The 114,639-nt window shown below is 43.3% G+C and overlaps 1 protein-coding gene across 1 annotated transcript; it reads right to left on the bottom strand.

Annotated features, from left to right (window-relative positions):
- Positions 1-22,155: 22,155 nt before the first annotated feature.
- Positions 22,156-102,793, bottom strand: TMEM240 (transmembrane protein 240). Its single transcript, XM_066572695.1, has 3 exons — positions 102,702-102,793; positions 45,643-45,851; positions 22,156-23,005 (listed from the first exon to the last, which is right to left on the bottom strand). Exons 1-3 carry the CDS (start codon positions 102,791-102,793, stop codon positions 22,857-22,859), a joined length of 450 nt encoding a protein of 149 aa, XP_066428792.1. The 3' UTR covers positions 22,156-22,856.
- Between the last annotated feature and the right edge of the window lie 11,846 nt (positions 102,794-114,639).

Here is a 114,639-nt window from a genome sequence, read left to right as displayed (position 1 = left end):
AATACTAAAAAGTACTGATGAGCGAACTTTTGAAAAGTTTTGTTTGGTCCAAATTAGTTTGAACTTAAGAAGAAGTTCACCAAACCCCCCCCAAACTGATGCATAAAACGGTCTGAGGGCTCAGTCACATGGGCGCATCGGCGCCCATGTCACTGCAGGAAGAGGACGGCTGTACTTTAAGACGGACGTCTCTCTGCAGCGCCGGGAGAAGGAACATGTGATCAGCTTCAGTGACTGTCATGTGTTCTTTCTTCAGCGCTGCGGGGAATCGTCCGTCTTGAAGTATGGCCGTCTTCTTCCTGCAGTAAGGGTTCAGTCACCTGGGCGCATCGGCACCGGCGTACAGGTGCCGATGCGCCCGTGTGACTAAGCCCTCAGGCTGGATTCACACAGATATATTTGTGAACGAAAAATTTGTACGCGCAATACGCAGAAAATAGAACCCTTTGATTTCAATGGATTCATTTACATGCATGTATTTGGTGTGCGCAATTCAGTCGTGCAAAAAAATACGCAGCGTACTTTATTTTCCTGCAAAGGGAATTGTGCAAAGGTGAAGATAGAATAATACCTCTGTAGCGCCACCTATTGGAAGGCAGCATTCTTGCAAGACAATGTTAGACTTCTTATGCCAGTCTTGTAACAATGACTGGGAATTGTGAGCCAAAGTCAGAATCCATACACAGGCAGCTGTTGCGGGTTGTTTGCCCCTCATCACTGTGCAGCAGGTTTCTGGCTTGGCTAGTAAGAGGCCTACAGATGTGGGTCAGTAAGGGTATCATTTCTCCTTAAAGAGAGCACCTAGAAGGTGAGTAAGGAGACTTATAAGGCCATGCATGCTCCTCTGGGTAATATGCAGAGGTATTGTTCCATCTTATATTTGCATATTTCCCAGAGGAGCATGCATGGCCTTATAAGTCTCCTCAAGGAGTAATGATACCTTTGTGCAGGGAAAGAACACTTGTTGAATTCATCAAAGTAATTGTCTATTTCAATGGCTGACAGCATTGGTTCGTGTTTTTTTGCGCGCAAAAAAGTACGGTAAAAAATGAATGGAGCAGTGCTGCGCATGCGCGACCACAAGTCTATTCAAGCTTCGTGCACGCAAATATGCAATTCTCTATGCACAAAAATGCGGTGCAAATATATGCCCCTTTTTCATGCCCAGGCGTATATATGCTACCCATGTGAAGCATTGGTTCTCAATGCATTCATTCACATGGGCGACTATACGGCATGTAAATACGTCAGCACCGTGAAAGATGGAACATAAGTGGACGAAAGATAGTTCTGGAACTATGTTTTGGCCAATATACGCCGGCGGGTCCCATAGACTCCTATGGGAGCAGGGAAAAAGAAGGGAAGGGGAGGCATTTTTGCAGTGTCCAACACTGCAAAGAGCTTACAGGTGCCTCTATATAGACACTGGAAGGCATCCCGAGGATTTGGGCAAAGTGATGGTTTTCTGGGTTGCAGCGTATTTTTTTTGCTAAAAAACGACGCTCGTGGTCATGTGAATGGTCGAGAAAACGTTGACTCTGATCGCGGAAAAACGCCCATTCAGGCACCTAAACTGAGCAGGAGTAAAAACGTCATCGCCGTATATATCTGCTAATGTGAAAGAGCCATAAAAGCCCTGTATAACAGTCTGAGTCCTTCAGCCCCACTCAAATGAATGGAGCAGTGCTGCGCATGCGCGACCGCTACTTCATTCTATCTCCATGTCACTGTAGATAGATGCAGTGAACTCACAATGACAAGAACAAGGGGACACGGAACTCCATTCAAAGGATCAGAGGGCGTTTCAGCAGTGAGACCCCCACCAATCAGACTTTTAGCACTTCTCCTATGTGATAAGAGTCAACTGTGGTACTACCCCTTTAAGTAGGAGAAAGACTATGGATATAAAACAGCCTATACCTTACAAATAGATCAAATAGACACCAAGGGGTAATATGAAATTCCCACGGCTGCTCTATTTCAGATCAGTCCATCAGCGAAGTGGAGCACTTCTATGAATAACTTCAAATTAGGAATTTGCTATTTAAAGAAAAACTTCAGATTTGAGCGACATAAAACTTTACAGAGGCAGAAGAAAATATGTAGTAACTTGGTAATCACTTTGCTTTCCTTATCTTGTACTAATATTGAGCTAGAATGTCTTCTCCATTCATGCCTAAAGGTCCTTTTGGACTATTCACATCGGCGCCAGGGATTGCTGCTCCGTTATGGTGTTGGATTCGTTCATCCAAGGGCTTCTGTTTTTCCCGTCTCAAGCTGTGCCGAGCGGATCCCGTTGACTATAATGGTTCATGGTGTAGATGCATGACTTTTTCGTTTGCCATTTCATGCCAGATCTGCCGCGGCGCCTCTGACGCAGATGTGAATAGAGCCTTATGTGGGCAGAAGCATTGCCCATAACAAGCGACTATTGTCGGCATAGCAAGTTGATCGCCGCTTGTTTAAAGACCTGAGCATTTGTCGCGAATGAACGGCCACATGAAATATCGTTCGTGACGACTAATTGTTCGTGCAGCTGCTCATTTCCGTTATTGTCAGCAGCCCGTCCCCTGTTTACGCGGCGAGATGTGCGGTCAATGAATTATCCTGCTTATGTCCACATAAGGATCTGGAAATGGCGTGAAATGTCCGCAGTGGAAAATCAGCAGCGAATACGCAGCTAAATGCCCCTGAGGCTCCGTTCACACCGACCTTCATTCCTGGGTCCCTCATCCCCATCCTCATCTTCGCAGGGTTACTGCACCCACCGCTGTGAGGAGGAGACTAAATGAAGCGCTGATTGTGCAAGCGCACCCTTCATTCAGTTTCTGTGGGACTGGCGAGTACCCGATTGCTGCACCCGCTCGGGTATTTCCATCACACCCACTCAAATGAATAGCGCGTGGACATCGCTTTGGTTCATTGAGCGCTACATTGATTGGTTCTCGAGCACTTGTCAGCTAATCAGAGCCATTGCTTCCTGGAGGCGGGATTTATGAATCCCGCAACCAGGAAGTGATCTTCTGTGGGCGGTTGAGAGCTGCAGGAAGCGTGCCAGAGTTCCGGAGAGCAGCGGGAGGAATGCGGACCAAGCCTGCTAGGTAATGTATTGCTTTTTTATGTAACACAGCTAGGGCTTATTCTCAGGGTAGGGCATATATATCAAGCCTACCTGAAAATCCCCCCCCCCAAAAAAAAAATCAAGGTAGGGCTTATTTTTGGGGTAAGTCTTATTTTCGGGAAACAGTACACACACAGTTAAATCAGCAAATTTTCACTGACTGGAATTGCTTATTATGCCCATGTAAATGAGCCCGTACAGCTAAGCTGTTAGGTCACATGTCAGACGAGTGGTGGGTGGAGATAAACAGTTGTCTTTTCTCCAATGCCAACATCTATTTATTTTACTGAGCTTTTATTGTAGATAGAGTTGCACTTTAAGTAATTGCTGAACATTTTAAAGGAGTCTAAGGTTGTCTCTGGTATTAAAGCTCAACTCTAGTGAAGTAAATGGAGCAAAGCTGCAATACCGCACACAACCTGTAGACAAGTGTGGTGCTGTTTTGGATAAAAGTTTTTTTTTAAATTTCGGACAAACCCTTTAAGTAAATTATTTCCAAACATGGGGTTACTCTGTAGAGAAAACCATAATTCCTCCTACGGACAGAAATATCTTCCTTCATAATTAATTTATCAGGAAATGAGTGAAGCTATGTGAAACGAATGTAGGCCAATTCTCCTGTTTTCCTTGGGGAGCTCTACTGACTTTAATGTCCTATTGAATGTTTTATGCTTTTTTTTAAAAGGGGTCACCCCATGAAGACAACCCCTATTTTATAGGCAGTGATCCCGGCAATCAGTGGATTCACATGTGTCTGGATCCGGATTGGCTGCCTGATATGGCCAGGAGGAAATTGTCACTGACAATACCGTGACCATTGCCACCTGCAGTGCAAACGTGGTATTACACAGCACCCAATGAAATGAACCTCTGACAATCTAATACATGCGTAGGTCAAGTCCGCCAGAGTGGAAGCCATATTTACTTAGAAGGTCCATACTCTGGCCCATGGAGAGGGGTATTGAAAATGGGACCCTGACACTATGACATTGTATGTCCTGATGGATGACCATTTTAAAAGGATTTTCCAGTACTTTACCATTGATGTCCAACCTCAGGATAGGTCGTCAGTAGTTGATTGGCAGGGTTAGCTGCTCGGGATCCCCTACCAATTAGCTGATCGCCCAATCCGCATCAGTGGTCACAGTCAAAAGTGTAATAGAAAGGCTTCACTCCCATTGAAATCGATAGGAGTAAAGCCTCCTATTACACTTTTAGCTCCAACCCCAATGCAGCCGTCCAGCCCTGCTTTACTGACAGCGGGGCGGAGGATCAGCTGATCGCGGAGATCCTGGGTGGTGGGCCCCCGCTAATCAATTAATAATGACTTATCCTGAGGATAGGTCATCAATGGTAAATACCTGGAAACCCCGTTGAAGATGCAATTCCTTTTCTATTTGGCATATATTTGTAAAAAAAAAGAACTAAGGTAATTTTGGGGTGTCATGCAGGTTCTGGTGTATAGAATAAGCCTTCACCTTATGGTCTCATGTTGAAGTTTTTGGTTTTGTTTAGAGCTGATCTGTGTCAGTCAGCCCAGAATGACATTATATCTAATCCATTATATAATAATTAGCCCTGAATTCTACTAATTAGCGAGTAATTACCTGACTGTAAGCCAGCTGCACTAACCTTTTGGCAATTTTGCTGTGAGCTAAGTAGGAATATAGCAAGTGGAGTAGAATTAAGATGTGTTGCTGCCCTATACCGGTACAAGGTAAAGATGAGGAGATGTCAGAGATGCATTAATTATCTGAGACCGATCATGGAAAATATTTAGTGGAAGTTACCAATAATTCACCATGCTTGGGACTACTGAGAAGCCAGAATATGGGAACTGCTGCATTCAGTTCCTAAAAATTGCAGAATTCAAGACAAACTTCCACAACAAGTAAAATCCACATTGTAAGATGAGCATGATGTGGATTCTCAAATCCACAGCATGCTCTGTTTCTTGTGGGAATGCTGTGGATTTGCAAAGTGGAATTCATTCTTTGCAATGCAGTGAGTGATGCCGCTGTCAAAATCTGGACCAAATTCCGCATGTGGCTTTTGGCCCAGATTTTGGCGTAGATTTTCTCTGCGATATGTGATTTGTACCCTGAAACTTCTCATGGGTTTTCAGGCAGGTTTATGGGTCCATTTCCCAGTCTGAGTTATCCAGATCAATCGTACCAGACTGAACAAACTTTTTACAAAAATTTGAGTAATCAGCAGTAACGAAATGTTACGTAATAATACGGACAGTTCACCTACTTTTAGCCCTATAATCTTAGTTTATGGACTGAAAGTAGGTGACCCGCTGAGTGCAGGGATGTAAGTGTTATACTTACCTTCCCCGTCGTTCCCTAGTTGTGAGCGTTGGAAGCCACCACTGCAGGGCATTGAACAGCGTTGCTAAGTAGTCCACCCATTATAAAATTACAACGGACGGACTATTTAGTGCTATGCTCAATGCACTAATTGGCGGCTTTCAACGCTGACACCAGGGGAACCACGGAGAAGGTAAGTATAAAAGTTGCATCCCTGGACTCAGCAGGTCACCTACTTTCAGTCCATAAGCTAAGATTATAGGGCTAAAAGTAGGTGACAGAGTCCCTTTAAAGGAGTTGTCCAGGATGAGAGAACATAATGCCACACCTGTCCCCAGGTTGTATGCGGTATTACAATAATACAACACCTGGTTATGTGCCCTATATGAATGTAGGTCTAGGGCAGTGAAAGGGTTAAAGGGGCTATTACAGGATAGTGGATAACTCAGCGCTTAGACTCCCATCGATTCTGAGAACAGGGGTCCTAAATCTCCTGCAGTCCCATTGAAAGTGAATGGAGTGGCACTGTGCATGCGCGACTGCCGCAGCATTCATTCTCCTCCTCACAGCAGGGGGTGCAGTAAGTTGACAGTGAGGAAAAGGGGCGACACAGTACCCCTGTTTTCAGCATTGGTTAGTGAGACCCCCACTGATCATAAAGTTATCCCCTTTCCTGTAGATAGGGGATAACTTTAGATTTTGGGATAACCCCTTTAATGGTGAACTCCCTACTGGCGTAAGACAATGGAAGGATGAATTTTATACTCCCTGGTTCTAGGGCAATGGAGGGATCAGGGGTAAATTCATATTGTTCCTGAGGCTCTGGACGCACAAAAAATGGGGGTCACTGGACAACGGTCTAGTTTACCACCCCTTAAAACCAGTCTTTGGGCAGAAGTGCATCCAATAAAGTATCTCAACAGTAAGAGCCTCATTTCTTAGGAGCCAGGAGGACAGATCTTGTGTCTCCTGTGCCCATACTTGGCCCGATCTTGAATATTTTTGGGCATAATTGTGCCCTCTGGTTCAGCTATCATTTGGTATCATTTAGATATCCCCAAATAAAGAGATTTTTTCCTAGTAGGGCCCTTTAAATTGACAGTCTGCCATAAAATTGTATCTACATTCTTAAAGATGTGTTGATACAGCTAATAGTGAGGGGCAAATCATTTCAGAGGCGTCCATAGTACATTTCGGACTGGAAGATAAGGCTAGATTTATAAGGCCATTCCCCACCTTCTCGGGAGAAGGTCCTGCCGGTACAATCTGTCATGATAAGAAACGTTGTCACAGTGATATCCGAGAATCCAGCTTAAAAAAACGGAAGCCTTGGGATTCTCACAGTGCCAAGAATACTAATGTGCGCATTTCCTATATATGAAATTTATTTATCGCCACCCAAAATATCTACAATGAATCATTCATCGCATGATCTCTCGTGTGAGTCGCCGGGCAAACAAGATTTATTGTTATTCATTGGAACAAAGCAAATAGAATTCATTTAAAGGGAAATTCCTGCGCAAGATGTAGACTCCCTAATCAGTAATTCTATACCGGCCCGGCACTGCCATGTGCAAATGGGAAAAACGGGCAATGCCCCAAGTTGACTTACAGTGATCCTCCGGCCCTAGAGAAAAAAGATGGTCGCACCACTTCCCTAACTACCTGATGCACATTGTGACACTACAAGCTGATCTGACTGATCGGCACTGCTTATGTGGACAGTACTGGTTAAGGAAAGCCGGTGTAGTGCCTTAGACTAATGATGCGTATGCATCAGGTAGTCAGAGAGGCCTTCTTTGTTTCTTCAAGGCCAAAGGGTCACTTTAAGATGCTCTAGAATATAAATATTATTATCGAACTCACCAGTTATGGGTGTGCCATAACACGAAATATCCGTGATCGCTCAAACAATATGCAAATGTCACACAAACCTCCGTCCAACAATGGACAACCACTAGGGAGACTGTCAGCTCTTAGTGAATGATGCAAATAGGAGAAGAACAAAGCAACATGCTCAGGGGGCAGTAATACACTATTGTATCAAATGGAAGTGGACACCTGAGCAAGAATCAAAAGTAGTATTTATTTCCATATGTTATACTTAGTGGGGCCTCCTTTAGCCCTAATGACATTGGATACTCTCCATGGCATATTCTTTACTAACATCTGATACACTTCAGCTGGTATTTCCCTTCATTCATCCTGCGAACATCTGGTGAGCTCTCTCAAAGAAGAAGGCTGCTGTTCACATTTCCGGACCCGACATTCCAGTTTGGCCCAAAGATGTTCAGTAGGGTTCAGGTCAGGACTCTGTGCACCCATTTCAATTGTGGAACATCATATCCTCAAACCAATGTAATGTAGCGTTGGATTTGTGATGAGGCCGTTGTCTTGTTGGAAGTATGGCCGACCATTCCCAGAGTATTGCCACATCAGCAGCACATTATTGTCTAGGATGTCTAGGTACACCGCCGTGTTCATGGTTCTTGTCACTACAACCAAGACCAAGATCATGCCACGGAAAACATCCCCAGACCATGACGCAACCTCCACCGTACTTAAAGGGGTTGTCTGAGTATTTTTGTTTTATAAAACCCCTTTCCACATGCAGTAAAATAACTGACCAGTATTTACTCACCTGTCGCCGCCCCCCCTGTGTCCCACGCCGGCCTGGGTTTCTCCTTTGATGTCATATTTACAGGCTGTAGTCCTGCCTGTTGTTACGGGACATCACAGGCTGCTGCAACAATGACTGATCACTGAGCTCCATCGTTGGCTGCAGCGCCCATAACGTTCCATAAACAGGCAGAACTGCAGCCTGTAAACTAACACTACAGTAGGGGACCGAGCAGCAGCATGGGATATGACAGCAAGTAGAAGTGAGAGGTGAGTATATGCTGGTTAGTTATTTTACTACAAAAAGGACAGGGTTTTACAAAGAAAAAAAACCCCTACTCTGACAATCCCTTTAACTGTTGACACAATGCACTCAGGCTCCACTGCTCAACTGTCTAATGACGACTTTCCTTGCACTGTTGTATACAGGTCGTTCCTTCTTTTTGTGAGAAATTGCCAGACGTTCGCAGGATGAATGAAGGGAAATACCAGCTGAATTTTATCAGACCTTAGTAGGAAGTATCAGTCCAAATCGATGTAGAGAAATGTCAGCAACACAGCAAAAAGTACTCACAGAGGGAGACAACTTGAACAGTCCGGCACGTTCACTTCGGGGATAGAGACTCCTGAATCTCCAAGTCATCTGTAGACATACCAAACAGACAAGCAGCAGGGTGCTTTGTTTTAATTCAGTAATTGTTGTATGGGGATTGGTAAAGGTGGATATACCGTGTTTCCTCGAAAATAAGACACTGTCTTATATTCATTTTTGCCTCAAAAGAGACACAGTGTCTTATTTTTGGGAGTGTCTTATACTTACCCAGCCACCAGCATCTGTGTTCCTTGTGCTGGTCCCTGCACTGCTGCAGGCTGCAGTCCTCAGCACTGACAGGATTCTCTTCATCTGGTAATGGGCTTTGAATACCCCGCCTCCGGTAAGCGCTGTGATTGGTTCATCGAGCACCGGCTCTGATTGGCTGAAGCTCGATCCAATCACAGCGCTTACCGGAGATGGAGTATTCAAAGCCCCGTTACCAGGAGAAGAGAATCCTGTAAGCGCTGAGAACTGCAGCCTGCAGCAGTGCTGGGACCAGCGCGAGGGACACAGATACCAGCGCTAGGTAAGTATAAGCAATAAGGTAAAAAAAACAATACTCACCTAGCTGCCAGCGTCTGTGTCCCTTGTGCTGGTCTCCGGCGCTGTGGCAGGCTGCAGTCCTCAGCGCTAACAGGATTCTCTTCTGGTGACGGGGCTTTGAATACCCTGCCTCCAGTAAGAGAGCGCTGATATTGGATCGAGCGCCAGCCAATCAGAGCCAGCGCTCGATGAACCAATCACAGCCATTCAGTGATGTTATCGAGCGCCAACTTTGATTGGCTGTCGCTCGAACCGATAACAGTGCTCTCTTACCAGAGGCAGGGTATTCAAAGCCCCGTCACCAGAAGAGAATCCTGTTAGCGCTGTGGACTGCAGCCTGCCACAGCGCCGGAGACCAGCACAAGGGACACAGACGCTAGCAGCTAGGTGAGTATTGTTTTTTTTTTCTTTTTAACCTAGTGTAGCTAGGGCTTATTTTCGAAGGAGGGCTTATATTTCAAGCCATCCAACCCCGTCCTGAAAATAGGGGTAGGGCTTATTATCGGGGTAGAGGTTATTTTCAGGGAAATACAGTAAATGTGAACTGTTTGTGTAGTTTGGCATTAGCTTGACTAAGACTGCTGGTGCAGTTGAAACGTTGCTGGTTGTATTCTGTGGACCGAATAAAAGATACATTTTATGATGTGAGGACTCCATACTCCTTTTTATGCACCCTATCTGCTGCTCGTCTCTTTGGTTAGTAGGAAGTATGCCACGGAGACTGTCTGATGTCATCAGGACCAAAGGAGGCGCCACTAAAGTGTTACCATATGGAAATAAATATTATGCTGCTCAGAGTCCATATACTTTTGGTACGATAGTGTATAACCAACAATCAAATGAATGATTATGTAGTATGACTTGCTCCGAAGAGGCTACTGACGCCACCAGAACGCCCCCTCCAGTCCAGGAATGCCGTGAATCAATAATTTCTGGAACACTGGTATCCACACTGGTTACACAATAGATAGAAGGACTAGGAAGTTTATTGGCCAACTTCAAGAAACCGAAATGCGTTGCATGGTCAGCCTGATGTCTGGTTCTTGAAGTCAACCAATAAACTCTCTAGTGCATCTATCTATGGTGTCACCCGCGTAGATACCAGTGTTCAAGAAGTTATGGATTTTACGGCAGTCCTGGATTAGGGGCTTTTCTGACAGTGTCAGTACCCTCTTTTAGAGTAAGTCATACTACTTTCATTAGTTTTAGTTTTATATTACTGCCCCCCGAGAGCTGGTTGGTTTTCCTTTTCCTATACACCAACAAAGTGAAATCGCAACTCTATAGGACCATCAAGTGAGATCAACTCTGCGTAGGGTAGAAGGGCTGGTGGCATACATTGCATTGATATGCACTCCCAGTACCTTTGCTCTGGATGGAAAAAATTGCAGCCACTTTCCCATAGTGCATCATGGGTTGTAAGCACCATTCCCTCTAAGGCCAGGGCTTAGTATAATGTATTATTTCAATGTTGATAAATGCACTTCCTTGAATGGGTTGCCTACTTTGGACAATCTCCTTTGTTAGAATGGTCCACGGACATTATAAACTGGTCTCAGAGTGTCCTTTTGCAGGACCCCCCTCCCCGCGATCAGCTGTAATCTGTGGGGAAGCCCAGCAGCAATTGTTCCCTTTCCCTGCAGCGCCACCTCAGGGGAAATTCAGCATTAAATATATCCCATTGGAAACAACGTAAAGCATGGACATGTTGGGTCCTCCAGGGAGAGAGACACTCTTTGTAGCCACTATCTGCACTGGCTAATAAAAGAAGGTCCCGTGAATGATCTAGATATATTAGACACAGATGTATATGGTCAAAGAGCCAGCCTTTGGGATCAAGCGATTATATCAGAGCTCATTCATTTCCATAAGCTGATTCTCAGCTCGTGTAAAGAAAAGGAAAAGAGCGTTGATCGACACGTGTTGCATCAGGCCAAGAATTCAGCCCATATAAAAGTGCCATAAAAGTCTTTTTACACTGGCAGAACATCTGGCGGTACAAACAAGCGTTGACCAACAATGAGCATGTCAATCAGCACTCATTAAAGAGACCCTCTAGTTTCAGGACAAAATTCAGACCAGGGACCGGAGGGTGGTGGGTTATTATACCTGCATTTGATCTTCTCCTCCTGGCCCCTTTCCTCTGCTGGTTTATGACTTCGTTTTCAGGAGACCATGATGGCCCTCTGACATATTTTCACTATTTACTAGACACTGTAAACTGCTCTTTGATTGACCAGCTCTTTGATGATGTGAGCAGTACTGTCCTAACACTACCAATACACTATGGATGCTCTGGTCGCCTAAAGATGGCAATGGTCAGCTTGGCCGTCTGAAAACAGATCCGTAAGTGGCAGAAGGAAGGGCCAAGAAGAGAGGAGATGCCTCTTCATCCTTCGGTCCTGGGACAGAAATTTGTCCCGAAACTGGAGGGTCACATTAAGACAATCGTTTGTCCCGTTTACATGAGATGTGCTGCTTAACAAGTGTTTGCTCACTTTTTGGCTAATTGTTTGTCCTTTTACATGGCCGGACGATAAAGCAGATGAACATTCAGAAGAACACTTTGCCTGATAAATATGGCCTTGTAAAGGACCTGTATAACTGTAAAGAAACTGACAACAGGGCTACACCAGGTCCTTCTCTTCAAACAAGAAGGGTCCTTCTCTGAGATGAAACAACACTTGTCCAGATACTAATGGCACAAAACAGAGGCGTAACTTGAAGCTCCTGGGCCCCAATGCAAAACCTGGAACGGGGCCCCCAACTATAATGCTTTATTCATAGTACTGGGCGTCCTATATGGAGAAGAGAGGCCTTATGGGCCCCCCAAGGCTCCTTGGCCTGGGTGCAACTGCATCCCCTGCATCCTCTATAGTTACGCCCCTGCCACAAAACATCTGTATCAGCAAACTAAAGACTTACCAGCCGAGACAAAAATAGACCACATGTATAAAAACTACTTCAGACATACACGGCAAGATCGTACATGGTGATGAGCAGCCCGTAGCCTGTACGCAATGTCATTGTGTACTGGCTGCGTGCCACATATCTTACAGCCCGTTACGCCCGTGTGAGCCAGGCCTAATACACTTATTATCTCCTAATCACTAGACAGTCTTCTAACAAGAAAAGATTGGTCAAAACAACCACCTTAAAGGGGTTTTCCGGGGAAATACTTTTGATGACCTATCCTGAGTATAGGTCTTCAATAGTTGATTGGCTGGAGTCCGCCACTCTGGACCCCAGCTGATCGGTTGCCCGCTGTCAGTGATGCAACACACAGGGGTACGGAGCAGAAGCTGCTGCTCCGACCTTTGTGTAGTGGCTGGCATTTGTAATAGCAGGCCGGGGTCTCATTAAAATCAATGGAAGCCACACCTGCAGTTACCAGCATCAGCCACTACACAGGGTTCAGAGCAGCAGCCCCCGCTCCATACCCCTGTGTGTTCGCAGTGCTAACATAGAGCAACTAATCAACTGATTGGCCGTGGTCCTGAGCAGTGGACCACAGCCAATCAACTATTGATGACCTATCCTGAGGGTGGGTTATCAATAGTATTTGGCTGAAAACCCCCTTTAAGGGTGCGGTCATACTTCGCTGATTTGCTATGGATTTTATCACAGATTTTGGTGCAGATCAGCAGCAGGTTTCAGCCCGTTCAATTTGAATGGAATTGAGAAGGTAAAATCTGTATATCTGAATGAACAATATCTGCAGCAAATCAGCGATGTGTGAACGCACTCTTAGGGCGATTCCTGCACTTCTTGAATTAAAGAAATCAGTCATATGTTAATATTTATTGACCAATTCTGCATTGACTTCAGTGGGACAGATAACAGATTTTTCGGAGAGATGTTTTGGTTTTTTTTTAAACTGATTTTTCTTAAATTTGGTATAATCCGCTTAGATCACTTTAGACATAATAAGGGCCTCCGATAAAAAACAATGATTACTTTCATAACTTAAGGACTTATTCACATGAGCATGTGCGTGTGTATGGCCGTGTGACATCCGTATACTTTTAGTCTGTCCGTTTTTTACATCTGTGTGTGATCCATGCGTTAGCTGGGGGGTTTTTTTCTTATGTGCAAAAAAAAAACCGGAAGGAGATCCAATATTTTTCCTAGGATCAGCTGATCAGTGGGGATCCTGAGTGGTGGACCCCTGCGAATTAACTATTGATGACTTATCTTGAGAATAGATCATCAATCAGAGGCGTAACTTGAGGCTTCTGGACCCCAAAGCAAACCCTGTAACAGGGCCCCCAACTATAATGTTTTATTCACAGTACTGGGCTCCCTAATATGGAGAAGAGAGGCCTTATGGGCCGCCCAAGGCTTCTGTGCCTGGGTGCAACCGCATCCCCTATAGTTACGCCTCTGTCAATAGTAAAAGTCCAGAATACCCCTTTAAGTCCTAATTGAGACATGGACAGAATCCCCGAAACATTATGGGAGTTTCCTGAGATTTTTCAGAATTGTGGAAAATCCATTTCCTTTTTCGTACTTGTAAAGCCACTTGGGATCAGAGTGTTTGCATGACATTTTGTTTGCTACTAAGCTACTAAGGAAATTCTTGAAAACTTTTTCCAAAAACTTACATTGTTGCATTTAATCTGTTTTTGTAATAGTGTAACCCAGCGGAAGTACGTTTCTGCAGCAAGAGGACCCTGCATCAGAACTTGGCACAGGGGAAACCTTCCTGCAGGCACTGTTGGGCAATACTTACCCTAACCCTTGTACCAAGATCCGATGCTCAACCGAAGAAGACTCACAGAAGAGCCGACTTTCCAAAATAGACAAGCTGTCTAATCTCATGGAACTCGTGGGCATTAGTTTAGAATTAGGCCCCTTTAACTTCACATTTTGTCCTCGATCAATTATTCTGTATAGGCAGATCATAAAGTTCTGCATATTATCATCTAGAGCGGATACAGACAGAGGCTGCAGGATGTCGGATATGAACATACGGAGAAAAAAAACTGTTATCTGCCCTCTGAAAAAGCAATTATCGTTTCATAGGAATGCAGCAGAAATGCCTTCTCATTGAGGAGTGTGACTGGCTATCACAATGCAGTGTGCAGTTCCTTACGTCGCACATGAGATGCGTATCATGATTGGCGGATACTGTTGTCATGGCAACACTGGCCCTGCTTCCTTTGCAGCTTGTGAAACATCCCTGACGTTTTCTCAGAATATACATGTTTAACTATAAGAGCTCCTGTATACCGATCTACAGTGCATCCTATTCCATAGGCTTCTAAAGACCGGCTTCACACGGGCGTATTTACTCACGCAATATGCAGAGAATAGAACCCATTGATTTCAATGGGTTAATTCACATTGCCTTTTTTTTGCGTGCGCATTTTTCGTGCACGCAAAAAAAATCGAACATGCTATTTTGTGCCCATTTGCGCATCAAAGGGCCCCATAGAAGCCTAGGATGCACACGAAATACACTAGGAGATGTGAGAAATATAGCGCAAAAACTCGGGGCAAAGAACGCATCTGGACCTCTATAGGCTAAATGTGCCTTTTAAATAAGTGCAGTGGGTGGGGGTGCTATATGCGCATACGAACAGTCTCTGTGTGCGCAAAAAAGTACAGGACTATGCGCACAGAAGCGCGCAAGATGTTGCTCTGAAGCATGTGCATTGAAGAAGTGTATATATATATATATATATATATATATATATATATATATTTAGATGTAGCAGTGCTGAAGTAGATTCTTAAGGGTACATTCACGCATAGCGGAAATAGTGCAGGTTGTCCGCAGCAGAAAATTCCAACCCAAAATCAGCAACATTACGGCTTCAACATCAGAGTCAAAATCTGCGCCATTGATGCGGATTTTGACTTGAAATCAGCTACTGACTTTGGCCTGCCACTCCTCTCACCTCACGCTGCAGCCGCCAGTCAGGTAATGCGCCCATTCCACATCACCTGACTGGCAGCCATGGTGCTTAGTAGCAGCTGCCAGGTGAGCGCTGCTGCATGCGCTGCAGCGAGATGCTACTTATTGCGAGCTGAGAGGAGCGGCAGGCTGATTTCATTTCCAAACCCGCTCCAACAGTTTGGGTTTTAACAGCTTTTAAATGCTGTGGCTTTTGCCGCAGAAATTTCCCCTGCGGAGAATTTGCCGCACTTTCTCTACGTGTGAACCCTGAAGGGGTATCCTCATCTCATGATGCTGTGGCATATTTGCTAAAGTACGTGAAAACAGTACAACTAGAGGTGGGCCTAACTCTCGGACTACTTGGATGCCGACCACCCAGCATGTTGCAGTTCATAATGGATGGATAGAAGTGCCGCTGTGCTGGGAAATGTTGGAAGGCTGCAGATCAGCCGCGGAAAGCCTGACATCAAACCTGAACCCCGCGCTACGGATTTTGAAGTGTATTTTATTGCGTACTACTGTGCGGAATTCATCCCCTCATGGAGAAGAGGTGGACTCCGCACCCGAAACGGTGATAAAATTGACAGACCGCGAATTCCGCAACGCATGTCAATTTCCGCATGAGTTCCGTACGGATTATTTCCGCAGCTTGTGGATGAGATTTTCAAAATGTCATCACTTGGTTGCTACGATTAATGCCGCGGATCTTCTGTGTAGAAATTCCACATGGAAAAAGCGCAACAAACCCGCCTCGTGAAAACGTACGCTAATGGAGAGGCAGCTCCTAACTAAAGGGATAGGGTAGGCCTATCAGAGACTCAGCTCTGCTACATCCAATTAGGAGAGTATAGCAGTACGTTGTCAGTCCTGGGCCAAAAAAAATCATCTGCAGACCTTCAGGAATCTACAATCAATCCAGATCAATCCTGCATGTAGCGGCCCTACAGTGAGACTATGTTCACACGGGGCGGTTTCAGCAGTACATCCTACGGCCGGCTTCACACGGGCTTATGTATTTTTGCACACGCCTCAACACAACATATTTGCGCTAGATAGAATGCGTTTTTGTGTGCGTTTAGGCGCATTTTATTGTAGAGGATGTTCATTAGTGCAGGACAGACAAACACGTCCCCCATTTAGTCTAATGAGTTCCGGATGTGCTCATTTTTTCACGGAATTGCCCAGTGTTTTACGCATTTCCTTGCATATTATGCGCGCATTTGTGCACACACCCCAATAGACTTTTATGGGGATCTTGGGTGCGCAAACGTGCAGAAAGATAGAGCAGGTTCTATGCTTTTTGCACACCGGCAAAATCGGGAAATGAGAACAAACCCATTGATATCAATGGGTTCTGTTCTTTCTGTACTGTACTTACAATTTTTGCGCGCAAATATGCCCGTGTGAAGCCGGTCTACTACTGTCAACTGACATAAGCAGTTAAGCCGGATGCACACGACCATATTTGCAAAATTTGTGCGTGCAATACGCAATGAATGGAACCCGTTGCTTTTAATGGGTTTGTTCACAAGCACGTATGTTTTGTTTGCAATTCCGTCACACAAAAAAATATGTAGCACGTTCTATTTTCCAAGGAGAGAGAAAATTTTGAAGTCATAAAAATGAATTGCCCAATGGGAGAGAGCATGGTTGGGTTTTTCTTTGGCGTGCGCAAAAGCTATAGTAAATACATAATTGTACGTGCAAATACGCAGCGTCCAATGCGCAAAAATGCAGCACAAATAGGCATACGCTCGTGTGAAGCCGGCCTCAGTCTAAATCCTACAAAAGACATCTCAGTATAGAGATATTCAGAGCAATGCATGAGGGCTCCTGCACACTTGCGTTTTTCCTGCGCATTTTTTCACACGATATTGCTGCGTTTTTTCACGCGATTGTCAATGGGACTTTCTAAAGTTAAAAACGCATCACACAAAAATTGCAAAGCACCAACTTGCGATGCGTTTTCAACATTAGAAAATCCCATTGACAATCGCGTTAAAAAAAAACGCAGCGATATCGCAGCATTAAAAAAACGCAAGTGGGTGTGAGCCCTAAAAGTGAGCATGACTCGTAGCACAGGTACTACCCACAGAGGAAGTAGTGTAAGCCTCACCATTGACTGCAGAAAACATTCAATGTCATACGGATTCATAACTCTTCCTACGGAGAAACGTCGCCAGCGCGATCATGTTGCTAGTCATTATGATGGATGTCAGTATGATATTTAGAGAGCTGTTAACCCCCATTGGCACTATGGGGAAAGGAATGAGTGATGAGGTTGAGACTATAATGACAACTGTGGTTAGACATCAGCACAGTCTATCAGAATGAGATAGGGACTTACAAGTGACTGCCCACCAGCACCATTCTTAAAGGGGGTGTCTAGTTGTAAACTATTGATGTTCTATCCTTAGGGTACATCATCAATAGTAGATCAGCAGAAGTCTGCCATCCAGAATCCCGACTGGTCAGCTGTTTACCACGCCATTGCAGGAAGCAGACAGCTCCATTCCCACGGCAGTGGCCAGGTATTGCATGCCAAGTTCCCATTCACTTAAGCGGAGACTTTGCCTGTAATACCAAGCCTGGCCACTGCAGTGGGAACAGAGCTGTCTGCTTCCTGCAGAAATCAATAGCCCTAAGAATAGCTGATCAGTAGAGGTCCTGGGAGGCAGACTCCTACTGATCTACTATTGATGGCCTATCCTAAGGATAGACCATCAATAGTTTACAACTGGACAGCCCCTTTAAAGGGATTATGTCATCAGAAAATGACCTGTTATATAAATCACATATTTTGTAAGAATTTTGGTTGATTTTTATTTATTTATTTTTCTGGTCCCAATCTATATATTTTTTAAATCATTGAATCCTGCATTTTTTACACTGACCACAGAGCCTAAAGGCCCATTTGCACGCAACATTTATTGCTCAAAATTCGTCCAAACGATGGCTTTTGAGCGATAGCCATTGCATGTAAATGCGCGTCCATCGTGCACTTATCATGCACTGTTCGCTCATCGCTGACTTCAGGTCAGCATGAAATCCATTGTCCCTGATAGCAGAGACCACATCCTAAGTTCCCCTGCGGGCAGCGCTGATAACTTTGTATGCAGCCGGCAGCCCACAGCACAACAATGGGCATGTATTTAGAGAACAGGCCACCCGCTGTTCTCTAAATACATGCAAATGAAGCTTATTAGCTGCTAATGGGCTAATTAGCCCATTAGTAGCTAATGCAAAATGATCGCTCAAAACTGTCAGAAACTGACGAATTGTGAGCAGTCATCTTTGCATGTAAATGGGGCTTTATACTAGTATGTTACTTCCTGATCTGTAGAGAAAGCTTTGCAGCAGTTATCTCACAAACATCACAGGCCGGATTACACCGAGGGGTAACACCTATATGTAGGTAACACAGGACCCCCCATTCACAATAGGTATAGGCTGTGACTATCTACTCCACCCCCCCTGCAAAATGACCTCTGCACAGGTTACAGAGCATGTCTACAACAGTCTTCATACAAGTCAATGGGTCAGCTCCTGTCTATTGTGTGAATGGCCCATGAGACTGCTGTAAGGCATATCTTCTAAATGCTCTTCATGCTGTTAAATGTAGCTCAGGCAAGATGGCCGCCCCCATAGTCATGTATAGACAAGAGAATAAAAAAATTCTACAATCAGAAAATTAAAACAGATTAGAAAAATGTAATATGTTTATCTATCTGGTTTTAATTAATACAAAAAAAAATGGCGATATAGTCCCTTGAAGTGACCATTCAGAAGTGGATCATTGGGCACAGAGGCAAACAATAAGGGTTCAAGATGTTGAGATATGAGACACTGTAAACTAGATCCTTGAGAACGGTTCTACTGTAGCTGTCACTGTGCCTCCCTACTGTGTTAGCCTGGGACAGAAAATATTGGTTCATTCCCAACAATGTTTGATTTCAAGGCACAGGGAAAGCTATGGTAGCCCTACCGTCCTAGGATTCCACCAAACAACACCACATGCCTCATGGGAAAAAAATCATAACATTTCTTATGTCGGGGAAGGATTATGACTTCTCAGTAATTTCTGGGTAGGTAAGACCATGATTGGACTTGAGAAAAAATTGAGAATATTCCTAATGAGTTATAAATAACAGCTAGAACCCCTTTTCCCACCCCAAAAAAATGAAATATCTCATAAGTGGTTACAAAAAACTTCAATGTATGCCGTGATGGGTAAACTAAAGTTGATTGCTTTGTAATAAGAACCATGTAACCGCCTAACAACTACCAACTAAATTTCGGGAAGCCCCGTAAACACAATCAAGGTCTAAGCTTCGGTTTCTGGTCAATCTTGAGGACAATGTGTGATCACCAGAGCTTGTAGGAGGGAAATTCCTGAAGTAAAACATGCTAGAACCTAATTTCAGGAAACTTCTTATAAATAACGGCCAGGGTTAGGATACGGCTGAGGCTTGATAAGCTTGAGGTTCCCTACTAGTTAGAGCTAAAAATTTGGAGCTAAGATCTGTTGGAACCTCATGGGAGTATATTCCTATATATTCAGAGGTCGGCTTCACAGCTTGGTATGAGGCATAGGCTGGCGATACTTGAAGGCATTCAACACCATGCATGGCAGACCAGAGCTTTTTCCAATACAGAGTGCTTTCCTAACTTCATGCTTTGGTACAAATGTGATGACTTGTGATGCATCGTATAGTCGTCTATATACCCAATGTCCTTGGTTTCATCAAAAATCTTGATGCCTCCTTTTGTAAAAGTCCAATATCCATTATTAAGAGTGATTATTCAGGGTCCTCTAGATGAATGTCATATCAGAGGTGTGAAAATAAAGTGCTTTTTAATGAAAAATAGCTTAAACGTATGCCTTGGCTAGGACTAAAATGCAAGTATGTAAAAATCCTAGTTTAGCAAATCTAAATATGGCTTCAGCTTTCACCCACAAAAAATATAATATATATTTTTTCGGACAGTTATAAGCAAACAATAAACCATTTGATGTGCACTAGGTCTATGCAATGGGACTACACAAATAAATATACATGTACGTACATACAACAACAGCACACCCGTTAGATGCAACCACAAGTAAACCTTTCGAAAATCTGAGCGCAATTATATACCCAGCTAAGTGACACCAACGAAACAGGAACTCGTGAGGGGTTACCAAAATCAAAGACAAAAATTCTAAAAGAATGATCAGAATGTCAGAGAACTTTCATGCAAATCCTAGGGAGTTCTGCTACATTCTCATGCAGATCCGTTAAAACCACCAATTCAGCATCATCTTCAGACCAATTTATGTCCTCACAGGAAACAAATGCAAGAAACATACAGAAGGAATTAACACAAAAAGTTGAAATCCATGTTTCCATCCAGATTTAATTGTCACTGCATAGTTATAGATTGCACCCTATGGTTTCTGTGTAAGAGAGGCCCGTAGGGTTCGGGTAACTGATGCAGAAGTCGGGTCAATGACCACAGTTTCAGCCATGATAAACCATAGTGGCAGCCATAGCAGACAAAAAAGTTTTAAAGATGCAGTCCACTCCTTATAGTATGTTCAATAGAATAGTCAAAGTCACAAAAGTGGCAAATGGTAAATGACAACTGTAGTCACTATTGATATTAGCATTGGTTGAGCAGGAAAAAGGGGTCTCATGAAGACTACCCCTGTCTGTAGGCCTTACCAGGTCATATAGACATAAAAGAGTGAGAGCCTACACCCAATGACCTCTCTGTGAGCCACATGAATGGTTGGAAGAACAGTTCCTGCTCTGACAGACCAGGTCCATTCATGCGTTAAATGGACGGCCATTCATTTAAATGGCTGCCGTGTAACTTTGCCCACAGAAGGTGTTGGAGAAGCCGGACCTCTTCATGAGACATCCTCTTAAAATTGAATGGGGTGGTGGTGTTATTGCTTTTCTATGACTAGCTAGAAGGAGTGTGGAAAGGGAAATGTCTACATCTCTGAGCATATTTTTGGCTGTAAAAAAAGTGGTTGTTGGTCTTAGTCTTGGTCTAATAAGCTAACAAGAATGCCAGTAATAAATACTATAATATTTTTCCCCAATGCCAAAAATATAGATCTAAATGGTTAAGTTCATATCTGACTGGAATTATTTTAAGTTGCAACATACAAAGTACAAGTGAAAATTCTAGGCTGAATACAATATCATAAGTAAAAAAATTATTCCAAAAAGTTGACTTACTGAAGTCTACTATAATCTATCATGTGACATGTTATCCTGCACTGCCCATGATATCTGTGTTCTTCAGCTCATTTTCATTCGCCATGCATCGTGAGCAAATGTTTGGGGTCTATCAAGCTTTTCCCATGCTACCATAGATGTGGCCTTTTTTTTTTTTTTTACTAATTCAGGGAATCGAATGGTCAGCAGTGAAACACCAAGCATGTACAAGCATTGGAGTACCTCAGCTAAGTAACCTTTTATGATCACTTTTTTATTTATGATATTATACGTGAAATAGAATTTCCATTGATATGTAAAATTATTCTCTATCCACAGGATTAGTTTCAACATCAAAAAGTTTGGTGATAAAAATCTACTAAAACTTGGTTTGCAGCGATATAAAAATGAGTTGTGAAGCTATTTCTATAGAAACATTCAAATTAAAAATATAGAATGATTTCTTTTTTCTTTTTTTTTTTCTTTTAGAACAAGTGAATGCTCACATTAAAAAAATCCTGCCAACCATTTACCAAAATTTCCAAAAACTTGGAAATCGGGAAATCGACAAAAGATGTTATAGAGTTATGAATTTGGCCAATAGTTTTTCAAATCCGTCCACTTTTGTGATTTCAACTTGAAATGAAATTGGAGAACAGAACAGTTGAATATTTTTAGCTGCTGTTTTTGATTTCCAAAATTTAGGACTTGGAAAATGACCCTCACGATAACAAAGACCACAGATAGTTGGAACTGTCAGACACTTTAACATCATCCACAAAGATTTTTTTTTTCACATAGATATTTTTAAAACATAGAAAACTAGTTGATCCCACAACTAAGAATGTGCTCAGGGACAAAATAATTGTGATCTGTAAAAAATACGACTTTTATACTTTAATATAAGTGGAGCTGCACTTTTAAAAAGCTGCTTTAGGTTCTGCTCACAAGCAAACAGTAGGACAAGGTCTATGGGAACGAGCAGGTCAATGAGGACCATAGTCTTCGTTGGTACTATGGTCCTCATTGGGCGTTCCTTAATTCGGCACAAAAATAGACACATCAATTCACCTACAAACCAGTGACTGTAAGGACGAGTTATGGTTTTTCCTTGTAGTGCCCATACCAGATCTTACAATTAATGACAATTAGCAATAAATGACACTCAACTCCTCCACTCCCCCAACACTACAGACACACACAAAAGATAGAGAAAGTCTTGAGGTTTCCACACCTTGCACTTTTGAAAGTATTAATGACACGTCTTTTTATAATTTCTGTTTTTCTTGTTTTTACATATGTACAGAAGTTCAGTGCTAAAATCAGATGCCCCAAGACATGTACCAAGGTCCAAGTTTTCCCTTGCACTCTACGGTGAGTCCTTCCCCTACCAGATAAGGGTAGGAGTAGAAGGTGTGAAGGAAATAAAACTGGTTTCCTACTGTCTTCCCGTTTCGGAAAATGAATTCACTGTTTTTTGCTTTTCTTTTTCCTCAATAGGAAAGAAGAGTTCTACATCCCCTGTTTGTAGAGGATACTGTCTGTAGATAGCCCCTCAGAGGTGCCGAGGACTTGGATGGCCATTATGATACAGCTTCTGCTTGATGTGAACCATATTTCCACTGGTGTCATCATACTGCCGCGGGTGACGTTTTCGAAAATCCCTTAGGTTACAAAACTTGGGAATCCATGACCAAGAGTTGTCTGTGAAGAAGAAAACAGATTGAAATATCTTAACCAGATCAAACCCAAATTTTTAAAAATATTAGGTTATTTTATTCTGGACACTACGAGAAGAACCAGATAATTTGAAAGGACAATAACATTTGAAAGGAAAGAGGGGACAAAAAGTAACACGTTGAACAGATATAATCACAGAAATCGTAAGTATGGTGAAACCTATTTGTAAAAGGCTAACCAAAAATTTCACTGAAAAGTTGTTTTCTGGAGGAGTTGGGGTGAATGACTAGAGTGCGTAATATACAGTAAGGCAGAACTGGAAATGAGTCATAGGAAATCTGTTTTGGATAAGGGGTGGTCTTCTCAAACAGATGGTCCTTTGGAGAGGCTTTACTGTATATCACTGCCAAACGTACAGGCTCAAACAGAAGAGAGAACATTTTCAAGAAACTATTACCACATGGCTGTACTCATCAAAGCTAAGGGAATTTAAAAAACAGTGTAGATTAATCATCTAATTGTAGTTGAAAATTAGTCTGCAGCTGAACATTAGACTACTGATAGTCATAAAAGGGGTGGCCTTACCATTTCCCAATCTATTGAAAAGTTGAATAACTTGACATATATGTGAACATGTATATTTCATAAATATATTCAGCTTGGAGCCACCGCAGTTACCAGCGAGGTGAAAACTGGTGAAATGGTAATACATGGATGGCTTGATTCCGCTGAAAGAAAAACAGTTCTTACAGATGGCTCTCCATTCTGGCTTATAGAAGAAGTTTCCCCTCTACGATGTCCATGTACTCTAATAGATCATATGTGCAGGGAAACCCTATTAAATACCCTGTTTTCCTAAAAATACGATCTACCCTATAAATAAGCCATAACCTAATTTTTCAGGATTTTTGGGGAGGCTTGAAATGTAAACCCAACCCAAAAATAAGCCTTAGCTGCATTACATAAAAAAAAGGAATACATTACGTAGCAGGCTTGATCCAGGTCCCTCCGCTGCTCTCCAGAGCTCTGACATGTCCTTCTTGACCGCCCACAGAAGATCACTTCCTGGTGACGGGATTCATAAATCCCACCTTCAGGAAGAGATGGCTCTGATTGGTTCATTGAGCCCTGCATTGCTTGGCTGAGCAGCGCTCAAGAACCAATCAGAGCCATCACTTTCTGGAGACGGGATTTATGAATCCCGTAACCAGGAAGTGATCTTCTGTGAGCAGCCGAGGACTGCAAGAAGCGCATCGGAGCTCCAGAAAGCAGCGGGAGGGACCTGGACTGAGCCTGCTAAGTAAGTATAATAAGACATCCCCCCAAAATAAGACCTAGCACCTCTTTTGGGACAAAAATTAATATAGGGTCAGGGTCTTATCTTCGGAGAAACACAATAACACGGTAAAACAAATAATGGCTGTACAGGCATGGTAATGTTCTAGCCACAAAAGAAAAAAAAAGGACAAATTATCTTCATTTGCTTCCATGATAATAGAAAACAAATTGTTTTGCACAAGTAATGCAGGTCTTGGAGCATTCGTTCTGTAGTAGGAAGTCTCCATTCTGACTTTCCCACAAAATCAATTCTGACTCTTATAAGGCTTCCATGATTTGGTGTTTCAAACATATCTGTTTAAAGATCTGAAGCCTTCCGACCAACAATTTACTTCCACAGTAATAAGAATAAATGTCATTCTTCTAAGCTTAAAGTGGTTTTAAAGCAATTATCCTTATCTCAGGGAAAGAATAATGGAGATTCCTCCTTGGAAATTGCAGAGGTTAATGACCTTGACATAAGATCTGTTACTTCGTGGTCTGGATACTTAGGTTTTGTTAAATGAAAAACTGTAGGTGAAGCAAAAGAAGATTAACAATGGAACTTCCACATGGAACATATGTAACAACTTGAAATACGGTATATACATTCTAGGCCTTCTCTGGCCTTTTCTTAAAATACTGTCATCATTTGGTTGGATGACCACATGACACTCTAAGGCATTTATATATGCGGGTCAATAGAGGGGGACTTGACACCTAATTGTTTATACCATAGAGGACACTGTGGCCAGTACTCACCAGTTATGGGTTGGGGGTTCAGGGAGAACAATGCAGTGCCATCCACTCACCAGTGTAGCAGAGAGCAGTTCCTGCTACACTCACAGTCAGTGCTCACATTAAAGAGCTGTACAGAAATGTATAGAGTGATGTGGGCAGTAGCAGGAGGGTGGGAACTAACTCCAATATGCCCTACACTCAGCAGTGTAGCAAAGAGCAGCTTCATTGTTCCATGACAAGAACCCTGTTCTTAAGTGGATACATTTTCTATTACAGTCATTGTCCTGTATGATGTGATTGTTCTCAGCAAGAGAAACCACGTAATCTTGTAGATATAATATCTTTTAATGGCTAACAAAAATACAGATGTTATAGCAAGCTTTCGAACCTACTTAGGTTCAACAATCTGAAAATCTGTGTCTAAGGTTGTGGAACAATTTCGGAAAGATGTTCCTCAACGTAAAATTGCAAAGACTTTGAATATCCCACCATCTACAGTACATAATGTAATGGAAAGATTCAGAGAATCTGGAGGAATTCATGTGCATAACGGACAAGGCTAATGGTCAATATTGGATGCTCAAGATCTATGGGCCCTCAGGTGGCACTGCATTAAAAACAGGCATGATTCTATGTAACGCAAATCACTGCATACGCTCAGCTTATTATCAGCACACAGTTCAAAAGCCTGCACCTCTGATGGTATGGGGTGGCATTAGTGTCTATAAAATGGGCAGCTTACATAAGTTGAAAGGTACTATCAATGCTGAGCAGTAGATAAAGGTTTTAGAACAACATATTGTTAAGGTTGTGCATCTGGGGCCTATGGTTCTACAGGATCTTTGTGCACATTTTCACAGGTAGGGGTTAATTGAGCCTGCTGGGTGTGGTGTGGTTCTCTGTCACCCAATCCCCCTGGTCTGCAGCAGATAAATAACAGCAAACTCTTGTGAGAGGTTGCTGGTCTTTTTAGTTCTTCACTGTTAATCCCACTCAGAGCTGGTGTGGTTCATGCTTGTCTGTAGTGTCCCTCTCTCCTCCCCTGAAGATGGTCTGGGTACCTGCTGTCCCTTTCCTCCCTGCATTTTGGGGTGCATGCATTGTGTAGGTCCCAGATAAAGACAGTGGGGCCGACCTTATCGGGACGATTACCCTGCTTTTAGGCAGGGGTTTCCCCACTTTCCCTGGTTAGTAAGGGACAGGGGTCCTTCCATCTTTGCCTGGAGAGGTGCAATTGGTCCTTGCAAACACTATGTGGGTGTTTTTGGTTTTAAATAGGACACGTTTACGGTCATTCTGAAGAGTGGTGCTTTAGTGCGCTAAGCGGATGTAACACATATGCTTCCATGCACACAAGTCTCTTTCAGGAAAGGTCGTGACTATTTCAGCAAGACAATGCTAAACGACATACTGCATCCATCACAATAGCATGGCTTTGCAGAAGAAGAGTCCGGGTGCTGAACTGGCCGCCGGCAGTCCAGCCCTTTCACCAATAGAAAACATTCAGCCCATCATGAAATAAAAAAATCCGGCAAAGATGACCCAGGACTGTTGAGCAGCTAGAATCCTACACCAGACAAGAATGGGACAACATTCCTCCCCAAATCTCCAGCAATTGTTCTCCTCACTTCCAAATGTTTACAAACTGTTGTAAAAAGAAGAGTTGATGCTACACAATGGTGGACAAGGCCCTGGCCCAACTTTTGTGAGATGCGTTGCTGCCATCATTTTCAATTTTTTTTTAAATGGAAAAATGTCTTCCTTTCAACTTTTGATACATGATCTGTTCTCCTGTGAGTAAAATATGATTAGATGATACTTCAAAATCCTTGTAATCTTTTTGCTTTATCTTTATTTACATTTTAAACAACGACCCACCTTTTTGTAAATTGGAGTAGTGCATGTATTTATAATATATCTTCTGATGGGTTCAGGTAGCCTTAGCTTTTGGACTAAATAATGCCATAAAAGAGAGGGGACCCATAGTAAGGATTACATCTGGCCCCTATTAAGGTGCTGAGCTTTAATACCAAACACAAATGGGCCTGGTCTTTGTTTCCCTCTCCTTGTCCTATACACAATCCTTCAGGCCAGTTCCCTATGCCCTTCTTTCCAAACAATGCAGTTCTTTCATGGGAAGTGGTTCTGCACAGGTACTCACCCCTTAACATCAAAGAGGATAGGATGACCCATGACTGGGCCTCCTCTCACTTAGGGCTTTATAGTAAGAGCATGGCCTGCCTCACATATTCACTGCTGGACTGAACATTGTATTAGGAGCGTAACTATAGGAGATGCAGAGGATGCGGTTGCACCCAGGCCCATGAGCCTTAAGGAACCCATAAGGCCATTTTTCTCCATATAGGGAACCCAGTACTATGAATAAAGCATTATATTGGGGGCCCTGTTAGAGATTTTGCATGGGGGCCTAGGAACTTCAAGTTACTCCTCTATATTGTATGATTACACAATATTATATATAAGAGAATGGAAAGACCTGGCTGTTATATGACATGTAAACACCCACATTAAGGTACATCTAGGCAAGACTGGGATATAATTAAGTGTATATTTCTACTAAATCGAAAATGAATGCTCAGAAATGGAACTTGAAGCACTGAATGGGTAGCAATTGTTGAACCACTAATAAAACAATGGCCTACAGCACAATTGGGTTGAGTATGGAAAAAATAAAATACTAGAAACCAAGCCATAGATAAAACTGTTGGTATTATTGTATCTTGTCACCACCGGAAGTGTGGGTGGTGACAAGATACAGGCTGCTTGACAGTTTTTAATTGGCTGATTGGCTGCCTCCCCCTGCTTGGGCTGTCAGGCCCTGGCTCTCACTACGAGCGGCTTCTCTGGCGGCATAGTGGCCTCTTCTCCAGCCGCGACAGCGACTTCCCTGGCAGCCTCCCTGCACTGGCAGCATGTGGAACCAGAGAGCGGCGGCGGACACTGAGGGAGTGGCGGCATGGCATCAGGGATTGCACAGGACAGCGCTGGGTGAGAGTGAGGGAGGGGGGTTGGGAAGCTATGGGGCAGGCTGGAGGGGAGCACGGACACTGCAGTAAGACTGCACAGGACAGCGCTGGGTGACAGTGAGGAAGGGTGAAGGCTAGAGGGGAGCGGGGAGAGTGCAAGAACACTCTTGGGACAGTGCTGGGTGACAGCGAGGGAAGGCGAGGGTGCAGTGGGGGGAGGTGGGGGGGCTGGAGGTTAGCAGCACCAACTCCCCTCCACGAATGACTTATGGCTGGCATGGAGGGTTAGGGTGAGGGTTCGTTTCAGTGTTAAGGCTATATTATTAGCTGTAAACGCTTCCATGTTAATGCCGGCCGGCTCTGACATGGTAGGATTGAAAACTAAATTTCTAAGCCTAACACAGAAACAACTCCTAACTCTAACCCTTCATTCCAGCATTAAGTAAATCCCCACACTGCTAGGACCTTTTAGCACCTCGCTGCACACAGCCAATCTGCAGCATGTAAGTGTGCAATGGGAGGATACAGCCCATCACAAGCTCTCCACCTATTCTACTGGTGGTGATAAGATACAATAATACTAAAACTGCGTTGACTAGGAATCAAAAGTAGATACAACAAAATTCATTGGCCTCTGCGGTCTTGTGCCATACATGCAAACAGGACTGCCATGGGTAGCAGGGCCCATCATTGCTGCAGCGCAGCAAACAGAGACTAGCTGGGACCAGCAGAACGGAGTGCAAAGTAATTTAACAGGTGAGTAGTGCTTATTTCTTTATTTTATCAAATTTCCTGCTGTTAGGTGAATTTTCTAAAATTAGGCCATTCCTTTTTTTCTGTGTATTGGAAAATAAGTAGATATTTAAAAAAAAGTCCTAAATTAACCAATTATAACCCAATCCGATAGCTGGTAACCATTTTGCTTTAATCGATAATATATTCTTTCGAAGTACCACAATAAAGTTTGGAGGTTTAACTTTTGGCAACTCTAACAGTTGCAGAAACAGCAATGGAATAAATGGAGAAAGTAGTATGAAGTAAAGAAGGATCTGGAAAGAATTTGCAAAATGATTCAACTTTTTATGTGTGCACTTTTAATTTGTCGATAACAGCCGGCTCATGCTCTATGGCTATCATCTCTAACAGTATTGTAATAAGCATCAAGTTACCCTAGTAGAATGAACAACAGAATATGAGGACAGGTTCCTTCTCTTGAGAAAAAGACAACCATCAAGACCAAAGTCCCGGTGACAGATTTTCATTCCCATGATATATTTTACATACTATGCTATTTGAGGGCTCAGTCACACAGGCGTTTTTTTGCGCGATTTGCGGATCGCATAACGGATGCGCATCCGCAAATCGTGTGACTGAGGCCGACGATTCGCTGAAAAATCTGCACCTAGCAGCGTTTTCAGTGAAAGGGCCGAGCGCTGCCCGCTATCCTCTGCCACAGCTGTGGCAGAGGAGAACGATGTTCGCCCATTGAATTCAATGGAGCCGGCAATACAGCCGGCTCCATTGAAAGCAATGGGCTGCTGGCAAGCGATGTATGAATTTTTGGGGAAGGGCTTAAAATATAAGCCCTTCCCTGAAAAGCATCCTGAAAATGTGTAAAAATAAAAAAAAAAGTATACTCACCTTTTTGCTGCAGCCGGAGTTCAGCCATGTCCGTCCGGCAGTTCTCCTGAACTGCTCTCTGTAGTGTTCAGCATTGAATTCAATGGGAGAACAATCTGTAGTATATGTTCCCAATGGGGTCGGCGCTGCTGCCGCCGGCCCCATTGAGCGCATATACAAGCACCGATTTGCGCAGAACGCAGTTACATGCGTTCTGCGAATCGGTGTGTCATATAATCTCAAACAGGTTTTATTGTATAGTAATTGGGAAAATTACAGGCTTTAAGTACTGGAATATACAGAAACGTACAAATCAACCAAAACAACTTATCCAAACCCTGTAAAACTAAATAAAAAAATTCTAATGTTTATAAAAGCCACCAATTGTTGCCTACAGTTGGACTCCAAGAAGTGGAATAGGGCAAATCAGAGAAGAATCTGTCCCCTGACAACCTTGGTTGTGTTTGTGACGTATTCTTCCTATAATACTGTTTACTGATAAAGACACCTACACAATATCGCAGCTCAAATTGTGCCCCTTATTGAGCCATGCGACCTTTCAGTCTATATATTTATTCTTCTACCTGAAATGTTTATCCTTACTCAATTTTTTCACTATATATCAAAGGAGTTCCCTAGTTGTAAACTATTCATGGCCTATCCGCAGGATAGGCCATGAATAGTAGTTCGTCAGGCATCCCAGGCGGCAGACACTGGGCCAGTGGGTGCACTCATCCACTAAGCTGACTTCTGCAGGAAGCAGATAGCTCCATTCCCACTTCAGTGGCCATTCTTGATATTACAAGCAAAGTTCCCATTGAAATGAACGTGAACTTGATCTGCAATACCGAGCCTGGCCACTGCAGTTGGAATGGAGCTTTCTGTTTCCTGTAGAAATCAGCTCAGTGCATCAGCACAATGGCCTGGCCAACTGCTGATTGGCAAGGGTCCTATGTGGTAGACCCTCACTGATCTATTACTGATGGCTTAACCTAAGGATAGGCCATCAATAGTTTACAACTGAAAAACGCCTTTAAGTTGTCAGAGTGGTTCCTGCAAAATACACGCACTACTGACTCCATATACAAATCAAGTTTAGCCTGTTAGTATAGGATGGATATGATGGACTTGATCTTATGAACTAGGACCATACCTTAAGTGGACCATGTGCACAACCTTTTATTGTGCGCATTGGGCCTCAAAAAGAGGGTAATTTGATGCAAAATAATGCAGTTTCAGTTATTTTATAAAATTAAGGCTGATCAATTATTTTGGCAACAGGGTCACTTTTTAGTTTTGAGGAACAATTCTTAAATCTAACTTCGGGAGTTAAAATCGTCTGGTTTAGACAATTATTTTATGTTGGAAGGAGCCTTTGAGGACAAACTCGTTGCGGGGTGTCCTGCTCTAGGACACCAAGCGATCAGCTGTAATCCTTGGTGGAACATCACAGCAAGTGTTCAATTCTCCCACAGCTCCTTCACAAGGGAAATTATTAAGCATTACATGAAATGCATGAATATGTTTGATCCTCCAGAGTAAGAAATGCTCTTTATAGACGCACCCCCTCTGGTTACTCCACAGAGGTCCCCAACTCCTCTCTACAAGGTGCAGATACCTAATAGGATCCTGGACATGGGTGTTCTAAACTAGACAGCCTCTTCTAAAAAAGTCTAAGATCTAAGTCTAAGACTGTGAGCAGCAATTGTGCTCAGAGCAGTTTTTACTCTCTTTCAACATCATTGCATCATGTTTGAGTGATGGTAAGAAATAAAATACATTTTAGAGAATATTTTATATCCTATACCCCGCACATGAATTCAATATTCTTTAACCCTTTAAGACCAAGCCTGTTTATGCCTACGTTATATGGAGCTCAAAGGTCGGGAAACGGGAAGTCCGGTGAGTGCTGTTTTTTCTACTCACCAAGCCCCCCGTTCCTGCACTATGTCGCCCTAAAGTCCACATGTGCCAGTAGTGTGACCTGGATATGGAGTCCACCGTCTAGAGGCCACATTTAGATTTGAGAATTGTTCCTCAAAGCTGAAAAGTTACCTTGCTGCCAAAAACAAGTGATCAGCCTTACTTTTATAAGCATAACTGCAACTGGACTTGAGTTATTTTTGCATTCAATGACCCTCTTTCTGACGCCCAATGCCCACAATAAAAGTAATAAAAGGACATGGTTCACTTAAGGTATGGTCCTAGTTCATAAAACCGAGTCCATTATATCCATCCCATACGAATCCTATATGAAGACAGCTATAATCCCACAAAAAATGTCAGTCCTACATATTTATTAATATCACCCCCTAGACGAAGGTAAGGGCGAAACATGCGTGTCGGGGCGCAGGGATTTTTAGACCCTCGGTCATGTGATAACACTATACTATGTGCAAGACATTGAGCTTGGTTGTGCCAATTGTAGGTTGATAGGAATATGATTTTCTTAAGGCACTTCTTATATGTGTGACCTGAGGTGATGCATTTCTCTATGTATTGATGCTGCGTTTCCTTCATGTTTTGCTTTTTAAATGTTTTTATCATATATGTCATTTTCAATAAACAATATTTTAGGATAATTTCTGCAGTCTTTTCTCAGACATTGATTTTGGGGTTACTAACAGGGTAAGTTTAAAAAGAGGAACAGACAGCGCCTTGGACTAGTGTCAATGAAGTTCCTATGGGGTAACTCGTAGATGAAGTCTTCTTAACCTCTCATGGAATCCACATTGGTGGAGAACAGCACATACATAGCAAAGAGAAAGAAAACCCCAGCAAGTAGGGGTACAAAGAACACTACAATGAAGTATGCGCGCTCAAATGGGATCAAGAAAAAATGTGTATCAGGACTTACTTGGGACGGGGGAGATCCCCTTTTGAAGGAAAATAGGGTGAATCTGCTTCCTATAGTCCCAAAGTTTTTATGGTATATTCATGCTTGGAAAAAGGCCCAAAGAGGGATGAAATGAGTTGCATGTTCATTTTGAATATATGTATGCTGTGACCTTCCATCATTGTCCGTGGATTAACCCTTTCCAATCCACTGTCTGACGTCTAAAGACAATCTTATTGAAGGCTGTACAGCTACTGATGTTGGAAGACATCTGGCAGGGTATTCTTACTGTATATTACTGGCCGCTCTGTTGTCGGAGGCCTCTCCAGCATGTCCAATACTGCAGTACTGGCTCTAGCTAGCAGGTGGCGCCATTGTATAATGACAGAAAGAGAAAGCCCCCTAGGAAACCCTGAATCCAAAATTGGATTGCAAAGGGTTAAAGTTTCTAAAGAAACCATTCACTCCTGGAGGACGTGGATTTCCCCTTCAGCAGCCACTTTGGGACCTTAGGGAGGAGATTCACCCTGTTTTCCTTCAAAAGGGGGATCTCGCCCTTCGCAAGTAAGTTCTGAGATACATTTTTTTCTTGACCCCATTTGAGCGCACATACTTTATTATTTTTTGTATAAATTCTTAATTTATAAATTTTGGGGTGGATACAGAAAGAAAAGAGGGAAGTTTTCTTATCCAGATCGAAACGTGGGAAGCATGTGGGAAAGAAAAACAAGAAACAGTTTCTCTGCAAACATGCAGAGCAGGATTAGACTAACAAATTAATAGTGGACGATTCTGTTTAATTATCCGAACGGCATACGATATTCAAATTGTCATAGAAAGTATATCTATGCTGAATGTAGTCAGGTAGCAAAAGTTTCCTTTTTTGTTGTTTCTCTTCCTCCCTCCCCTTTTCCTTATAAGCGAGAGAGTGGTTTGTCATTAGGAAGCTTATGCGTTGCTATTAGGTAAGAGATTCTGTCTGTTTTTGTGGCATAGCCATTTCCTCCAAGTCCCCAGATATCTATCCAGATTCTCATCTCGGAGGCATCTAGTTTTTTCATAGCTGCTCATGGTATTTAGCTCATTGTACCACTCTTGAATGACAGGGGGATCTGTATCTTTCCAATGTCTGGCAATTAATACTTTGGCGGCATTTATGAAGAATGGAAGCAGGTTTATCTTTCCCATGTTGTCAATAGCTGGATTCGAATTTAATAGTAGTAGTTTTGGGGTGATTAGTAATTCTAAAATAGAATTAATCCTGGTTTGCAAGTCATACCAAAAGGGTTGAAGTAATGGGCAGGAGAACATATATGTATATAGTTGCCTTTTGTTTTGAGACACCGCCAGCAGAGTGAAGAATAGTTTAGATCTATTTTGTTAAGACGTTCGGGGGTTTTGTACCATCTTGACATGATCTTGTAGTTTAGTTTCTGAAAGCGTGTGGATATTAAGCTTGAGTGTGAGTTTTGTAAGGTTTGTTTCACTTCTTCTGAAGAGAATGATATATCTAGATTAGAGTTGAGTGAACATACTCTGCCGAGCTTGATGCTCGTTCGAGTATTAGCGTACTCGATGGAGCTTGTTACTCGAACGAGCATCAGGCCTTGTTCGACCCCGCCCCAGTTTTTGGCTCCTCCCCGCTGTGACGTGCCTGTTTTGGCCCCTCCCCACCGCGAAGCAGTGTGCGTCATTGGCAAATTTTTTGTCTGGGGGAGAGAGAGAGACATGAACCTAGGGAAAAAAAAAAGCTCAGCACCCGGCGTCCCACATACAAAAATGCTTGAGTCTCCCATTGTAGTCAATGGGGTTCGTTACTTGAGTAGAGCTCTCGAATTTTACGAAAAGCTCGACTCAAATAACGCGGACTCGAGCATTTGGGTGCTCGCTCATCTCTAATCTAGATCTCTCTCCCAACTAGCTATATAGGAGGGTGTTTCTTTGTTGTACAGAAGGGGTTTGGTAAATCTTAGATATCTTTCTTTTGGTGCGATAATCCTTCTACATTAATTTATGAAAAAGTAAGTCATGGTTAGTATTTAGTATAGCTGCTTGGTATAGGGAGATTGAGTTTATCCTAGTTTATTTTTAAGCATATTTTGGGAAAGAAATATATTATTTTCATATAACTCCAGGGAGCAAGTGGAGGTGATATTGGGGATACTTGGTAGCATATTTTTAATAAGTTTAAATGTGTTAGGTATTAGGTTTAGGAAGGGTGTATATCCGCTAATATTTGGGATTAATCTTAGTTTTTGTTGAATTTCTGCCATATTTTAAGTGACAGGGTTGTTATTGGATTTCCGGTCTCTTTACGATTGGGCTTATTGTAAGGGTTATCCAGACCAGATGTTGAAATTTAGTCAATAAAGACTGTAATTCTAGATCAACCCATAAATTGTCTTTACATACTTTATTCTATCATGGTAAACTTGATTAGTATATGGAGTCACATCGTGTTTTTCAAGATCATCTATTATGTCATAGGATCGCTGATTTTTTGATCTCTCGCTGTTACCTCGGGATCACTTTTGGTTTGTTTTGCATACTTTTCAAGGTTGGTCCTCGGTGGTCTACTACTGCATTGGCAGTCCTTGTCTTATCTTATCTACTTTTGGATCATGTATTTTAAACTATTCCATTAAAGGTTATGTTTTAATGTTTACCCTACTCTACCCCATATGTGTTTTTTTTATTTTCTATTAAATTGACCGTAGTGTTTGGGGTGTAGAGAAAATTAGACTATGAGGCCCATTGGAGAAAGAAACAAAGGACTTTGCTCTGCAATATGTTGGTGCTCTATAAGCAATGGAAAAAAAGCAATAACATCTCATTGCTGTTCTAACTCATATGCAAAATACTGCACCAGACAAACTCAGTGTGAACACAGACTGATATGCATATTTTCCTGTAAAAGAACATATCAGATGCAGCTCTATCTGTTACTATAGAAAGTCAGGAAATAGTTAAAATTGAGCATAATCCAGCAGATCTCGAGGCCCTGCACCTAAATATGTCCCCTCATTTATCTGTATTGTCAAGAATGTTTTCATCTCAAATCTGAAAGGCCGTCATAACAAGAGACATCATCTGCTTGATGCGAGCAGCGGCGCCCGCAGATGTGCACACACAGCTCCTCCTATCAGCTGCAGCCGTACACTACATCCACACTATAGCAGAGCTAGGAAGAAGCCCTTGTTGGGTTGATGATGGTAGATATAGTTGCATTGGCTCTCATCACAGCCACCTGTCGGCACTGGAATTCTCCAGAGCGCCTCTCACAAAGGCTAATGAGAAACTAATAGACTTTTAATGGAATTTGAAAAAAAAAAATAGGAAGGAAAAGAGGTAACAAGAAGTAACAAGTGTCCTATAATTGTAACTGTTGTCAGCCCGCGTGTTAACGGTCTCATTAAAATCATCAGTGGCGAGATGGTAATTTATACTTCCTTTCATTTCTTCTTAGCATCTTCAGGAACTAAAATTAGAAATTATTATCTGCTCTTCTCCAAGGTGGTGGCGTCTCAAGAGGTGAAGATCTCATCACCCCTCCTTAGGATAAAAATAAGACAATAGATATCATTGTGGAACATTTCCCCTAAAGAAAATTCCCAGTGCTAATCTGTCAAGCTATTAAAAATGTAGGTTTCTGGAAATGCTATACGACAACTAATAGGTGGTCATTGCATCTTTCATAGGGGGGGTTTATAGAGACCTAAACTTCAGGGAGGGGAAACATACACTATCCTACCAAAAATAATTGCACATCTGAGCAACAATCAAAAGTAGCATTTATTTACGTATGTTAACACTTAATGGGGCCCCCTTGGCCCTAATGACATTGTATATTCTCCATGGCATACTTTCTACTAATGTCTGATACACTTCAGCTGGTATTTCCCTCCATTCTTCCTGCAAATGTCTGGTGAGACCTCTTGTGAACATGTATCAGCCTGTCTCCAATGATGCAAGGAGCGTCGTCATTGGACAGTTGAGCAATGGAAGAACATTCTATGAAGTGATAAATCACATTACTCCATCTTCAACTCACATGGACGTACTTGGGGGTGGAGGAACCTGGGAAATGCCTTTTGCCTAAGTGTGTTGTGCCACTAGAGGTTTTTTTAATGGACTGGGGATGTTTTAATGGTCTGGGATGTTTTGCGTGGCATGGTCTCGGTCTGTTGGTTGTAGTGGCAAGAACCATGATCACAGAGGTGGACCCTGATGTTCTAGACAATAATGTGCTGCCAACAATGTGACAATACTCTGGGAATGGTCAGCAATACTTTCAACAAGACAGTATGACTTGTCACAAATCCAACTCTGTTTTACGGTAGTTTCAGGGTGTGGATGTTCTACCTGAACCCTACTGAACATCTTTGGACAAACAGGAACCTCGGGTCAGGAAATATGGGCAGAGTCCATCTTTTTTGAGAGAACTCGCCAGACATTTGCACGATGAATGGAGGGAAATACCAGCGGAAGTGTATGGAACGTCAGTAGAAGGTATGTCACGCAGAGTATCCAATCTCATTAGGGCCAAAGAGGCCCAACTAAGTATTAACATATGGAAGTACAGTAAATACTGCTCTTGTTCAGGTGTCCAGTTACTTTTGACAGGATAGTGTAGTAATGCACAAGTTGGTTACTTGCCAATCAAGACCCCGGGAATGCTGAGTGTCAGCCCATGCACAGGGTTGGCATGGCCCAACAAAGTATTAAAGGATCTTCTCATGAGTCCAGAACAAGGGCGGATTGGGAACTTAAAATGAAAATGTAAGAAAATCTAAAAGTGGCCTCATATTGTGGGTCAGCCAAATTACTAGCTTAGAGATCTCAGCTGTTCATTGCTTGTTTCTCTTGGCCCAGATGAACTGAGTGCAGTGGGCAATGGCACCAGCTCAGTCCTTTATCATGCTAAAAAAAGAGAGGAGGGGTTCAATCAAAAGAGATGTCACAGCCGCCTGTTGATGACACAGGCGCTAGCACCGCCTCCATGCTACACAGCCACACTGCCTTCTGCAATAAATGGTCCCCTACCGCAGCTAGCCTGCAGATGTTTCCTGGGAGAGGAGGGACTGTAGCAAGTCTTGCATCCAACCTAACTGAGCCACAGTGAGCCGACTGCAGCGCAGTGTGTCTGTACACCTACCCAAGTGCTGACGTCAGCCCTGCCTGACCAGACTAGTTCATATCCTGACCAGCCTACCATCCCTGTAAAATCTATGGCCAATCTGCCTCTGGCCCAGACTATGAAACAAGTAAGAGCCCCAAAGGTCCGGCAGAAAACAACCCTATTTCGAGCTAACTTTGGAGCTCCTTAAAACCAAGCAGAAGAGATTTGGTACAGATTGGTCCACGTTGGCTCCTCCATTGGGCCATACCTTTCACACAACAACAGTAACCAACATTAAAGGGGTTTTATGGATGTTATAGAAGGGGAGTCTATTACAGAGGTGTAACTTGTAACTCCTGGGCCCCTGCCATGTGTTATTTAGAAAAGGGGCCCTCAGGCACTAGGGTCCAAGAGAAACTGTTTCCTCTGCATACCCTGCTATAGCAACCCCCTGTCTATGACTCTATAAGCCACAGCAGAGAGCTACTGCAAAGACTCTACAGGGAAATTAAGCAGGACCTGATGATTAACTATGAACCCCCAGAGTTAGAGAAGCTGCATTAATGGTTAGCAGTTGAGTGGACACCTTTGTATAGGGAATAAACTGCAAGCGACACAAACTTGTCCTCTTACAAAATGACGCTGTAAAAGAATGTTATTGATGTTTTTGCACTTGATATGGGTTTTTCTGGGACTTTACTATTGATGATCTGTCCTCAGGATAGATCGTCGATAGTTGATCAATGGGAGTCTGCTGCTGGACAACCCCGTAGATCAACTATTTTTATGCTGTAAGTGCGTACAGAGCAGGAAGCAGCTAGCTCTGGCCATATTGCTGCAGCCCAGGTTGATAATTCATTACCAGGCCAGGCCCTTGCAATGTTGATAGAGCTATTTGCTTCTGGCTCTTTCTGCACTGACAACGGGCCGAATAAATAGCTGATCATGGGGATCATGACCGGGAGACCCTTGCTGATCAACTATTAAAAATCTATCCTGAGGACAGTCATTAACAGTAATAGTCCTGCTTTAATTAATACTGTATACAAGTGGCTCGTGCAGCTAGATATCGGCCATGACCTGACTTTTAGAACTTGGCAAGAAACTGTGAACTTTACTGCAACTGTTCTGTTCTTCATCTGTTTAAGTGTATTTACCCAAATGTAAAAGGAACCACTAAGCTGTGTACCTTCTTAGAGAAGGTAACCATTAAGCATATGTACCACTAAAGTAACAGTAACTTTTCAGAGTGATGTGCCTCAAAGAGAAAAAAGTATGCATCAAGCAGTGACATTCTAGTGGAGCTATCTAGGTGGGACAACCCTTCTAACCAAGCCCATGTGTGTCCTTCAAAGATATCTCCATTTTCCTACAATCCCGTCCCCGAACCTCAAAAGTCCATTAAAATGGCTGTTATTGGTTACACAGGTCACAGACAAGCAGGAATTCTCTGCTATGATGTTGCTACAGTGAAGACACTTTAACTAAACTTTTATTGCTGTCAAACAAAGTCAATGTCACAGTTGATTCCAGTTGCTTTTCAGACATTTGTGGCCTCAAGAAAGAGACATAACCTGACATTTCCAAGAAACACTTGACGACAACTCCTCCTGGGCACAGTCTGATTCATAGAAGCAGTTTTTTTGAGATGATCATATGAACAGGGCAATCTTTATATAATGATATGGGAATGCCGGGAATCAAAGAGATCTTGTTCATCAGAAGATTTTAAACACCTCTGAATCTATATCTCATTATAGAACTAAGTGTCTGCAGATGCAGTACGGAAGCTTCTAGTTTCTAGTTCTAATATTAATACTTGTCAACAGTCCCAGATTTTTTTTAACTGGACTGCATGAGGGGTGGGGTTTATGTATATTGACCATTTATATTGATTGCAGTGTCGCATTGCAACATTACATCCAATGATTGTCAACAGGGGTCGCAACCTTAGTCAAGCACAACCCATCTGTCAAAAAATCCAAATCTTCCTTCTCTGTTCATGACTGTTGTCTCCATGGAACTGAATGGAGAATCTAAAAGGAGGAATTAGCGCTGCTACGTCCTTTGTCATTCATACAGTACCAATGTAAAATTAGTCTAAATTGATTTGTGCCAAAAAAGGTGCAATTTACACTAGACAACCAAAATCTGAAAGAGCAGAAATGAGGCATTGAGGACCTTACCAACCTTACTATGTTCTGTCCATAAATACCGTGTTTCTCCAAAAATAAGACCCTGCCTTATATAAATTTTTGCCCCGAAAGTGTTGCTAAGTCTTATTTTCAGGGGATGTCTTATTATACTTAACTATCAGGCTCGGTCCAGGTCCCTCCCACTGTTCTCCGGAGTCATCACATTGGTTGATTGAGCACTGCATTGATTGGCTGAGCAGTGCTCGAGAACCAATCAGAGCCATCGCTTCCTGGAGGTTGGATTTATGAATCCAGTAACCAGGAAGTGATCTTCTGTGGGCATACAAGGACTGCAGGATGCACCACAGAGCTCTGGACAGCAGGAAGAGGACCTGCTAGGTAAGTATTCCTTTTTTATGTAATACAGCTAGGGCTTATTTTTGGGTTGGGCTTATATTTCAAGCCACCCCGAAAATCCGGTAAAATCGGGGTAGGGCTTATTTTCAGGGAAACAGGGTACATTACCTTCTGCTTTATTCCAAATAAAGGTGGGATAAGCCACTATAGCCTTTCAGCTTTACCATCCTTATTGTGAATTTAATTGGGTTTCATAAAATAATTTATTTGAAAGGGTTGTTCAGTGGTAAACTATTAATGGCTGATCTTCAAGATAGACCATGTATAGTAGATCAGCAGGGACCTGCTGCTTGGAATCCCTGCTGATCAGCTGTTTACCAGGTCAGTGCGCTAATGAACTGAGTTGATTTCTGCAGGAAGTACACAGCTCCATTATCTCTGCAGTGGCTCGGCTTGGTATTACATGCAAAGTTTATATTAACTTCAATGCCAAGCCATGCCACTGCAATGCAAATACGAGCTACTGCAGTGTGGACAGAGCTGTCTGCAGAAATCAGCACTGTGCACAAGTGCAGTGGCTCAGTGAGCAGATGATCGGCGGAGATCCCTGGCAGCACACACTCACAGATCTTTGATAGCCTATCCTAACGATAGTCCATCAATAGTTGATGACTGGAAAAGCCCTTTAAGCCGGAGGAGAAAGCCGGGGCTATGGTATCTTTATACAAATATCTGAACGCCCTATATCAAAACTTTCACAGTGACTTATTCTGTTTGAAAGCTCTATATAGACAAACACTCCTCTTTGTGTTCTGTGTTTGATATTGCATTCAAATAAATGGGATTGAGCTGCAACATCAAGTGCAGCCCATGGAAAATAGTTGCTTTTGAAAACAGATCCTTTTTACCTAAACTCAAGAAAACACTTTTAAGGACAGGTTAAGGAGCCCACACACTAGGTAAATGTCATCTTAACCCCCTAAATTTAGTGGGATTGGCCCACCATGGAATGTGTATTTTGGTCATCAGACTTTTCCCCCAAAACATGCCTGATGTTTAGTCCCTGTGGGAGATGAGCCATTGCTAGAGAAGTTTGGCATCTCTTCCCATTGAAAAAATGGCACACTCAGCCAATCTGTATCTGTATGGGAACTTGTAGACATTTTTCTTGAATCACAAGGGTTACCTATATAACCGATTAGGGACCAAGCACTGTAAATTTATGGCGCTTGGTCCTGGACTTAAAGCCCACAGGGATTAAAGCAATAAAGCAATCTGCAATCAATCAAAAGCAGGACGGATTGTCAGTCATAGCAGATAACCCAGAGGAGGAGGGAGAAGTGAGTTTTAAGCCTTTCTACCTCCTCCTTTATTTAGTACACAGTGCTCAAAGGACGCGATGTACTAACAATTGAAAGTGGAATTCATTCTTCCACTACGGGAGTCGGGAGGGGGGGTCATGTGACCGCTGGGATTCCCTGCTACAGACCCTGATCACCTCTGCCAGTGAGTAATGTCACTACAGGGAATATTTTCCCTGTAACTAAGGTTCCTATGGATGCTCCAGCTACAGTGGAAAAGTGTCAGATAAAAAAAAAATACAAAAAACATGTGAATGTGCCCCAGAGGTCTTATATAACGTCATGATGGACATAGATAATAAAAAACATGATTACATACATCAGTAAAACAAAATTACAGAATGAGGCCTCAGTCAGACGGGCGTTTTTTCGCGCTATTTGCGCATGCGTATGCGTCTGGCGATTTTATAAAACCATTGCTTTGCAATGGTATCGGACACATGAGTGCTTTTTATGCGCTCGTCAGATTAATTATAAAACAGAAATCGCAGATCGCACCTATCTGCGATCTGCGATTCCGGTTCTTCTCTATTATATGCGCTCAATGGGGCCGGCGGCAGCAGCGCCGACCCCATTGAGAACATATACTAGACAAATCATTCTCCTCTGCCACAGCTGTAACAGCTGTGGCAGAGAAGAATGATGTTTGCCCATTGAATTCAATGGAGCCGGCAATACAGCCAGCTCCATTGAAAGCAATGGGCTGCCGGCGAGCGCGGGATGAATTTTCGGGAAGGGCTTAAAAATATAAGCCCTTCTCTGAAAATCATCCAAAACTGTGTAAAAAGTAAAAAAATATATATACTCACCCATTCATGAATTCATGAATGGGTGAGTGAGAGCTGCCTCTGATTGGTGAGGGCTGTGACCAATCAGAGGCAGCTCATTCAGCAGGCGGGGATTTTAAATCCCCGGCTGCTGAATACTACTAACAGCAGTTCAGGAGTACTGCCGGCCGGCCGCGGCTGAACTCCGTCTGCCGGGACAAGGTGAGCATATATTTTTTTTTACTTTTTACACAGTTTTGGATGATTTTCAGGGAAGGGCTTATATTTTTAAGCCCTTCCCGAAAATTCATCCTGAGATCGCCCGCAGCCCATTGCTTTCAATGGAGCCGGCTGTATAAGCCGGCTCCATTGAATTCAATGCGCTGACAGCGCTGCACTGCTCCGGCCCGTTTCTAATGAAACGTGGCTAGGAGCAGATTTTTCGGGCGATTTTTCGGCCCTGGTCACGCAAGTTGTGAATGCGCATCCGTCATGCGATCCGCAAATCGCGGCAAAAAACGCCCGTGTGACCGAGGCCTAAAACAATATATACATAAAAAAGAAAACAACCCAAAGCCGACGCTATCCAAAATCGTCGCCGTATGCGCCCTGTAAACCAAAACCATACATACTATATATCGAAACGTCCAAAACAAAATGAGGAACCCGTTCCTGTACTTTATTTTAGAACAAATATACTAACTTTAAAAAAAAATTTAAAAATCTTTTTTTTAGCCTTTTACCCCCAATAAACTAAAAAAATGAAAAAAAGTCAGTGAAAAAGATATTAAAAAAATAGCCCTACATGTCACGGTAAAAAGAAAATAATAATTTTGGTAGCTGAAGGAAAAAAATAGGACATTAAAACTACCACATGGGTAAAATCCCTAAAACGTGTCTGGTCCTTAAAGGGGTTGTCCTGAGGCAAACATCAAAATTTTAAATTAGCCCATTCCCCCTGTCACCCCCCCCCCCCCCCCCCCGGCATAAAATAGCAATTTAAAGAGGTTTTTAAGCCGCTTGCTACTCACCGATGTGCTGAAATGTGAAGTTATAAAAATCTTCTCCCTAAGATGGCCGCCGTTCCTTTCCCAGGGATGCACTGCGGTTTTCACCCATGGTGCACCGCGGGTCTTCTCCCATGGTGCACCATGGGCTCTGTGCGGTCCATTGCCGATTCCAGCCTCCTGATTGGCTGGAATCGGCACACGTGACGGGGAGGAGCTACGATGACGACGTGGTGACCAGCTCTCCGGCACGAGCGGCCCCATTCACCAGGCAGTAGACCGCACAGCGCAAGCGCCTCTAAAAACGCCAGAAGACATCGGAATTAGACGGATCCATGGCGACGGGGACGCTAGCAACGGAGCAGGTAAGTGAATAACTTCTGTATGACTCATATTTAATGCACGATGTACATTACAAAGTGCATTAATATGGCCATACAGAAGTGTATAAACCCACTTGCTGCCGCGAGACAACCCCTTTAAGGTACAAAACAGCCTGGTCCTTAGGGGGTTAACAATAAAGAATGTTAATCTACCATGTGGTTTTTCTTTGGCCTTCTTCTGGATCCACAGTGATTTGTTAATATGAAAGGTTTTTTTCAGCCCACTATCAATCAACATTGCCTTTTTCTCTCTCTTTCCTTTCTTTTTAATCTCTTAATTCTTTCCTCTGCGTTCTCTGTCTGAGAGATAGTAACTCTAATCATTAATATGCATGACCAGTTTAAATGGGGCACTTATTGTTTGGGGCCTAATAACTATCTGGGGCATTATGGATAGGGAGATTGTGTGGATATGTAGGAAATGTAGAGGGAATGCTTGAAAAGCAAGTAGCCAAAGATGCTGTCTTTCAAATTCTACAGAAACATCTGTGGCAGAGAGAAGTCGCCATGGCAGTCTGGGACAAATGGAGAAGAGAAGGGAAAGCAAACAAAACTAGTTTGAGGGAACGTCACCTGTGATGACTGGATATAATGGTAATGTAATCACATATGGTCTGCAGAGCGACTGTGTAGAGGTAGTATCTACTAGATAAGCGCATTGTATAGGGGTGATATTAGTGTTTGTATATTTTTTTTCAATAGCAGTATAGTGGTACTATGTGGTCACGGCCCAGGGGTATTAATTTTCCTTCATATAGTGTTATTATTAGTAATACTGATCTTTATAGTGATTTTATTCTCAATAACAGTATGGTGGTATTATTGCATCACTATGGGGGGTAATATGTGAACATGGTATTGTGGTACTATTCGGCTCTTATATAATTTCCACTCCCTCTGCCTAACCAAATCACCTACTCGCCATGGTCACTATTGACCATGGGAACTAGGGAGTTAAACAAATAGGATTAGTGGGAGCCCAGCTGTCAATCAGCACAGGGCTTTCATGGTGATTACATGGTTGTAGGACCCTTGACATAAATGTCTGTCATAGAGGCTTAAGAGAAGACAGTCTCAGATGTTCATTTACATCATGTTAAAATTGGTGGCACCCTACTGTATGCCTGCAGTTCTAACACATTCTGTACTTCATTGAAAACTTGCTGCGGCATAGCTCACTACATAATCTTTTCTTCTCTCCTACCACCAATGTGGCTGCCGTTGGTGGTTTGCCCCAGTTGCTGCAGATTTAGGCCCACCTATAACATGACAATTTTTTTCCAGGGCCACTTTGGATTCCCAATCCGCTTCGGACAAGTCAGAACAAGGTCTTAAGAAGAAATCCCCTATCATGAAGACAAATTTACAGCTATCTCACAATTGTGATGAATTACTAATCCTGTATAATAGCCAGATAGTGGTAACTTGGAACAGATAGTCAGAAGAAGCGCCAAACTTATCACATTGGCTCACGCTGGATGATAAATTTGATGCATCTTTAGACGCTTTTGTCTAATTTTATACCACCTATTATTTAGCTTATTTTGCATAAAAATTGGCTTAGTTTACACCATGTTGTTATCTTCACCATCAAACCACACCCTTTCCGGATAAGCCACACCCCATATCAAGATGATTCTTTTTTGGGTGTATTTCCTTCATAACTAGATCTACACCTTGATGCGACATTATGCACCATAAATAAGCCTAATTTGGCAACAAGCTCCTGCGCAACCACATTGGTAAATCTTCCTCATTTATTTATTCTGCTTCTTCTGGATCAACACAGCAGAAAAATGCTACAGCTTGTTCTTGGACCGGAGTCTTTTTGAGTCTATATAACTGTATACAATCAAATCATTATGCCACAAGAAAAAAAGTGAAATGATATACAAGAAAGTCTGAAGGTGCAGGAAGTAGGGCCAGTTTTATGTCATGGGGCTTCCAATTTCACCTACTTTGGTAGTCCGGTCTACAAAATATGCGCCAGAGGTTCATTTCAGAGATAACTTGTATAAACTGTGCACTTACCATATCGTCTACTGGTCCTCCATGCTCTCACAGCATAATGTAGAACCCCATCCATCCAGACTAAGAACCAGCTTATACAAAATCCTAACAAGAGTCCCAGCATCAGGTCAATCTCCTGCTTAGTTACATTGTCGGTGACAAAGTAATTCTCTGATGAGTCCACCACCGACTGGTCTCCGTCGTACGGGATGACATAGTGAACGTGGTACCTGAGAGATTGGTTGAGATGACAAAGAAAAGTCCATAGTTAGTAAATGAACCATAGGATGAAATATGTCTCATTATTGAATGAGAAGAACTTAGGAAGAACGATTGAATGGCTTTTCCCATGAAAGACTGATTGATGGGTTCGACAGTTGGGAGCTCAACCAAAACCAAGATATTGGTTCTACTTTGAGGGACGATCAGATGTAGCCATATCGTCATTAGGAACAGTTATTGACTCATGAAGGTCTGTTGTGAGAAATCCCATTTAACCCTGAAGCTACTTACCCAACGGGAGATAATACTGATATGTAGTAAAGTATCGCGCTAATTCACAACTAGAATAGAAAGAGTAAAACGTACAAAATGCTAAAACTGATGCATATGATCAATAACGTTTTTTTATCGAGAATGACTTGAAAACAATCTTAATCTCCAATGGCACAGGTAGCCTCCTTAGACGACTTTCATACAGTAGCATTTGGGTCAGTATTTCGCATCAAGCCAAAATGGGTCCAAAATATGGTAAAGATGGAAGTCTTTCCATTAGGCCGATTTCACACGCGTGACAAAATCACATGATTTTCTCGCGATGCGACAGTGTTACATATCTCATGTATGTGAAGCCCATGCTTTCCAATGAATTCCTTCCTATTAGCGATGTTTTGTAGGCTATTACATTGCCAGAAAAAAAATTGCGGGATGCTGAATATTGCCACGATTTGCCATGTTTCGTAGCCTATGTTTCCCTATGGAGCCTTCCTTTCTGTTGCATCGCATCACACGAAAACGTGGTTTTCATGCGGTGCGATGCAACTTTTACAGTAGGAAATCCTACTGTAAAAGCCCTAAAATAAGCCCTATCTGCTTTAAAAAACAAACAAATAGCACAATACATTACTTGAAAGGCGCTGTCGGCGGAGCCAAGCATCTCCTCTATACCTCGTCAGACTTGCCTGTAGTTTTCAGTCAGATCTTCCTGGTTTGGAGGTTCAAAATCCATGCCTTCAGCAATGCGATGGCTGTGATTGGTTTATCGAGCGCTACAGTGATTGGCTGAGCTGTGGTACTCAAACCAATCCCAGCCAGCGCTTCCTGGAGGCGGGGATTTTGAACCTCAAAACCAGGAAGAACTGACTGAAAACTACAAGCAAGTCTGCCGTAGGTGCAGAGGAGACGCGTGACTGAGCCAACAGTGCCTGTTAGGTAATGTATTGTGGGTTCTTTTTGGATGCAGCTATGGCTTATTTTTTGGGGTAGGGCTTATATTTTAAGCCCACCCCCTACCCCCACCCCAGATCTGTATTACAGATCTGTTACAATATGCTTGTCTGAAACTGTCCTTATACCTTTCTTTACAAAAGGTTCCATTTCTGATTCCAAGTATTGATGCAAAATGTGGATTCAAATGCTATCGTGTGAAATAGGCCTAAGCCCAAGTATGGACAAACTTATTTGTAGTTCCCTAGAAGTTTCATCCTCACTGCGCGTTTCTGCTTCACAAATTTGCAATTTTTCAATGTTTTTTTTACAACTTCTCGGCAAACCTCTATATATATTTGAGCCAAGGGCGTGTACAGTTGTAAAATATTGATGGTCTATCCGCAAGATAAGTCATCATATGTAAATTAGCAGGATTCTGCCACCCATGACTGCTGTCGATCAGCTGTTTTCTGGGCCACTGTGCTCATGCACTGAGCTGATTTCTGCAGGAAGCAAATAGCTCCATTCCCACTGCAGTGGCCAGGCTTGGTATTACAGACCATGTTCCTAATGGAGTGAGTGAGAACTTTGTCTGTCATACCTGGGTGGGCCACTGCAGTGGGAATGGAGCTGTCTGCTTTCTCCAAAAATCAGCTCAGTGCATGAGCACATAGGCCCGGCGAACAACTCATCAGCAGGGATCCTGAGAGGCGAGTTGCCAGTCTACTTTGATGGCTTATCCTTGGGATAGGCCATAAATAGATTACAACTGGATGGTAATTGATAGGGGAAGGCATTATAAAGTACATGGCAGGCAATACTTCTAGGCATCAACAAGCATTTAAACTGTACTTTAGAAGTTTGACAGAACATACAAGGACTTCATGATGGATTACGGTTACTTCATAGACACTGACTAAGAAACTGTGGCACACATTTATTTAAGACCAGGGGCGTAACTATAGGGGATGCAGGGGGTGCGGTTGCACCCGGGCCCAGGAGCCTTAGGGGGCCCATAAGGCCTCTCTTCTCCATATAGGGAGCCCAGTACTATGAATGAAGCATTATAGTTGGGGGCCCTGTTACTGGTTTTGCATTGGGGCCCAGGAGCTTCAGGTTACACCTCTGCATTAAGGGGTTAAGAGAAGTTGGGGGGCCCCAAGATAAGCTTTGGCACCCGGGCCCATGAGCCTTTAGCTACACCCCTGTCTAAGACTGATGTTTTACACGCTAGTATTGGGTAAGTGATGACAGAGTACGATGCAGAAAATGTAATAAGCGGTTCAAGCCTCTTATTACATTTGGCGCATCTAGAGCAGGTAAAACGTATCTCAGATGGACGTATATTTTTGCACATGCATGAGTGTATTTTACTGTATTTTTTGCATGTGCATGCCTTGCATATTTGCGTATCTATGGGCAATTAAGTTTAATTAGTTTGATATGTGCTATGTTCGTGCGCAATATGCACGAAAATAAAACATGCTGTCTTGCGCAAACGCACAACACTTGTTAGAAAGAATGGTACTAGGATTTTTATTTGCAGAACCCAAGTATAACCAACGATCCAAGATCAATGACAGCAACGCGTTTCACTGCTGGACCAGCAGCTTCATCTGTTGCACCTGCGAAAAGCATTGCAGTCATTGATCTTGGATCGTTCGTTGTACTTGGGCTCTGCAAATAAAAAGTGAGTGCCGACACCAAAAAAAAATCTTCCATGTACCGAAATGAATGTTACTGCCAACATATTCCGCAGCGCTTACAATACAGGGGAGAACAGATACAAGAAACAAGGATACAAAAAACACGGTTACATGTAGTAATTAGAGATGAGCGAGCGTACTCGGAAAAGCACTACTCGCTTGAGTAATGTGCTTTATCCGAGTATCGCTGTGCTCGTCCCTGAAGATTCGGGTGCCGCTGCGGCTGACAGGTGAGTCGCAGCGGGGAGCAGGGGAGAGCGGGCGGGAGAGAAGGAGAGAAAGATCTCCCCTCCGTTCCTCCCCGCTCTCCCCTGCAGCTCCCCGCTCCGTGCCGGCACCCGAATCTTCAGGGACGAGCACAGCGATACTCGAATAAAGCAAATTACTCGAGCGAGTAGTGCTTATCCGAGTACGCTCGCTCATCTCTAGTAGTAATCGATTGATGGAAACAGTAGGGGTGAGGGGCTCCAACGAGCTTACATACTACAAGTAATGCGGTGATACAGCAGGTAAAGGGCTGGAGATGTGCCCGGTATGGCGAGGTGGATAGTGAGGAATGCTATACACATAGACAATGGTGAGACATTTAGCCATGTGGTGGCTGAATCGTTATGACTGCAGGGGGCGTTTGATCGCAGAATGCAGGGATTGCAGTCGGTGAGACAGAGAGCACATTATCAGGCAGAGTACAGAGGGGTTTGGTTTGGGGGATATGGTATGCCTCCCTGAAGAGGTGTGTTTTTAGGGCCCGCCTGAAGTTTAGTGTGTCAGTGATTGCTCAGATAGTTTGGGGTAGCGCGTTCCAGAGGACTGGTGCTGCTCTGGAGAAGTCTTGGAGGCGGGAATGAGAGGTTCGAATTAAAGGGGCACTTAATCTGATTACATTAGCGGGTTGGGTGGTGGATTGAGATGAGGGAAGCAATGTAGGGCGGCACAGTGCTATGGAAAGCTTTGTGGATGAGGGTAGTGAGTTTGAATTGAATTCTGTATATGACGGGCAGACTTGCAGTGACTGGTACAGGGCAGAGGATTTTGGACAGGAAGATGAGCCTGGCTGCCACATTCAGAATGGATTGGTGGAGGCAGAATCTGGCGCGGGAGAAGCCGATCAGCAATGAGTTGCAATAATCGAGCCGAGAGTGGATGAGGGCAACAGTGAGTGTTTTTAGCATTTCCACGGTGAGGAAGGGGCGGATTCTTGCAACGTTCTTGAGGTGCTGGTCCTCATGTCAGTTGGGTTGGCTAAATATCTTTGCATCTGTAGCCCTGCGGCATCCTATTAATGAACCAGGTAGACCAAGATGAATACAGCTGTGTGTCCTGCACATATACGAAAATGTTCAGAACTGCACTGCAGCGCAAGGAATTAGGGGATGATCATCAATAAACAACAATGTACACATGGCTATTGCCTACAGGGCCTCTTGGAACAACTTTTAAAAATTTTAAGGGGTTGTCCAGTTGTTAACTACTAATGGACTATGCTTAGGATAGGCCATCAATAGCAAATTAGTGGGCATCCACTGCCTGGAAGCCCTGCTAATCAGATGTTCACTGAACCAATGTTCTGGTGCATGGAGCTGATCTCTGCAAAAAGCAGACAGCTCCGTTCTCACTGTAATGGCCAAGCTTGTATTTGCAGGCCAATTTCCCATTTGCTTCAATAGAAATTTTGAATGCAATACCAAGCCTGGCCACTGCAGTGAGAATGGAGCTATCTGTTTACTGCAAAAATCAGTTCGGTACACAAGTACATCGGCCTGGCCAACAGCTGATTGGTGGGGGGCTCAGGCGACAGCCCCCTACTAATTTACTATTGATGACCTGTCCTGAGGATAGCCCATTAGTAGTTTACAAGTGGACAACCTGTTTAATTCTTTCACTACCAAGAATTGTAAAAGATGGAGAAGGAGAGTTAATGCAATCCAAACTGCTGTTTTGTTTTCTTCTATTTTGACTGTGGTCCACTGAGATTTCTCCCCTTGTATATGGCCAATAGGTAATAGAAATCCCAAATTCACCACTGGATCTCCTGTACAATAGAGTTTCCCTGTTATAGCTTCTCCTAGTGGTAGACCTCGTGCATAGCTGACCTCCAGTTACATTAAAGTGTAATATAAGAAAAGTTCTAACATTAATGTGGTCAGTAATAACAATTTTAGACATTTTTCACCTAATTTCCCAAAATGCCAATGCTCAAAATAACGAAGGGGGGGATCATAGGCGAATTTTTGACACCACTGTGTTCTGGCAAACATTTGTTTCCTTTTCCAGTCAATAGCAACACATTTATCACAACGTTGATAAATTTGTCAAGGGATGTGCAGTCACCTTGTACAACACAAAGCTACTGGAGTGAGATTGTGGCAGATCTTGCGACTTTTTAAAAAGTTGCGTGTCATAAATGTCTCAAAATCCTGGCCAAGCGGAAAGTCAAGCCCACTTTTACACCAGAATTCTGAACCCAACACCAGTAATAAATGTGCCCCAATGTCTGCGTCCTGTGGCTTGTGTCAACAACGAATATTAAAAGAAATTGTACAGTATTATTTAGCTGTCTCAAGGATCACCTTGAAGAACTGGGATTGGGATTTAAGTCTACAGGGAGAAGGGACCTTTGATATAGAGATCACTCAGACAAAATGTGTTGGGAATTAATGTGAGACCTTCACCCTATTGGGACAATATATGGTATTGTAAGTAGGTACAGTACAGGGTCGTCCTTATCAGGGTGGAAGCCCTGCCTTCTTCATCATAGGGTACACTAGGCTACCAGGGCTTTAAAGGGATAGTAATTGGTCCCTTCTCCCTGTAGACTTAGATGCTGATACCAGTTCTTCAAAGCAGATCCTATGGATACTAATACAAGTTATGAATACGCTCCTGGATCAAGCTACTTCTGCATGGTAAGACTATTCTGATATTAAAATAATGGTACCTAGGGCTGCCTTCACACAGAGAAGAAAATCACGTGGGATTTGTGCGTTGTGAGATGCACAAATCGAGCACAAATAAGGACCCCATTCTTTTGAATGAGGTCATACACATGAGCAATGTTTTACAGCATGGCACTGCGATATGATGAAGGAAACAAGCTGTGGCAGAGGATTGCTTCTTCCCCGAAGTGATGCAAGGCTGTTTTGGCATGCAAACACCTTGCATCAGCGAGAAATTCACATGGTGGGGAGCACAATATGGGGCCGTGATTCATGGCCCCATATCGAGCTTGTCAGTGTGAAGTTAGCCTTAATGAGTATGATCTACAGCAACAACAATAGTTATGATGCCAAAACAATCCAAGGGCGGTCCATATCACCTATAGTCATTAAAATTAGTTATGTATAAAATAAAAGTTATGTTTTAAAATTGCCATAATTCACCAATTCTATATATGTACAACCCAAATGGCAAAAACGTTGGGGTGCTGTGTAAAATGTAAATACATATAAAGAAAAAAAGAATGCAGATTTGGAACATAGAACACGGAAAAAAAGGTAAAAGGGGGACATTTTCCCATTACATTGAGAAAAATGACCTCACTTAAAAATTGATGGCAGCAACACATCTCACAAAAGATGGATCAGGGCCATGTCTACCATTATGTAGCATCCCCTCCTCTTCTTGGAACAGTCTGTAAACATCTGAGAAGTGAGGAGAACAATTACTGGAGATTTGGGGGAGGAATGTTGTCCCGTTCTTGTCTGATGTAGGATTCTAGCTGCTCAACAGTCCTGGGTCTTCCCTGCCAGATTTGTTGTTTCATAATACGCCAAAAGTTTTCAATTGGCGAAAGGTCTGCACTGCTGGCGGCCATCTGAGCACCCGGACTCTTCTTCTGCAAAGCCATGTTGTTGTGTTTGATGCAGTATGTGGTTTAGCATTGTCTTACTGAAATATACAAGGCCTTTCCTAAAAGAGGCTTTGTCTGGATGGAAGCAGATGTTGTTCTAAAACCTCTATATATCACTCAGCATTGATAGTGCCTTTCAAGATGTGTAAGCTGCCCATGCCATAGGAGCTAATGCAGCCCCATACCTTCAGAGATGCAGGCTTTTGAACTGTGTGCTGATAACAAGCTGGATGTTCCCTCTCCTCTTGAGTCCACAGAACATGGCGTCCGTGGTTTTTGGATTGTATTAATATATGGCTTCTTCTTTGCATGATATAGCTTTTACCTGCATTTGTGGATTGCACAGCGAACTGTGTTCACAGACATGATTTCTAGAAGTATTGCTGAGCCCATGCAGTGATCTGCATTACAGAATCATGCCTGTTTTTAATGCAGTAACGCCCCTGAGGGTGGGTAGATCTCGAGCGTCCAGTATTGACCGTCAGCCTTGTCCCTTATGCACATAAATATCTCCAGATTCTCTGAATCTTTTAATTATACTATTTACTATAGATAGTGGAATATTCAAAGTCTTCACAAGTTTATGTTGAGGAACATTTTTCTGAAATTGTTCCACAATTTTTAAATGCAGGTTTTCACTGTTCGGTGAACCTCTGACCATCTTTGCTTCTGAGAGACTCTGCCTCTCTAACATGCTCTTTTTATGTATAAACGATTTTATTGAGGTTTTGTAAATTAAATATCCCATATCAAAGAGGTCCCACCAGACCATATAATGAAGTAGAATGATAAAAACTTGAATTAACTTTGAACCATCACTTGTAGGTTACTACCTTTTTGTTTCTGATATATTAGCATTCAACAGCATGTGTAAACCGTATACTGTGTTCAAAATGATAGTACTAATGCAACATTTATGTAGCAGGCAGGGGCACTCCCAAAGACCTTAGATAGGCAAAAGTGATTAAGTGATAGTCCCTTAACTGTGAACTTCTTTGAGCTGGAACTCTTGAAAGAGATCTCTGGGGATCCCTCTGCCGCTAAGATACTAACATCAATGCAATCTCGATATCCATTGTCTTGTGTTGTGTCATATGACACTGATTGCTATTAAACACTTCAATATTTCAGTCATGGCTTGTCCATGTAGAAGGAGCGGTATAGCGGAGAGAGAAAAGTAACAATAGAAAGAGGTTAAAGGGCGAGGGAGGGTGGGAAGGTAAGGGGAAGAGGGATGGGGTATTAGGGGAACATCTGCGAGAGAGAATATATGTGTTACTCGCCTATTCCAAGAATTTCTGAAACTCTGCCGATTCTATGAAAAGGGACCAGGCCACCCACTTTCCAAGAGAGTCCCCACATTCTGGATGGTCTTCCACCATCAGTTCCTCCATATGTCTCAGGTAGCCCAATTCTTGGACAGATTCTACTATCGTCGGAGGGTGAGTACTCCTCCAATGCTTGGGAATTACGGCCCTTGCTACTGTGAGGAAGTGACGCAATAGGCCCTTTTATATTGACGACAAGCTTCCATGGATGATGGTAACGTGCTCTTTTTATACAGTCATGTGACTTAGTAGAAAACTGACTCTCCAGCTGTTTTTCATTAGTACCACTTACTTTTCTAGCCTTTGGTTACCCCATCCCAACTTTTGTGAGATGTGTCGCTGCCATCAGTTTCTAAATGAGTTGTTTTTTTTTAAATGAAATTAAAAAATGTCTCCCTTTCCCCTTCTGATACGTGTTATGCTCTATCATGAATAAAATAGGATTATATGAGATTTCCAAATCATTGCATTCTTTTTTTTTCTTTACAGTGATTTACATTTTACACAGTGTCCCAACTTTTTTTTGGAATTGGGCTTGTATGCACCTGGCTGCTGTGTTGCTATAGAGAGACTATTTGACTTATTGCTCTCATTTTTTGGTATTTGGCTAATTAGCTAAAGCTCCCTTTTTTTAACAAAAGAACATCCCTTTGAAGGCCAAAGCAAAATAGAGTGTCTGAAAGTGTCTAAAACGCATAGTAAATGTGACGCAAAGCAATGTTTGACAGTTTTTTGGTGCAATTCATGACATGAAAACTTGAATTTTCAGTAATTAATAAATCTCATTGAATTTCAGCATTGATCCTTTTGCCTCCTGAAGAAAGCAGCTTCCAGAGTTGTCTTGCGGTGGCTTTCTCTGCTGCATTAGTATATATAGGGCAAAAAACTAAACCATTGTAACTTTATTGGGCACCTTAAGGCTGCTTTCAGACGAGCGTATTTTACCTCCATATTTGGTCAGTGTTTTGCAGACCATAATAGGTAGCTAATAAAGATGAGAGAGTATACTTGCTAAGGCACATTACTCGAGCGAGTAGTGCCTTAGCCGAGTACCTCCCCGCTCGTCTCTAAAGATTTGGGAAGGGGGGGGGGGGGGGGAACGGCGGGGGAGAGCAGGGAGGAACGGAGGGGAGATCCCTCTCTCCCTCTCCCCCACCGGCCCCCGAATCTTTAGAAACGAGCGGGGAGAAACTCGGCTAAGGCACTACTCGCTCAAGTAATGTGCTTAGGGAGTATACATGCTCATCTCTAGTAGCTAATAAAAATCTATGTATTCACATATTTTTGTGTGTGGTGCACAGTGTAAGGCAGCAGTATTCAGTCCTAAGCTCTCGCTCACGACCTGAAGGTTGCGAGATCAATCCCCACATGGCTCAGGTAGCTGGCTCAAGGTTGACTCAGTCAGTAAAATGAAGACCCAGCTTGTTGGGGGGAGGAGGGGGGGGGGGAATAAATAAATTACCAGAAAACACTGCGGAATAAGTTGGCGCTATACAAATAACAAGATTTTTTTTTTTTTAAACAAAGCATGATCTATTTTGCTCATATTTGCCTCCGTATTGCTAATATTTTCTATTGGGTAAACACAGATTAGAATTTGCCCAGTGGAAAATAAAATATACAAAGGCAAACACAGATCAAATAGTGATGAAATACTGATGACTTACGGTTATAACGTCATCTATAACACCTACATAATACAGATCCATATTATGGATGCGTTATAATCCACTCATCTGAAATTGGCCTTAGCTACATTATTATTTTTCCAGTGTATAGTAGCAACAATGTTGCAACGTAGTGTTATTATTAGGCAACTATATGCAATACTTACAACCAAGCACGGTTTAGAGAGGTTATCTGTACACTGTTTGATGGTACACTATATAATGAAGGGCACCAACATGGTAAGGCTGGCACTGGCTTCAACACTGTCATTTTGATTTTTGCTAGGCTTGCCCTTTAAGAATGCCTTGCGTGACAAATGTTTCATGACCTGAATATAGATGTGTTTTGGTAAATTGTCAGTGTGCTATAGCACTGTCTATAAGGAAAGCCTCTGCTTCCTTTGCAGTCAACCCTGCTTGTGTCTCTCTGCAGTCGCTCAGCAGGGGATTAATGGCACAGAGTGCTGCATCCATGGCTGCAGCCTCACCGACACAATGCAGCAAGAACACTGCACAGGTAGCGCGGGTTATGCGGAGATGCCAGGGCGCCGGCTGTCAATCAGATAGGGATTAGTATTAGGTCTTGGCAGAAATGCTGGAAACATACAAATGTTTTCTGTAAACAAAGAGCTGCACGGCTGAGCACATCCTCAAGCAGACACAATTTAGAAATGACTTAATGTGACACACCTGCACAGGCAGAAGCCGCCGCTTAACTAGAGACTAGAAAAGCAGAGATAGAACACACAGCGGGTCGACAGATTGCAGAGATGGAGCTGCTACACTGGCAAAGACTCCTTGAAGGAGCAGAAGCAGGTGTTCAATATATATCCTGTTGCGAATGCACCCTCTACTAAATATTAGATGTGGTCCAGTAACTTGCAAGTGCAGAAGATAGACTATCTATCTAATAAGTAACAGCTCCGGAGAATCTTCACAATCTGTGGTATGCCATCACCCCGCTGCCCATAAGAACCCATTCACATGGGCATATGCGAGTTGCACTTTAGATTCCCAGGTGCAACTCGCGTAGGACAGCACATATATACGCACCTCATACTTATGCCGTCTGAGCTGTTGACACAGTGGTCATTGCAGTATTGGGGTGCACCAGCTACAATTAGGAAATGGAGCCGGGGTGATATCACAACCTCAGTTCCAGTCCTCATGATCATGCCTTTTAAGCATGTGCCCTGTCATTCAACACTGGGTGCCTGTGAATGCCTCTTTCCTGTCACTGCAGACATTTCCTTAGGTGTCGTCTCCCAGAAATCCCTCAGTGTTTTATCTCTCTCTGAGTGGGAAAGGAAACCAGAAGAGTAGGGAGCAGCGACACTGCAAGAGAGAGGACTACCTGTGCAGTCTCCTCTGTTACACTGCTGGGTTGCAGTATTTTGCCCTATGGGCATGGAGTACTTGGTAAAGAGTGCAAGGTTGTCTTGGAGGCTACCACATTATCATTCCCTCCCCTCTACCCAATTATGACCATTTATTTGGAAAAATGACTTATTTTTCCTAGTGACAGGGTAAGAACTGTATAGAACCTGATACCCAGGTACAGGACTTGAAAAATCATACCGCTAAAGCGGATACTTCCAAGTAGCCAATTTGTATAACGACTTGAGGGACCTGGGAACAGGACTAAAACTTTTGATCCATGCATTTTGTATTTTTGCAGTTTGTCGATGAAAGCAAACTTTTCAGCACTCTAACCCCACTTGAGTTACCCATGGAGTCTCCGTATCACCAACACCATTAAGGCTTATCGTCAGACTAGGCCCTCTTCTGAGTCCTTTTTTAGCACCCATGACTACCTATGAGAACAAGGAAACCAGTGGTAACCATAAAGGAGCTGGGCTAGGTACTCCTGGTCCTGGAACAATCCACTATACCCTGCCGTCTCTAAGTTATTGCTGGGAAATCGGGGAAACCCTGAATCAGATACCAGGGTCATCTCACAACTGCATCATTACGGACGTTGCGTACATTGCCCTGGCTGAAACACAGAATGAACACAATGTAAGCGGAAGCTCTGAAAATGAGCTGGGGAAGATCACATGACCGGGTCTCGTATCTCCATCTGCACTGAAAATCGGGTAAGACAGGAAAGTTGGTGCAAGTTAACTTTTGAATAGGGAAAGGGTTTATTGAAGTGGGACAGCCACTTTATGGTAAGGCCTCAACATATGGTCATATCATGCCTCTGTATAATCACCACGTAATATGGCTCACATAGAAATCTACAGTTTCTCTTTCTGTTGGACTCTTGGCACCCAGACCCCCCCCCCCCCCCCCACTGATGAAAACGTTTGACATGAGTATATAAATCAGCATTTAATGACTATTAGATTGCTAAATATGAGAGATACATTAATTCTTCCATTGCTTGTTGTTCACTGATCATCAGGAATAATGTTACATTCGTTGTACTAGTGAATCTCTACAGCTGGTGGCAAAATGTGGAGGAAGGTCTTTTACAAGAGTATTCTTGGTCATTAACCCCTTAAGGGCACGGCCTATTTTAGCCACGAGGACGCCATGATTTGGGGGGGATTTTCATCCCCACTTTTCAAAAGCCATAACTTTTTTATTTTTCTGTCAAAATCGATATATGGGAGCATTTTTTTTTTTTGCGTGGCAAACTGTAGTTTTTATTGATACCATTTTTGTGGGCATATAATATATATATATTATTAATTATTTTTGGCGCGTGGAGAGAAAACATATTAGTTGTGTTTTTAAAAATTTCTTTAGGTTTCTCCACTTTTGCACAATGAAGACCCTTTTTTTTTTTTTTTTTTACATCGTTGCATTCAAAGTCACAGAACTTTTTTATTTTTCCATGCTTGGAGCTTTTGTTTTTTGTAGTTTTTATTAGTATCATTTTGGTACATGCAGCTTTTTTATCACATTTATTGCGTCTATTTGGAGGCAAAATATTGGTCTTTAGTTTTTTACGCTTTTTGCTGCGCAGGATAAATCTTATGTTCAATTCATTGTACAGGTCATTGTGGATATGGCAACGCATGTTTGTTGTGTTGCGATGCGCTAAAAAGGAAATTGAGGATGTGTTCACAACATGTTTGAGGCTGCATTGGGAGTTTGCATCTGCATCCTGAAAAACAGCATCCAGACAGAACCGCGGGCAGTGAATACTAAAAAGGAGACCAAAACTACAGGCTGTGGTTCAGTTTCAGACAATTATTGTTCAATTCCGGCATTTGTGTAGAACAGAAGATTGTAGTTGAATCTGTCCAGCACAAAAGCCAGTGTAGTGTACAGAAGCTGATGTGCATATGTTCTGGAAGTTTCTGAATGATCTATTTAGTCTTCTGCTTATGTGTATTTCCAATGTGTTCCATGTGGGTGAATATTATGTGTATTGCACCTTTGCAGCACTGAATGGGTTAATGTCTGGGTTATGTCTGGAAAAGTATCTATTTGTATGTCATGTGACCTTGTTTTATATATGTGGATGCAAGGTGCAGGAGGTAGTTAGTTAGTTGTAGTGGTTGTTGGAGTGGTCTCCTGTTGGGCCGACCAGAGAGGAGCTGGCTACACACAGACACCTTCAGTCTGTGTGGGGGTGAACATGCAAGAGGCTGAGAGGATAGCTTGTGAGTGTTATGGACTCCTTCTTCTTCCCTACCTGGAGGATTAAGAGAGAGAGAAGCTGCAAGTAATTGTCCCCACTGTGTATCGCTGAAGTGTATGTTCCTGCTCCGTGAGTGTGTACCACTAGAGAGTTGTCCAGTGTTCGTGAAAGGTGTCCAGAAAGATTCACAGATAACTCGGCCTATGAAAGTTCCTCTGTCATCCCGTGTTTCCTCCCTGTCACACCGTGTGTTCTTCTACATTAAGTGTATTGTCGGTGGATGTCAATTGTTACTGGACTGTTACAAGTTATGTTACCAGTAAACGGCTTTACCGACTGTTCCTGATTCTGCCTTTAAACTTCAACTCTGCGTGTGGACTCTTTATTCCATCATCTAGAATTCAACGTGGAGGAGGAACAGTGGCGTCACTCGTGACAAAAGGACTAAGGTAAACCACCAGTGGGTTTCTCTATTAGAATAGTCTGCCCTCTCCCCTTGGACATGTTCCTGGATACCCTCTGGGTGGGAGACGGTAGAGCCACCGTGACAAGTAAACTACTCTACCCCCACTGTCTCCTAGGCTGGGAGCCTGCTCCTCAGGCGCTGCACCAGAAACGAACAGAAATCTGCAGAAACAGAGACCAAAGCCTACAGCCCCAGTTACCGGGTTTCATAATGATGCCCTATGGTTGTGTCGAGAGTTCTGTCTGCGTTCCAGTTTTGGAAATTTAGCCAAAATATGCACGTGCATATTTTGTGTGCGTGCCTGTGCAAATACTGAGTGTATTTGTACAGGCACCGCTCATTCACGCAGCGTTTTACAGCATTTTTACAGATGTGGAGCCGGCAGTGCCCTGGTGTACTGCCGCATATGGCGCAGATCTGACATGAAATGTCAAACATGTGCAGGAACCGAACAGACCCAAATATAGTCAACGGGTCCATTTGGCACAGTTTGGTTCTGTTATGAAATGGATCCATTAACCCTTTCCAATCCACTGTCTGATGTCTGAAGACATTCTGATTGAAGGCTGTACAGCTTCTACGTTGGAAGACGTCCGGCAGGGTATTCTTACTGTATATTACTGGCCGCTCTGTTGTCGAGAGGGCCTCTCCAGCATGTCCCATACCGCAGTACTTGCTCTAGCCAGCATACGGCGCCATTGTATAGTGGCAGAAAGGGAGAGCTCCCTAGGAAACCCTGAATCCAAAATTGGATTGCAAAGGGTTAATTCGGGGGATTCCGTTTTCCTGCTTCCTTAACAGAGCAAGAAATCAGAATCACTAGCGCTGATGTGAATTTAGCCTTACTGATAACACCCTGCGACCGCGTGTAAGAGTGGGCTGCTTCCTCTATCCTGCTACCCCATCTATCATGCCGACAGACTGTGCCTACCCATAATCCCCATACACTATCTTGGTGTGTGCGTTGGCGTAATTTTTTAGTGTGTGCATTTCCCACGCTGTGTGTGAGAAGCACAGGTAAAATCTATGGGAGACTTGTATGCACTCAAAAACTGGGCGCATAATACGCAGTGACCATACGCTCATGTGAGAGTGGTCTAAATCAAATTAGCAGTGCAGTGCCACCGCCAAACAGCAAGATGAATGGGGATCAGCGGAATGACGTCCCTCGCCCTCCTCCCTTTGGTTGTGGCTCGTTCAGAGAGGTAGCGCTTGCACAGAGCATTTGCAGTGCGGACTGTCTGTAAATTTAGGGACGGTTGGCAACATGGAGACTCAGTCCAGCGGAAGGAAGGGAGAAGGAAGAAAATAAAATCCGCTATAGAGTCAGCAGGACCACCGCTGCAAAGCTATACAGCCAGCCCAGCTGACTCAAGGACATGACAGGTACTTTTTAAGCAAAGAATAGACTACAACAAGAGGTACACTTTAAAGAAATAGTTCAAAACTCCCGTAAAGAAAGTGTGATCATGAGGGTCTGCATGAAGGAAAGTCTACCAATCATGAGAGCAAGGGGTTCCCCTTCTCCTTTTTCCAATACCAAGTTGTCCATATATCAACAGATATTGTTAGTTTATTCTATTTCCCATACAGAAGAAGCCACAGTGTTGGTAAAATACAGCCACCCTTTCCAGACCCTCCTGACCTGGTTAAGTGCAGGTATGACAGCTTAGTCCCATTCAGTTGAGAGATAGCGCCGTGCAGAGAAAAAGGTGCCACAGTATCCTTCTTCTGGGAATGGGAGGAGGTTGTGGCACCCTATGGCATATCCGGTGAATATGCTAAAAATTACTAAGATGGTACAGAGGGTATATCCATCAAAAAATTAAGCACCCATTTGCACAAAGTATAGAACGAACCACGGGTCTGTAATTAGAAGATCAGGTTTGCAGGCACAGTTCTGTTAAATGCCAAGGTATAATCAATATCCAGCCTCCTAGCATAAGAAGCTTTGTGCTCACGATGCTGCAATACCAAATGCATAGCCAAACCAATGTCATTATAAACTGCTCTACATGGACCGGACGTAGTGTGTTGGACGTCTCCGTGACTAACAGGCTATGCAGGTAATCGGGAGAGGCCAGCGAAGGATGAAGATTTGTGGATGATTAGTGTTATGTATAGTACAAAGGCATTCACTTTTGTTTCCGTGCTATGTCCGATCCTTTATCCATCTTACATGCAACTACATTGTGGCTGAAAAGGAAATAGACATAGCTATGTAAGCCCAGTGCCAGTCTTAGATTAGATAGCACCCAGTGTGAATTTTTTTTTGAGCCTCCCCCATTTTCATAAGAAAAACTATATATATTGCAGTGATAGGCAGTATTCTGTTTGTACAGAAAGCAGCAAGTTAACAGCATACTCATACCAAAACAGCTGTACCAGAACCAAGCGCATAACATAAATATTGCACCAGGACCTAGCTAATAACATAAATACAGCATGAACCAAACTCATAACATAAATACAACATTAACCAAACTCATAACATAAATACAGCCCCAGAACCAAGCTCATAACATAAACATTGTACCAGGACCAAGCTAATAACATAAATACAGTCCCAGAACCAAACTTATAACATAAATACAGCCCCAGAACCAAGCTCATAGCACAAATACAGCACCAGGACCAAGCTAATAACATATATACAGCACCAGGACCAAGCTATTAACAGAAATACAGACTCAGAACCTAGCTCATAACATAAATACAGCACCAGCACCAAGCTAATAACATAAATACAGCTTGAACCAAACTCATAAAATAAATACATCCCCAGAACCAAGCTCATAGCATAAATACAGCACCAGGACCAAGCTAATAACATAAATACTGCATTAACCAAACTCATAACATAAATACAGCCCCAGAACAAAGCTCATAACATAAATACAGCCCTAGAATCAAGCTCATAACATATATTCAGCATGAATCAAAATTAAAATAAATACAGTACATGAACCAAGAACATAAATAAAGCCCCTTAACCAAACGTATAACATAAATACACCCATAGAACCAGGTACAAAAATACAGCCCCAGAACAAGCTCATAATATAAATTCAATAGGAACCAAACTCAGTGTCTAGATACAATACCAGAACCAAGTTTATAACATACAGCCCAGAACAAAGCTTATAACATGAATACAGCTCCCAAACCAAACTCATAACAAAAATACAGTAGCAGAACTAAGCAATTGTATTGCTAATGGGCTGACAGCAGGGCCCTGGAACATCAGAGGGAATCAGACAGAGCAAAGAGATGATTAAACCACAAGACACTTCTGCGTGAAGGAGGAAAATAAGGTGGGCAGGTGGACCTAAAGGTAAGTGATCACCCCTTGCCTACATCTACCTGTTGCCTCCCCTACAAGCTGGTGTCTGGCGCCTTGCTGCACAGGTTGCAGATAGCTAAGGCTGGCCATGAATGAACCAGAGTATGTCTGCACATTATTAGACTTGTAAGTCCTGACTTCTGGAAGTAATGACAAAAACATATTCCGCAGACATATTCCTCCATATTGTAGACTAAGGATAATTTCACACCGGCAAATGCGATATCGGGCCATGAAGCTCAGATAGGGTGCTAGTGGGGGACTATATATAGGACCCCACCGGGTACCGGGTAAATCCTTACATACCTGTTCTCGAAACTCAGAAGGCGAATAATAGTTAATTGTGAGGCGCTGTCCAACCTATTTTTTCGATTCGTTACGGTTCTAACCCTATGGGTTCTTTCAGAGAAACGATTTTTCGACGCTCCGAAAAAAAACTTGTACTATCTTCTGATGGCACAACTTTGGCGGCTTCATAGGCTCCTATAGAAGTCTATGCGAGCCGTTCGGCAAAGGGAGAGGGAGGGAGTTTAACATCCTTGCAGGGATGAATGGAGTCCCTACGGGGATTCCCTTCATTCCTGCAGCATTAAGCTCCCTCACCCTCCCTTTGCCGGCCGACAGAACAATGAAGGGAATCCCTGGGGGAATGAAGGGATTCCCCCGCTTTGAACTCCTCTCATCATTGCCGGGGGCTCCCTTCATCTCAGGGCTGCGTCGTCAGTGCACTGCAAACGCCGCATCCAGCCGTGTTAAAATTGTGAAAAATAGCCGTGATTTAACCCTCCGATAGCCGCCTTTTTTTGGCGCGGCTACTGGAGCACTAACACTGCTTACAAACCTGCGTTAGGGCTCAGTTCAGAGTTTCTGTCTCTCTGCTCGGTTTTTGGTATAACCTGGGTATCTCCTGTATATGATTATATATGTACAGCTGGTATAAGTTATACTTCCTCTATATAGTGATATGGACCATGCTGGTATAACCTGGGTATCTCCTGTATATAATTATATATGTACAGCTGGTATAAGTTATAAATCTCCCTGTATATAGTGTTATAGACCTGCTGGTATAACCTGGGAATCTCCTGTATATAATTATATATGTACAGCTATTATAAGTTATACATCTCCTGTATATAGTGATATGGAGCATGCTGGTATAACCTGGGTATCTCCTGTATATAATTATATATGTACAGCTGGTATAAGTTATACATCTCCTGTATATAGTGATATGGAGCATGCTGGTATAACCTGGGTATCTCCTGTATATAATTATATATGAACAGCTAGTATAAGTTATACATCTCCTGTATATCGTGATATGGAGCATGCTGGTATAACCTGGGAATCTCCTGTATATAATTCTATATGTACAGCTATTATAAGTTATACATCTCCTGTATATAGTGATATGGAGCATGCTGGTATAACCTCGGTATCTCCTGTATATAATTATATATGAACAGCTAGTATAAGTTATACATCTCCCTGTATATTGTGATATAGACCTGCTGGTATAACCTGGGTATATCCTGTATATAATTATATATGAACAGCTAGTATAAGTTATACATCTCCTGTATATAGTGATATGGAGCATGCTGGTATAACCTGGGTATCTCCTGTATATAATTATATATGAACAGCTAGTATAAGTTATACATCTCCCTGTATATTGTGATATAGACCTGCTGGTATAACCTGGGTATATCCTGCATATGATTGCACACTTTACACACAATTAAAAAACGCATTCAAAACCTGCATTTGTTTTTTTTTCAGTATGTTTTGTTTCAATCCACATGAGGTTTTGAATACTGTATGCCATGTTTATGTGATTTTTAATTGTGGTTCAAAAATGCTCCAGAAAAAAAGAAACACAGCCTAAGGGGCTCCAAACAAATTTTCACATAGGCCAGGAAATGGGTCCTGTTTGGAAAGCTTACGCCAAGGGGCCAGCCCATGTATGTAGATTGGTTTTGCAGCTGTATGCAGCCCCTGGGTACGCTCGGGAAAACGATTGTAATGTAAATGCTGCAGAATATCTGCTACGATTTGGTAGCAGAAACTGCCTAGCATTCCGCCTCATGCGAAGACGGCCTTAGGCATCTCTTCTACGGGTTAACCAAGCCTGATTTTTCTACCTTGTTAAGCCCCTCATCCCATTTAATAACCTGGTCACCCACTATTAAACCCTCTCTAGCTCTCCTATATCCTTTTTGAATGTGGAGGCCAAAACTGAATTCCACACTCAAGATGTGGTCTTACAAGGGATGTATAGAGGTGTAATATCACATTTGGATCTCGGTTTTTATACACCCTAAAGTCTTATTTGTTTTTGCAGCTGCTACTTGACGTTGAGTATAGCTGCTTGGCTTACGTGTAACCAGGATACCAGGTCTTACTCTTGTTCTGTTCTGTCTACTTCCAGTCTTCTGTCTACTTCATGTAGATAAGTGTCCTCATGTTTACCCCAATTTGGAATGCTGTCTCATATTTTGACTTGATAGATAGATATGAGAGATAGATAGATAGATAGATAGATAGATAGATAGATAGATAGATAGATAGATAGATAGATAGATAGATAGATAGATATGAGACAGATAGATAGATAGATAGATAGATAGATAGATAGATATGAGACAGATAGATAGATAGATAAGATAGATAGATAGATAGATAGGAGATAGATAGATAGATATGGGATGGATAGATAGATATGGGATGGATAGATGATAGATAGATAAAAGATAGATGATAGATATGAGATAGATAGATAGATATGAGATAGATATATAGATAGATAGATAGGACATAGATAGATAGATAGATAGATAGATAGATAGATAGATAGATAGATAGATAGATATGAGATAGATAGATATTAGATAGATAGATATGAGATAGATAGATGATAGATATGAGATAGATATGAGATAGATATGGGATAGATAGATAGATAGATAGATAGATATGAGATGGATATGAGATAGATATGGGATAGATAGATAGATAGATAGTAGAGATGAGCGAACGTGCTCGGCCACGCCCCTTTTTCGCCCGAATACCGCGAATTCCGAGTACTTCCGTACTCGGGCGAAAAAATTCGGGGGCCGCCGTGGCGGCACGGGGGGTAGCAGTGGGGAGTGGGGGGGAGAGGGAGAGAGAGAGGGCTCCCCCCTGTTCCCCGCTGCTACCCCCCGCACCGCCACGCCTCTCCCCGCCCCCCGGCGCCCCCCGAATATTTGTGCGCGAGTACTGAAGTACTCGAAAATGGCGGTACTCGGGTGCGTAAGTACTCGTAACGAGTACGTTCGCTCATCTCTAATAGATAGATAGATATGAGATAGATAGATATGAGATAGATAGATAGATAGATATGAGATCGATATAAGATAGATATGGGATAGATAGATAGATAGATAGATAGATAGATAGATAGATAGATAGATATGGGATAGATAGATGGATGGATGGATAGATAGATAGATAGATAGATAGATAGATAGATAGATAGATAGATAGATATGAGATAGATAGATAGATAGATATGAGATAGATAGATAGATAGATATGAGATAGATAGATATGAGATAGATAGATATGAGATAGATAGATAGATATGAGATAGATAGATAGATGATAGATATGAGATAGATAGATAGATAGATCGATCGATCTACTTTTCTGGACCGAGTACAGTCATGGACATGGTGTTATTTATCCTGAAAATTAGTTATATAGAGATAGGAAATTAAACCAAGCCAGCAAGAACTAATGGCGATGAATTATGGAAATCAATTAGAACTGTCATCTGGCTTTCCCTGGAGCACTGCTGGAGGTTCACACAGCCCTACACATTATCAGCTATTTGCAGTGGTTTTGGCAGTATTGATGGTCTGAGGGTCAATAGTATAAATGCTTTCTTGAGAAGATTTCACATAAAAAATTTTTTACTAATTTTAAGCGTAAAGCTGGCATGTGGCCACTCGTCTGCCTCGCTTATTCATTCCCACTGACCTTGAAGAATACACCAGAACGGCTTTTTATATCTTAGAGGTAGTCGTAATACCCAGCAATGCTAATGAAATAGATCAATGTGAGTAGGAACCTGCAGAGTTTTCAGACATCTATTGATCTGATATTTAAATACTATAAAGCTTCTACTCGCGTTTAATGTATATTTTTCCCTGGAGATTCGGCTCTGTTTGTGGCTGAACCCGCTAACCTCATGAGTGTATGTACTAGACTCACTATTAAGAGGAACAATGACTCGGTGGTTAAGCCCCTCGGAAACATAAAGACATAAAACACCATCTGGAACCAAAAGGTTAATTCCTTGGGGCCAAATAATTCTGGAAGTCTGAAAATAAATTAACGAAACATATGACTGGATTTACAATGCTGCGGCCTTTAGGCACACCACCTATGGTACATTATGAGTGCATTCACACGTAGTGGAACTGGTATGGATTTTCCATAGCAGAAAATCCCCATCTAAATCCACAGCAAGTTCTGCACCAAAACTGGTCAAAATCCACACCATTACGGATTTGCCATGGAATTTGCATCGGATTCACAGAAGACTTCACCCCTTTAATTGTATTACATGGTTTGAATTCTTGGGATGTAATACTACATTTCCCCAGTAGTGGCCACTGCAGGATAAAAGTTTGGCTGAAAATCAGCTGATTTCTGCTCCACCAATCACAACTACAGGAAGAAAAAGACATAAATAATAAAGCTATGAAAAGCTACTAATGTGCGTCTAAATGTACGTAATAGGTGTAACACAGTGGGTGTGTATCCAGTGTGTAACTGACTGATTAGGCTTTGGGCTACTCCTGAGTGCTGCTCTAAGGGGTCCCCTTGTTTTCACCCCATGCAATATGGTAAATCAGGCTAGAGGTCAGAGCAGGCTGCGTGTAGTCAGAAAACAAGCTGAGGTCGGGACAGGCAGAGTTCAGGAAAGCTGGGTGTATAGACAAGGGTCAAAACCAGGTAACAAGCAGAGTACTGGAACACCTTTACTTGAAGCACTTGCAGAGGAAGCCTCCAGTGCCTGAGCCTTTAAGGGTTGGACTGAGCATGCCCACACGCCCCATCGGTGGTGGTGACAGCCTGAAGATGGAAGACCCAGAGGATGCTCACAACCATAGAAGGGGAGGAGGAGGAAGGTGAAAGCAGGCGCCGCTGGCCACAGATGAAGACTATTCAGAGTAAACACAAGTCAGGGCAGACACCGTCCAGGAGGTCTGAACACATGGGTTTGTTACGTCCTGTGATTACCTTTTGGCATGTTAGACCTTGATTTATTTTATATGCACTTTATCACATGGAATGTATTGTGAGTAGAGATGAGCGAGCATACTCGATAAGGCAAACTACTCGAGTGAGTAGTGCCTTATTCGAGTACCTGGCCGCTCGTCTCTAAAGATTCGGGTGCCGGCGGGGGGCGGGGGAGAGCGGGGAGGAACGGAGGGGAGATCTCTCTCTCCCTCTCCCCCCCCTGCTCACCGCCGCAACTCACCTGTCACCCGCGCCGGCACCCAAATCTTTAGAGACGAGCGGGCAGGTACTCGAATAAGGCACTACTCGCTCGAGCATGTTCTCCTGTCTATTATATTACTGTATTACTTATTGTAATGATCAGTGATACCATCTCCTTATCTCCTTTCGCAGTGGACGCTATCTTTTTTCTAATACGGTATTTTAATGTAAAATCAGTAAAGATTCATCTTATTTTTGTATACTTTGGCTTTTTGGCACTTTTTTGTGTAAATTGGTTGGTGGTTTTTGCTTCAATTTTAAAAAAGGAATATCTTCCTAAAGTTTTATTGTAAAACAAAACTTTTATTGTAGCCTCCTTGCAAAGAAGCAAACAGAAAAAGGGTGAATGATTGTTACATGTTTCAAGCCTCACAAACTGGGCTCTTCCTCGTAATGTCTTTCTCAACCTCATGCCTCTGGTTAAAGACAATCGTCTTTTACACATATGGTGAAAAATCAATCAATCACATTAAGGATGCGCATAGCCTCAAATCAACAGTGCGGTCGACAAGAACATGCTAACACAAAACATCAATAAATGTAAAGTCAATCCGAACGTTGATTCAAACCTCTAGGCTGGCGACCGTCCAGAACCATTATTCAAAACGCTTCTCTATTTCTCAATTTTGCCTCCCAGTCACCACCTCTATGAGGCCTGTTAACCCTCTCAAGACTCAAAACCTGATATTATATGATCGCCCTTATGTACAGATAGAAAGTGTTGCGATACTGCAGAAATTTTGCGGTTACCAAGACCCACCCAGTTTGTGAGGCTTGAAACATGTGAAATCATTTCTCTTTTTTTCCGTCTACGTCTATTAAGATCTTTTTAAGCACGCTATAATAAAAGTTTTGTTCTTAACTATATGTGGATGCTGCAAGAAATCTTGTGGTTTGGAATTGGATCCATCCGTGGCACAAGCGGCTTCCTTCCCTGCACCATGCTGCTTAGCTTCCAGGATAGTGTCCAATGTGGGCGAATTGATTTCACTTTTCTATTAATATCTTTATGAGACAAGCCCTTTAATATTGGCAGGGACATAGCTATATGGATGATGAAATGCAGCCATGTCTTGGTGCCTAAAGGGTGTTCCAAAGACCCCTGTATTACAATAAGAAGATGCAATATTATAAATAGCAGGTGGGGCCCAATGCTGAAAGTTATGATTCTGAATACTAGGTAAAGTCCCCTGGTACAAGCATCGAGTCATGGCTGACTCCTCAGGTGACGTCAGACTGTTTTTGCAGGGTGGTTTGCCATTACCTTGTCTTTTACCGCTCAACAAGCTGAGTACTCATTTTTATCAACCCCAGCTAATGGACTATTGATGACCGATCCTGCGGATGGGTCATCAATAGAAATTTCCTAGAAAACCCCTTTAAGCTTTAAGCCAATCATAAGGGATACTTTTGATGAGGGAGATTTAGTAAGCTATATGCTAGACTTTTGACACAATTGACACCCAAAAATGGTGTACATGTTGTGCACATAGGGCATATGGACAAGGGTTGTTGTCTTCACAACATGGTCAATTCACCTTTCTCTTAACCCTTTTAAGGACCAGGATATTTTGGGCCTGAAGGACCAGACACTCTTTAGGCCTCATGTCCACGGGGTCAGATCTGCAGTGGGTAACCCGCACGCGTGATCCGCGCCCCATAGGGATGCATTGGACACCCGCTGGTAGTTAAATACTTGCGGATGTCATTTTCTCTTGAGGCGCGGATTGAGTGTGCTGGAAAACAGCCGCAGCATGCTCCATTTTAGTGCGGGTCTCCCGCGGGGACGGCTCCCGCAGGCTTCTATTGAAGCCTATGGAAGCCGTCCTGATCCGCGGCACACCCGCAGCTGAATTCCTGCTCTCCGGCGCGGGAGTGCTGGAGAGCAGGAGTTCAAAAAATAATTGAGTGCACGGTGCATGCGCGCAGTGTGCTGCCGGTGTGCTGAGCACATCCGCCGGGCCGAAGAAAGAAGATCTGGCCGCGACTGAGGGCAGGTCGGCAGCGTCCGGACAGGTGAGTATATCTGATTTTCTGGCCTCATGTCCGCGGGAAAGGAGGGACCCGCTGCGGGATTCTACATGAAAAATCCGTGGCGGGCCTCATTTTCCCCGTGGACATGAGGCCTTAGGGATTTTCTCCATGTGGTGGTTTTATTTCCCTTTTTTTTCTTCAGCTATGAAAATAATTTTTGCTAAGTTCTTTTTTTCTGTGACATATAGGGCTATTTTTTAAATTTCTTTTTTCACTAACTTTTTTTGCTCCATTTTTTTAGTTTTCTTTGGGGGTAAGAAGCTAAAAAAAAAGAGTTTAAATTTATAGTTGTATTAATTTAAAATTAGTATATTTACACTTAAATAAAGTACAGGAATAGGTTCCTCGTTTTGCTTTGGATGTTTTAATATATAGTTTTGGATTACAGGGTGCTCATGGCAACAGTTTTGGTTGGTGTTAGCGGTGGGTCATTTTATTTTATATATGTGTATGTTTATATATTTATTTTTTACATTTTATTCTGTAATTTTTTTTCAAATTATCTTTGTAACTACTTATTAATACCATCTGTGTCCCCCCGTACCGTCAAACAAGATCTTTGGGGGATATTCACATTGTCTTTTTTTTATTTCACACTTTTCCACAGTAGCTGGAGCATCTATAGGAGCATCATCCACATAACAGGGAAAAACATCAGTCACTATCAGCTTTTCTATGGCAGAGGGAACCCAGTGGTCATGTGATCACTGAGTCACATAGCAGAACTAACACTTCAGCTTTCACTTTTTAGTACATAGTGCTCATTGAGCACTACTTAGCCTGGGAAGGAGAGAGCAGAAACAGTTAAAGGGGTTGTCCCGCGCCGAAACGGGGTTTTTTTTTTTTTCAATAGCCCCCCAGTTCGGCGCGAGACAAACCCGATGCAGGAATAAAAAAAAAAAAACGGCCAGTACTTACCCGAATCCCCGCGCTCCGGCGACTTCTTACTTACCTAAGTAAGATGGCCGCCGGGATCTTCACCCACGGTGCACCGCATGGTGCACCGTGCGGTCCATTGCCGATTCCAGCCTCCTGATTGGCTGGAATCGGCACACGTGACGGGGCGGAGCTACGAGGAGCCGCTCTCCGGCACGAGCGGCCCCATTCAGAAAGGAAGAAGACCGGACTGCGCAAGCGCGTCTAATCGGGCGATTAGACGCTGAAAATTAGACGGCACCATGGAGACGAGGACGCCAGCAACGGAACAGGTAAGTGAATAACTTCTGTATGGCTCATAATTAATGCACAATGTATATTACAAAGTGCATTAATATGGCCATACAGAAGTGTATACCCCCACTTTGTTTCGCGGGACAACCCCTTTAAAACCTCAAGAGAGAGAGGATTTAAAAAGACCTGGACAAACTTGAAAATAGTATCTGACAAGGAAAAATGCAAAGTACTACATCTGGGCAAGAAAAGTGAAAAAAGCACATACAGAATAGAAGGAATTGAGCTAAGCTGTAGTACATGTGAAAAAGACTATACTAATTGGGTATATCACAGACTGAACATGAGTCAACAGTGTGAGGCCTTAGTCAGACGGGCGTTTTTAGCCGCGATTTGCGCATGCGCATGCGTCCGGCAATTTTTTTAAACCACTGCTTTGCAATGGTATCGGACACATGAGCGCTTTTTATGCGCTCGTCCGATAAATTATAGAACAGAAATCGCAGATCGCACCTATCTGCGATCTGCGATTCCTGTTCTCTTCTCTATATGCGCTCAATGGGGCCGGCGGCAGCAGCGCCGACCCCATTGAGAACATATAGAAGACAAATCATTCTTCTCTGCCACAGCTGTAACAGCTGTGACAGAGAAGAACGATGTTTGCCCATTGAATTCAATGGAGCCGGCAATACAGCCGCTCCATTGAAAGCAGTGGGCTGCCGGCGTGCGCGGGGTGAATTGTCGGGAAGGGCTTAAATATATAAGCCCTTCCCTGCAATTCATCCTAAAATGTGTTAAAATAAAATTGTATACTCCCCTTTCCGCTGCAGCCGGAGTCCAGCCGCGGCCGCTGTCAGTTCTCCTGAACTGCTTCTCGGCACTATTCAGCCGGCGGGGCTTTAAAATCCCCGCCTGCTGAATAATCTGCCTCTGATTGGTCACAGCCCTGACCAATCAGAGGCAGGTTTCACTCACACACCCATTCATGAATTCATGAATGGGTGAGTGACTGCTGCCTCTCAGCGCTGAGCCAATCAGGGGCAGGTCTGACTCACATCCATTCATGAATTCACACCCACTGAACTCCGGCTGCCGGGAGAAGGTAAGTATATATATATATTTTATTTTTACACATTTTAGGATGAATTGCAGGGAAGGGCTTATATATTTAAGCCCTTCCCGACAATTCATCCCGGGCTCGCCTGCAGCGCATTGCTTTATTGCTCTATTGCCGTCTCCATTGAATGCAATGCGCTGGACAGCTCCGGCCCGTTTCTAATGAAACGCGGCTAGGAGCAGATTTTCGGGCGATTTGCGGGCGACTTGCGCGCAGCGGTCACGCGATTTGCGGATGCGCATCCGTCATGCGATCCGCAAATCGCGTGAAAAAACGCTCGTGTGACTAAGGCCTGATGCAGTAAAAAAAGGCAAACACAATTCTAGGATGTATCAAGAAAAGCTTAGAATCTACATCACATGAGGTAACTTTTCCCCCCCTCTACTCTTCCTTGGTCAGACCTCATCTGGAATACTGCATCTAGTTCTGCGCACCCCAATTTAAAAAAGACATAGACAAACTGGAACAAGTTCAGAGAAATGCTACAAGGATGGTGAGCGGTCAGCAAATCATGTCCTATGAGGAACGGTTAAAGGATCTTGGAATGTTTAGCTTGCAAAAAAGAAGGCTGAGAGGAGACTTAATAGCATCTACAAATATCTGAAGGTAATTTAACAAAAACCGCAGGGCATCACAAATCTATATATATAAAGACGAAAGCCCTCACTGACTCACTGACTGACTCACTGACTGACTGACTGACTCGCCAAAAGTTCTCCAACTTCCTGATGTCGTAGAAACATGAAATTTGGCACACGCATAGATTATCTCCAAAATAGGAAAAGTAATTGGGTCCCAACTTGATTATTCAATTCTAGCGCAAAAGAATTGGCGTCGAAATTTTACGTACGTAATCTAAATCTGTCACTTTCCAATGTCATAGAAACTTAAAATTTGGCAGGAGCATTGATTATGTCATAAATGGGAAAAGTTAATGGGTCCCAACACGATTATTCAATTCTATGCGCAAAAGAATTAGCATCCAAATTTAACGTACGGAATCTAATTCTCTCACTTCCCGGTGTTATAGAAACTCGAAATTTGGCAGGAGCATTGATTATGTCATAAATGGGAAAAGTTAATGGGTCTCAACACGATTATTCAATTCTATGCGCAAAAGAATTAGCGTCCAAATTTTACGTACGGAATCTAATTATCTCACTTTCTGGTGTCATAGAAACGTGAAATTTGGCACGAGCATTGATTATGTCATAAGTAGGAAAAGCTAATGGGTCCCAACTCGATTATTCAATTCTATGCGCAAAAGAATTACCGTCCAAATTTTACGTGCGGAATGTAATTTTCTCACTTTCCGGTGTCATAGAAACGGGAAATTTGGCACGAGCATTGATTATGTCATAAATAGGAAAAGCTAATGGGTCCCAACTCGATTATTCAATTCTAGCTCAAAAGGATTGGCGTTGAAATTTTACATGCGGAATGTAATTTTCTCACTTTCCGGTGTCATAGAAACGGGAAATTTGGCACGACCATTGATTATGTCATAAATAGTAAAAGGTAATGGGTCCCAACTTGATTATTCAATTCTATGCGCAAAAGAATTAGCGTCCAAATTTTACATACGGAATATAATTTCTTCCCTTTCCGAGGTCATAGAAACAGGAAATTTGGCACGAGCATTGATTATGTCATAAATAGGAAAAGCTAATGGGTCCCAACTTGATTATTCAATTCTATGCGCAAAAGAATTAGCGTCCAAATTTTACGTACGGAATCTAATTTTCTCACTTTCCGGTGTCATAGAAACGTGAAATTTGGCACGAGCATTGATTATGTCATAAATAGGAAAAGTTAATAGGTCCCAACTCGATTATTCAATTCTAGCGCAAAAGAATTGGCGTCGAAATTTTACGTGCGGAATGTAATTTTTTCACTTTCCGGTGTCATAGAAACGGGAAATTTGACACGAGCATTGATTATGTCATAAATAGGAAAAGCTAATGGGTCCCAACTCGATTATTCAATACTAGCGCAAAAGAATTGGCGTCGAAATTTTACGTGCGGAATGTAATTTTTTCATTTTCCGGTGTCATAGAAACGGGAAATTTGGCACGAGCATTGATTATGTTATAAATAGGAAAAGCTAATGGGTCCCAACTCCATTATTCAATTCTATGCGCAAAAGAATTAGCGTCGAAATTTTACGTGCGGAATGTAATTTCTTCACTTTCCGGTGTCATAGAAACGGGAAATTTGGCACGAGCATTGATTATGTCATAAATATTAAAAGCTAATGGGTCCCAACTCGATTATTCAATTCTATGCGTTAAAAGAATTAGCGTCCAAATTTTACGTACATAATCTAAATCTCTCACTTCCCAATGTGATAGAAACATGAAATTTGGCACGGGCATTGATTATGTCATAAATAGGAAATGTTAATGGGTCCCAACTCCCAACTCGATTATTCAATTCTAGCGCAAAAGAATTGGCCTCAAAATTTTACGTGCGGAATGTAATTTTTTCACTTTCCGGTGTCATAGAAACGGGAAATTTGGCACGAGCATTGATTATGTCATAAATAGGAAAAGCTAATGGGTCCCAACTCGATTATTCAATTCTATGCGCAAAAGAATTAGCGTCCAAATTTTACGTACGGAATGTAATTTTCTCACTTTCCGGTGTCATAGAAACGGGAAATTTGGCACAAGCATTGATTATGTCATAAATAGGAAAAGCTAATGGGTCCCAACTCCATTATTCAATTCTATGCGCAAAAGAATTGGCGTCGAAATTTTACGTGCAGAATGTAATTTTCTCACTTTCCGGTGTCATAGAAACGGGAAAATTGGCACGAGCATTGATTATGTCATAAATAGGAAAAGCTAATGGGTCCCAACTCGATTATTCAATTCTAAGCGCAAAAGAATTAGTGTCCAAATTTTATGTACGTAATCAAATTCTCTCACTTCCTGATGTCATTTTATATAAAGGAAACGTCGCATGGTTACCTCCCAGTGGTGTTTCCTGGGTAACGCAGAGAAGTATGCAAAATGGTGAACATATGTTTTTCCTCGGTATCTCTAAAGTAAGCACGACTTCATAAGATTTTCCGTGTGAATACCAGATAAATACCAGTACCAAATTAACTCGGGCGAAGCCGGGTATATCAGCTAGTCACATATAAGGGGTAGATAGTATCTATTTTATACAAGCCATATATATAACAAAAAGTCCCTCCTATAAAATATATTGAACAGAAGAAAAGCAAACTGGAGTGCAGGACCTATTATATATATATATATATATATATATATATATATATATATATATATATATATAAGGGACACAGAAATACATAGATGTATAAAAACACATTAAATCTAAAAAATCCCCACATAATGATATGGGTCCCTGAGAGCATAGCACAAATCCAAATAGATATATCCAGGGCTATAGCCATCAATGCATCTCCAGTATAACCCCCATCCAGGAGGAAAAAGCAAAGTATTCCTCTGAAAAAGGCTAGTCTGAAATGCACGTCAGGGGTCTAGTCCCTACATTATGGTGGAACTCTGGGGAGCCTTATATTACTGATAGGTATTTAAAACTCTCTGCATTATCTGTGACATGCACTTTGCTTTTTGTCCCTATCTTCAAAAAAGGGAAGACGGTGGATCCAGAAACTACAGGCCTGTGAGCCTGACTTCTATACTGGGAAATATCTTTGAACAAATTTTTAAACAGCATGTTTGCAAGTATTTTGATAAAAATGGAGTAATTAACAGAGCCAGCATGGGTTTGTAACAAACAAGTCATGCCAGACAAATGTAATTTCCTTCTATAACAGAATCACTGATTGGGTTGATGAGGGAAATGCGGTGGATATAGTATATGTTGATCAAATCTGCCTACAAAACAAAGCTAGGAGGGATAGCTAACACCAGGAAAGAGAGAGAGTATTCAAAAAGATCTAGAAAAGCTTGAACAGTGGGCGGCGACTAACCGAATGGTATTTAACAATGAAAAATGCAATTTGGGAGGAATTGGGCTAAGCAGCACATGTGAAAAAGACTTGGGTATACTAATAGATCATAGACTGGACATGAGTCAGCAATGTGATGCAGCAGCCAAAAAGGAAAACACGATTCTGGGATGTATTAAGAGAGGCATAGAGTCTAGATCACGTGAGGTCATTATCCCCCTCTACTCTTCCTTAGTCAGACGTCATCTGGAATACTGTGTCCAGTTCTGGGCACCTCACTTTAAAAAAGACATAGACAAACTGGAGCAAGTTCAGAGAAGAGTTACCAAGATGGTGAGCGGTCTGCAAATCATGTCCTATGAGGAACTGTTAAAGGATCTGGGAATGTTTAGCTTGCAGAAGAAAAGGCTGAAAGGAAACTTAATAGCTGTCTACAAATATCTGAAGGGCTGTCACAGTCCAGAGGGATCAGCCCTATTCTCATTTGCGCAAGGAAAGACTAGAAGCAATGGGATCAAAACTGAAAGGGAGGAGACACAGATTAGATATTAGAAAAAACTTTCAGACAGTGGAACAGGTTGCCACAGGAGGTGGTGAGTTCTCCTTCAATGGAAGTGGATGGACAACTATCTGTCTGGGTTGACATATTGCAGTGGTTCTCAAACTGTGCTCTGCGGAGCCCTAAGGGCTCCGCAAACAACAATCAGGGGCTCCGACCGAGGGACTCCATGATGGCAAACCTATGGCATGCATGGCGAGGGCTGCTCACCACTGTGATAGTGATTACCAGTGGATGCTGCAGCTCCCCACCGGTAATCATGCAGCGACACTTATCCTAGTGCACACTGAGGTCAGTGTGTACCTCGGATCCTCCTCCCCTGAGTCCTCTCCTCCTTGGCTCCACAGGACAGGACAAGGGATGAAACGTTCCGGCTCACACATGGATGTCAGTGTGCACCCAAGATCAGCGCCAAGCAGAGGTGGAGCTGCGCTGACTGCCTGTCCTTTTTATAATGACGGAGGTAAAAATAATATGTTGTGATAAGCCCCGCCCCAACCCCCTCCCTTCCTGACCACACCCTCTGTCCCGCTTTGGAGCTCCTCAAGAAACTTTTCATTCAAATAGGGCTCCATGGCTAAAACATTTGTGAACCACTGATTTAGTGAATCCTGCACTGAGCATTGGGTTGGACCAGATGACCCTGGAGGGGTCTAACTCTTTGATTCTATGATTCCATGGGTTTCCAGCTGCTCAGCCCCACAGCTTGGGGTTGATTGAGTTGACTGGGGGTGGATTTCTCTAGCCAGCCAGTCCCCCAGGTCTAAGACCCCTGTATGTTAGGTGTATGTATCTCTGGAGGCCCTTCTTCAAGGGGGAGGTACTGTTAGGCCCAATGTCCACGGGTGGATTTGATTTGCAAAATCCGCGTGGGTGATCCTCAGTTCAAGCCACCCAAGAGAAGCATGGGGCATCCGCACTTTATTTAACACCTGCAGATTTGATTTTAAATGATTTGCGGATGCCACGCACAAATAACAAATGGCAGCATGCTCCCTTTTATCGCGGATCACGAGCGGATGTGGCTTCATTCATCTTCATAGGAACTTAGGATCTGCAGTGCATCCGCAAATATATTTAAATACATTTGTGGATTCACTGCGGATTTGAAGGTTAAAATCAGTTAGTGAGTAGGGGAAAAGGCTGGAAGGTGGGGTTGCGGATTTTTTGCAAATGATCCGTAGAGCATGGGCATACATCCATGCGGGAAAAAAATGCAATCCACGATCTCCCACAAGCAATAAAAAATCCATTTAAGAATGACTCGCAGTGAATCTGCTACAGATATCCACATGAAAAATCCACGAGTGACGTGGACATGAGGCCTTAGGGTTCTCTGCTGAGATCTATTGTACTACATAGGTTTTCAGTAGTTTTGCTTCACGGGTGGTATTGCTTGGTAGGCTTGATGTGGATTGCTCCAGCCAGCCAATCCCCAAGGTCTGTTGCTCATATATACCAGCTTCTGTGATAGAGGCTGCTGGCTTTTTCTCTGATTGTTCAGTGTGAACAGTGTCATGCTCCTGCATTTCTGTGCAGCTCTCGGTACATGTAGTGTGAACTGTGTCTTGCTGTGGGTCCTTTATCATCTAGAAAAAGGTAGGTCCCTAGGTTCCAGTGCAGGATCTGCACCACACAATCCCACACGAAACATGCACATTCTGTTAATTCCTTCCAACTGACACATGTATACTGTTAAATGGCAAACAGGGACATGAACAAATATCTCCTTATCTGTGTACATGTGTATTCTGCAACATCATTCTGGGATATGAACACTCTGCAGAGTCGGAACTGCGGAACTGTGAACTAGACACGAAACTCGCCGGCAGGCGAACTCAGACTGAACCGCAGGACTGTGAACTGGACACGACTGGACATGACTCAGAAACAGACATAAAAGTCACGCCATTCACACTCACGAACTGGCAAAACCAGACCGAACAGCGAAACGGACTTCATACTCGCAGACAAACGCAAACCAACGCCTGATAAATGCTGAAAACATGCAGCAAACATACTTGCATGTATAAACAGATGGAATAGATGCTATGCGAGTTATTAGTTCATATTTTGGCCAAGATACTTAAGCCCGCAAGCCCACTTCAATGATCCTCTTTGTCTTGCGGTTCACTACACTAACGAGACAACTAACCCCTGGACACCTGCCTGCAATGTGGGGTGATCATTCAAACAGGGATGACCCCGTGCTGTAACCTAGGGACCTACCTCGTTCAAGATGATAAAGGACCCACAGCAAGACACAGTTTACACCATATATACCATGAACCACACAGACATGCAAGAGCATGACACGGTTCACACCGAACGTTGCACAGAAACTTCATGTCCAGCCACATGCACTGACACGCAGGAGCACAACACTGTCCACACTGAATAAACATAGAAAAGGCCAGCAGTCTCTAGCAGAGGAGCTGGTATATATGAGCAGCAGACCTGGGGGATTGGCTGGCTGGAGCAATCCACGCCCAGCCAGCTCATTCAACACTACCTGTGCAGCTATGCGGCTGAAAACCCATATAGTACAACAGATCCCAGAAGCAAACCCTAACAGAAGGGCTGTCACAGTGCAGAGGGATCAGCCGTATTCTCATTTGCAAAAGAAAAGACCAGAAGCAATGGGATGAAACTGAAAGATAGAGACACAAGTTAGATATTAGAAAAAATTATCTGACAGTGAGGGTGATCAATGAGTGGGACAGGTTACCACGGGAGGTGGGGAGTTCTCCTTCAGTGGAAGTCTTCAAACAGAGACAAGGATGATTTATTGAACCCTGTACTGAGCAAGGGGATGGACCCAATGACCTTTGAGGTTCCTTCCAACTCTACCATTCTTTGGTTCCTCAGCTGTGTCTGACCCAGCCAAGGACCCAACCTGCTCCTGCTTGATTGGAGGAGCAGAGGCTATTGCCCAGGTTTAAAGCCCAGGACCAAGCGCCATAAATTTATGATGCTTTGTCCTTAAAGGGTTAAAAACTCTTTGCGCCTCACTCAACAAAGGGGAGTATCTTATTTGGTAAAGGGTATGCTTAGTAAGAAAAATGTATGTCTGGAAATGTGGTGCAAACTAAGTCAACCAATAGGTGGTGTAAAGATGCACCAGATGTATCATCCAGCATAAGCCACTGTGATAAATTTGGCATATTCTCCGACTCTGTAGTTTAACTTAAAATGTACCTGAGTTTTCCCAAAAAATTTAAAAGCAGCTCAGGTCCTCATTGGCTGCTGTTTTGCTGCCATTTGCACCCAGTTTGAGTTCTATTAATTTAGTTGTCCATGTAAATTTTCCTGTTTTTCTGCTGCCTTGCTGTTTGCAATCCTCCTAGAAGTGGAGGGTGTTCCCTTAGCAGCTGTTCTGCCAGTAGTGTACTGGCCACCACTTCCTCCCCTATATTTCCTATACTGCCTTACATAGGCCCGCCCCAATTAACTGCAAGGCAGCATTTGAATACTCGCCTCTCATTTGCATATAGTAACTAGCTGTGTTCCCATGTCACTGTTGTTAGAGAAGGTCAAGTAACTAATGGCAGGCTGTGGCATGCAAACATGCTGAAAGGGGAACCTGCAGCATTTACAGTAGCAGCAAAGTGAATAAGATTTTAAAAATGTCATTCTTAGGGCTTATTCACAGGAGCACATATCGGCCGCAGTTTTCACGGCTGCGTGCAAGCGGCGCGAAGGGGGCGGGAGCTTAGCTCCACCCCGTCCCACCCTCCCATTGCTGGCTGCATGTAAAGGGCGGGGAGACGGTAGGAGCTTAGCTCCGCCTCTGCCCTGCCCCCTCCCATTGCAAACAGCCGGAGGGGAGGAGTGAGGCTGAATGCAGGCGAGGTGAAGAGAAGGAGACAGCTCAGATGGTAGCATATATCGGCCGGCCGTGAACATGGCGGTCGATATATGCTCCGCCCCAATTAACTGCAAGGCAGCATTTGAATACTCGCCTCTCATTTGCATATAGTAACTAGCTGTGTTCCCATGTCACTGTTGTTAGAGAAGGTCAAGTAACTAATGGCAGGCTGTGGCATGCAAACATGCTGAAAGGGAGACCCGCAGCATTTACAGTAGCAGCAAAGTGAATAAGATTTTAAAAATGTCATTCTTAGGGCTTATTCACAGGAGCGCATATCGGCTGCAGTTTTCACGGCTGCGTGCAAGGGGCGTGAAGGGGGCGGGAGCTTAGCTCCACCCTGTCCCACCCTCCCATTGCTGGCTGCATGTAAAGGGCGGGGAGAGGGTATGAGCTTAGCTCCGCCTCTGCCCTGCCCCCTCCCATTGCAAACAGCCGGAGGGGAGGAGTGAGGCAGAGAGCAGGCGAGGTGAAGAGAAGGAGACAGCTCAGATGGTAGCGTATATCGGCCGGCCGTGAACATGGCGGTCGATATATGCTCCTGTGATTAAGCCCTTAGGGTGGACGCACACTGGCAATTTTTTCTCCACTGCGCTGCGAGAGTAAAGTTAAAGTCTCGCATCGCAGTGCGAGAAAAAAGCCAGCATCACGCCGGGATATTGGCATGACGCTGGCATATTGCCAGTCTTTTCAATGGGGCCAGCGGCAGCAGCACTAGCCCCATTGAAAAGAGAAGCGGAATGCCGGGGACTTCTGCCACAGCTGTGACAGCTGTGGCTGGAGTTTCCTTCACCCCGGCTAAGATATAGCTATTCATGAATGAATAGCTAAGGGCAGTGTGTCATTGGCTGAGCGCTCAGCCAATAGCTAAGCAGTAGCTGCTATTGGCTGAGCCCTTAGCCAATCTGCACAGCCCTTTCAGGAGGGGGGATTTTTAAATCCCCAACTGCTGAAAGAGCTTAATAGCAGTGCAGGGAGCGACCAGGAGGACACGTCTGAGCGCCGGAGAGGTGAGTAGATTTTTTTTTTTACTGATTATCGGGGAAGGGCTTATATTTCAAGCCCTTCCCCGCTAATCATTCCACGGGGCTTGCCAAACCATTGCTTTCAATAGGATCGGCAGCAGTGCCGATCCCATTGAAAGCAATGGGATAGAATGGCGCGGACTTCTGCCACAGCTGTGACAGCTGGGGCAGAGGATTCCTTCATCCCCGCGGTCCCCGTGGGGATGAAGGAAACTCCTGTCACAGCTGTCACAGCTGTGGCAGAAGTCCGCGGCATTCTCCCTATGTTTTCAATGGGGCTAGCGCTGCTGTCACTGGCCCCATTGAAACCACTAGCGATATGCCGGTTCTATACCGGAGTCTTTCTTGCGCTGCGAGGCGAGAGTTTTCTCGTGCTCTCGCAGCGCAAGAGAGAAAATATAGCTAGTGAGTGTCCACCCTTACTCTGCTGAAAAAATCCATTGCAGAAATGGACATGTGGTGCAGGATTTAAAACCACAACATGTCAATTATGGCAGCGAATTGTCGGCACAGAATCAACCTATTCAAATTCCACATCAAAAACCATGTAAAAGTCGGCACCAATTGGTGCAGATTTTGACACAGATCTTGTACTGAAGATCCGCTGCGGAATGTCTGCTGCAGACTTTTAGCAGGAAATTCCGCCCTTTGTGAACATACCCTAGAGGTGTGATCACACTTTACTGATTAGCTACAGATTTTGTTATGGATTTTGGTGCAGATCTGCAGCTGATTTCACAACCTCAATCTGAATTCAGTTGAAAGGGTGAAATCTACTGCAGTTCTACAAAAAATCTGCAACAAAATCCGCAACAAATCAGCAATGTGAGACCACACCCTAAAGCGGTTTTAAAGATAAGAGCCAGAAAGTGATCACTATGTCAGGCTGTATTTGGAGAAACTCAGAGTAACTCATAAACCTGCAATTTTTTTAATGTGAATGCGATGAGTTTTGCGAGAAAAATACCGCATTGTGCTTCAATCGCATGCTGTTGCAATAGTAAAAAAAAAATTGCATTGCACTCTACATGCAAGTGCAATGCAATTATTTTTGCTTCAATAGAAAATAATGGCCGACATCCGAAAATAGGACATGCTGTGATTTTTTGATCCCGCACTATTTGCACGAGCGAAAAATCACTCATGTAAATTAACCTATTGAAATCAATAAAAACTCAAAATAACAAGACTTGGTGCTGCTCTTACACATACGTTGCCAAATGCCACTTCAAACCATATAGCATTTTTTTTATTTATCACCAACGCGTTTCAACCCTGGATTGGGTTTTTCCTCAGGAATCCAGGGTTGAAACGCGTAGCCTGTCTACTTTTGTATTAAATACAAACAGAGGCGTAACTTGAAGCTCCTGAGCCTCAATGCAAAACCTGTAACAGGGCCCCCAACTATAATGCTTTATTCATAGTACTGGGCTCCCTATATGTAGAAGAGAGGCCTTATGGGCCCCCCAAGGCTCCTGGGTCCGGGTGCAATCGCATCCCCTGCATCCTCTATAGTTACGCCACTCAATACAAACTACTATTTAGTTTGAAGTGGCTTTTGGCAAAGTATGTCTAAGAGCAGCGCCGAGTCTTTCTAGGTTGAGTTTCTATTGTTGACCTGGTCTGGAGCATTGGGGAAGCTTCCCGGTATATAAGGACAAGGACTTGCAACTCTCCATGTGGATAATTATGGACCAGCTCTGATTTATATTTCTGAAGCACTTTTATGTAGTTGCGCTCATACCTGACACAACCTCCGCAGGTGAAAGAGCAATAATTCTTTTTGTTGCAACATTAGGTGATATGTATCAATGCCAACTACCCTTCACTTCTAAGGTTACACAGCTGAACCTCCGGAGCAGCCTGGACACTGGGCTATGTTACCGGCTCCCACTGGCATCTCTTATATTCAATATTAATAAAGCCATCTACATTAAATCTTATTCATTAACTAGTTCCGTTTTTTTTTCATTTAGGCTTTCTCCTAATGTGTTTATCTGTATTGATGTCACTGGATGAAAACACCCATAAAAATGCCAAGGATAGGGCATGCAAAGATTTCAGAAAAGCATAGTACAAAACACTAGAAATCACGAGCAGTGAGAGTATCTAGGGCTCCCTTCACACTGCCGTCTGACCTGATGTTTATAACAGAAGCCATAATTCTGTGTTGAATCCATCATACAATGACTGGCAGACCCAATTGAATTATGATGGAGTATGTTAGGGTTCCGTCAAAGTTTCCATCATTCAGACAGCAAGAATAGAGCTGCATGCAGCAATATTTCTGCCGGCAAGAATGACAGAATTCCCAACAGACCCTATGATGAGGCCTCATCAAACAATGTATGTAAATGAACACAATTAGAGCCTCCGTGACGGCCAATAAACTTCTTACGGTGGTCACTAATGGGCTCTAAACCTGCACGTACGCCTTTTTTACAGCAGTGCAGGTTTAACTCGGCAAGGGTGTCCCCTGCTAAGAAGACATGGAGCTTGGCTGTCAGTCTTGCGCCAATGGCTGAGAGAGGAGAAATCTCTAATCCCGGCCGTTTAACCCGTTACATGCTGCAACAAATGGCAAATGTAAGCGAGTGACCCCCTCTCACCCTTTGGCACTCCGCAATGCAACTGTGACGTGTTGATGGCTGCCCATAGCAGCCAAAAGACTGACATAGTCCTCTGTGTCCTTGAAGATTTGGGGGGGGGGGGTTGCGGGGGGTGACGCGGAGCGGCGGAGGAGAGCGGGGTGGAGATTGAGTGAGATCTCTCTCTCCCTCCCGATCCCCTGCACAACCCCCGGCTGACCCCCCCCCCCCCCTTTCCCGAATCTTCAGGGACGAGCCAGCAGGTACTCGAAAAAGGCGATGCTCTCTTGAGTAAATCGCCTTAACGAGTATGCTCGCTCATCTCTATTGCTAGGTCAACAAAAATATGAAGGAAATCACTTGGCCATTAAGGTGCAAACTAGGCCAGTCAGAAAGAGGTTAAAGAAAATGTTACTATTTCCAAGACGATGTTCTCTGATGAATTTGCATATAAGGAGATTCCCAGCTTTAAATGGTAAAGGTGCTGTCTGGTTCAGAAAAGCCATTTTTAAATAAGCCTGTTAGGGAAATAAGGGACTCGGCGTGTCCATGCATTAATTTCATTAATAGTGTAATGCTTCGTTTCCCCTGTAGTGGTGCTGCAGTAAATTGAACACTTGCTGCCGGATTCCTCCTGATGTCTCAGCAGCATAAAACCCCATGATCAGTTTATTTCATGGGACTCTCCAAAAAAATATATATATATAATCCAAAGTGTAAGAAAAAGTTATGCAAATTTCCTCATAGTTTTCAAGATCCCTGTTTTCCCTCAGTGGAGGGAGGGGGGAGGGTCATTCAAATCTACATCCAGAGGCTGAAAGCCCCATACAGACTTAATACTTTTAACAACTGAAAGTTTTCTACTATTTTATCTTCTGTGATATGAACCAATACATTTTACCCGTGTGAAGGGCTTCCCGAAAGGGTGTACTGGGCTTCACAATGGAGCACTAAGATGGCAGCGGAACTGAGCATGCTCTGTGGGAACTTTCTAGTGAGATGGTGTCAGCACTATAAAAGGACAATCTCCTGCTGCACCACAAAAGATTGCAGGGATTGTGAGAGCGAGTAGAGGTGCTGCTGGAGAGATGCAACAGTCTGCAGAGGAGCTGCTGCTGGAGAGGGAAACTGCAAAGGACACCCCTGGGGGCTTTTGTGAGGGCACAAGAAGCACTGACTAAAGGACCCAGAGACTGTTTGCTCCCAAAAGGGAGAAAGTAGCCACACTACAGCCACAACCAGGGAGAGACAGCTGGACTGTGACTGTGATAGAGGATCACTCTTGACCCTGGGCCGGTTGTAGTGCTGACTCCCACGTGTCGTCCTGTAAGTGAGGCTGGTCTCAACTCCAAAACGAGGTGTGCACACAGTTGTGCAACAGACCTGTTTCATAGCGGTTAGCAGACCAAAGGATTTGGATTGGTTAGGAAAGTTCCACTGCTCTTAGTACAGATCGAGATAGAGAGAGACATAAGAGAGACACTTTTGATTGGAGTTTGAAAGCTGGGTTAATAATAGACTGCCTAGATAGCAGCAGAGTATTATCCCCTTTTGAAGATGAACTATGTATTTAGTGATGTGATTTATATTTTGCTCTACAGGACTTATCTTCATACAGTATTATTGATAACGTTCTGATGGTATTACTCTGCATTGTGCACTGAGTACAGGTAATCTTAGGACTTAGCTGTAGTTAGCGGCAGGTAAATCTATTGTTTACTTGTTACTATAACATTACTCACTTTCATTCTTTTGTTCAAAAATAGTTATTGCACATTTTTGTGACACCTGCTGTATTGTATTCTTAATCTACATCGAAATACCACCTACCCACAACACCTGTAGGGGTACTTGGTGATTATGTGCCCACAAGCGGCCCATTCCTGCCCACTCTACCAGCTGCTATCACTATCCCTGTCTGTTCTTACACGTCTAAAAAATAAGTAGCAGTCTGTTTCTTTAGTCTTGCAAGATAAGACAGCTGCACTCTAACACCACCCCCACTCTCTTAATAAATCTTGAGCTTTTTGTAATGCTGGAGAGCTCGTTTCGAGTAACGAACCCCATTGAAGTCAATGGGAGTCCAAGCATTTTTCAATGGAGCCGCGGCTGCTGCCCGCGGCTCCATTGAAAACAATGGTCTACCAGCACCCCTGAATTGTTTTTCATGGAAGGGCTTTACATATAAGCCCTTCCCTAAAAAAACAATAATTTTACTGTAAAAAAAAATAAAATAAAACAAAAACTACCTCTCCGCCACTGCCGTGTCCCCCTCGGGGATGCAGAACACATCTGCCGCATGCGGCAGATGTTTTCTTCATCCCCGCTAGTAAAAAGAATTCCCTGCTGCTGCACCTGCCACATCTGTGACAGATGCAGCAGAGGAATTCTTCAGTTCCCTACCGCAGCTGTCACAAATGACAGCTGCAGTAGAGGATCCTGCTGCCGGCACCCCGTCATTGGATTTCAGGGAAGCACTCAGCTAATCACAATCAGCTCTTTCAGCAGGCGGGAATTTTAAATCCCCGCCTGCTGATAGATCAGCACTGCAGAGCTGGGGACAGCGCAGAGAAGACACGGGTGAGCCGTGCAGCTGAAGGGAGGCGAGTATGTATTTTTTTACACTACTTTTACTGGTTTTTCAGTGAAGGGCTTATATTTAAAGCCCTTCCCTGAAATCCAATGACAGGTGCCGGCAGCAGGATCCTCTACCGCAGCTGTCATGTGTGACAGCTGCAGTAGGGAACTGAAGAATTCCTCTGCTGCATCTGTCACAGATGTGGCAGGTGCAGCAGAAGGAAATTCTTTTTACTAGCGGGGATGAAGGAAACATCTGCCGCATGCGGCAGATGTGTTCTGCATCCCCGCGGGGGACACGGCAGTGGCGGAGAGGTAAGTTTTTGTTTTATTTTATTTTTTTACAGAAAATAGTGCCCCTATATGTAGCCCTAAATAACAATAGTGCCCTCTGTGTGGCCCTAAAGAATGGTAGTGCCCCCTCTGTAGCCCTAAATAACAATAGTCCCCCTCTGTTTAGTAATAATGCATCCTTCTGTGACCTTACTTATTAACGTTATGCCCCCTCCTCCATCCAAGCAGCAAAGAGTCAAGAAACAGACATTGCTATTAGCCGATGTAACAAATTGGGAAGGTGTCTTGCTGCATAGCTGCCACTTTTTTTTGCCATATCTCTATGCCCCATCCTATTCTGCACCCTGTGATTCTGTGAGCAGAGCCCCGGACAGCGCTTCTAGGTGAAGTATACTTTTTTTTTTTTTTAATTCCTGCAATTAGGACTTATTTTCATGGTAGGGCTTATATCTCAAGCTTTCCCACGAAAATCCTCGCATGTGGTGCTACAAAGTCGCAGTATTCCCGCTAGAAGATGCAGCGATATCGCATAGACCAGCGATGCAATATTACTGCGATTTCCTTGGGGAGATGCTGTGACGCCAGTGTGAAGGAGGCCTTTAAATGCAAATTTCACCCTTTTCATTGCATGTGAAAAAAATGAAGCAACTTTGCAAATAGTTTGGAATAAAAGAAAAACTTCCCATTGTTTCATGTTTACAGCTCCTATGCAGAGTTATGTGTCTCCATGGTTACAAACAAATCCTGACTAGTCTGATGCTGCAGTGATGTTACTCCCCGTACTCCTTGCCAACCTGCAGTAAAACTGGGACAGATGGAAAAATACTGGAACCACTAATAATTATATGCAGCTCGGCATTCATCCTTTTTTCTCTCCTGCTGGAACGCAAAGGATAAAAAAAAATCAAACCAACTAAACCTCTTTGTCTAAGCCCCTTAAAATCAGCCCTAAGCAGAAATGGAGGAGACCAGAAGCTGATGGATCCCTCCTTTCTCTGCCAGAAAACTTACAGAAGACTTACATAAACTTGCATAAATTCTTGAGGATGAATGTATCTAATTAGTGCTCCATTAATGAGATGTACGTCGTTAGAAGAGAGATAATTGTGTTTATTTTTTTCTTAGCTGAGACTATTTATTAAAAAACTTCTGTGAGAGCGGCCATATTGGAGCCGCACACTTCCTCCCTGTTTTGTCACTATGGAAAGTGGAGCTGTGTGTGCTTTATCGCAGCTACAAGTGATGAAAGTTAAAGTGACCCTCCAGTTTTCGAACAAAAGTCTGTCCTAGGAGCAGCAGGGAGGCGGACGGGGTAAATTACTTGCAGCTGTTCTTTTCAGCCGTCCCTACGATCCGTCAGTTCTAGATCCTCTTTTTGACTTTCCAAGATGGCCGACTTCATCTTCAGACTGCATAGAGTTAGACTACTAATGCATTATACCTGCTCTATGGCTGGCCAGAGATGCTCATGTGATCAGCACTGGCCAATCAGAAAGCAGTGCACCATGTGCATTAGGTAGTAAGAAAATTGCTGCAGCCATCTTCGACTGCCAAAAACAGAGCCTGAAACTGACCGATCAGAGGGGCGCTAGAGAACTTTTTCAGCTAATAAACCCTCATGTCCCCGGGACAGGATTTTTTCCCAAAACCGGAAGGTCATTTTAAAGGAGTTGTGCTATGATAGGGGATAATGTTTTGTTCAGTGGGGGTTTAACCTTTGGTACCTCCACTAATCCTGAAAATGAGGGTCCCAAAGGTCCCTGCAGGAATTGAACTCAACTATCTTCAGTGTCCTATTGTTATGCATGGAGAGATGGTGCACATGCTCAATGCCCTTTCATTCATGTGAGGACCTCCAAGACCCATGTTCTCAAGATTGGTGGGGGTGCCATAGACTCCTATGGTACTTTTGGTGTGCAAAACTCAGGAAAATAGAGCGGTTCCTACTTTTTCCTGCGCACAATAAATGCGCGTGCAAAACACGCTTATGAGAATAAATCCATTGAAATCAATGGGTTGTATTCTCTCCGTTAACGCGCAGATTTTTTTTGTGCGCAAATAACTGCGCAAACACGATCTTGTGAAGAAACCCTTTAGTTGCAGATTGTCACCTCGGATATCATTCCTTCAGGACGGTTTCAAAAAAGCCGTATGCGCAACTACGCTCGCCGGTGCAGAACATAGTTGCGCCTGACTCTCGACAGTCGTTCAAACTCTGTGTTATAGCGCAGTAGTTTGAAAAAAATAACGGCAAAATAGGTGCTGCCCGATCTTTCCTGCACATAGTTAATACTACACATTGGAAAAATAGGGCAAGTCCTGTTTTTGTGAGAGATGGTGCACATGCGCCCGTACAATTAATGGCCAAGAATCCCGATAGCGAAAACAAAAGCATTGAAATCCATTGATACCAGTGGTTTGGTTTTGTCCCGTTATGCGGCCATGATTATCACAGCCCTTAATACTTATGCGAGGAGGATAGGACAGGACTAGAGATGAGCGAGTATACTCGCTAAAGGCAATTACTCGAGCGAGCATTGTCCTTAGCGAGTACCTGCCCGCTCGGAAGAAAAGATACGGCTGCCGGCACGGGTGAGAGGTGAGTTGCGGCAGCGAGCAGGGGGGTGCGAGGGGGAGTTTCATCACCAACACAGAAGGGGGTTCTTTACTGTAAGAGCAGTGAGACTGTGGAACTCTCTACCTGAGGACGTGGTGATGGAAAAATCTGTAGAGGAGTTCAAGAGGGGACTAGATGGGTTTCTAGGGCGCTATTATGTTATAGGACATAGACATTAAATAACCAGCGGGGTTGTTGATCCGGGTCTTGGAGTCCAGTAGGAACTTTCAAACGTTGATCCAGGGAATAGTCTGATTGCCATTTTGGAGTCGGGAAGGAATTTTTTCCCCCGAATGGGCTAATTGGCTTCTGCCTCATTGAGGTTTTTATTGCCTTCCACTGGATCAACAAGGGGGGGGGTGGAAACAGGCTGAACTAGATGGACAATGTCTCCTTTCAGTCTAACATGCTATGTTACTATGTAGTGCAGAGTTTGAATAGTCAACCCCCCCCCCCCCCCCTTTCCCGGATCATGCAATAATGCGTCCCGTAGTGTTGGGCGTATAAACGCATGCGCCCGTCTGTTTTTGCCATAGCTCTGCTGACCACTGGCGTAACTACAGGGGATGCGGCTGCACCCGGGCCCAGGAGCCCTAGGGGGCCCATGGGGCCGCTCCTCTTCATGTAGGGAGCCCAGTACAATGAATAAAGCATTTTAGTTGGGGGCCCTGTTACAGGTTTTGTATTGGGGCCCAGGAGCTTCAAGTTACACCTCTGCTGCTGACCATATTCCAATTTAGTCCCTGAAGTAAAAAAAATGGGCCGCAGTGAAGAGGAAATGTCAGCCTATTGTTTGCCCTCCAATGGCTAATGCGAAAACTGGAATATTTCAAAATTGTTTTCATCTGGATAGTCACAGAAAAAATAAAAACTGCATTAAAAATGTTCAAAATTATATTTATAATAACATTCTGATTTGAATAATGTCATTTTCTGCTAGTACATTCCCTGCAAAGCGACGCTCCCGGATAAAGATGGCGGCAGCGCTTATCTGACGATCCGATGCACACTATGCATTGGTAGTTTTAGGGCTCATTCACATGAATGTATTTTCGGTCCGTATTGCACACGTATTTTTTTATGTGTGTAATTTGGACAGATCGAACCCCATTGATTTGCATTGGAGTACTCAGGCGAGCATATTTTTTACGCAACTTTCAGTTGCGTGAAAAAGAAATCGCAGCGTGTCCTATTTTTGTGTGTATTCAAGGACCGAAAGCATCCATTACATTCTACGGGATCCCGTGAATATGCGCACATACACAGTTGCATGCGTATTCACTGCATCTTTATGCATGTTGGCAGGAGGCTGTGGTTAAGGGCTTTAACAAACGAACGTGTTTAACTCTTTCCAAGCCACTGTCTGAAGTCTAAAGACATTCTGATTGAAGGCTGTACAGCTCCGATGTCGGAAGACGTCCGGCAGGGTATTCTTACTGTATATTACTGGCCGCTCTGTTGTCAGGGGCCTCTCCAGCATGTCCCATACCGCAGTACTGGCTCTAGCCAGCAGATGGTGGCATTGTATAATGGCAGAAAGAGAAAGCCCCCTAGGAAATCCTGAATCCCAAATTGGATTGCAAAGGGAACTTAAGTCCCGTTATGCGACCATGAAAATCATGGCCGCATGATGGGATGAAACTATTGATTTCAATGGTTTCGTTTTTACTTGTTTTTTTTTTAGGCGCGAATACCACGCCCAAGAAAAGATAGGACTTGCTACATCTTTCCAGCACTTCGGTCCTGTCCGATCTTTATCGAACGTAATATTAACTTCTTGCATTTTTTTTCAATTTCTTGCACTATGGCGCACAGTTTACATGGTCAGAGATAAAAGAAAAAAACATTTTCTGTTTTTTTCTACATCAATGGTTCCATTTTGGACCATTATACAGCTATAATTTTCACTTGCCCATCTGTTTAAGCCCTAATACATACTGAGGCCTTTGAGAGACGAGCGTGTTATGCAATACACTCACTCCCACGCAAAGTTTTTGCGCAATCAATAAGTGTATTTTGCGCTTGTGCAATTACAGAGCGCATTTCTGCAGGCACCGTTCATCCATATAGGTGGGGGAATGACTCCTCCCTGATTTAAAGGGCTAATTAGCTTAACCCGCTGCTGGTGATCGCGGGTATGAGCTACGTTTAGCACATACCCTTGCATGCAGGTGTGCGTGTTTGCGCACCTTCAATAGACCTCTATAGGGCTCCTTGGTGTGCAAACATGCACAAGATAGAGCAGGTCCTGTTTTTGAAAACTATGGGTGCAATACAAAGAAGTGAGAATGAACCCCTTGAAATCAATGGGCTCTACTCTATGCAATATGTGCTCAAGACTTTCCCGCTCGAAAAATCACAGTGTATTACGTTCATCTGTTTAAACCCTAATACACAGCGTGGACCGGGCAGGCAGAGAAGCGGGCATAGCCATCTCCGTTTGTCCAGGCCCAGTGGGTCACTTTAAGCCCATTAGTGGGTATTGATCTGTGTCCTATAACTTGTGTGCATGCATTCCTCCTCTACAACCGAGGTGTACAACCTGCGGTCTGGGAGCTACATGTAGCCCGCGATGCCAATCTGTGTAGCCCCAGTCATCTGGGCACAGAAATCATCGCATGTGACTGCTCATGTGTAGTGTCCATGCCAGAGAGAAGAGACGTGGCACAATGCTCAGAAGCAGGAACAGGCGTATACTAATAGTGCTCTGTGTGACCATCTCTGAGTCCCCCATATATATTAGGAAAATGGGGTCCATTGACCCGTTTTACTCTCCAGAAAGGAGCATATCAGAAAGAGGTGGTTGTTTCTCTCTCCATTGTAATTTATGGGAGATTCAAAATGCCAGGTGGCTACCACAACACCCAACATCTACTGTGTAGAGACCCCACTTCTCTGGAGTGCTAATTAGAGTAGAAAGGTTCCTCCATTTTTCCAATAAGTGGGCGTTCTACAAGTGCAACGTTCACCCATCAGCCATTTTTGACATATCCTTTAGATATGCCACAAATATCTCAGATGGGAATATCCCTTTAACTCCTACCCAAAGTGCGCCATATATGTATGGCATATGTTGGATATTGTCTGGGCAGTCGAGTCCGCTACATGATATGCCAGATGTCAGCCATCTTTGACATTGGACAGCCGCGCGCAACAGCTACAATCAGCGTTCATGACGATCATGGCTGTAACCCTTTAAATGGCACAATTCATGTTCAAGGGTCTCAAACCTGAGATAATGTTTGGATGTCATGGCAGCCCACGGCTTTCTGAAGTCCCCTGGTCTGTCCTGAATGATTGCCTATTAAGGCATGCCTGTGGTATGTCTTAATAGACTGCTTGTTAGAATATGAGGGATTCAACAATCACAAATTCAAGTCCCTTGTGGGGAGCTATAGAAAAATGTCAAAATGAGTTAAATCCATTTTTTTACTTAAAAAATTAAGACATATTAAAACTTTAATCCCCACCACCACCAACAACAGACACTTTTCCCAGTTGCCTCAAGAAGAAAATTTAAAATAAAAAATTGTTACCACTGCATCTACAAAAGTGCAGGTTATTAAAATATCACATTATTTATCCCACACGGTGAACAACACTATAAAAAATGTACGCAATGCCACAATTGCACTTTTTTGGTCTTCCCATATCAAGAAAAAATTGAAGAGAAAGGGATTAAAGAGTTGTGCGTATGCCAAAATGATAAAAACTACCGGTTACCGTGCACAAAACGTGCATACAACCCGATTGGTGACAAAATAAAAAAAGTTATGGAGGTCAAAAGATGGCGACAAATAGCAAATTTTTTGGGGGGGGCATTTTTTTTGGGAGCCTTGTAAATTAAAAAACTATATAATTTTGATATCGCTATAATTGTACTGACCTGTAGGATATAGATAACATCATATTTACTGTAGCACGAATGTCGTCAAAAATTTTGTGACCCATAAATGGTGCAATTACTTTTTTTTCCCATTTCTCCCCACTCAGAGGTTTTTAAAAACTTTTCGATCACATGATATGGTTAGTTAAATGGTACCATTGAAAAATACAACTCGTCCCATAAAAAAACAAGCCCTCATGTAGATATGAAACCGGAAAAAATAAAGGGGGCGGAGTTTTTGAAAGTGGGGAGGCAAAAAAAAAGAGGGGAAAACAAAAAAGTACTGCAGAAAGAAGGGCTTAAGTGTTTTTGCAGCCCTTGGGAGTGGTACAGTATGACGATGTGGCTCTAGGGCCAGAAGAGGTTGTGCATTCTAGCTATCTATAGCACATCAGTGATCACCCAGCAGGGTTATCCTAACCTCCTTGCTGCAAGTATTGCATTGGCTGTGAGTCCCCAATCTTCCTCATAGTCATCAGCTATTCTTCCAAGTATCCTGCATTATCACTCCATTACTAAAATATTTTTTTTCCCCCCGCAGATATTAGTCTATTTCCTTGATGGGCAGCCAATTGCACTGTATCAACGTCTTACACATCAATACTCATTTATGGCCTCGTAATTGCAGAACTGCATCCCTTGCCCTTATCTATCATAGTGACCCAAAGGATTACAGTTACATTAAAGCTGCGTAATTTCTTATCCAAGACAGTATATCATCACCAGCATTTACTGTTGGGGCTAAGTGTTAACACAAATACAATTAAAGGAGATGTATACAATGTATGTCAATTAAGTATTTCCACAAGTATGGATGCATCACACATGTGAGAGGTCAGCCGAAGAGAACTGAAGACTTTGATCACTGCTGGTATTGCAAGGAGGAGGTCACAGAAGTGGTATAAAAGGCTTATTGAGATATGTAGGCTCTGATTTATCAAGGCACTGGCGTCAGTTTTCTGGCATTCAAAAGTGGCTAATAGTGGTGAACAAACTTTTGAAAAGTTTGGTTCAGCCTGTTTGCTGAATTTCAGCAAAATGTTCAGTTCAGTCCTAGTTAGTTTGAACTGAAGCAAAAGTTCACCAATACCCCTAAAACTGGTGTATAACACTGTCTAAGAGCCATAAAAGCCCTCTATAACAGAAGAAGAAAGAAAGAGGAAGAAAAAGGAGAGGGAGATGGAAGAAGAAGAAGAAGAAGAAGAAGAAGAAGAAAGAAGAAGAAGAAGAGGGAGAGGGAGAAGGAAGAAGGAGAGGGAGAAAGAAGAAGAATAAAGAAGAAGAAGGAGAGGGAGAAGGAAGAAGGAGAGGGAGAAAGAAGAAGAAGAAGGAGAGGGAGAGGGAGAAAGAAGAAGAAGAAGGAGAGGGAGAAGGAAGAAGGAGAGGGAGAAAGAAGAAGAAGGAAAAAGGAGAGGGAGAAAGAAGAAGAAGAGGGAGAAAGAAGAAGAAGAAGAAGAGGGAGAAAGAAGAAGAAGAAGAGGGAGAAAGAAGAGGGAGAAAGAAGAAGAGGGAGAAAGAAGAAGGAGAAAGAAGAAGAAGAAGTTGTTTTAGTGGGTTCAGCTGAGATGAGCCACCCAAGGTTCATTTTTGCACTTAACCAAACTTTTAGCAAAGTTTAATTTGAAACAGGCTTCAACTGTTTTTCGTTCACTCAACACTAGTTGCTAATTTTCGCGTATGCATCTTTTGCACCAAAGAATTGCAACTTTTTAGTTTTTTTCTGCACATTCACCACTTTTCATGGCTCAGCGGGAGGTGGCACGACCTCTCGCAGCCCAACATATTTACCATGATTTAGCTGGAAACTGGTGGAAATGATGCTGCCAATCTTTAGGCTAGCATAGATTTTTTTTTTTGATGCATGGACTCACATAAGATGTGCCAAATTCATTAGGGAGTAGGCATATCTTAAAAATCTGGCACATCTTACTCCAGCGCAGTTCATATCAAGACAAGGTCTCAGGGGATTCAAGATGGCCTCTTTAAAGATGACGTAGGGTAATATAAAACATCTAGCTCTCTGGTTGTCTAGAAACTACAACACCCAGTATACCCTGACGGCACAGTATAACAGAGCATGCGGAAAGCTTTAGTTCCCATGCAGGTACAACATCACTGGTTGGTCAAGACTGCATTAAACCAATAGGTTTACCTAAGGTTTATATTCCCTTACTCTTTTGCTATCTTTAAAGGGATCGGACCAGAATAACAAGTTATTCGCTATCTACAAAATAGGGGATAACTTGCTGATCAGCGTGGGCCTAACCGCTGACACCGCCGACGATCTCGTGAATGGGGGTCCCGGTTTCCCTGTCCTTCTCACTGCAGGATTATTGCACCCTGTGGTAAGGAGGAGACAGAATGAAGTGCCGGTCATTGAAGCGCGCTGACGCTGCATTCACTTTTAGTGGGACTGCGGAGATAGCTGAGTGGCGAGCGCTCGTCAGTTTCCGTCAGCACCGTTGAAGTTAATGCAGCAACTTTGCATTCATTCCAACGTCACTGCGGGGGAAGGAAGCAACCCTCGTAGTGACAGGCAGAGCTGGACACAGGGCCCCCCGCTCTCAAGATCAGTGGGGGTCTCATTGGTGAGACCTTCACTGATCAGCAAGTTATCCCCTATCCTATGGATAGGGGATAATTTATAATCTTGATACAACTCCTTTAAAATCCCCCTGATGCCCCAGAGCTGACATTCTGTTGTTCCCCTCTCTTCTTTGCCTACAAGTCCTTCAGAAATGGCATCACATAAATCCATGTGACCACTGCAGCCAATCACTGGCCTCAGCAGTCACGTGTCATAAATGCAGGCATCACTGCTCGGGCCAAGTGATTGGGTGCAGTGGTCATGTGGATGTACGACATCACTGTAGGAAAAGTAAACAAAGACTATTGACGACCATTGACGCATTAGAGCAGGTGTACAGGGTGACTTTGCCAGGCAGCTAATGCTTATTTTTTAATTTTGCCATATTGCAAAGTTTTAATTTTGCCATGGCAAGTTTTTAAAAATCCCTTCAATTAGAGAATTAGTATCCTTCATATCATCACACTTATGTGTCATAATGGCCAGCTTAAGGTATCATTCTCTAGAGGACCCAGCATGTCGCTGCATTACATGGACAGCCCATTGATTCCAATGGGAACTATGTAATGCTTCACTTTCCCTATAGAGGCGCTGCAGTGAAATTGAACACTTTGTCACACTTTCCTTCCCAGCTGATCGTTGGGGGTCCGAGCTGGGGGACACCATGTGACCAGCTTCTTGCCTGGTGACCCCTCGAGCAGTAAGCGTTTGTTCACACAGCAGAATCACTGCAGAATTTTCTACGGCACATTTCGCCCAAAAAAAGCACGTCAAAATCTGTTCTTTTTCACCGCGGTTTTTGACGCAAATTTATGTTTGGATTTTACTCTTTCAATGGGCAAAATCCTTCTGCGAAATTCCAATGTGGAAAATCACCTCTGCATCAAGAAGTGACACGTCACTTCCTGACACGAAAAAGCGATTTCCTGCATTGGAATTCGACATTTTGCCCATTGACAGCGTAAAATCCACACGTAAATCCGTGTCAAAAACCGCGGCAGAAAGCTGTGGAATTTTACTTGGTTTATGGAGGTAGAATGAATGCAGAAAATTCTCCTCCGAAGTCCCAATCCCATTGTGTGAACATGCCTTAAGGAGAAAACTTAGTATGAAATATATATACATTCTAAGGCCGTTCTCACACAGACCGCTGTACAACACTCCCATTGATTTCAATAGGGCCTCACCGTGATTTTCAAGCGCTGTCTTTTTAATTTACGTGCATTTTAGCTCTTTTTTATGCACCTCATCACAATGATGGGGTACGTTAAAAAAACGCTGTCAAAAGCTGTACAGTGCTTTTAAAAACGCCACTCGAAATTGCGGTAAAATGCAGCAATTTTGAACAAGGCGCTTTGTTAATACACGTGTGAGAGCGGCTTAAGAATATCACCCAGTATAATGTTGGGGGCTCACATAACAATTCCTTGTGTTACGTATCGTGCTGCAACATGCAGATATCATATATATATATATATATATATATATATATATATATATATATATATATATATATATATATATATATATCAGTCAAAAGAGTGATCCAGCACTATGCTCCAAAACATGGGTCTGTGGCCCCTATAAGAGAGAGAGATAGTAAGGGCTTCAACCCACTAGTGTATTTTTAACGCAGCGATATCGCAGTGTTTAAAAAAACGCTGGTGGCTAGAAGCCCTAAAACCCGATTGCAACATTGAAGAGTAGCATGTCAGAAGCAGAAATCTGATTTTCAGATCTCTCTAAGTCACGCCAAATTTAAATCTATGTGCCCGGGCACTATACATATATATACATGAATATGATTTTATGACCTTCTAGTCACAAACAGGTTTACTAGATGTTGTGGTTTTGATGACCTTCCATAGCTTGGGTATTTTTGTGGACTTTGACCCCCATTAACTTTGCAGGGTGGCAAAATATGAAAATGACATGTATTACATATGGTATGATAAGTGAGGTTTCCACTTGCACCAACTAATACTAACAGGATTTCTATGGAAGGCTGTGTATAGATATGTGGGACTAAAGATATCCAAATTCAATACATATATAAATAGATCTAATCTAAAATAAGTGCCCCTGCGGTGACAGTGTGGAGTAAAATACATCATCCAACGAGCACTTGATATATTTACTACACAGCTCCAAATAAATCCTGACGCCCCCCTTCACATTATTAGGTAAACTCAGGATTCTGCTTTTTATTTGTTGCATTACAACTTCTTTACTCTGTGACTGCTCTGCCATGCATCGCCTCTGCCAAGATTATTGATGCATTTATGCCCATAACCTACTATTAGGAGTCTGCCCTCTTACCCCAGTTGAAAAAAATGTCCCCTCCATGAAATGTTCCATACGTTCCTCCGCTGATCGCGCCATTACATTTATCAGTAATCTTAGAATAAAAATATTGTGTGCAATCTGATTAGAAAGCGGAATTTAGACTGCCCCAATTCTTAAAGACATATACAGGGTGCAGTCAAAAAGAGTGATCCAGCACTGTATCTCAATACTGGTATCCTATATTGAAGGAAGGCATAGATGGGATGGCGCTCAGGCCCCAGGGGGCTCTGGAATATGGATTTTAATTTACAGTTGCGACCCCTGTCAGAGATAGAGAGTAAAACCCAATTGCAAAGTTGAGAAGTAGCATGTAAGAAGCAGAAATCTGCTTTCCGCGTCTGTCTAAGTCTCATGGGTCTGCTGCTATGACTGCAGTAAGAAAAGCGTACTCAAAGTGGCCTCCTTCTGCTACAATAGGGGCAGATTATCCAGGAAGTCATCCACCGTTGTCTGCAGGGGATTCAGGTACCAATCCTTGCTGAGAGTCCTTGGAATGAACACGGGTCCAACAACGGCTGCATGTATGTATCATAGCCGAAGGAGGCCAGTTCGAGTACCCTTTCCTTACTTTGGTCATAGCCGCCATCCCACGGGACATAGAGAAATGCAGAAAGCGAATTACTACCTCTCCCATGCTACTCTTCAACTTTGCAATTGGGTTTTACTCTCTATCTCTTACAGGGGCCAAAAAATTAAAATTCATGTTCGGGGGCCCCCGGGGGCCCATGTGTGATACCATTGTGTAATGGATCCAGGTCTTGCTATTCAAGTACACTCTTGCTATTCCAATATGGGACACCAGTATATATAGAATATATAGTGTTGGATCATCTTTTTGATTACACCCTGTATATCTGCTGCTCATATAGCCAAGTACAACTGATTGTAGCAGCAAAACTGCAAATGCTACGAATTACAGCTGTGGAGTCACAGATTGGATGGAGACCACATATTTACAGAATACTCAGGCAAATGTATGGAAACAGACCAAAAACCTATGATCATTGGAAGTAAGCTGGATGTCTATATCTTGATAGGACGGACACTACTCTGAAAAGTTAGGGTCACATGACTTTAAAATGGAAAACTACTAATATTGGGCACAATATGGGTTAGTCCTGTGGAATGACAGTTTAGGTTAATATTAAAATGGAATAGTCCCCTGGTGACATGGCAGCATTGTTTCCCAATAAGGGTCTACTGCTACTACAATCATACAGCTGAACTTGGTGAGATATAGTACAACAGTTGAATAAGTTTGTCCCACATGAGTGCTAGCATAGCCAAAGCCATCATGAGTCCAAGGTAAATTAACAACTGCAGTATGCATCAGCATTCAGGCACAAACATGTTATCATCCAAGCTTGGGATTCCCCTTATTCGCAATCAAGTCAAAGCATTAGTATTGCATTTGGAGTTTAAAATGGATTCCATGCAGAATAACCTTAGCAGTAACATGAATAAAATGATGCATCAGTATTAACCATTAGTGCATTGCTATAGGCCCCTGGAATCAAGGTCGGGGTGTTAAAGTGATGAGGAGTAAATTAAATGAACTGCGTTGTGATCATGCAAATAGGACATAAGAAAGAGGGTGGAGAGAGGTTGCTTCATAAATTATACAGCACAACAGGCAACGTTCAGACCCGGAAACCAACACCTGTTAATGGGGCTAAAACCAACAAAAGTGAGACCACTCCTTGGTATGTGAAAGAACACGCATGGAATATGTCCATGGTGCTGAAATGATAACACGTGTGATCTGTCCATAGTGCTCAAATGTACACAGGTGTGATGAATCCTACACAGGTGTAATGTGTCTATAGAGCTAAACATACGAGTGTCCAATGAGGTGAACTCAACACAACTGTGATATGTCCTTACACAAGTGTGATTTCTCCATACTACTGTGTCCATGGTGCGAAAACACCAGTGTCCTTACACAAGTGCTCTTTATAAAAGTGCTCCTTACACAAGTATCCATGGTGCGAAAACCAGCACAAGTGTGCACTATCCTTAGTGCTGAACCTTACACAATTGTGGTCTGTGATGCTGAATTTAACCCAAATGTGTTGTGTCCATAGAGTTGAAGTGCAAGGTGTCCATGGTTCTGAAATCAACACTAGTGTGATTTGCAAAAGGTGGTAATTCTCACAAGTGTAAGGAATCCATAAAGCTGAACCTAACCCAAGTGTGCAAGGAACTGAAATAAACACAACTGTGACATGTTCATAATGCTAAACCTTACACAAGTGTGATCTGTCCATACTACAGAGCTTTACACAAGTGTAATCTGTCCATACTACTGAGCCTTACACAAGTGTGAGGTGTAGGTAATGTTAAAACCAGTGTAAGTGTGGTCTGCCCATGGTGCTGAAAAGGAAACAGGTGTGAGCTGTCTATGTTGCTGAACGTAATACAAGTGTGATCTGTTCATACTACTGAGCCCTACACAAATGTAATCTGCCCACGGTGCTGAAAACGACACAGGTGTGATCTGCCCATACTGCTAAATTTAACACAAGTGGGATCTGTCCATACTACTGAGTGTAAGGTGTAGATAGTGTTAAAAGCAGTATAAGTGTGATCTGTCCATGCTGCCAAAGCTAACACTAGTGTGATCTGCTCATGGTGCTGAAAACGACATAGGTGTGATCTGTCCATGCTGCTGAACCTAACACTAGTGTGATCTGCCCATACTACCCTGTTTCCTTGAAAATAAGACATAGCATGATTTTCCAGAATTTTTGAGGATGCAAAATGATTTTTCAGGCTTTTTGAGGATGCTTGAAATATAAGCCCTACTCCAAAATTAAGCCCTGCTAACAGTTAATTTAAAAAGTCAATTTAAATAGTGTCCAGGCAGCTATACATGTAAAAAAAAAGTTAAACCTTTTTGAACAAAAATAAATATAAGACACTGTCTTATTTTCGGGGAAACACGGTACTGAGCCTTACACAAATGTGATCTGCCCATGGTGCTGACAACAACACAGGTGTGAGCTGCCCATGCTGCTGAATGTAACACAAGTGTGACCTGTCCATACTACTGAGTGTGAGGTGTAGATAGTGTTAAAAGCAGTGTGAGTGTGATCTGTCCATACTTTTGAGCCTTACACAAGTGGGAGGTGTACCTAGTGTTAAAAGCAGTATAAATGCGATCTGCCCATGGTGCTGACAACGACACAGGTGTGAACTGCCCATGCTGCTGAACTTAACACAAGTGTGATCTGTCCATACAACTGAGTGTGAGGTGTAGATAGTGTTAAAAGCAGTATAAGTGTGATCGGTCCATGCTGCTGAAGCTAACACAAGTGTGATCTGCCCATGGTGCTGAAAACGGCACAGGTGTGAGCTGCCCATGCTGCTGAACTTAGCACAGGTGCGATCTGCCCATAGAGCTGAACCCGGTCCATGGTGCTGGAAGCAGGCGCATTCCCCATTCATTCCTACGTGGATTATCACAGACAGGCAGATGCAAGGAAAAGAGAGAGAGAGACAGAGAAAAAAATGCAAGAGGGACTCACCTTCCACAGTTGCAGTGACAAACCCGGTCTTCCCCTCTTAAATGCGGTAAGATATAATTGTGAAATCGGTCCAAAAGAGCGTTCATGTCCATCAAGCAAGCTATTGCCTGTAAGAGCCCATAACCAAGGCATCTGGTCAACTCTAGATGGAATAAAACATTGACTCTAGTTTGCTGGCTAAAAAAGACTGGAGCAGTCTTGACAATGCTGCCACTAAAGGACACACAAAGCACATACACACACACCGACACACACACACACCGACACACATACTGATGCACATAGAGTCAATATGACATTGCTACAAATACATCAAGTGAGAAGAGTTCCTCTTACCATAACAATGGACGCCCCCAGCACCATAAATATCATGGTGTTTGCGCTCATGTGCATATATATGCTATTGACAAGGTTGTGTCTATTTCCCCTAAAGAAGCCGGTTCTCTTCTTCTATTTCCTCCCTCTTCTCCGCAAAGGTCAGAATTGGTCATCTCCCCTCCCCCCCAAAAAAGCTGCAATCCTTGATGTTGAAGAAGAAGAACCAGAAACGATCCAGTTACATATAGATGTATATAGTCATGTTGGTAAACTACTGTACTGCACCCCCTTAAGGATTAAAGAAGACCCCCTCCTCCCTCCTTTTCTTAAGGAAGTGTGGGGGTCGTCTCAGTCTTGATCGCCCTTCTTTGACTCCCCCCCATTATAAAACAATGTGTCAAGCTTTTCCCCCCGCCTCTGAGTTTTAGGGCTGCCACATTTGCAAGGATGGCAAACACCCCTTCTCTGCATCAATTGATCCAAGGCAAGAAAATAAAGAGTCAATCAATAATTCAAGGCTCCTGGATGTTGTTCTCTATAGAAGAAGCAATGCACAGGCTGGTGGGCATCCGTCTCCCTTGGCTTCCTGAAGGCTCCCTTCCTCCCCCCCTTAAAAAAAAAATAGGCATCTATAGGGTGTATATAGACAGATGGAGACAGCACAGCGGAAGTAGGGGGGCACTGCTGTGTTCCCCCTCTAGAGAGGTAAACGTGATGTGTAGCAGCAGCTTGCACGCCCTGTTCCCTCTTAGTGACATTGCAGCCACAATTGATATTCTGCACCATGCAGTAGCAGCCACTGGGCTTCCACCTACTAAAATATGCTAATAGCATCAGCCATTGTTTTAAGTGAATAGCAGCGCTGAACTCAGGGAAGGTAGCACCCACCCCCTACCCCTTTCAAAACTGGTATATGATATACCTGAATGGAAGCCAGGTTGGTGCAAGGGGGAGGGGGGGGGGGCTATTATAATTGCAACACTAGCAGTGACAGATGGATGCATATTAGCCATTTAATGAGGGCTCATTAAGAGGAAGCAATTTATAGGAGTAGGTGACGTCTGGAGTAGGAAGGGGTTAAATCCGTATAGATAAAATGCAGATAAGATTTTACATACAGTAAAATATGGTTAAAATGTTAATGCTGGCAGTGAAGGGGTTAACAGCGGGATGAGAGGATAGATTCCTTTAGTGTGATGTAGAATATATTAGAGAAGTGCCATATCTACTGAAGATGTGCCATGAAACTCTGTACAGAAGGGGTTGGAATGCCCGTCAGTGCATTAAGGTGACTTCAGCTCACAGATAGGTGTACAGTATATGGTGCATGTTGCTCACTCGCTGCTACCATCTACTGGTCATTTTGGGATTATACATTTGTAGCTGCTGCACTACATCTAATCTGGATTACAAGAGTAGTGGTCAACCCCCTCCCTCCCATTCATTCCTGCTTATCTTTCACCCATTCACAGTAATATAGAATGATCATGAATGCACCAGGGGAGCAGGGACCTGTGTATTTGGGATACCAGCTGTCAGAACTATTGTCGGCCGTTAATAGGGAAAGCAAAAGGGCAAATGAGCCAGTGCCTGCATCAGAATGATTCACAGCCAGGTTTAACTAGCAGTGTCCCTGATGCAAGACCTGTGCGATCTGGGTAGTATTATGCAGGGTCTGGTGGTATTATTAGGGCACTGTATTGCATTCTATTTAGGTACTATACAGCCCTATATATTGGGCATTGTAGGGGCATTCTTTGGGCACTATTATTGCTTTGTGGTAGTTTTGCAATAGACAATACTGATTGTCTGAATACTTGTAAACATGTAGCATGTTGTAGTCCTATGATCACCATCTTTCACCAGCAGCCTGGCTTTTCTGAGAAAGGAGAGGCTTCCACAACTGTGTTCTGATATGAGATATGCGATATTCTTGGCCTTAAGGACTCCTTCGCACTGGTATGTTTGCACGCATATTGATTGCAGTGGGTTCATTCACATGCACATATTTTCCTGCGCATTTCTGTTGCACAAAAAAACGCAGCTTGCTCTATTTTCCTGCGCATCTGTGCAGCAAAAATCCCCATAGAAGTCAATGGGGATGCACAAATGCGCACAAAATATGCCAGGCTGTGCGTGAAACTGCGTAATTGCACAGAAAAAAGAATGCGTCTGGAATTCATTCTACTAATTAGCTATTTCACTCATTGCGTCTTTGTTTGCCACACGCAAATGATAATGCCTGGCAAGCGCAAAAAGTACAGTAAAATACATTGATGCATACACATAAAAACATTGCTCAGTCTACAATACGCTGCTCGGGTGAAGGAGGCCTAAAGGTGTTCTAATTCTACTTGTTTTGCTGCAGGAAGCAGATTGGTCTGCACATTGTGCCAGGGGTTGGTACCGCAGACTGAGAGTCCTACACAAGTAAATGGGACACAGCCTGCAATACCAACCTGGACCACTGCACAATGTACGGAGCTGTCTGCTTCTTGCAGCAAAACAGCTAAAAATGGGAAGTGGAACAGCCCCAAATCAGGTGGTTTAGATTTTCAGGGCGATGAACTTTACATTGGGGATGGGGTTGAGGAGCTGATTCCATATAGAAAACGTATGCTATTATTGTTCTTTGTCTCTGGTCACCCCTCATTATGAGCTGAGGATACAGTTGGCATTATTTGATTTTATACTTATAAACACACCTAAGTAGGAGTCCATTATACAGCGATAATAATAATCTTTATTTGTATAGCGCCGACTTATTCCGCAGCGTTCATTTCTCTCTTGGTAGAACCAACGTGTTATATATCAGTTCTGTAGGTTATTCTGGCTGCATGTTAGGAGTTTTCTGCTGCAGAGAGGCATATATAGTACTGTTACCGGACATGGCAAAAGTCAAGAGATAGCAGTATGTAAAGTGAAGCGGTGTAAATTTAGGGGGCGCTTGGGAGCACCCACACTTGTATAAATTGTACGGCATTATCTTGTAAGTGAGGCTGACCACTGACCAGCATGCTCATGGCATGGCAAGGCGACGTGAATTATCGGAGTTCGTATGGGGCAGGTTAGTGGGTGCCAGACAGGCGGGACATTCAATTTCCGAACTTGTGTGGACATTTCACATTCCTCGATCCCTAATGTCATGTGTGTACCAGGAAAACGTCATAGAGGGCATTAAGATCCACAGTGGACTGCACATTTGTGCCCACAGGTACGGTACTTAATGATTGTGAATGGAAGCATCTGGCTAGAATCATCCATGCAAACACACAAGCGACTCCAGCATAAATGACATGGGTCCACATTCAGTGCAAGAGACCCCACACACATACAGGTCAGTGCAGCGTTCTTTAGCTTCCATGGGATATGGGAGCAGAAGACCCACCAGATGCCTCTGACACAGCACCTCACTGGGCTCGTTCGGTAGCTAACTGGACCCTAAAGGACTGGCAACTTGTGGCATGGTATGATGAGTCATGGTACAAGTTGTTTTAGCATGTGGTGTAGACCCCATAAAGCAATGGACCCCAATCATCAACAAGACACTACGCAGGCTGGTGGTGGTTCCATACTGATGTGGGTGGGTGTTCTCATGACATGGGTTCGGTTCACTGGTCCGCCTAAATACGTCATTGACCGCTGCCCACTACATTACCCTAGTTGCTAACCATTTGCAGCCCTTCATAGACTTTATGTACCCCCACAATGATGGGATATGTCAGCAATATAATGCAGAGTAGAGGTCAGCACGTTATCAGAGAGTTGATCGTGTCACGGCTATTACATGGTACCGAGTTACTGATCACAAGATGTCACGCAGCAGCTGTTCCCCATGCAGTGATCATTCAGTGTATAATTATATACTGGGCATAGATTAAATATTTCCGTTGCTGTGTAAGCAATACATATATCAATGACGTGATCTGATATCAGTATGAGGCCATTTTATAAAGATTCGCGTTCATTTCTCTCTTGGTAGAGCCAATGTGTTATAGATTGGCACTGTGGGGCATTCTGACTGCCAAGTGGGAGTTTTCTGCTGCATTGGGGCACAGAAAACCATACAAAGTACAGTATAGCCTACTGAGGCTTCATAGAGGCAAGAGTGGGGAATTTACTAAGACTGGCATTTTATACGCCAGCCGCAATTTAACGTGCGTTGGAGGAAGATGCACCCACAATCTGGAGAGGAGATCCTAAGAAAGGGTAGTGTCCCCCCCCTCTTCCTTCTCACTGCGGGCATCCTGCACCCCCTTAGTGAGCAGATTAAATGGAGCAATGGTCATGAATGCACACTGCCACTCCATTCATTGCCAATTGGACTGCCAGGCACAGCTGAGGTACAAGCACTCAGCAACTTCTACCAGCTCCAGTGGAGTGGTAGCCATGCATGCTTGGCCATCGCTCCATTCCATGTAATGTCGCCGTGGGTGGGAGAAGCATCCCTACAGCGACGGAAGAGGGAGAAAGTGGATCCCCATTCTAAGGCTTGGAGAGGTGAGGTGGGTGGGGGGTCTCAGCAGTCTATTCCCTATCTGGTAGAACGTCTTACCGTGGAAGTGAAGACGTCCTGTTCATGTTCCATTACTAGCTTGTACAGAGCGCTTTAGGGTTAGGGCGGCAATACACTTACTATAGCTTCTTTCCAGCCCTCCATATACACTCAGCTTGGGCAAACGAGCATGTGTTCTCAATAGAGAGGGGGCAATGGACCTCCCCCCAAGAGCGAAAATTATTAGGAATTTGAACACATCAGAACCTTCTGTTCACCAATATATGAATTGGGGTACTTCCATAACTATCAGGCAGCAGGTTTGCCCAACGTTCATCCAATGTAAATATCAGCCTGTGCCTAAGGGTGGCTAAGTAAGCTGTAGGTGACTGTTAAAGGGAACCGGTCATCACCTTTGATTCCCATAAGCTACATTTTGGGGATCAAAAAGGTGAGCAAATAGGAAGTCCAAGGAGCAGTTTTCATTCTTATCGGGTCCCCACAAAGTTTGACTCTTTTGATGACTTTGTACATATGCTCTCATAGAGATGACTAGGAGAGCATGCAGCCAGAGCCATCTGAAGAGTTACACTGTGCGCACACATGCCTCCAATGTGCAGCGCAGGAATGGGGGACCCGGTGAATATGAAACAGCTCCCCGAATTCCTCATCCCCTCCTCTTTGAGCTCCCAAACCCCGTACTATAGGAATATGTCCAGGCGAAGTGTGTCCTTAAAATCTACATCAGCAAAACCCATCCCGAATGGTGCGATGTTATTGCAGATTTCATTGTGAAAATGCTGTGGATTTCCCATGCTAGACCCATCTTGCGTGAACGTACCCCAAGAAGCATTGAAGGGGTAATTAAATTGACAAAGTATTGGTGGTGACCCTCCTAACCGTGCATATGGAAAAACTTCGGTACATGGAATTCTTCTTAAATGCCAACTTACCACAAGCGTATGGAAAACCGTCAGTATGGCTGTATTCACATGGGCGAGTGCGATGTAGGTCAGCGCAAATCTGACTTAAAATTACTAGTAAACAAGTGCGACTTAACACCATATATGATGCATTTGGGCATTAAAACCACAGTATGTACATCAGCTTTTCGCGGCGTGAAAAAAAATCCAAACCTATGGTTTCAATAGCTACAATAAAACATTACACTCACATGGCACACAAATGTGTCGGGTATTTTATTTGCGGTCATAGAAAATATTGATAAGAAAAAAAAGTTTGGTACCGTGTTGCCAGTAGAGCAAAATGTGATTGTTCCCAGCAAGAGAAACCAAGAAATTTGTAGATATGATACCTTTTAATGGCCAACAAAAATACATGATGTTATAGCGAGCTTTCAAATCTCTCAGGGTCCTTCCTCAGGCTTGATGAAATAGATCAGAAGAGACATATTATATACTAGCTGATATACCCTGCTTCGTCCTAGTTAATTTGGTATGAGTGTTTACATGTTGTTCGCACTGAAAATTTTCTGAAGTTGTGGTTACTTTAGAGGAACCGAGGAATAACATATATACACACATAGGGCAAATGCACACAGGAAGAAAATTCCACAGCAGGATTTCCCACAGATTTTCCGCCCGTGCACGCTGCCATAGGATTGCAAAAGTTTATCCAATCCTAAGCAGACGGGCGTGATTTGACCGCGTGAAAACCCACGCGGTAAACAAATCGCGGTATGTCCTATTGCTCTGCGCATGTGCTGGCTGTGTGGCAGCCGGCACATAGAGTGCAGGAGACGCCGGAGAAGGTGAGGCAGAGGGGTCACTGCAGGCGCACAGCTTGCATCACACTGCAGGAATTCTCACAGCTGGATCCAACCTGGCCATCTGCATGAGCCATAAGGTCAATACTCGGGCACTGGTCGCATCCTGCTGCGAGAATTCAGTGTGCAGGCGGCCATAGAGGAGCATTAGATTCTCCTCACGCTGCATATGACGATGTCCCTCTGCAGAATGTGCCACCCCTTACAGTCTCCTCACTTAGGACCTAAAAAGACCATTATATAGGGGTGCACTTTTGCAATTCGTGTTGAATCATCGAGTTGTGACCCCTTTACGTTTCCTATTTAGGACCTAAAGAATGCTCCTGCCAAATTTCATGCTTGTACGACAGCGGGAAGTTAGAGAATTACATTAGGTACATTACATAGGGGTGCCAATACTTTTGCAATTAGCATTGAGTAATCACGTTGTGACCCCTTTACTTTTCTCATTTAGGACCTAAAGAATGGCCGTCCCAAATTTCATGTTTGTATGACACTGGGAAGTTAGAGAATTAGTGGCGAGTCAGTTAGTGATTTTCGCTATAATGACAAGGCACAGACATGATGTGATTAATTTGCACTTAAAAAATGATTTTTTTTTACCAAAACAGGATAAGTAGAGCAAAAAATACTTAAATAAGCCACTGATAAAAGATATGAAAGTTTTATTGGCTCTGAATTAGTGCTTCCAAAGCTACACAAAGCTGGCAACCCAGGGAGGCCAATTATCTCAGGTGTGGGAACCGGCATTGAAGGAATCTCAGGATGGGTAGAAGGGGCCTTAACCACTGGTGAGAAATACAACCAGCTACTTGGAGGACACCACGGACCTACTAAAACTGTCAAGCGTAGGTCCCATCCCCGAAAGGTACCATCCTGGCCATAATGGATGTGGAGTCCTTATATTGCAACATCCCACAAAAAGATGGACTGACTGCCTGCCAGGCACACGTTGAGGAAAATGGGGTTGCCTCTGAATCAGTGTTACAACTCACAAGATTCATCCTCACACAATTATTTCTCCTGTGGCCAAGATATTCTTGCAACTTACTGGGACCTCCATGGGCAGTAAAATGGCACCACAACATGCCAACCTTTTCATGGCAAAACTGGAGAGTGACTCTCTGGCCTCCTGCTCCATCAAACCACTGGCCTACTTCAGCTATCAAAATCATGTGAACCAACACTGAACAAGAACTAGTAAAATTCCATGAGCGATTCAATGCATTCCACCACACCATAAATCTGACATTAAGCTACTCATATACTGAAATCAACTTTTTGGACACCAGCATAAAAATTTCAAACAACTCAATACAGACATCCCTATACCGGAAACAGATTAATTGACCCAAAGATGGGACAATTCCCATACTAAAACACATCAAAAAGTCCATCATCTACAGCCAGGCCATCAGATATAACTGGATCTGCTCCAACCCAACAGACAGAGGAACATTTACCGTATATACCGGTGTATAAGGCGACGGGGCGTATAAGACGACCCCCCAACTTTCACCTTATACGCCGGTATTACAATGGAGAAAAAAAAAATCATTACTTACCTCCCCCGGCGTTCTGTCGCGCTCCGGCAGGATGTCGCTCGCTCCTCGTCCCCGGCGCAGCATTGCTTTCTGAATGCGGGGCTTGAAATCCCCGCCTCCAGAAAGCTAATACACACGCCGTCAGCCAGTTACAGCCATTCAATGACATCATTGAATGGCTGTGATTGGCTAAAACACACGTGGCTTCAGCCAATCACACTATTCAATGACATCATTGAATGGGTGTGATTGCTAACACACGTGCGCCTTCAGCCAATCACAGCCATTCAATGATGTCATTGAATAGTGTGATTGGCTGAAGCCATGTGTGTTTTAGCCAATCACAGCCATTCAATGCTGTCATTGAATAGCTGTACCGGCTGACGACGTGTGTATTAGCTTTCTGGAAGCGGGGATTTCAAGCCCCGCATTCAGAAAGCAATGCTGCGCCGGGGACGAGGAGCGAGCGACATCCTGCCGGAGCGCGACAGAACGCCGGGGGAGGTGAGTAATGATTTTTTTTTTTTACACTTTTTTTTTTTTGTATTACCGGCGCATAAGACGACCCCCGACTGCAGAGCAGATTTTTCGGGGTTCAAAAGTCGTCTTATACGCCGGTATATACGGTATACCATCTTAAAAAGGACATTTTTAAATCCCACCTCAATTGATGACCAAATCACCAGAGCCACCAGGATACCCAGAAATCAACTCCTCCAATACAAGGAGAAGGAAAGAAACCGTGTGCCTCTAGTAGTGACCAACAAATCGCAGCTAGAGGTATCAAAGAAAAATCGCAAAGAAACTCCATCATACCCTGCACAAGGATGACCGTCTGAACACCAAATTCCCGGACCCTCCGCTTCTGTGTTACAGGCAACTCCCAGATTTGAGGAACTTTATAATCAGGAGTGCATTGCCCTCTGACACACAAAAAGGAGGTTATCCCTGTAATGTAAGGAGCTGTAAGACCTGCTCACATATACTGACTGCGGACAGGATACAGATCACCAACACACAGCAGGACTACAAGATCCCCCAGACATTCACATGTTCCACGTCTGATGTTGTGTACCTGATCTTGTGCAGTAAATGTCCTGTTGGGGGCCTTTATGTTGGAGAGACAGGACAAAAACTGAAAGCGAGGATGAGATCTCATCGCCACTCAATTACAGAAAGAAAGACAGAACTACCTGTGGCCGAGCACCTTTCTAGTCACAGAAACAACATAGAACACATGAAAGTTACCATATTAAAAGGCAATTTCAAGTCACAAAGCCATAGAAGAATTTGGGAGTACAAAGCTTTAATCTTTATCAGTGGACTATTTAAGTATTTATTCCTCTACTCATCCTGTTCTGCTAAAATTTCCTTTTTTCAAGTGCAAATTAATCAGGTCTGCGCCTTGCCATATATATGTGTCTTGTCATATATATATGTATGCATATATGTACATATGCTTGCCTCTTCGGATCCATTTCATTATGCCTGAGGAAGAATCCTGAGAGGTTGGAAAGCTTGTTGTAACATCATGTATGTTTCTTAGCCATTAAAAGGTATCATATCTACAAGATTACTTGAAATAATGGAAGATACAATGAAGAGTCGTCCAAAAAAATAGGACATGCTGTGATTATTTACATTCACACTATCGGTCTCAGTCGAAAACCTCCTATGTTTATTATTCTTCTACTGAAATTAATGGGTTCTTTTCACATGCAAATTCTGTCCTTCCTGCAAACAGACAGAATTCGCACGTGAACATAGTTCGGGTGAATACAGCCCATTACCGATCCATATTTGAAAATACCTCCAAATGTAAATAGAGAGCAAATCCAGATCGAATAATGATGGAATACTGATGACAGACAGTTGTATCAGTTTTAAAAGGGAACCAGTCATCATCTAGAAGCAGCGTAAACAAAGTTATGGGGCTCACATGACAGGTTCCCTGGAGCCCGGGTAGGCATCTTGAATCCTTACCCGCCTCTCAGTGCCTACCCTAAAAGTCAGTGCATGAGCCATGCAGTAGACTCAAAGCTGCAGAGTGTGCACAAATGCTCTCATAGAGATCAATGGAAGTGCATTCAAACAGCCTGGAGTTTGGAGTCCAATGGCATGGACTCAGTCTGTGGCAGATTCCCTTTATTCACTTTCCATAGACTATAATGAGCATATTTTTCACCAAAAATGAAAAAAATTAACACACACTTTGCATTTTTAAAATATAACTGGGAAAAATGTGCCTATGTAAATAGATACCTAGATGTACATTGGCTCTATACTATATAATATATGTACAACCAGCCTAAAAAGATTTTTCCCATTAAGGAGATTTACCCATAAAATAGGGAAAAAAATATCTGACTGCTGGGACCGCCTGTGACCCAGAGCTCTGCACAGCTTGAATACCCCCATATGAAGGGAGTGGTGGTGGGAACGCTCAACTACTGCTCCATTCACTTCTATGGGACGAAAGGAGATTGCCAAGCGCATCAATCTCCCTCTGCTCCATAGAAATGATTGGAGTAGTTAATTGAGCATGCCTATAACCACTCCATTCACATGGGGCATTCAGAGCATGCAAATGTCTGTGTGTGGAGGGGGGAGTGGGGGTCAGACATTTAACCCCTTCCAATCAACTGTCTGACGTCTAAAGACATTCTGGTTGAAGGCTGTATGGCTTCTGATGTCGGAAGACCTCTGGCACGGTATTCTTACCGTATATTATTGGCCACTCTGTTGTCAGGGGGCCTCTCCAGCATGTTCAATACCGCAGTACTGGCTCTAGACAGCAGGTGGCGTCATTGTATAATGGCAGAAAGAAAAAGCCCCCTAGGAAACCCTGAATCCAAAATTGGATTGCAAAGGGTTAAGCCCTATGCTGCAAATAGTGAATAAATCTCTTTAAATGGGAAAACCGCTAATCTATTCATATTTAACCATATGGTTTCCCAGAAGTCAGACAGGGAGCTTGATATGGGAAGAGTGAAGGTACTGGCTCGGCTCATAAAATGTTTTTTGGTCAAGGAATAGAATATCCATTTCCCATAATGTATAATTTCTTTAGTACTGTTTGAGGGTGCCTTCACACTGGCGAGAAAATCATGCGAGATTTGTGTTGTGAGACGCACAAATCTGAAACCCATTCTTTTGAATGGATTAATTCACATTTGCGATGTTTTCCTGCATGGCACCGCGTTGCGATGCTACGCAGGAAACGCATTGCAGCATATCCGTTCTTTTTGCGATATCGCCCATTTTTTTTATGCGACCGGCGCTGCTGCCGTCGGACCTATTGAGAACAATAAGAGGACATTGTGATCCCCTCCCACGGCTATGACAGACGCACCAGGGCATGCCTTCATCCCCGCAGGGATGTGAGGCTGTCGCATCCAATGGTTACCACGTTTTCAATGGGACTGGTGGCAGCAGCACTGGCCCCATTGAAAAACAGTGGGAGAACATCACAATCTCCTGCCGCGGCTGTGATAGCTGTGGCAGGGATGAAGGGAACCCCCGCAGGGATGTGAGGCTGTTTCCATGTGAAAACGCCCTGCATCCAGGGGTTTTTAGAAGGACTGCAAGGGCGATACCGGGTCATCGCCCTCGCCAGTGTGAAGGAGCCAAGAGAATGACCAAAAATTTGGCTGTAAAACAGGTGACATTTTTGCCAGTCCTTGCAATGCACACTATTTTGACATTAAAGGCAAGAATGATCATTACATACAAATATCCCATAAACCGAGCCGTGTACGATCAGCTTACCATGACTATTTTAGCACAAACTTTACA

This window comes from Eleutherodactylus coqui, chromosome 6 (genome assembly GCF_035609145.1).
Source record: "Eleutherodactylus coqui strain aEleCoq1 chromosome 6, aEleCoq1.hap1, whole genome shotgun sequence".
Taxonomy (NCBI): Eukaryota; Metazoa; Chordata; class Amphibia; order Anura; family Eleutherodactylidae; genus Eleutherodactylus; species Eleutherodactylus coqui.
The sequence above is the reverse complement of the archived record's forward strand: the minus strand, read 5'-3'. Positions and strand labels throughout refer to the sequence as shown.

Bases quoted from the DNA above. Each gene is read 5' to 3' on its own strand.
- TMEM240 (XM_066572695.1), bottom strand. From the start codon at position 102,793: ATGGACATGAACGCTCTTTTGGACCGATTTCACAATTATATCTTACCG. The intron at 45,852-102,701 runs GTGAGTCCCTCT...CCAATCTCTCAG, and splicing joins TGTCACTGCAACTGTGGAAG to GTACCACGTTCACTATGTCA. The intron at 23,006-45,642 runs GTAAGTGCACAG...TCTTCTTCACAG, and splicing joins GAGGACCAGTAGACGATATG to ACAACTCTTGGTCATGGATT.